Below are 140135 nucleotides of genomic sequence, written 5' to 3'. Positions count from 1 at the left end.
CTTTCTTTTTTCTTTCTCAGCAGGTGATCCAGGTGATTGATATATGCATTTTTTTTCTCTGCCCGTTCTGTTGGTTTTTGTCTTTTGCCCTTCTCCCCCGTCCCTCTTCTCAGCTGTTTCTCTTTCCCTCTTTCTTTCTCCCCTTCTTTCCCCCAGTCAAGTCTGTCCCGTATTCAGTAAGTGAAAATAAAAGAAACAATAAAAGGTGAATCAAATGGACCATTACGGCAAGGCTGGGATGGTCAGTTTGGTAAAGTAAATCCGTTGGGCATCTTTCTTTGCCTTTAGACAACAATTCTGATGGCAAAAGAGCCAAACGGGACAGGCAAAAAAAAAAAAGAAAAAAAAAAGAAAAAAAAAAGAAAAAAAGAAATGTCTTTTGGTTAAACTGTCAGCAAGGAATTTACATTCGCACTGTTACGTTTTTATATAACTTTAATGCAGATAAAGAAAACAGTTGCTTGTTTAAGTGAAAATACATTAATGTTTTTTTTTTTTTGCACTAATAAAGTTGTGGAGTTGTAAAGTTAAAAAAAAAAAAAAAAGCATAGAAAAAGAAAAAAAAACCCTCCATCAACCTCGATGCTCCTCTAAAACATATAAAGTGAGGGTTACATTAGAATTATTGTGCTGTAATCTGATGGCACAGCATCAGCCACTCCAGCTTGTTTGAGAACATGTGGAGTGTGAGAATATGCCAAAGACAATCAATTTAAGAGATGCCAGTTTATCTTTTATTATTATCAAACTGTTGCAGTAAGAGAAAACCATTCCATTGATCTATACTAATTCTAGCAAGTGCAGGGCATGAGTCTTTTGCCATACTTTACTCAAATCTGTGTTCTACCCAACTTTATTCACTCATGAAATTACAAGAGTTCCATGGCTACATCTTTAAAACTCGAGTCAAATGTCAAACACCTTTAAAGAGCTCTCATTTGATGAGTGGATGGTGGGGTGGGTGCAGTTTTCTCTGTGGTGGGGTTGGGTGGACTGTCCCGGGCTCTGTGGGGCCGGGAGGCGCTGCTGCACTGGGCCCCGGTCTGGATGGGCCTGGGCCCCCTTTCCCTGGCGGGTCGCGGAGTATGGGGGTGCCTACTGGGGTCAGCGGGGGAGCTGGCCCCAGGGAGGGGTCACTTGCCCCTCCCTTCCTTCCCTCCCCATCTCCAGCTGCCTCCCTCTTCCCGCTCCACCACAACCACCCACACATGCAGGACCTTGGAGTAGGGGTATGTCACCAGGGTGCAGACGAGGCTACCCCCCCCCCTCCCCCCCCTCTGTCCCCTTCTGGCTGTCTCTGCCTCAATTTTATCCCACAACTTAGACATTCACATTACTCACACTCTCATTACACATACATATAGGATCTTGGGGGTGGGCACGATACACGGAATCCAAAGTACCATCAGGGTGTACACCCCACCCCTGGCGTCGTTGCCCACCTCTCAATTTTAAATACACGTAGACATTGAGGGCTAGCAGGAGGGACCATGCGCTTACCTGCTGCTCTCTGGCAGGTAGCTCCAAGCCCTCCTGGGTTTTAAATGCACCTTAGAACACAAATGCATCAACACTACAATGAGCGGGTGGAGGGAGGTTTGGAGTCTTCTCTCACCCCCGTTCTCTGCGACCTGCTGGAGCGGGGGGGCTAGGAGGAGGAGTTGGCCGTCCGACTGCGGTCTGGGGTGTGGGGCCTTCCTGCTGCTGCGGAGTCGGGGTGGTCTGCCTCCCCCCACCGCAGGGAAAAGGGTAACACCACCTGGGTCTGGGTGCAGTTCCCCCCTCCAGGGGCGGGGGCACCTAGACCCGGTTTGTAGAGTACGCTTGGGGAGTGTGATCGTGTGTACAGCGTCTCTTTATGTCTGTCTCCACGTTGGTTGAGTGTGGAGTAAGTGTATATGAGAGCATGAGGGTGGGAATGGATGTTTGTATCTGTGTGTGCCTGTATGTCTGTGTCTATATGTCAGGTTGGGTGTCAGGCGCCACCTCTCTGGGGACATCTCAGGCCCTCCAAGGTTTGGAGGCCTATCTCCCCCTACCACCACTTCCCCTGCCAGTGGCGGACCCCCTCAGACATCGGTGCGTTGGTGGTTCTCTGTGTCCGGGGATGGGCGTCCAGGTACACACCGGCTCACTCCTTGGCGGCCGCTTATTGGAGCCTGGGGCTCGCTCGGGCCACTTCGGAGGTGGGGTGCCCCCGGCCTCTCGGCCTGGGGCTCGGTCACTCAGGCGCGGCTGGCTGCCGGCGGAGCTCACGGGCGCGTCACTGCAACTCCCCCTGGCTTCTGCTCCACGGCTGCTGAGTGAGCCCTCATCTGGGACTCTCCTCAGCTCTTTCTGGGACAGTGGCGCGGCTGCCCCTCTGTTGGTCTTCCTTGGTCTCTTGTGTTCTGGGGGCCTCTGGATGTCTGGAGTTTTGATCTCCTCCATACCTGCCTAATGCCATGGAGGACGGGGCTGTGGCCCCCCCACACCCTCTAGCAGATTATTACAAGAAGGAACCTTTTAAAAAACAAAAAACAAGCGCGTCCATGCTCACAGGTGTACACACGGGTGATCACACCCACAAACTGCACCCTTTTTGGCTCCTACCTCAGGGCACACTGTGTTCTGTTGGTCTTGTGTGCTGCACAGTGGTGTTTAGTGTTTGGTATTTGCTGTCGTATTCCCATGTATCATTGTGGTGTTGTTTGTTCTGTTGCTCTTGTTCTCTTCTGCTTGTTTTCTTTTTTCTTTCTCAGCAGGTGACCCAGGTGATTGATATATGCATTTTTTTCTTCTCTGCCCGTTCTGTTGGTTTTTGTCTTTTGCCCTTCTCCCCCGTCCCTCTTCTCAGCTGTTTCTCTTTCCCTCTTTCTTTCTCCCCTTCTTTCCCCCAGTCAAGTCTGTCCCGTATTCAGTAAGTGAAAATAAAAGAAACAATAAAAGGTGAATCAAATGGACCATTACGGCAAGGCTGGGATGGTCAATTTGGTAAAGTAAATCCGTTGGGCATCTTTCTTTGCCTTTAGACAACAATTCTGATGGCAAAAGAGCCAAACGGGACAGGCAAAAAAAAAAGAGCTCTCATTTTCACAAGTATACTCGAGCACACCGATTGTGTAGTCATAGAGATATAAAGCTAATTCCTTACTCACAAGGGGCCACCACATTAGGGCAGTTCCACATGCTTTGATTTTGTTAATTTTTACATTGTATGCCCTCCAAAGGGATATGTGTCTGCCCCCAGGATCAAACCGGGGATCTTTTATTTGTTAGGTGAACGTGTAAACAGCTACATCATAGAGTTATCATGATAGCTAGTTTATATTTATAGTATTATTTCCTTTGAACTTTATGTTATCAGTAAAATTTAGATTCCATTACGTTTTATTGTCTACGCAGTTTAGTTTTTAATAATTAGTTTCAGTGTTTGTTTGTTTGATTGTTTTTATTAACTCGGTTATTTAATTTTCATTCTTTCAGCATTCTCTTATTCTCCACGACCGGATTAAATAATCAGATTTTTAAAAGTCCACTGCATCTCCTAGATATCCTCATAATGATAATAAGAAAATATATTAAATAAAATTAAAAAATAAACTAATTTTTGAGTCGGGTTTAGTAAACATTTAAGATACGTCTACTTGTAATTGTCGCGAATCGCTATGAATCTGTTGCTTGTGGACGGTAGAGGCTGCCTAGGTAACCATCTTCCGTATTTACTACCGGGTCAGCAGCGGTAGCGACATGCTTTCATTGGTAGTTTTTTTCAGTCGTTCGCGTGGAAGCAACACTTCGCGTCGCCAGCGGTTATTCTGTCGCCTTTAGTAGCTGAAAGTAGCTGAAAGTCGCTGAAAGTCATTCACTTTCTATGGACTCCGGTCGCCACGTCGCTTCCAGTGTTGTCCCGCGCGGAAGACGACGGTTGATACCCCGGATATGACGTAGGGCTATTACATTTTCGTATGCTGCCTGCGCGTAGTATCAGCTAGGCTAGCACATCAAAAACAAATAAACTTCATTAATAGTACGGATAGCCGCAGAGTAATTATTCGTTCTGTACCGAGCCGTGGCATTTGACTCTTTATTCACAGCAGTGCCAACCTGTATCCACCGCGATGGTTCGGGCGCGTAGTAGTGTAGTTTGGAGTTTTTTCGAAAACAACGACTCGCGGTCTGTCCGTTGTCTTCTCTGCGCTCGTCACTTGCTCAAAAAAGGTTGTGGTTCCACCACTGCTATGCTGAGACACCTGCGTGTGAAGCATCCCACCGAGCTCTCCACGAGAAGTAACGGACCCGGATCTAAACCTGGCCCCGGGGAAGACCAGCACCATCGGGCGGAAGGAGAGCAGTTCTGCTCCGGTACAGCTCGTCAAACCATCTAAAGTGAACCCCAGCTTTGTGGGGACAGAAGTAGATATACTGTATAGTGTTTTAGAAAAAGGCCGCCAAAGGGTTAGGGTTAGTTAAGGATGAAAACCATATTCTATGTGTATTGAGCAGTCACTAAGTATTATCATGTAGCAGAATGTTCACCACTTAAATGTAACTTTGCCTCTTTCTTCTTCAGTGGAAGTGGCACTGGAGGACGATGAGGGTGGCACCATCACCGCAGTACACACAACTGGAATCAGCTCTTCTTTGAATGACCTCCTTCCACAGGAGGGTCCATCAGAAATAATAACACAAATGGAGACAAGTGATGAGCTCCCTGTGAAACGTTCACGACATCGCAGCGTGATCTGGAAACACTTTGATTGCTTGGACAATCTGAACGCCGTTCGTTGTCGCATCTGCATGAAGAAGCTGGTCGAAAGTGGTGGCGTCAGCAACCTGCGGCGACACTTGTCCTCAAAACATCCTAAGGTGTACTCTGAGCTGTTATCCACCCAGCAGTACCCACCAACACCCTTAAACTCCTCACAGGACTCAAACACTAACCCTGAGTCCGATGAGGCCTTATGGGGGACAGAGCAGAGTGATGCTCAAGGTAAGCTGTTTGACAGCCATATTAAAGTTTCACATCTACACAAACAAGAGATAACACCTTGCTTATCTTCCTCTTCAGTATCAAGGGAGGTAGCTAAAGTTCTGGATTGTTTTCCAGTGTTTAGTTTGATTTTTCCTTTCTAAGATCACTCGCTATGCTCCCAGTGGTCTTATATCTCTTTGTGATTGGTCAGATGCTGCCAGTGTCACACCTTTTCATGTATGTGTATCTATGAAAAGGAGAATAAAGAATCATTTGAAAGGATTTAGGCATTGATTATGCATATAATATGGTCTCCTTTTTATCTGAGTGACCAATACACACAAACTTAAGTGGCTCAAATTTATAACACACAAACAGCTGTGCATCTACATCTGGAAAAATAAGTGAACTGCTATAATGTGACTTCTTCTCTAAAGGCGACCTGGAGTCAGGTGTTCCATTTAAGGACATGAGGTATGAGTTGTGTGATTACAACTATGTTTTCTTTCTTTTCAGTGGAAGTCTTGTCGAAGGACAGAGACTCTGAGACAGTAACACTGGTGAATGAAACCGATAACAGTGTGGCTATCAACGGTATCTTAGACGCTTCCCACGGAAATCCAGCAGAACCTCAAACACACACAGAGGGGAGTGACGACCTTCCTGCAGGACGTCCACTACGCAGTACCATCTGGAGACACTTTGAGCGCTTGGACAGCCTGAACGCTGCTCGTTGCCGTATCTGCACGAAGAAGCTGAAGTGCGGGAAAAATAGCTCCAGTAATCTGCACCGACACATGTCAAAGAGACACCCAAACTTGCTGTTAGAGCAGGTGTCCAATGGGCTGCGTTTACCGGCGTTAAACTCATCTCCGGTCTCACATGCCAACAACAAGACGTCAGAGCAGAGACAGGCTCCAGGTATGATTTTATAGCTCACTGCTGTTTCACTCAGTCTACAGGAATGGTTATGATACAAATCTCTCCCTGTAAATGCTTCACTCTGTCAGCCCTGCTTGTGGTCGCATGGTCCTGTTTCTCCATGTAAATGTGTTCAAAGTAATTTTCTCAATTAAGAGGATGAATACACACAATACACACAATAAATATATATATATATATATATATATATATATTTATTAGGGGTGCAACGATACACAAAATTCACGGTTCGGTTCGATACTTTGGTGTCACGGTTCGATATTTTTTCGATACAAAAAAAAAATGTTCATGCCTTTTTAATTTGTCATTTATTAAAATTATAAATATATATTTTAACACAAAAGTACAGTTTTTAAATTTAACCCTAACCCTTGTGCGTGTTGTTTTTTAGCTCGTCATATTGCAGCCACAGAAATTCTTTTGTCCATGAAACCATAAAGCTGCACTTTCTTTTTGCCTTATAGTCTGATTTGTCATAACTTCTCCGTTTTGTGGTAAGCTTTTCTTTGGCTGTCACTTCTTCACCCTGACCTGTCTTATTTGGCTCAGCAGAACTAAAATATATATCTGTCTGTGAAGGTTCTCAGTCATCCAGGTCATCGTAGTCAAATATATATCCTGCCGCACTCACATAAGCTCAGCGATTCTCTGCGCGATCAACCTCTCACATGTTTAAGCTGCGGGAGATTTCACTTGTCATGTTTGCATAGTAAGCTAACGATTAATAAGACGATGTCAGAGGAATTGGTGCACAAATTATCATCACTCACAGATCAGTGCTGTCGCTCTCTATACACAGTTCGCGCGATTGCAAAGTGAAAGCAAAAAAACAAGCGCAAATTCAAACACGATTTCAATATGTCACATATTGACAGTGGCTCACCCAATGACATAATTACCCAGCTACATTTCTGAAAGAATGCAAAAGCATTGGCATATATTTTTCCTTCCTACAATAGCCCGACAGGCAGGGGAGAGATAGCCCCGGGACATCGGGCTAGCGATATTGCGAGCCCTGTATCTGATTGAGGAATCACTCATCTTTGGAAAAGAGAGTTTATTACAGAGAAATGTCTCTTTCCAAAATAAAAGCTATACTATCCGCTTCTTCTGGGCTATATTCTCAGCAGCATATTAAACATATCAGGTCTCCATAAGGAGAATCATGTGCTAACAGCTGTCTAAATGACTCGGCTAAAGTTTGTAGCATGCATGCTTGTTGTTTTGGTCTTTGCACTAGGATGATGTCGGTGTAAATGTGCAGTCATATTCGTTGTGTTCCCACTAGTGCTTTCAGGTTAATCTCGTTGAAATAACCTTAACGCCACAACACGGCAAATCTCCGTTAACGAGCTACCCTATACAGAGGGGCTAGACGGCCAACACGTTAACGAGCTAGCTCCCACCCATGTAATTGAGCATTGCATGGCACATCCAACATACTGTTTTACTTTAGTCCATGACTCGCTTACCTTCAGGGTCATACGTCACATGAAAACCAAAATAATTCCAAACGCCAGATCTGAATGAGGGTGGGGAGGTCCACTTCTGTCTCGCTAGCTTGCCCTGCGCTCTTCCTTCTGACCATGCTGTCTGTGTTGAGTGCTCAGTGAATCTGCGTTCGACTACTCCGCCTAGGCTGCACTCTCGAGCCTAGGCGGAGTAGTCAAATGCAGATTCACTGAGCGCTCAACACAGACAGCATCGTCAGAAGGAAAGTTGATAAAATAAATTACAAATTTTGTATTGTTCTTTTTTTTTTCTCCCCTTTGGTTTTCTTTCTTTCTCTCCCCCTCTTTCTTTCATTCTTTCCCCCTGTCCTATCCCACAGTCATGTCTGTCCCGTTTGCAACTGAAAATAAAATAAATTCATAATTATAATAAAGGTCAATCAAATGGACCAATATGATGATCCACTTAAAATAAATCCTCTTGGCATCTTTCTTGGCCTCAAGACAACAATTCTGATGGCTATAGATCCAAACGGGACACAAAAAAAAAAAAAAAAAAAAAAATTGAAAAAAATTGTATTGTTCGATACATATGCGTACCGAACCGAAAGCACTGTATCGAACGGTTCAATATCGATACGAATATCGTTGCACCCCTAATATTTATATATATTTATATACATGTATTAATACATATGTGTGTGTGTGAGTGAGTGAGTGAGTGAGTGAATGTAATGTGCCATTGCTCACACTCTGAACCGAAGAGAAAGGAAGAAAAGAACAGGCAGACCGAATGGGCTCGTGCTGATGCAGCCACTACTCTGTCTGCACTCCCTACTCTTTGGTTTAGAGAAATTTCCTTTTTACAAGACTGAAGTGCCATAGTCATTACTCCAAATTATGGCACAATTTGATATATAAATCTATATTTTGAGGACTTATTTTTTGTTCTTTTTTTCTTTACTTTAAATGTTTATCTGTTCCAAATACCTGTTATAACTCCCTCTGATTAAGAAAAATCAGTAGCAGCCCTTAAAAAGACACTTCAGTCCTGTTTTCCAGGTTTCCACTGTGCTGGAGGCTGTAATGAGCCTAAACCTTCTCCTCTTGCAGGTGCATTGAAGATGTCTGAAGGAGAAAAGCGTACGCTCAAGAGGGAGAGAGAGCTGATAGAAGCTCTGAGGAGAACGCAGAAGGAGGAGGCTCGGACTCTGGAGCATCAGAGGGAGCTGCTGGAGAAGCTGCGTGCAGCTAGTGCCAGAGAGGCAGCAGCAGAGAGGGAGCAAATCGAGTCTCTGAGGAAAGCACAGCAGGAGGAAGCCAACGACTTAAGTAGACAGCGAGAGGAGCTGCAGAAGGAAAAGGAAGAACTACAGAAGAAATGGGAAGAACTCCAGCAGGAAAGAGAAGAGCTCCTGCTGTTTTCCAGAGAGCAGCAAGTCTCTTGATTTTAACTTTGATGAATGCAGCCAGCATTGCTTAAAACACAAAATGCTCTGAATTTGTTTTAGTAAAATATGAAAATTTGAAAACAATAGGTGTGCAGTGGTTTGTTTGGGTTTCTTTTGTTACGGCTTCATCCTGGTATTTAATCCAGGACCCCATCTCACCTTGCAAAGCCACAAAAAGCAACTTTCAGTTAACTTTTCCCTTTAAAGATACCAAGAATATCATATAGCTCAGACATAAAAATATGTTTTTAATACCATAGTAGGTGGGGATGATCTGCCAATGGCTTTCCAGGACAATATACAATAATGGTGGTGACGTGTGCTGGTCTATGCATTACATTTAACCCTCTACCGTAAACTATTATCAAGTTAATACAGAAATTTTCTCTTTTCATTAAGCAAACTTGAGAGCCACAAAACTGCTTTTGTTCATTCACATTTTTAGCAAATAATTAGATGTTATTAAAATGTGTACTTGGTTAAATAAATCTTGGTTTATGCTTGTACATCATCTCATATGCGTCTGTAAACCTTTATACACCAATTTCCTTCCGTAGTTTTAGCCCCATACGGTCTCTCCGTTCACTGAGAAGTGTCGCAGTAGCGCCCTCTAGGGGACCAGTTTCGGTGCTGTGGGTTTGTGAGCATGCGTGGTGGTACGTGAAAAGTTTCTCCCCGAGGACAGTTGTCAGGCACTTGTGTAAAAATGCTGACCTATCCTCACCACTAACAGACTTTAATATGTAATAAAATTTATATATTTATATTATACTTGGTTAAATATAACGTTGTCGACACGGTTATGATTTTAAGACGAGTTCGTCTTCTCTAAAGACCCGATAATAATGCGCCGAAACGCTGCCTGGCAGACTAATCACGGGGAATAGTAACAAAAATGATGACGTTGGCTTCTGTGTCCTGTTCCGGTGGCGGAAGATGGCTGACGGTGGACCCATAACAGCGAGAAGATGCGACTCCAGCTCTCTGTCCTCTGTGAGTATGGACACCATCTCCGCCCTGACGGAGCTGGAGGACCTGGAGAAAATTTACCAGCAGCTCTGCGAGGAGGAGGTTCGTACCAATGGCCGCTGACGGTGGTTTGTTTGCGACATACAGGTGCTGTCGTCATCCACGTAAACTTAACAGGCGCTCCTCCTCAAACCGCTGCTGAGAAGGATGTCTGCTTTAATAGATATTCACAAAAACAGCAAGCTTTAATAATAGTTTACTGTCATCAGTAGGAATGCAGTCATGCACCGTGTCACTTCATATTTATTGTTTTTCCTGTTAAATCACCATGGATCGCCTTCTTCCTGCTATCAGTTGTTTCCCAGTATTTGTTGTCGCTTCGTTTTTTCATTAAGTTTTAATGTGTTTATATTCAACAAGCTCCTACTTACATACATAACTCCTTTACTGCCTTTTAGAGGTGGGCAGATCGATCCAAATATCTAGTGTCGATTCCAAAACTAATATTGATATTGGATCGATACCTACTCCAGCATCCTGCGTTTTTCGCACCCATCAGATAAAAACCAGACTTTCGAGAAACACATGTCCTTAAGTCAAATACAGCCAATCAGCAATGTGAATATGCAAGATGGGAAATGATAACATGAAAACGCTCTACAGTGTTTGTCTCATCAGTCATGGTATATGATGACAGAGATGGACGAATTTACCCTTAAGTAGACCTGAATTTACAGTGTATTGTCTGAATGTTGGGGCAGAAACTGAGACTCATCAGACGAGGCAGCGTTGTTCCAGTGTTCTGTGCTCCAGTTTTGGTGATGCTGACAGGACTGCTGTTGTAGGTTCTTCTTCAAATGATTATTTCAATTACTGTTGCCTTCCCATCAGCTTGAAGCCCATTCTCCTTTGACCTCTGGAATCGGCAAGGTATTTTCTCCCAGAGATCTGCTGCTCACTGGATATTTCCTGTTCTTCAAACCAATCTCTGTAAACTTTAGAGATGGTTATGTGGAAAAATCTCAGTGGATCTGTAGTTTCTGTAATACTCATACCTGTCTGACACCAACAACCATCCCATGCTGAAAATAACTTAATTCACCTTTTGTCCCCATTCTGATAGTCATTTGAACTTAAGTAGGCTGTCTTAGTTACATCTACATGGCTAGATGAACTGAATGTGATTGCCTGATTAAATATTTGGATAAATGAGCAGTTGTACCTAATGAAGTGTGGATAAAGTAATGTGAGTTGTGGGAACTCTATAAAGTAAAAAACTGGTCTTTGTTTTGTTTTTATTGCAGAAAGAGGTGGAAACAGAGCTGGACAGACTGGTAGGGCAGGAGGGGGTCATTCACACTAAAATGCTGGCACTACACAGGATGGGGTACACACAAAATCAGCTGCTGGTCTAAAGTATTTAAATGCTAATCTGTAATGTGTTGTACTGAGAAAAAAAATGCTTTCTCTCTTTGCTCTGCAGACCCAACCTCCAGCTGATTGGAGGAGACGCCAGCCAGCTGTCGGGCATGATCACTTTTACCTGCAGCCTGGCTGAAAACGTCAGCCGTAAAGTACGACAACTAGACCTGGCAAAGGTGAGCATGCATACATTTTAAAGCACCTCCATCAGACCCGCTCAAAATCAGCAGTTTTTGTTTTGCTCTTTTTTTCTTTTTTTTTTGCTTTTTGGCACTATAACTTGCAAATTTAAAACCAACAAACTTGTACCTTTGAAGTATGCAAAACATAGTATTTTTTTACCGTACTTGTTACAGGATTTTGGAGACCTTGTAACTTTATAAGGACAGGAGATGGCTTCATGAAATTTACAACCATCTTTGAACGTCAATAAAAGATGTTAGCATGTGAAAGGTCTCCTTTTAGGCCATCATTTTGATACCAGGTTCATTTTCTAGGCGTGACTCCTTCTGGGTCAAAACAGCTTTGATTTCTGAACATGTATCTCATTTGATTTCCCTCAGACGCGGCTATATAACGTCATCCAGCGTGCCGATGATATCCTCGACCTGAAATTCTGCACAGACGGGGTGCAGACAGCTCTGCGTAATGAAGATTACGAACAGGCTGCTGCTCACATCCATCGATACCTGTCTCTGGACCAGTCCGTTATCGAGCTGAGCAGGCAGGGAGAAGAAAGTATGGAGCCTCTTGTTCTACATCAGCATGCAATCTTAAACTGCAGGCTTAGGGTTAATTAAGCAAATGGAAAATGCAGTTACAGTTGATTTGAAAAATAAAGCTCCATATAGCAGTTAAAGTCGTTACATTAAGGTTTGGGTAAGTGCCACAAAGATACACTAACACTACCATTTCATCACGTCTGCACAGGCAGCGCTGTGGACGCCAGTCTGGTCCTACTGCAGGAAGCAGAGCAGAAACTAAAGGTCATTGTTGCAGAGAAGCTTGATGAAGCCGTAGCAGCAGTCGACCTGGCACAGGTGGAAAGGTTTTTCAAGATCTTCCCTCTTCTTGGCCTCCACCAGCAAGGCCTCGCTCGATTTGGCCAGTATCTCTGCAGTCAGGTCAGTAATGAAAACAAGTCCTTTATATTTGCTGCTTTAACTTAAAGAAAGCTGAATCTCATTAATCACAAACCACTTAAACATAAAGAGAGATCCGTGCATGCTGGCTGGTTCCGTGTGTGTGGATGAAAATTAAGGGGGGATGTGGATCCAGATTTGGCTTAATGGGGACATTACAATTCAGCGGTGATAGCACATTGGCAGTCCATGAGAGAGTGTCCAAAGTATGTGGAACAGCCCGTCAATGGACCACTCTTCATCTGTCAGCCAGCCAAGGAGACAAGTAAAGTTATAACGTTCAAAGAGCTGAAGTGAAACCGAGAGTTAAAAACATAGAAAAGTGTCACTGCAGCCGCTGTTTGTGCTTTTCATGCTGTATTTTTTAATCTTTGGTGTTTGTTTCTCGCTGTTCTCGTTCCCGGTGATTTTCACTGCTGCTCCCTTCAGTGTTCCAGCCCGCTTTACAACCAGTGGTTGAAAACGCCTGTCTGCAAGGCTCTCCATAAGCAAATACACAGACAGCGGTAGCACAAAATTAAGCATAACTCATCATAGGTGGTGACCCTAACTGTAGACTTATGCTATTGTGTGTTATTTATGCATCATAAATTTCTTTTCTATTTTTCCTTAAATGTTTTGCTTTTCATCAAAGGATAGGTTTGGGGTTGGGTTCTTCACCAGTGATCAGTTAAAAGTTGTCTGGTTTACTGATGAAGGTCACCTGCCAGCAAACCAGAATGGGTTCACCGGTGGGGGTTTTACTTTGTTGTGAACACAGACAGCTGCAGAGACTACAGACGTACAGTCATTGTAATGTAACACGTGTAATTGGTGTTGTTGTAGTGTAGTCCACATGGATGCCATTATTAAAAAAAAAAGAAAAAAAAAGGGCAGGTACGTCACGCAGACCCAAGTAGACCTCAGCGGACTCACAGATATGGAAACTAACCTCACCTCCTGCATGCTGGCTTGCCGTGCCAGCCCTTGGTCGCTCTATGACAGTGATTTTCAACCACAAAGGAAGGAAACAGTATGGTTTAAAAAGGCACAAGTAGTCACACATTGATTCTAAATGCGGGGATGCTTATCTGTTTATTAGGTTTTTGTACATAAAGATTCATATTTTTAACATAGCAGCTTAGTTTGAGTGACATGAGGGCAGTTGTGGCTGTAATAGTGGCCTTAGTCGAGGTGCATATTTTCTTTTTGTCTCCTATTTATGCATTTCATCACACTTGTAATTTCAGTTTATCCTGATTTGAGTCATGTATTTTAGTCTGCTACAATATGTCATTTTGATTCATACACTCTCACACAGCTTGCCTCCAAAGCTGAGGAGAACCTGCTGCTAGCGACTGGAGCAGATCTGGGTGAGAAGAGAGCTCTGCTGATATTTGCAGACACGCTAACGCTGCTGCTGGAAGGTGAGAAAACACAGACTGTGCGTGTCTGCCTGAATTCCCCTTTGCATGCTCTCTCCACCCGTGTGCTGGTTTGCGTTCACAGGTATCGCTCGCGTTGTGGAGACCCATCAGCCAATCGTAGAGACGTACTACGGTCCAGGCCATTTGTACACGCTCATCACTCACCTGCAGCAGGAATGTGATCGCCAGGCCCAGAAAATAGTTGACAGCTTCATCCAGCAGAGAGGATACCACACCAAGGTGTGTGTGAGACGCCGGCGCTGCGTCACATGGTTGCTTTCACTGCGTCCCTGACCCGGCTGTGACCTTGAATCTGCTCTTTAGTTTCAGGTCGTCCAAAGCAGCATGATGAAGAGTGTTCCAGGGGAGAGGATCGAGCCAAGGTGCGTGTGTTTGTCTAAGCGGGATGCTGCATTTCCTACATGTTTGAGGGTTTATATTTTTGTTTATACCTCTTCGTCCGCAAACAGGGAGCTGGATCCCGTCCTGGCAGAAGTCACTCTGATGAACGCGAGGGCGGAGCTCTACCTGCGCTTTCTACGTCGCCGCGTGATGGCCGACTTTGAAGTTGGGGACGCTCAGAGCATCACGCAGGGTAGCTTCATGTGTGATTTTCTTTTTCTTTTCTTTTTTTAATTGAAATGTGAATGTAAAGAAGTGTGCAGTTGAAAATGTGTGTTTTCCCCTCCGTGTTTAAACACACAGAGCATCAGCAGAACGTGGAGAAGCTGCTGAAACACTGCCTGCTGAGCACAACGATGCAGGAGCTGATTGGTTATTACATTCCCATGGAAGAGTACTACATGAGAGAGTCTGTCAACAAGGTCAGCTGAGTGCAGTGTTATTTCTGTACTTCAAAGACTCAGTTCACTCATCGAAGACTGTTTATGTGTCCGCTGCACTGACACAAACGTGAAAAGGTTGTGTAACATTTCTGTGGATGTGCAGGGAGCTGTACATGTCGAGTCTGAGGTTAATAAAAAAAAAAGCTTAAATTCTGCAGGTCACCCTCTGCTTCAGGCTACATTAGCTGCTGATAGTATAATGCACTCAGATGACAGACCAAACTGTGGCGGTCATGTTGCATTATGGGTAATGTACACATCTGTTTTAGAAAGGGAAAGAGAATATGAGGGATTAAAAAAAAAATTTAAAAAAAGGCAGCTGGCTGGTTTTACGTGCAAATTCATCAGCATTTTCTTACTTGAATTTACCTGTGATTTCACTGCAAACATTAAAAATTGCTTAGATTACCAGAGAGCAGATGAGTCCCAAAGTGTGGCCTGCAGCCCCCTGGTGGGCTGTGAAGGTATTGCCAAAGGTTAATTGGCAATAAATACAGGCTGTGTCAAAAAGATTTATTCAATTTCAAAAGGTTGTATTTTTTTAAAGCAGTGGACATTTTAAATTTAAACATTTTATTTAAAAATTTAACACCATCTGCTTCTTGGAGTTTGTGTTTTTGTTGGGGGTTTTAAGCTATCGTCACTCCTGAGCAAATGCTTTGCTTCTCTCTTGAAAAAGGTTTACAGCTTTCCCTAGTGGAACAGTTCAGAGCATACATATTTCCTTCATCAGGGTTTCTTAACCTTTTCCCTGCACTTTAGAATGCCCAAAAACTTCACACATCAACTGTTTCTCATTTATGATTAGTGATGAAAAAAAGGCTCGGCGGTGCTCGTGTAATACAAGACAAGACAGGTCAGCCGGATAGATCAGCAATTTCCTGTTTGTTTACTTTTCCTGAAACAGTTATGTGCATTAATTTAACGTAGTTTTACTCCACATTCATCCCCTGGTTGTCCACCCTGGCCGTGCAGAAGATCTGTGCCTTACATAGAAAAATGAGGACATTTCAGCATATGCTAATTATAAATAGACAGACAGACTGATTCTCATTCAGTCGTGTCCTGAATGTGACAGTAATTTTACATGTGTTTGATGACTCGCAGGTCTGGCAATGAAATGGCTATAGTGACATTTTTAAAAACAAAATGTAATATTTGTAGACAAGATCTGAATATACTCCAAACATGCATCCAAAAACTTGACTCTTTAACACCCGAGTATCAAACAGGATGTCTGACTTATAAATAAAATATTTCTCATGTTTCTGGAACAGTTTAAAGTTTCTCTTTAGCCCAAACTTGTAGAAGAGCAACGGTAACGACAGCAGTACCTTGTCACTGCTTGTGCTACTGTATGATAAAGTCAAGTTGCTCATTTTACATCAGAGGCAACATACACTTTGATCTTAGATGGGCCGGACAAGTAAAAATACCCCTTTTGTCACTATAAAAATGCGTTAACTACACATTAAATACCTAAGATATCTCAATATAAATACAAAAATATAATATTAGAAAAAATGCCATTTCATCTTTAGATCTAATTTTTCTACCTTTTTTTTTTTTTTTTTTTTTAATGCGTTTGAGTAAATAAAAGAAATCTGTCAGCACCACTCTTTGTGTCTACATTTATAAGAAAATTCTGGTAGCTCATCGCCCAGACTGTCCTGTAATTATAAAGTTTTTGTTAATTCCCTAAAAACCTCCTGTTTTTATTACTTATGCACACATTGTGCATAAATCTGTGCACACATTCGAAACAAAAACCGTTTGCATATTATACAGTGAAAAAAAGAGTAACTTTCTATCATTTTACTGTTTATGTGTTACCTTATTACTGTAGTATAAAGTAACTTCACGTTTTTTATTTATTCGTTACCATGTTATTAACTCCTCTCCTCCCCCAGGCTGTTGCTATGGACACATACGAAAAGGGACAGCTGACCAGCAGCATGGTGGACGACTGTTTCTACATTGTGAAAAAGTGCATCAGCAGAGCTTTATCGAGTTCCAGCATCGACTGCCTCTGTGCGATGATCAACCACGCCAACTCCGTGCTGGAGTCTGACTTCAGGTCGCTCGCTCATTTTCTACCTCTTTAAAATCCTGGTTTTGTTTGGTTTTACACATTTATTACATTGACACGTGCCCCTTTCCTGCCTCATCTGCCTCTTCTCACCCGTCAGGGAGGTGTTGTATAACAAGCTGCGGCAGGGCTTCCCGGCTACAACACTCCAGGACATCCAGCGTGGTGTCAGCAGCGCGGTCAGTCTGATGCAGAGCAGCTTACAGCAGGGCAAGTTCAACACGCTGGGCATCGAGAGCACCGAAGACGCCAAGGCTGCGTTCCTGGTGAGACCGCTCGACACAGAAATACTTGCCTCACTCGTAGAGCAGTTCCTTAGAAATCTTTGTCAGACTGTAAGATAAATGAATCGCTCACATCTGCTGTATAAGCCCTTTAAAAAAGAGCTCAGCAGTAATTTAAAGGAGGAATCGAATGAATGAGCTAAGTGAGTAGCGCTTTAATTTTTAAAATGGCTCTTTGTTAAAACAAGAGCGACTTCAAAAACCTTTTTAATATCATTATAAATTGAAATTAAGAAACACTTAAAGGCTTATAACTACCAGCTGAGGCAGGAGATGTCAAAATACCTCATCTCCAGCAGATTATAGTTTTTAAAGCAGGACTGAGTCACGCTGGCTGTAAGAATCCTTCATTTGCACTCGTCCCCCACTCAGGTGACCCTGAATAACGTCGAGGTGTGCAGTGAGAACATCACAACTTTAAAGAGGAACCTGGAGGTGAGTTTGTGCCACAGCTCTTCCTTTCTCCTGTTCATCGCGTTATTTTTATTTTTTTCCCCAGAAATAAAAAAAAAAATGTCAATTTTCTTTCCGGTCAGAACGACTGCTCCAAGTTGTTCAGTCAGGGGGTCGGCTCTGGAGAGCAAGCCAAGATTGAGAGCTGTTTGTCCGACCTTGTCAGCACGTCCACAAAGTTCAAAGATCTATTACAGGTTGGACGTGCACGCAGACACACACACACACCACATGCTTGTCTGCACAGACTTGTATATTTTCTTAATTGGAGTGGGAGCCTCAGGATGGAGAACTGTTGTTAGACCAGAGAGCGCCGTGGAGGGAGAGCTCTTATTTATTTAACAAGTCACAGGAGATCTAGAAGCGCAGCTTTAATGAGATCTTTTAATAAAGCCCTGTTTTCGAGGAGGTGCGTGTCGTTGTTGTGCAACCCCGGGGATACTCCGGGCGTGGCTGCCTGACATCCGGCTCCAATGAAGCAGATTGCACCTGCTCCACACGGTGCTTATGATTCCAGAAAATGCATCCCAGAAACAAGTTTTTGCTTCGTGTTGGCGCTGGAGAAGGCAAAGACTGGAACAGCATAGAGCACCCAGTCAGTTACTAAAATAACAGACCTCGTGCTCCCGGGGTATCCCAGTATCCCGTGAAAACATGACAAACCCACAACCCGTGTGCTTCCAGAATAAAGAGAAATGGAAAGAACTAAGAATTTATTTATTTATTTTTTAAGGTCAGGTATTTGTCTTTGGTTTTCTTTCACAGGAGGGTCTGACGGAGCTAAACACAACAGCCATAAAGCCTCAGGTCAAACCCTGGATCAGCAGCTTCCTGTCCATCTCACATAACATAGAGGAGGTAACGCTTTCACCTTTCTGCACACGAATAAATCAGAGGTTACAGAACGTCTTGCTGCAACTGTCTGCATCCCTCACAGGAGGAGTTTAATGACTATGAAGCTAATGACCCCTGGGTGCAGCAGCTCATCGTCAACTTGGAGCAGCTGATGACAGAGTTTAAGGTGTCTTTTAAGATTTGACTTTGTGTTTACCGGCTAAAGATACTCTTCCTCACTGTTTAGTAAACTTCTCTTCTCGTCTTCTGATCTGAACTCCCCGCCAGATGGCCCTCTCCCCGGTCATCTACGACACGCTGACCAGCCTGATGACCAGTCTGATAGCTATTGAAATGGAGAAGACGGTCCTCAAATGCTCGTTCAGCAGGGTGAGGCGCTTAGCTTGGCCACTGGGTGGCAGCGAGCTGCTTGTGCGTCACGTCACTGACACTCCCGTGAAGAAAGGCCTCCAATAATTTATTAATGAGTTCAGAAAGGCCTGTAGCAGAGGGTGCTTCCTTCTGGCACGGCAGCTTCTTCCTATTTTTGTGCAGCATGTTTTTACATAACCTCTAAATAAATTATGACACAATGTAGAACATATAGTCCTAAAAAAGAAAGTTGCCATGTACGTAAAACGCACCCACAGATGTTATTTTTGACTTTTCTGTTGTAGCTCGGGGGGCTCCAGTTTGATAAAGAGCTCCGGTCTCTCGTGGCGTACCTCACAACCGTGACAACTTGGACCATCAGAGACAAGTTCGCTCGCCTCACACAGATGGCCACCATTCTCAACCTTGAGCGGGTAATTTAGACTGTTTTAGAAACACACACACCATTTATGGGGGCTTAGCACCAGTGATGGATTGTAACTAACAATGTTTTTGCTATTGGGAAATATCTATGTGACAGCTTTAGCTGCTATCCATCCATTCTCTTCCGCTTATCCAATTTAAGGTCGCAGGGGGGCTAGAGCCTATCCCAGCTGTCATAGGGTGAGAGGCGGGGTACACCCTGAGCAGGACACCATTAGCTACGAGTTGCTTTCATTAACCTGGCTTTAGCCTACCTGATACAGCAATGAAATGTGGCCTGCTGGCTTAAATGCAGGAGTTCTTTCCCCTGTATAAGTCAATTTTTGGTATTCCTTTCCCCAAAGAAGTCGCCAGTCAGTATCACATTGTTAACTGGGATTTCTTTTATTCTTTTTGTCTCATAGCATGTTTAGAAATGACAAGAACAATGGGCTCATGTGGTTTCCACAGAGTGTGGACCACTCGTGCTTTCTGTCATACTGTTGTGAGCTGGAGAAAACACCAAAAATAACTGAAGTTACTATTACTTTACCGATTTCTTCTGCAGGTAACTGAGATCTTGGATTACTGGGGCACTAATTCAGGTCCCCTGACGTGGCGACTGACGCCGGCAGAGGTGCGTCAGGTCCTGGCGCTCCGCATCGACTTCCGAAGCGAGGACATTAAGAGGCTGCGGCTGTAACCCTCGGAACTGGTGTGCGGGTGCCTTCGATTGCTGTGAGAGTTTTCACTGCAGAACTCTGTTTGCAGTACGGACAAGCCGAGGATTTCTTTTTATCTGAATTCTTTGGGGGGGTTCAGACCTTCTGCTCTTCACCCCTGACTGATGACAGTCTATATCATTATAGCCGGGCTTTTATGGGGCAGGGATTTTGACGAATTTGATAGGAATTAACTGTAAAATATGAGAACGTTCTGTTAAATGTTTAATTAAAAGCGTGACTGTGTAATTATATCTCAGTGGGAGTTTAACCTGTAACTGGCTCTGAGAAACGAGGACACACTGGGACTGAGGAGCGGCGCTCTGCGGCTCTCAGTGAAACAGAGCAGTAATGAACATCGTACCCATTAAACTGACAGAAGCAGGTCAGACAGCTGATCCAGCCTAGTCATTCAATATATGAATAGCTCCTTGTCTACAGCGATGGAACACTTTTAACCTAATAAATCGAGAGCTGCTGTGCGACGCCTCTGATCCCCCGCCATCCGCCACATTTCACCGAGTGCCGCTCCGCTGCTGCGCAGGACCTGCTCCCAATCTTTTATACATATTTCTGACACTAAATACAAAGCTGTGCTCACCAGGCGATGAAGCATTAAAAGTGGTCCACTCTCATAATGTTCAGCCTAATTTCCCGGTCTAACCTTAGTTCTCGGCACAGATTAAAGCAGGTCAGCGTTTGTTTAAAGTTTTGTTTTTTCCTGAGCAGCGTTGCAACCGTGACGGTCTCGTTTTTTGTTTTCCTTTCAGTCCTGTGTAATCAGACTCAGACAAACGCAGGGATAGTTAGGAAAAGTGTGGCTTTAATGTAAACACAACATTCGATTGGCTCAGCACAAACATTCCACATGAGAGCAACCAATAAACTACTGAATAGGATGAGGGGTGCAGCACAAAAACATTCACAGTAAAAAAAAGAAAAAAAATCTGGTATAATCATAATATATATATACAGTACGGTGCTTTTTTTTTTTTTTTTTTTTTAAGGTGAAAATGGAGATATGAGGGTTGATATGTGATGGCTAGAGAGTATACAGGGGTGGGAAGATGAATTTCTGGGTGCATGGGTGAAAATAGAGAGCTGGGTTTGTTTGTTTTTGTTTTGTTTTGTTTTTTTCCTTCTCTGTGAAAAGAGAAACATGACAGAAGAAAGAGGAGAGAAGGAGAGGAGAGGGGAGTGGTGGGATAATGGTTCCCTCCTCACTGATCAGGGGAGGGGAGGTGAGGAGGAGGAGGGAGTGGGGGAAGAAAAACTTGACTCCCCAGACAGAGGCTGCCTCAAATGAAATTGTTCTCCCCGTGCAGTCTTCTATTTCTACACAGATTCACATCGAAGGGTCACGCACCACACGGAGAACAAGATGTCATCGGAGGGCTGATTTCTACCCTCTGAACCGAAGGCGGGAATCGGTGCACCCCAGTTATTTTGTGACAGGAAATAAATAAGGTGGCATGGGATTTCAGGAGGTAGGAGGAGGCATGTAGGGCGTGAGGCTTAAATAAATAAATCATTCACTGATAATAAAATGTTATATCTGTTGGTTAAATAATAGAGTCGATATAATGAGCTATGATTTCTGATGCTATTCCCCTAACTGTCGTTCTCAGATGGTTGGCACCGATATTTTTTCAAGAGATATCATTGGCTGTTAGGTATTTCCTCAGGCTACAGGAGGCCAGTGCTGATGGGCAGCCACTCTGAACAGAGGGATCCTCTCTTCTAATCGTGATTAAAGTAAAAGAGAAAACCGAGAGTGGAACAGGCCTGGGGGGCTACTCCGTCATGTGCACATCTGAAGGAAACTTTAAATAAGCCTCCTTCTTTTCCATCCATAACCCTCAGCCACAAGTACAGCACCTCCCTGACATCCCCGTCGTCATCTCCACACACAACAGCAGCTCGTCAAACGGCGCACCAGAGGCTGTATTCAGTCCAAAGACGCGAGCCTTGAGACTTGCACTTAAAAACAAAAATGCCCACAAATTCTGGGGACAATATTCCACGTTGTGCTTAACCCAAAAAAAAAAAAAAAGAGCACGCTCCTCGCATTACATTTCAAGCTCCGGCTGAATAAACCCCTGGTGCCGCCGCTTCTGACCCTCCCGGTTGTTGACACGGTCATAGACGAAACAGCAAACATTCAGCTCAAAAACACATTTTGAAAAAAAAAAAAGACAAAAACGGGTTTTTTTATACTGAAATCAAAATAAGAGGAAGAGGAACAAATCATGGCAATAATCCAGTGTGGTGTCTGACGGCAGCTCTTTGGGTCCGTTTGGACGTGTAGAATTACATATTTATGTGTTTAAGTATCATCAAAATTATCATTATTAACACCTCATACACTCCATGACAACCTCTGTGCTTGGCCAGGCCTCAGTATAAGCCACACCCTCTGAGGTTGTTTGCAATAATGATGTCGGTGACGGCATCAAACACTACCTGGATGTTTCCCGTGTCTGTGGCACAGGTCAGGTGACAGTAGATCTCCTTGTTTGGAGAGCGGTTCTTACTCTCAAACTGAACCTGAATATATGCAGTAGCGTCTTCGTAAGTGTTAGCACCTGGAGAGAAAACAGCAGAGGGCGATTAAAGCGCGTCGCTTTGCTCGGGAAGCCGCTCCGACTGAGGGCGCGGGACTCACCTGTGTATTCTGGAAAACAGATCGTCAGCGGGGACTTCTTTATCTTCTCAGCGAACAGATCCTTCTTGTTGAGGAAGAGGATGATGGAGGTGTCGATGAAGAACTTGTTGTTGCAGATGGAATCGAAGAGCATGAGTGATTCGTGCATGCGGTTCTGCGGAAAGAACAAGTAAAACAATGAGGGGAGTCTAATAAAACACAGGCCCAAAGGAAAGCCGGCAGCGCTTCAGTAAAGATCGTTTCTTACTGCTTTTGTTACTTGGACACAGGCCCGGTCCGAGCCCAGAAAAACCCTGATAAACAATAAATCGCAGTCCCAGCTTTAATGATTGTTTAATCGCTTTTGTTATGAAACAGAACAAACACACATTTTACAGGATTATTATTATTCCTGTTAACTCAGCCGAGGCACTTGGCAAATATGCATGTGTGGGGGTTTTCCGTCACAGAGGCCTTTTAGAGCAGTTTTAGCCAAACACAAAGAGAAATCACCAGCCTTGTCACATTTTTTAACCACTTTTGCTCATCTTAGTCTGATTTTTTTTTTTTTTTTTCACTAGAAACGGTTGGAAGTCACAGGAAAAGGCATAGAGTTCTGTCAAGTATGATAACAAAAGTATTAAGCCAGGGGGGGAAAACCTGTATGTATCAATTTTATATTGAAGAAGAAAGTAAGAAAACGATAAATAAATGAATAAGAAGTGTTTTTTCCATAAAATTTAAAGTCTAAGAATGGAATGAGGTGATGTGTGGACTGTACAGCCTACCTCTGAGACAAATAGAGATTGCATAAATACATATTTTTATACAAATATATAACACGCGGCGAAAAAAACTTGCCAAGAAATCTTCAAGTTAATTGGACGACTTCTAAGTTTTATTGGATTAGCGTCAGTGGAGGGATTCAGGCACACTTACAGTTGTTTCATCTTCATGGAGCACCTGGTCGTACCCACTCAGAGCGACGCAGAAGATGATGGCTGTCACGTCTTCGAAGCAGTGGATCCATTTCTTCCTCTCTGACCTCTGACCTCCCACGTCAAAAAGCCTGGAAAAGGGCGGGGGGTGTCAATACAGAGCAGGAGCAGAAAACCTTTGAACTTCGAGCAGGAGCGGCTTCCTACCTGAAGTGGAGGTTTTTGAAGGTGAAGTGGGTTTCGACGATACCAGTGGTCTTCACACGGGTTCTCAGGATGTCCTGCTCTGTGGGCTGGTAGTCTGCCGCACCAATTCGGTCTAAACTGTCCAGATAGCTGATGAAGGAAGACAGGAAAAGCAGTGGATAAAAATGGTGGATTTTTTGTTTGTTTGTTTTCCTTTTGTAGTCTCTTTGCTTGACTCACTATTTAGCCGAATCATTAAGCTGGTATTCTCGAGCACGGTTGAAGCACTCCTGAGTCCCGGCGTCAGCCCATAAACGCTTCATAGCGCTGAGGAGCTCTGCAGAGTACGGCTCTGTGTCCTCCATACGACTGACCACATCACAAACCAGCTTAGCATCGGCCTGCACGAGCACATTTCATTAGATCAGGGAAGAGCAACTAAATTATATCAGTATATTTATTATTCATCATCTGTCAGAGCTGTATATATGGGGCTTTTTAAATATGATAAATCAAAATACACATCTGTTCCTCTAAATGGATGCTACAAAGAAGTTGAAAAGTACACTAGATAAAACTGCTGCATCCAGTCCTTAAATCAAAACCCAAAGATGCTGTGAACTACATGAGACCAAAATTCGAGGTTATTTTGTTAAAATTGCAGCTTCTGAAGAGCTGAAGGGTGAAGGTAAGACTAACTTTTCGATCCTTGTCTCCAAACTCAATGCCCAGTGAGTCCATGGCTCGAAGGATGGCTGCCAAGCTCTGGATGGTGTTGCTGTAGACCACAGGCTTGTACTGCTTCACATCATCCCCAGAAAAGCCATCTTCATGGATAATCCTGCACAAGTACAGAGATATAAAAGAGGGAAAAGTCAGACTAGTCCGTATGCTAATGCGCATGATGTGTGCGCATGTGTGTGAGGTGGTTACTGTCTTATCATGCTCTCTCCCGTGTTCTCTGCCTTAAATCCATCTTTAAGTGTGTGTATAGTGTGTATAATGAGGCAGAAATTGATCACACACTCCGTCTGTGATCAGTAATTGAGCAGTAATGCGATATTTATAATTTATGATGGGAAATGGGGTGGAATCAGTGAGAGCACCAATCAATCACACAGTTAAACTCCTCCATAATCCGGGTAGCATTAAATCATCCATCAGGACATCCTCACCCCCTGGCTTGATCGATAAAATGTCAGGTGCATCCTCCTGAAAACTGACCCGCGATCCACTCCTTAAAGCGGGCACCCCGTTCGCTCGCTTGTCATCAGCAATTGATATTTGATTTGGGGGGTGGGGTGGTAAATATGGGATGACGGTTTTAATATATTCATCTCATTAGTGCACATTACGAAAAGATGTTTCACGGCAGGGAGATCAGCCTCACGCCCTGAATCTCCACCACCATCATAAAAATTAACAGTCGTGTGAAATAAAACATTAACCCAGAGGGAAACAGGAGCAGAGGTGCCATCTAAAGCTGATAGGAATTATACCCGTCGATTAATCGCTCATGCAGTGAGTATTTCCAAAGTGAAAATACTCAAAATACAATTACGGATAAAAGAAAAGCACCATTCAATCATCAGAATAAGTTCCTGACAATTAACTAATTGGTGAAGCTCTAAGATAACTGTGACTATTGATCAATCCTACAAGGACGTGTGTGTGCACAAAATGCTTATAGTGACAAAAAAACCCTGCATAATAATAACTATTCTGACTAAACGAGATACAGGGAAGTGGATAGTTGTTATGAAATTATTAAGAATTCAAAGCACTAGTTTAAGGTATATGCTACTAATAAAGACCAATCACAGAGTGTGACAGTGGAAATGTATATAAATAGACATGCCTGACATTTCTGCAGCTGCAACTGACTGCTGTGGCAAGTGCTACATCAATCTATCGATGAAGCTGCTCCTTGTTTAATTCACTCAGTCCATGTGGAAAATCTACTCTGGTGTGTGTGTCTGTGCTGCACTTTTCTGGCTCTACTAAGGCTTTTCAAACATTTCCTGTTGCCTCTCTTTTACAAACTGGCTAGAGTGAAATTGCAATACTGCCTAAATACCAACCTGCAAGATGATGAGTTGGCAAATCAAAATAAGGGCATGCAACCTGAACTCTCCAATACCTAAACTTTATTACTCATGATGTGTGTGTGTATGTGTGTGTAGTAAAAACCCATCCATCTGCTGCTTGCTTGGGCTGAAGGAAGCTCTGAAAGTGTTTGTAAACACTATCTGGCCCAGTGTGTGGAGTTCAGGGAAGAGTGGTGAGTTATGGGCAATCAGAGACCGCAAGGAGGGTAATGAGGTGAAGGGAAGAGGCATAGAGGGAGGGCGCAGTCGGTGCAGTTGCAGGAAGGAGACAGAGATGTTTCACAGGACAGAATAAGCAGAACAGCATGGCTTTTTCATGCTAAAACATCGACAAACTTAGCTAAGAGGGTTAGAGGAGATGACAACTGTGATTTAAAACATCAAAGAGTGATTTAGCTCAGACAGGGGGAGGTTTAGATGCTGTTTTAGAAGCCATATTTCTGCGTAAATCGGCTTTATGGGCAAAGTACTCCCGGCGATATCGGGCACTTAAAGCCATTAAGATTAAAAGCAGAGGTATTCACTAATGGACCTGTAGTCCTCACTGTAATTCACACACGCGCGCGCGCGCACGCACAAACACTCGCATACGGAGAAACAACACCCACACCTCCCCAGTCGCACACTCCCTGTAGTCAAGCCAAAGCCTCGTTAACTACATTTCAGCACCCCGGCGGTGAACAGCACCCTGGGACGCACCGGTGTGGCCTCCGCAGCCTCACTGTCGGTCTACAGGAGGTGCTCGAGTCACCGGCACTCCTCCTGGGCTATACGGCATCTCGAAACATGGCGGCTCAACCTGCCTTAGCCCACATAGGGGAGGCAGGCGCAATCTCAGGCCTTTCACTCTCGATGTGTGTAAGAGGGTCGGAATAAGGCCCCGAAAAAATTAAAATTAACGGACACTTACTTCATCTGCTTGACGATGGTGCTTTTGCCGGACTCTCCGCCGCCTGTAAAGAGGGGAGGAGGGCAAGAGTGAGAGCCGGCAAAGAAATCAGTACCACGGAGAGCACCTCCGCCCCATGCAGTCCCACCAAAAGAGGTAGACCGAGCCGAGGAGACGAAGCCCCGCGGCCGGGGCGGCTCTGATCTTACCGAGCAGGAGGAGTTTGACGTCCTTTGCGGCGACCATCCCGTCCTCTTTCAGGTTTTTCTCGATGGCCTTGCTCCGGTCCAGAGCGGCGCGCTCCTCGGCGCTCAGCGTACATCCCATGTTTCCAGGCGAATGAGCAATCCCGTCGTCTCCCCGGTCCGCCCTGTCCCTCGCCGACTCTCTGTCACTGCGTTGTCTCGCTCGCGCTCTCCTCCCGCGCGGTCTGCTACAGCATTAGGCCCGGATTGAGGGCGAAACGGAGCCGGGATCCCGAAAAGGTCTTTTCTCCGTGACTGTGAGTCTCTGGCTCCGTCCCCTCTATCAGAGGGGGTTGAGAAGGGGGGGTGGGAGGTGGGGTCGTTGTGCTCGAGCCTGCGGGGTTGGGGTTGTTGTTAGGTGGGGAGGGGGGGTCTCGAGCGCGCGCTCTCTCTCTTTTTCTCTCGCTCTACAGGGCGGCGCTGATGGTGATGATGGCAGCGAGCGCGAGCGATTTCATCGTATTTTTTTTTTTTTTTTCACGAAAGCAGGCAGGAGGGGCGCTAGAGGATGAGGGAGGGGAGGAGGAGGAGGGAAAGCTGCGCGAGACTCACCTAACGCGGACAATCTGGCTGACGTCAGAGCAGCCGAGCTCTAATCACGTCCGATGAAAGATTATTCAAACGAAAGAGCCGTTTAAATGGCAAACGTCGCCCCCGTGTCTCGTGGCATCAGTGGAAATCGTGCAGCGGTGGGAACGTTAAAATGCCCCAGCGCGGTCACCGTCTATTCCCTGGGACAAGCATGACGTGCGATTATGTCAACAGCATAAATAGGCCTGACCTTGTGATCCCGGCGAGCGAGTTTACTGTGTAAAAGTACTACAGTGATTTTTAAATAACGTTTTAGGAGTTAAATACAAATTCCGTGTATCCTATGCACAGGTATGCTATATAACGTCTGCCGTTGGGTAACTGTAACGGTGTAAAGCAGCACAATCGCAGTCACTCATATAACCACTAGCATAAACAACTGTTTACGAATGCAAATATAACACTTTAAGTTTTTTAAATATTACATTTAAGATCTTAAGCTCATTAAAAGCTTCATGAGGAAAAATGTGAAGAACAAAAATTCCCAAATTAATGTGGTGAAAGGTACAAAAAACCCCTCTCAGAAACAGGGAAGTGGTCAAAAGTTTACATCCACTCATCATAGGTACAAATGTCACTGTAATATGGGGCTTTTAATTACTGTTTTTGTAACTGTTCTTTTTCTAGGGTGGAGTAATTGTACAGGATACATCTTTAATGACTTTAAAACACTAATTTGGCGAATATACACCCCAATAATTGCTTTAATGTCTCTTAGCAAGTTGCAACCAGACGCTTTTAGTAGCCAACAACAAACTTTTGGCATAATTCTGTCTGTATACTCAGCCATTATCCTTAGCAGAATTGGTAGAGTTCATTTGAATTAATATGGTGTCCTGGTATGGACCTGAGTTTTCAGCATAATCCACAAATTTTAAGTAGGGTTGAGGTCAAGGCTTTGGAAAAACTATTCCAGAAATTTAATGCTAGCCTGCTTTATCAATTGTGTCCAAGTTTCAACTGTCTAGCTGCTGTCCTTGAGGTGCAGTTGAACATTTTGGAGGTAATCGCCTTTTTCATTATTCCATTTATTTTGTGAAATGTACCAGTACCAGTGGCAGCAAAACAGCCCCAAAACACGATGCTGCCATCACCATGCTGACAGATGGAACAGTGTTCTACAGTGAAAGCCTCACCTCCTCCAAACATACCTCTTGTGATCAGAGCATGGACTTTTTTTTCTTGGTCAGCACCCTTTCAGTCCGTGACTGGCTTCACTGTGGACAGAGACCCTGTTGTTACAGAAGTTTTCAGTTCATGGCAGGCCTTGTGGCTCCCAGCTTGTTCCTGAACATCCTAAACAATTTCCTCTCATCTGAGGGTGACAGGTTGAGTCTTCTGCCAGATTTTGGTAAAGTGAGGACATATCAGAATAACTTGTACTTATGTACAATAGTTTGAACTGATGATCTTGCAATCTGAAGTTCTTTAAAACTGGCTCCAAGAGACCTTCCTAACTTGTGTGAATCTACAAGTCTCCTTCTTAGAGCTTCATTGAGTTCCTAGGTCTTTCCTTGGAGTACTGGTCAGTCCAATGAGTGCTGTTAAACAAATCCTTTTGCCAGCAAAGAAAAACAACCAGTTGTAGTTAATCATAATCACTAAGGGGAATGAACGGTGGTGTTGTCAGTTTTTAAGACATTGTAGAACCTTTAGCACCACCTATTTAAAGTTTTAAGTCAGTGTTTGTACATATTTGAATCTGTATGATTGTGGCTCATTCTCAGCACCAAATTCTTGTTTTATAAGTTATTAAAGATGTATTCTACACAATCATTCCTCCCTGGAAAAACAACAGTTCAAAGAAATACTTAAAAGCTCCAAATTGAGGTTGAAGACATCCACACCTGGACAACTGATTGCTCCAGACCAGCAAACTGCTTCCCAGGAAAGCAGAAGGGATGTAGCTACTTCTTTTTTTCACAGAACGACACAGAGTCCTGTAAAAACTTTCTTTTTGCATGTGCCTGTTTATAGGTTTGGGACAAACATACACAGCCATTCAGATGAAGTCTCTTTCAGGTAAGTCTTTGCTGATTTCGACAACACACAACCAAACCACATCCTGCACATATCCCATCGGCTTAGCTCCACAAAAAAAAAAAGAACATGTGTATCCAAACTGGCTGACCTGTTGTCACACCTGTTCACCTGCTGACCCCAACCCACAAAACATTATGTGGATTAATTTTATTAATCCACGGTGGTTAGCACTGTTGCCGCACAGCAAGAAGGTCCTGAGTTCAATTCCACCATCAGGCCGGGGTCTTTCTGTGCGGAGTTTGCATGTTCTCCCCGTGTTTGCGTGGGTTCTCTCCGGGTACTCCGGCTTCCTCCCACCGTCCAAAGACATGCAACTTGTGGGGATAGGTTAATTGGATAATCCAAATTGTCACTAGGTGTGAATGTGAGTGTGAATGGTTGTCTGTCCCTGTGTGTTGGCTCTGCGACAGACCGGCAACCTGTCCCGGGTGTACCCCGCCTCTCGCCCTATGACAGCTGGGATAGGCTCCAGCGCCCCCCGCGACCCTGAAAAGGATAAGCGGAAGCGAATGGATGGAATTTTATTCTCCATCATTATGATCTAAATGTTTTCTTGAATTCATCTTTTAACCTCCATCAGGCCTAAAAGTCATATCATTTAAATCACTTGATGGTATTAACAATATCAGTGTCAGCTTAAATCAACATATGCCACATCATGTCAGTGCGGGCGTAAACGTCTCTGTACTCCATAAACCCACAAAATTCCCAAAAATATTACTGAGGACACAGCCTAGCTATCACCAGCAGTTGGAGCAGCAGGGATGTGTGTGTTTAACTTAGGACACTATGTATGTCTATTTGAAGGGTCTGTATCACATTAGTGTGTGTGTGTGTGTGTGTGTGTGTGTGTGTGTGTGTGTGTGTGATAAACACGTCTAATCCACACATCACATCTGGATGGATGGTCAAGTTAAAAAAAAAAAAAAAAGTAGGGGAGGGGCTCTTTTACAGTGGACCCTGAATGAAACCAGCACAGGAGCTCAACCTGTAGAAGCTCCATCCATCTTTGACAGCCAAGCTGAGATAAAACACACACACCTACCTCAGATCTGCCCTGAAGCGCCCACATCATGACTCAAGCAATGACACACACACACACAGACGTTCAGCATCAGCAGTTCAATCATGTGCACGTGTGTGAGTGACAGCCAGCGCTGGTGGAGAGGGAGGGCGGATTAACACTAAATTATACCTGAGGGACTTTTGACAAAATGGTGTTTTCAGGTTTAATTACACTAATGCATCAAACAGAAACATGAAGCTTGTTTTTTTGTCTTTTTTTTTTTTTTGTTCCTCAATCATTTAATTTGAATGCACCCATTTTGTAGGAGAAAAAAAACAGTCTCGCACTCATTAGAAAGAAGACCCAACAGGTTCCATCTGTAAATAGACTTTAAAAGGAGAAACATGATGACAACGGTTTAAACAGTGCATTAAACTCATGACAGCATTTTTTAAAAAGTGATGACAGATCATTCAACTAAATTAAAACAATTATCAATAATACTAATAATTGAAAAGCAAAGACGTGAATCATTCAATATACGCACACACTCCCACACACACTCCTACACGCACGCACACACGGGGGATGATTTGAAGGACGGGATGCTGTCGATGACAGATGTGAAGAACAAACACACTGTGTGTATAACATAAGCAGGGAGGACAAAGTTGCTGCTCCTTGCACAGAGAGGACTCCGCCCCCCTTCTCTGTTTTCACAGCTGAGACTCAGAGTTACTCTCGCGGCTGCGGGTCCAGAATATTTTCAGCCAGGCTCGTGAGTTTGCAGTCCTCCAGTGCTTTGACCAGTCGGCTCAGCTTGGCCGCCCTCCCCTCCGCCTGGATGAAGCGGCTGAGAAGCTGATAGGCTTGCTCATACAGCCCTTCTCTCTCGTACTCGTAGGCCAGGTTGTCTATTGCCGGGCCCTTCAGAGCGCGGCAGTTCTTCCCCAAGGCCCTCCCTACGTGCTTCCACTGACGGCCAACTCCGTTAGAAAAGCTCTGCACATCTGCCGCTGTCAGCATTCGGTCCTCTGACGGGGCCACAGGATAAAGATGAAGGGAAAGCATTAATGTAAACCGCAATCAAGTACGATTACATAAACAGTGTTTTACAAACAGATGTAAACAGCAAGCTCTCACAGAAGAACTTAGGGCAGGGGTGTCGAAACTCCTATTAGTTCACGGGTGACAGTGAGTCGAACTCTAAAACCATTACACAATAATGTATATATAAAAAAATAAAATAAAAAAAACACTCCTCAAATGTTTCCATCTCTGAGGTATAAAAACCTGAGCGAGAGTCAAGATTTTAATAATAGCTGGAACCATAAAGCTAAATGAAAGACACCCATCATCCCACTCCACTAAAAAAAAAAAAAAAAAAAAAAACACACCCAGACAACAGAAATGAGCACTTTCTTTAAAAAAAAAAACACTGCTCATTTAATAAGAAATGTATTTATACACCAGATGACAAAAATAATCTATGCGTCTCTCCATGTTTCCACATAAACAGAGTCCATCAATCCACCTTTTTAACTGCTTATCCAATTCACGGCTGCAGAGACAATGGAGCCAATCCCAGCTGTCACAGGGTGGAGGCAGGGTGCCCCCTGGACAGGCCACTTGTCTCTCAACTATTCCCAATCTCATTCACACCAATGGGCAACTTAGAATCACCAATAAACCTAATGTGCATTTTTTTTGAATGGTGGTGGGAAGCCTGTGGATTTAGAAAGTCACAACTTTTCAAAATCTACAAATACATTTTCACTTCCCAAACTTTTCCACTCCCGCGTAGTAATCCCAGCATCACTACGTGAAGAATCACATTTCAATTTATCGAAAAATTTGAGTTTTAAAAGAATTTACTGAGAGTCTTTAGCAGGCTGCTTCAATCACACATTTGACTCTTCTGATGTAGTGTTTCTTTTCAGCTGATAACTCCAAATGCTTTTCTAAAAATGTCCAGGTGAGAGCACCTTGGGAGGGAGCTCTAAGCAAATAATAGTACCTGACTCTAGTACAGCAAACTAAATAGTCATATAATCAAAACTACAGTATTTCATACTAATGCTGTAGTTTTCCAGGAGTAAGTGCACACCTGAATCCTCAGACCAGCAGTGTTACATTCTCCGCTGATGTCCAGTCATCCCCCACTATGAGTGTATGACTATGAGAAAAGCTAAAGGCTGCAGCTTTCAACCCAAACTTAAACACCAATAGGACTTGTGTACATGATGCATTATTAATTCCTTGCTTCTCATTTAGTGTTGATGTCAGTTTGGCTGCTGTTTTATATAAAGGGCCACACATAAGGGACACTCAGCACCTCTGGAAACTCCTGTAAACATCTGTAAAATTAACCACATTTATTTTCAAGCTTCAGATTTTTTCGAAACATGTAAACCATGTTTCTAATTAGGTAAGTGAAATTTAGCCATGTTGGTCCACTTTTAAAAGCAGGAGCAAAGAGTCAACAAGAAGGGCTCATCCAGTTGTGAGGCTAGAAGAGAGGCAGAGCATCTGCCAGTCATGTATCATGACACTGCTGGTGGTACACCCAGCAAACGTTTAAGACCCCTGAACTTGTATGACCTCCCTGTGGACATTTAATAAATCCCTTTTCTACATACATAGAGCTCCGATTGCATACGGCTGGAAAAAAGCTCAAGTGGATGCACCCCCACACTGTTTAATTTTAATGTACACCGACAGGACTTTCATACTTTAATACTGCACTGCCCTTTTGCCAGCTGTAGCTGCAGATTCTGCATATTCATTCGTTTCATGTGCTTTAAGATTATAAAACAGCTGTAATGAGTAATTTTCAGCCAGATGGGGACAGTGATAGGATACCTCTCCAGGCTATCTGGAGAGATGGACCGGTGGATTTGAACCCAGGACTTCTCACTGTGAGGCAACAGTGCTACCCAGCTGACCAATGTCCTAACAAGTCTAAAGTTCATCTTAACTTAGCTTAAGCTTTATGTCTTCACTACCTCCTGAAGTGCACATCGCACTTAGCACCTTTAAGTTCACTGGTTTGGTTTTCTGGCTCACTGCTTCAGCAAGCAGCTGGTCTCAAGCAGCAAACACTACTTGCTAAGCACCAAACAACAAACAGGCAAAGTCAGCGAATAGCCTGTGATCACAGAGCTGTGTAATCTCATTGTTCATATGGAAAAAACTGATCAGAGCAGCTTTAAAGTTGTGCACTTGCATGATCAAAAGTACTGAAAAATCAGGTGCAATTAATAAAGAGCAGTCAGTTCATTAACAAAAATCCCTGCTGTTGTACTTTCACACTTTCCTTTTTTCCCATCAAGACCACCAACATCAATTTACAAACCCCAGGAGAGCCTTAATGTGTCACTGGGTGTTTAATTTCAGTTGTTTGGCAGCCACCAAATCTCCTGCATTTTTATTAATTCAAATTTTAGTTGACCCAATATGAAATCAGTCCAAGTATGAAAACCAAACACATTAGCTGCAGGCATTAATCTCTTCCCACTGACTGGCTGGATTAGGGAGTCAGCTGAAATAGTATTGAATTCATGTGCTGTCGAGAAAAAAAAGTCAATCAACAAAGTTCTGTCAGCTTCTTGAATTTGTTTTTGCAGACACATGAGGAGAACGAGGAGATGGCAGTAAGCCCACCATTTGTAAATGAACGACAATCCCCGATAGTTAAATTACAGAGAATATCTAAATAATGTACTGTGGACAGCACACCACACACACGACTAGTAACAAGGACAGTCTCGACTCACCAAACACTCTGTTCTGAAACTTGAAGCAGTTGCTGGGAACGGGAGACTCTTCCTGCATGATGGTGACGGACTGTGAGGCAGGACCGCGGGCCTGACTCTGCAGCTGCTGCTCGAGCTCATCGATCTCCTCATCGCGCAGGCGCTCCGGCTGAAAGGCACAAAATGGCAGAAATCACTCAGAATAAAAATAAATGAGAACGTCAAAGTGGGCACACTCTCCGAAGGCCATAGTGACTACAATAAAGGGCAATGGCTTAAATTTGGCAGAAACAGGAGATTATTTGTTTCAAAATGCTAAATTTTGCGGTTACATTTTCAGTGGATCCAAAATCCTGCAGAGCAAGTACTCACAGGAACTAGAAAGAGAGAGGATATTTCCCATATTGGCTTCTCTTCTTTGGCTCTCTGGTAGAATCAAATTTAAAATCCTGCTCCTCACATACAAGGTCTTGAATAATCAGCCCCCATGTTAATGACCTCATAGTACCGCATTAGAGCACTTTGCTCTCAGACAGCAGGCTTACTTGCGATTCCCAGAGTATTTAAAAGTAGAATGGGAGGCAGAGCCTTCAGCCTCCCAGTTTGGATTCAGGAGACAGAAACCCTCTCTACTTTTAAGATTAGGGTTAGAACTTTCCTTTTTGGTAAAGCAAATAGCTAGGGTTGGATCAGGTGATCCCTGAATGCCCTCTTAGTTATGTTGCAATAGGTTTAGACTGCTGGGGGCTTCCTGTGATGCAGTGTTCCTCATTCTGGTCTCTTTTCACTCACTGTATGTTTTGACACCTCTCTGCATTTAATCATTAGTTATTATTAAATCTCTGGCTCTCTTCCACAGTGTGTCTTTTGTCTTGTCTCCCTCTCCTTAAACTCAACTGCTCCCAAAAGTTGGCTGTGTGGAACTCTAACGAGTGATCAGGCTGAACTGTCACTGAGAGAGTGTGGCTGTTAGCTTTCAGGAACAGGTATGATTATGACAAACCTGCTTGTGTGAATCTTTGTGAAAAGGTTTCACATTGCAGCTAAATTACCTTGCAAGAAAAAATCCCATCAGAAATCGGCCAGTGTCAGGCACGGTGAGGTGAAATGAGATCTACTTTTAAAATCTTTTTGCCTCTTTAAAATCACTGGAGAACAGTTTAACAGGAACATCAACCTTACCTGTGACAGGTGGATGTGCTGTAGGCAAAGATCCAGCTTGTCCAGACACCGATCCAGAGTATGAGTGCCTGCCTTGAGCTGGGTTTCCACAGTTAACTCCTGGGACAGAGCGAGCAGCCGGCAGGCGTGCTGGCAGAGATACTGTCTCACCGCTCCAGAGCTGTAGCTCTCCAGGAACTGATGACATGCTGCCACATTCACAAACTTCACCTCCACCCCCAGGAAGGGATCCGCGTCATGGACCTTTAGGATCTCAAATGTACCCAGGCCTCCAGCAGAGTCTTAACAGTGGAAGACTATGATTAATCAAGGTAAACCCTACAAGAGGTTTTTTCTATTTTAATGAGCATGCAGTATGAGAAATGCCTAACCGAGGGCTCACCTGTAAGTGTCAGCTTGATGACTTTGAAAATGATGAACTTTCCCTGTGGGTCTTTGTAGAGAGAAAGCAGGTTCACACCGGGACACAGCGACTGCAGAAACATGACTGCGCATCCCGTCCATTGACCTCCATCCACAGTCTTGTCCGCCATTCTCTGAACACTACTTGAGACAATTAATGCAGAAAGGTACACTTTCATATATTGTATATTCATCAAATATAAAGTGAAATATTTCAAGCTTTGTTTTTGCTTTAACTTCATTGATTTTAATGTACGGCTCATGAAATCAAGTATCTGAGATTAGTAGAATATTTGCCGAGATCAATGGGAATAAAAAAGGATTTACAAAGGAAACATCCGCATGTTTATACACTTGATACTTGGTTTGAGCTCCTTTGCCACTAATTACTGCATAAGTGCAGTAATTAGTGGCATGAAACCGATCAGCTTGTAGCACTGCTGAGGTGTTACTGAAGCCTAGGTTGCTTTGATTGTGGCCTTCAGCTTGTCTGTGTTTTGGTTTTGGGTATTTCTCGTCCACTTTGTAGATTTCTTGCGGTGGGAGTTAGGGTCAAGTGAGTTGGCTGGTAAATGTAGCAGGGTGAAAACATTGCCAGCAAACCATTTGGTGGTAGTTTTATCGCTGTGGACAGGTCCTAAGTGGTGCTGGGAAAGGAAATTGACATCACTATAAAGGTTGTTAGCAGATGGATTGATAAAGTGCTCTAAAGTCTCCTGGTAGACGACTGTGTTGACCACCACCAGCAGCAGCAGATGAAATGGCACCCTAAATTGTCACAGACTGTGGAAACTTCACACTGGACTTCAAACACGTTGGATTCTCCACTCTTTCTCACATATCCAGGACCTTGATTTCCAAATCAAATGCAAGTTTTACTTTCGGCTGAAGACGTCTGTATGTGGTGGCTCTTGATGCACTGACACCAGGCTCTGTCCACTCCTTGTGAAATTCTCTCAAGTTCTTCAATCCACTTTTTTCCCCTCTACAATCCTCTCAAGTCTTCTGTCATTGTGGTGCAAATTTTACAATACTCTTCATTCTTCCAGTCAACTTTCTATTTATATGCTTCAATACAGCAATGACTCTCTATGGCTTATCCTCCGTGAGGAGGGTGTTGATGATCGACTGGACAACTGTCAACTCAGCATTTTTCCTAATGATTGTGCTTGACCACGTGGTTAACAGAGTGTAAATATACTGTGAAATCCAAATTAAATATTCTACAATATTCCACTACATGAGCTACAAACCATAATCAACTGAATTTAATCAAAAACAAGTCTTGAAATAATATGCTTTGTGTAATGAATACAGAATACATGGAAGTTTACTTTTTTAAGTTCAATTACATGAATGATATTCAATTTCTTGCACTAGCATAACAAATAAGACAGTGAGCCCTACTCTATCACCTGTTTGTAGGTTTGCTTGTTTGTTAAATTTGAGGATTTTCTCCTTTTCTCGTATTTCTCTTGTCTTAAATGTAATGTTTCTGGGTTTTGTTGTGTTATTTAAACATTTAACTACATTTTTGGATATAGATTTTTTTTTAACTGGTTCAAGGTAAGAGGCAAGGTGAACCCTGGATCGATCCATCACAGGGCTAACATTTGGAGACGGACATCCACACTTACTCACAGATAATTAAAAAAATACTGACAGCAGCAGCTCAGCCTCCTAGCAGATGCACCTGTTTAAATTTCAAGCTTTCAAAACTGACCTCTAACTTTGAGATCACGGTCAATGAGATTCAAACTCACCTGAGATTTTTAATAGATACACCAGCTGTATCAGACCATTGCTTCGTTCTCGAGTTATCACATTATCGCCCAACAAACTTGGGCGTCCACGTCCCCCAACCACTCGCTCAGCAGGATAATAAAAATACCCCATCAGCCTTTTACGACTAAGGGGCAAAAACAACTATTACTCAAACACGCATGTCTTTGGACTGTGTGGTGAAACCGGAGCATGCAGAGGAAACCCATGAAGATGTAGGAAATATGAAACTCCACAGAAAGGCCCCAGTACAGCAGGAGGTTTGAACCCAGTGTAAATCACTGTTCCTCCACCGTCAGCAGGTAATAAAAACATGTGGTGAGAGACGTACGTCATCTCAAATTCAGGCTCTAAATTTTTGATCAGTGGTCATTAATTCTACGTCTCATTTTATCTGAAGCAGGAGATTCAGTTTCTAATCGTGTTCACTCAGAGTGATGGGATAATAAACCGTATCACCTCTGCTGACTTAACCGCCCGACCCACGGCAGCCAAAATACATCCACCATGTTTCTGGCCTCACGCCACCTTTTTTACCCCAGCTCCCTTCTGAAACCCTCATTACATAAAAACATGTTTAATCTCATCCCTCCCCTCCCCCACTCCAGCCCCTGACTCCTGTGCCCTGGATGAACCGCTGAAACCTGCTGGTGCTGTCTCTATGCATCCTGACTAGGAGCGCTCTGCAGGGAAAGAGGAACCTCTGAGCTGGATTAGGTGCACGTCCTCGCATTTTACTGAATCACAGTATGCTTGGCGGCTAGGTGTACAGGAAACGACTTAGGCAGTATGTAATTATTTGCTATCCTATCAACTGGTACACTGGAAGTATACTGTGAGATTAGTTTAGCAGCTGGATGAGGATTAAGTGATCATCGGGAGCTTAAAATATAAAATTCATCCTTTGCTGCCAAAAGCCAACCTCTAGTATTCCCTGGAGAGCTTGTTTGGGTAACAAAAAAAAATTGATTCAGAAGCATGAATCAAACGAATTCAAAAATGGCTCATTTTGTCCAGTCCAAAAAAATACAAACAATAAATTCAGATGACATAAAAGGGTAAAAATGGAAAGTCCTCACATTTGAAAAGCATAAGCAGAAAACATTTCATAATTCCCCCTGACTAAGTTTGCAAATGATCATTTTCAATTATAAATGTAGCTTTTTAACATCTACTCGCTTCAATCCATACATAAATATAAGAATAACTGACACTGAGGGCTAATAATTTGTTTAATCACCCCTATAAATGATCATATCCTTATGACCACACAGCATTAAGTTACACTTCTAGCGTTTTTAGTAAAGCTCTCTCTGTTGGAAAACAAAACATGCCAACTACATGGTGACGCCATGCCATATATCATTTATCTGATGTCAAGTCTGGCAAGAGATTTAAAATGACCACAAATTCTTCTTTTTTCTTTTTTTTTGGTCTAAAAAAACCTTGAAAAATGTGATCACAGGGTCTGAAGGTAACTCTGTTGCATGTGTCTGCCACACCTGTGTGGGAGTCATGCAAGAAAAAGGTCTTTATTGTCAGGAAAAGACCATCCCTACATGGTTATGTCAGCCTGGGGGGGAGCATCTGTGACTCAAGTGGTCAACAACCAGTAGTTAAATCCTTGGCATGTCCATTCTGTATGCTGTGGTGTTCTTTGGCAACATATTAAACCCCAAATCTCCTCCCATGATAATAATCCTCAGCACACCGACAAATCCACAAAGGAAGACCTCAGAGGCAGGAAAGGGAGGGTTATCGTTCCTGTGAAGGTAACACTTGTTACATGCAGGAAAACCCTCAAACATCTTTCAATTGATGGACATGAAGGAAGAGAGGTCAAAGATTTGCAACCCAATGTGAAACACCAGGTGGACAACACAAGCTTCTGTGGCTGAGAGCGTAATTACTTTTTCACACAAATGAATGATGTGGTGAAGCATGCGACCTTTATCTGTAGTCACTGTATCAAAGATCAGAGGTTTGCTCGTCAAAGAGAAAAGCCCAGTTTCCAGAGGATGTACTAGGTGCTATTTACACAACTGAATATTGATGGAAAACAGCTAAAGCTAGAAATATTGATTCCTCATATCCGAAAGATCCTTTCCTTAAAGTAGTTTTAACAGTAACAGTGTGATCTGACCATCCAGAGATATAAAAATGAACTGACTCTGTCAAAATTCAGAGGTTTCAGCTCGTGAGAAGTGGGTGGCAAAATCAGAGCCTTCGTGGTCATTCATCATCCGAAGCTTCAGCATTCTGTGATTAAATCAAGTCGGTTTTTCCAAGGTTACAGTGTTTTTAAGTTTCAAGTTCAGTTTGACTTGTTTCTTCAGTGAACTGCTGGTTAGAGAGGACAAATTTTCCTCAGCAGAAGTTTGGAAAACCTGAGGCCTTACATGTTGGGAAGGCTCCTCTTTACAGTCAGTATGAATAAGAGGAGCACGTTTTGCATGCAGACGCATAAAAAGTAACTTGTGTTTTTGATCACCTTAACTTGGCAGGTCTTCCAAAACCATTTCAGTTAACCATAAACTTTGTTTACAGTCTATTTTTGCTCAGGCAAGTTTATAAACAGTTTGTAAACTGTAAGTAATGAATTAAGGGGCAAGAAAAAACATTTAACTCCTCTGGAATATCTGAGGTTTCTGAATTGATTCCCAGCAAAATATTATATGGAAAAAAGCACACAATGACTAATAACACACCAAACACAATCTGAAATTCCTCCTCTTCATCATGAATGCCTCTAAAAACTGCTACAGGAAGCATCTGACGGAGGTCGCGGCTGCTGAAGGCGGCTGTTTCAGTTACTAATTTCAAGAGTTCATTTGTTATTTTCCACCTTCACTGTTTGTTATCTAGCTGTTCATAAAGGACACGAAAATGTTTTCAGTTTATTCAGATTTTGTTTTTATCTTATTTTGACTTAGAAGATCAGATCACATTATTTCCAGTGTCTTTAAAACAGTTATCAATTTATTTTTCAATTTAGCCTTAGATTCCTTTTAATTTTGGGCTGCCATGGTATCAGAAAACCCTCTTCAGCATGGCGCTTGTGTTTCAAGTTAGAACATTCTAATTAGGGAGACACATCCAACGCAATGTGTGAGGGGTTCATCTCTGAAAACGACATTTAGCACATCTGAACTAACTCAAAGTTACATTAACAACAGGAGGCTAGTTGTGAATAAGTTATTTATCCCCCTGTACATCGAATATGACTAGCACTTCCACTATAAGTAGAGTATGGATGACCTGGGTAATGAAGCTGACTTAAAATAATGGTTCCTACACCAGCAGCCTGAGCCATGGATCCATGCTTTTATGTCAAATTCTGACCCTACCATCTGAATGTTGGAGCAGAAAACAAGACTCATCAGACCAGGCAATGTTCCCCCCCCCCCGATCTTCTATTGTTCAGGTTTGTTGAGCCCCTGTGAACTGTAGCTAGGGTGGCACTCGCTGTGCCCTCTGCTGCTGGTATGGTCTTGTGCAGCTGCAGCCTATTTGCTTCCAAGTTGGATGTGCTATGTTTTCATAGATGCTCTCCTGCATACCTTTGTTGTAACTAGTGGTTATTTCAGTTGCCGTTAATTTCCTATGAGCTCAAAGCAGTCTGCCCATTCGCCTCTAGCATCAACAAGGCCATGTGATTGGCTGATTAGAAATCTGTGTTAAGAACAGGTATATCCAATAAAGTCGCAGTTAAGTGTATAATAAATACGTACATCACGATTACAGCTTTAGCTTTGACTTCTAAAGTCAGGCAAGCCAGAAAAAGTTCGAGATCCACTGAATTATAAGCAAAAACATTAACAAATGTTGCTATCTGAGGATATTTTATTACATTGCTATGTTTCCTAGCTTAAAGTAACAACAAAACCTTCGATTACAGCTTATAAACTCATCATAAATTAAGCCTTACAGAAACAACAGAAAACACACCCAGAGTTTACTCAAATTATAGACTATGTAACTTTAATGTCAAAGCTATAACTGTTGTCCAACTTAAAACTAGGGGACGTGGTTGCTATGCGACCCGTACGTACAGGTGAGCTAGCTGATTACCTTCATAACAGTTTGACAGCTGCATTGGTTTGAGTCAGAACATCGCAAAGATAGCTATTCCGTTTTAAAATGTCAGTACCTTATACTGAAAGGGATGGAGGTTACTGTGAGAAATGTCACGCAGAATAGATAGAGCTACCGTAAAGCTACGAGCAGCCACGCCGCTGAAGCGGCCCAAAGCCTCGGGAAGCCCACACGCCTAGTTTCTGCCTAGGAGGTCCTTTGATTCACCGTGAAGTAACACTTTGACAAACTCGGCTCAAACTTACCTTAAAACTTTGTTAAAGTGTTTGGTAACGCTTCCTTCTGTGGAATCACACGGACAGTATGAGCTTCCTGGCTTCCCATTGGGTGAGCAGCAATCAAGCTGCATTCTGATTGGTGAAAATCAACGAGGAAAATCGTGACGGGAAGGAAGTGTTTTTTTTGTGTGCGTGAGGTTTTCTTTTTTTTTCTTCTTTTTTTTTCATTTTAACGTAAACGTTCATATGTAGTTCAACGAATCTCGTTACGAACAATTACATCTAGCATTTAATCATAAATATAAACCTGAACCAAAACACTGAAACACTTTACTGGCTCTTTGACGAGTCTAATTTCTCACTGTGTTCGCTGGGTTTTTGTGTGTTAACAGATTTAAACAGCTGCTGGGGAAAACCAAAACAATGCACTAGGCATATTTGCATAGTCACACAAAGCGATGCAGGGGTGCAAAGGTTTTCCGGAAATTTAGACACAGGTGCAACTGATCTAAGAAATCTAATCAAAAACATTAATCAAATGGAACTTTTATGTCATTTATGAACAAATATATCTGCTGGCTTCAGCTTTTAAATGTTATTTTGTTTAAATATATTTGTTTTTGGGGACTTTTAGCCTAACACAACTAAATCTGAATGTATATAGTCCTGTGCAAAAGTCTTGAGCCAACAGCTCATTATATTTTGTATAGTAAGAAAAATATTATTTTAAGATAAATATAACAACAAAATAATCAAAACATGAAGACAAAAATGTAACCAAGTTACAGCAAGTCTAAAAAAGTGAGTTTTTAACTGCTTTTTAATGAATACCACAGAGTCTGGAGGATCTCAGGCTCAGTGGGAGAGTCTGAGCACCACTGCTGCAAAAACTCTGTCTCCTTTAGTACTCACCCTGATCACATGATGTCTAGAACTTGCTAAAGATGTATGGATGTATGGAAGTTTACTGATCTAGACTAATGTTTGTCCATGAAACACTCAACACATAACTAAATTGGTAACAGTGTGACGTGTCGGTACTTCTAACACTTTTGCAGTGGCGTACAAAGAAGCTTTGTTAAACCAACAGAACAAGGAATTCCTATCATTCAGATGCAATGATATAAATGCAAGATATTAATTTCCAACTTAGAGCATGACACTATTGAAGAGTGAACCAGAGATTTAATGTGAACATCTAAAGTGAAAGCTGCATCAAAAGTTACCCCAAGGTTCCTAATAAAAGATTTAATAAATGTGGCATAGTTTCCAATATTTTAGACACAAATCTGCCAGGGGCACAAACAAGGATTCATGTTTTTCTTCAATAAGTTGGATAAAATTGTCAGTCATCAAGCTTCTAAAAGAGTCTATGCACCTATGCGATCTCTGTAACTTAGAAACACATTGGGGCTTAAGAGGTATATAACAGAATGTCATCTGCATAACAGTGATAAGGAATGTCCTTAAAAGCATTCAAAATGTGCTGAAGAGAGAGCAGGTATAACAAAAACAATCAAGGCCTGCAAACTGAGCCTTGTGGCACACATTACATCTGATTGGCAGCATCTTCATTTTTCTGCATGATCCCGAACACACTGCTGATGCAGTAAAAGCATACGTGTATAGAAAACACACAGTGGAACACTATCAGTAATGGACTGGCTTCCACAGAGCCCAAACCTCAACCTTGAAGCAGTGAATTGAAGCAGTGTGGGATCAAACAAAATGGCTTTGAAAGTCCATCAAGAAGCCTGGATAACTATTCCTGAAGGCTAGTTAAAGAAATGATAATCAGAATCAGAATACTTTAATAATCCCTAAGGAAATTATGTGGGTTACAGTTGCTCCAAGACAATAACAGTAACAGACTAAACTAATTAAATAATACAATATATTACAAAGTTTACAAATAGCACGAGTATATACAAAATTGCTCAATTATAAATATCAAGAATATTACAGAGGTGAAATGTATATGATTGACATTTAACTGTAACCTGTGAAACTTTGTCATTTGTTATTTTACTGTAGAGCATGTGCAAAAGGGTGTAACTATTGCAGTGTGTACTGTGTATTAGATGGAGGAGTTGTACAGGAATGATTTCCTGTGTTGTAAATAAATGGTGGCTTTTTTGGCATCATTAGGGTAAAAAAAACAACAATAATCTAAAATAACCCTTTTAGCAAGTTCTAAGGAACCAGAGTGGTACTCCTCTTCCAGACACAGGCAGGCCACAGATAATAAGATCAGATAAGACCACATAATCGACACAGTTAATCTAAGAACGTTGTGAAAAGTTTATTTTTAGTCATGTTTTTAAAATGTTTTTCTCAAGCAATGCACAACGCTGGGCAACGAGCTTTCATAAATGTTTTATCTCATTTTTTTGTGTGTGTCAGAAGTCTATTTAAACCCTACCATATTAAAAAGGTAACACACAAAAGTGAACAGCCCCCAAAGATTCTCTGTCAGGAAATTTACAATTTGGATTCTTGTACATTTACTCTAGCCAGTCAGGTGAAGGTAACACGCCTAAATGTTGGATGTCCACAAAAAGAAGAATAAGATGAATCAGCTCCCGCATGCTTGACAAGTATAACAGCATGGATACATAAACAGTATAAAAGATTGATAAAGGCACTCTGATGCCATGTGTTGGTTTTGTGAATTCCCGTCCTGAAGCCTCAACATGAGCATTTTCGCAGTCGCCGTCTTATTTTTGAACCATTTTTGAAACAAGCACATGGTGGATTTAACTGTTAAAATGAGGGTTACTGCACAATCACAACTTGTGATTAAGAAGTTGGTATGCTTGTTAATACCCTGCCAGCTAGCATGGTATGCTTGCTGGATTATGCTCCTTTATAACTCTAATAATGACCATAATTCACAAGATGAACTTCATGTTTCATTCTGTATGACCTGAAAATAGCAACTGAGCCCATAAAAGCGTTTACTGAGGTCACAGAGTGAGGGGGGGCGAGGGTCTTTTTCTCATAAATGTGAATACAACCTGAAGTCTTCTTGGAAGCAGAGGAGTCGCCCCCTGCTGACCATTAGAAAGAATGCAGGTTTGAGACACAAGTTGGCATTACTTTTCAGACGCAGTAGCGCCATCATAACTACGGCTTTTCTATTTTTAAAAAAACCGTTTTTGTCAAGTTTTGTTAGGCCTGAATGCAGCCCAGGTGCATACGCTATGCTGGGGACTGGCTCTGAATAAAGCAAGGAGAGCCATTTTCATACTTTTCCAGATTTCTACAACTTTAACAAATAATATAAGTAACTTTTTAAGGTGACCCCTATACCATAAGACTATTACAGAGGCCTGGGTTAAAATGTACACCAAGGTTGTTTTGTGCGTGTCTTTTTCCCAGCTTTTCTGTCCTCTCTCCACTGTCCTATTGCAATAGTGACTAAAAAGCCTAAAAATACACATTTTAAAAAAAAATTCCCCCTTCTTGGAATAACTAAAAAACTGAAGTGTCAGTAACATCACACAAGTCAAAGTAGCTTTGGTTGGCATTACACAGCATGTTGCTCATCATTGGTGGTTAGATCCAACCAAGACTCCATCCCTATATATTTACAAGTGAGAGGAGTGAGTGGAGTTCATCAGCCAGTGTAAATGCCCCCCCCCCCCCCCCCCCCCACACACACACACACACACACTCTTATGTATTTATATACATATTTATTCATAGTAGACAAAAGAAAAGTCATAAAACTCTCTGCAGGTGGAGCTGCCATCAGGTTCGGAGGTGCTTTTGTGGTTGACGTGTTTGACAAACTTGAGTGTCTCTTTGTCTCTGTAGACGAGTGCGAGGGAATTGTCCTCTGGGTAGACAGTCAGAAGCTGTGAAGAAAGAAAGCGATGATGATGACTGTCGAAGCAACATCCACACATGTGCGATTACATGTCACATTAATCAGCACTCACCTCCTCATCCTCTTCATTAGCGACATAACATGTGAAGCCGCCAAACTCTGACTGCCAGCCTATGAGAGAGAATTAAAAGTTCAGTACAGTCACATTGGTGTCCGACAGTTCGTTCTTCTCCTGGGTGTGAACTCACCGGCACAGCCGAAAGGCAAAACGAGGTCCAGCGCATATTCTGCCCGCGCTGCCTCTCCATCGTGCAACAGGGTGTAGCCGCCATGAGACCATCGACGTACTTCCCCACAGCACAAAGGGGTGCTCGGCTCTGAAAATACACAGAGGTCAAAACACACGAACAGCAGCAGCGGCGGCGGCTGAATGAAAGCACTCACAGCGATGCACACCTTTCTCTCTGCTCACATCTGCTGAGGATGGTTCATTTGACGACCCCGTGGCTTCTCCATCATCTTGCTGCTTTTTATCCTTCTCTTCATCGCCATTCTCTTCGTCGTCAGCCGGGCAAAGATAGTGCAATCGAAGGCCAGTGAAGTTGGAGAGGAGCAGGAAGAACGCTTCTGAATGAAGCAGCTCCCAGCATGCACTCACACACTGAGGCAGCGAGTCCAGAGCAGCTGCTTCATAGCGCCTGAAAGCACACAGATTATTAGCCAATCTTAAATACAGAGTGCTACTTTAAAGAGTCAAACATACTCACCTCTTATTGGGTGGACCTCTCTTCTTCCACTCAATCTGAGAGAGCCGAAGTGCTTCACTCACCTCTTTGAACTTCTCCTCCTGAAGACAAACGCATAATCACTCAGCGGAAACAAATGAACACGGGAAAGACACGACACCGGTTCCAGCTCTGCTCTGATGCCTTTTTGAAAAGCAGTGCACACTGGATACTTGGAAATTACCTCATTACTCAGTGTTGTGTAGCTAAAGCTGAGGTACTTTCTGTGTGGAAAAAAAAAACCATGCGTGCTTCATCTGCAAATCATCTGTGAATAAGAATTTCCAGCTTTGGGAATTGCATTTCTATGGTGCAATGTCCGAAAACCGTTCTGAATAAAAAAGCTGCAGTACTGCGTCGGTGGAAAAGAGTTTTTAGAAGTTACCTTGAGAAATCCTTTGAGCTGAATTTCAGAGCTGTCTTCAAAGTTCTCCTGAATCTGCTCTTGATAAGAAATGTCCAAATAGATGGGATTGATCCACTCCAGCAGCACCGTTTCCTGCCACGAACACAAACAGCAAACACATGAGCTGGCAAGGAGGCCGTCCAAGAGAGGAACAATCTGACATTATAAGAAATCAACTGATGCTCACAACTGATTAAAAAAAGCTTACACTGGAGCCTGGAGATAGCTAGATTTGCATACAGAGCTCTCATAACACTATAATGTACACTCACAAGCCACTAGGTACACCAGCTCAACTGCTCGTTAATGCCAGTCAATGGAGGCATGTAAACATGGCAAAGACAACCTGCTGAATTTCAAACTAAGAATCCGAGTAGTCAAAAAGTGGTGATTCAAGGGACTTTGAACATGGCATGACTGTTGGCACCAGATGGGTTTCTCTTAGTCTTTATGCTGAGCTAAGCTAACAGATGCCTCCAGCTGTAAATTGATTGAGAATCATGCAAATTATATGTTATATTTATCAAACAAAACGTATAAAATTCTTCTTCCGAAATTTTTTGAGATATTCCCACAAGATAGCACCCACATCTCTCGGTAAGTGCGGATTCCTCTGGACGGGAGCCACTGTGTGGCGAGGAGGACGTTCCAGAGAAGGTCCGTGAAACCAGCCGCTCAGAGACAGCCGACATTTGTCCTGCGACAAAACTTCAGACACCTGAAGAAAAAAGAAACCCCAAACAGTGTAATTTCCAAACGCAGCCTTTTCAAAGAAATAGTAAAAACAAGAATATTTATTCTTACTTGGTGAAAGGAAACTGGAGAAACTTCAAAGAGCACGAGTGTGTTCCAGGAGGGTACGAGTGGCTTCACTATGCTCTGTGGCTGCAAATTACCTGACGACAAAAATGAAATACACACTTCTGTTGTGTAAGAGAATACACGCATGCGCACACGCAAACACAGTGGGACACTCACTGTCTGTTGTGTAAAGATCGAGGGTTCCCCCGTCGCTGCTCTGCCACGGGGGCACAAGATACAAAATGAACGCAACACGCCTCCCCTCCAACTCATCATCGTGGCACAAAAGAACATCTAGAAAGAAGACAGACAGACAATAACTAAAACAGAAACTCACAATGTAACAGTTTTCCTACTGAGCTAATCTCACCTGTATATTCATATTTGGCACAAGAAATATCCACAGTGGGCTCCAGCTCAACCCCCAGAACCTCCCCGAGCCAGGACCGGAAACGCCCAAACAGTGCTGCCCTACAGACAGTGGTACAGAAACGGGCACACTGTGAAAACCTGGCCGTGACCTTTAAACGCCGTTTAAAATTTGTAACTCTCACCACACGGACAGATTGTTTAGCTACCTGAAAGCCCTCTGTGACATTTTGTTAAGACATAAATAATAGATGACCACAGAGGGAGGCCGTTACTGTGTAATTACTGTATTTATTCCCCAGTGCTGCACTTCTTCAGCAGGTAAAGCGCATATACTCACAAATATGTATCCAGCACATGTAAGTGATTCACTGTAGACAGCTTATCATAATTATAAGAAGAAAGCAGCACGTTATTTCTCAAAGAAGAAAGGTTTACACTGGATTGTGCTATTTTGGCTTGTAGTTTGGCCCTGAGTTCTACTCTGCTCCGATGACTTACAGCCTTGTGTTCACTGCCAGCCTCAGCTCTGTAGTAGAAACTAAAGAATAAACCACCTTCCTGCTTTAACAAACAGTCCAAATATTCGCAAGACGTTTCAGTCATCATCACTAAATGTAATATACCAATTACGAGGGCATCTGTAATCTCTGGCTCCACCTGCTGGACCTGATAAATAAACTTCAGAATGTTTCTCATCCTTCCATCAACAGTCCAACAATATCAATATGGAGCTGGATACAAATACAAAAGTACCTCTTTTAGTCTCGGTAAATCTGCGAGCCAACATGAACAATGCCAGGACCCTGAAGGTGGCTCACTTAATGAAGTCCTCATTCATTTTCTTGCTTTGAAGCTCAAAACACCAGCTGTGAAAAGGATCTGTGACTTAAATCTACCTGATGAATTTTGTCCACATCTGCTTTGTGCCACCAAACACAACTCTGACCTGTCAGAGGCCTTTATTCCACAAGACCTCTGACACGAGGTGAGGCCACCATCGATCAGGATGCTCTGTGCGTACGGATACATTTTTATAGCGAGCAGTATTAAGGTTGAGGGTAGGGCTGGGCCATATCATACCGTTCACGGTAATACCGGGATAATGTTGGGCAACGACAAGAAAATGAAATATCGCGATAGAATATGGGTAAAACGCGCATGCGCAGTGCCTTTGTTTTCATACGCACATAGAGAAAAAGGCACGGCGGCGTTGGAGACAAGGGTGAAAGCGGATCGTTGAATGAAACGGATGAACCAGAATTGGTTTGTAAAAATGCTGCAACGACAGTGGTGTGGAACTGGTTTAGCTTGCGTCCGTCAGATACACAACAAAACACTATTTTTGGTTGAGCGTGCTAGCGGACCGTCGTTATTACCGTGTTTTTTGGTAAATACGGCACACTTAAAATCAAACCTTTGATTTTTCTGAAAATCGACAGTGCCCCTTATAATCCCGTGTGCCTTATGTATGAATTCTGGTTGTGTTTACTGACCTCAAAACGATTTTATGTGATACACGGCGCTCGAAAATCTGTCAAATGTTTTAGTGCGACTTTGCTAAGATATGAACCCGCACCGCTTGATGGATTGTTGGAGCATTACGGCTACCGTAGGCAGGAGCCTCGCGGAGTGATACGTACTGTGCTTCAACATATAATACCGTATTGCATGTGTATAAGCTCTTTTTAAGTTTTGTGGATATTATAGATGGTTATGCTGAGGATATGTCGGCCAATTTCCACTGGAAATGCATTTTGGTTAAACTGTCAGCAAGGAATTTGCATTTGCACTGTTACGTTTTTATACAACTTTAATGTAAAAAAACCAGCTGCTTGTTTAAGTGAAAATACATTGATGGGGTTTTTTTTGCACTAATAAAATTGTGGAGTTGTAAAGTATTTTGTCTAGTGTCAATTATATCGTCAGTTATATCGTTATCGTAAATTTTCAAATCTATATCGTGATAAATGACTGAATTCATTTCATTAAGTGCTTTTAAATCTAAACTACGAATCCTTGAGGCCAAGTCCATAACATGTAACTGTTTCAATTAGATTGATTGTCATTTTAACTGACTTTTTTATTTTTATTTGAATTTTATTTTTTATTTTATTTGTATTCTTTCACTTATTGTTGCATGTGTGTTGTTGCTGCCTGCGTTTGAGTAATTTCTGTAACTGTGAGACATCTGCTGCTGCCTATCTTGGCCAGGTCTCCCTTGAAAAAGAGGTTTTTAATCTCAATGGGATCTTCCTGGTTAAATAAAGGTTAATAAATAAATAAATAAATAAATATTTTTGGTCATATCGCCCTGCTCTAGTTGAGGGGTCAGAAAGCACTCGAGTCAATAAGCCTTGGGTACCCAAGTCCAGTTCACCCATTTTCCTTTAGCCACTTTTTTTTTTTTTTTTTTTTTTTTTTAGGCACCAAAACATTTTATGCGCCACGTTGTGATTTGATATTGCTTGTGTTTCACCTTTAAGCACGCCCTTTTCTTTTCATCCACTTCCTTGCCTTCATCCTCTTCTTTTTTCGTCTTCATCTTCTTTGCCTTCTTCTCTGTTTTTGTCCTCTTCATTGTCATTCTTTGCTTTTGCCATTCTCCTTTTTGGATTTTTTTTATCTTCATCTGCCTCCATCTCACTTTAACACACTCTTCTGTCACACCAACCTTCTGCATGTCTTCCTTTGCTACAGTCGTGAACTTCCTCTGTGTTCTACCTCCTTTCCTTTTGCCTGGCAGTTCTTTATTCAACATCCTTCGTCCAGTACGTCCACTACCCCTCCTCTTTGCACATGTCCAAAACCATCTCAGCCTTGCCTCTGTAACTTGGTTTCCAATCCTGTTATAGTCAGGACCCATCTGGGTCACTCCCAGTGAAAATCTTAACATCTTAAACTCTGCCCCCTCCAACTCAGAGCTGGAAGTTCAGTCGTAGTTTTTAAATAATATGACAACAAGAAGACGAGTATAATAAAATGTGAAAAAAATCAAGGCTTCTGATTTTCATAAATGAAAGCTTTCTGCCCATTTGACAGCTCACACACACATATAACACAAATGAATTCAAACTATTTTGTTACCTCAGCCCTGCGATATGTGGCTCTGTTCTTTTCTTCAGATCATCTGACTGTGTGGGGACAACAAAAACAAATAATAAAAAACAAATGATAAGACACTGGAATAAATCAGTGTGAGGATGAATGAAAAAAAAAAACCTGTTTCAATTTATACAGGTCGTTTGATTTTTCATGGAAGTTTAGCTCCAGCAGCTCTTTCTTGAGGTTTTCTGCAAAGGCTTGGCTGCTGATGAAGTTTCTGAAGATGCAGTGAGGGAACGGTTGGCAGTCCAACTCCAGATCGCCTGCACAATAATTACACACACACACACACACACACACACACACACACACACAAAGGAAACTGTGTAAACAGCAAAGTTAAGAAATGGGCAAAACAAACGTGGCAAGATTTTCTTTAGAAGAGAGACAGAAACTTAAAATACTACACTGACCACGGCCACTGTCCAAGTGATCGCTGCTTTAATTTCCCGGTCAACTATACATAAATTGCTCGTCGACACGGTGTTTTAAAGCTGGTGAACTAGACCAGAAATCATTGATAACAAAAGAACAATAAATCTTCTTTCTCCGGTACTTTATACCCGCTCAGTTGCAATGCAATTTAACGCTCAACTACAAATCAATGGCTTTTTGATGGTGACCGGCGCGGAATGATGGTCAACTATAAATCGACATTTTCTCGACGTTGTTTTTGTCACCTGGTCGACTACAAATAGATCAAATATCAATGACAAAAAAACAACGGTAAATCAACGTTATTACAACGTCCCTATAGTAAGACCGTCGGTTTACCACAGTATTTCAATGTTGTTACAACAGTGGCATTTCAACCCTGACCATAACATGGAAAATCAACATCAATTCACTGTCGTCTTGCTATCTGGGGGGTCTTTACAATCTGTGAGGGCACAGTTTCAGAACAATGATTAAAGTTTAATTTGGGGGGATGTTTTCTGCCTATATTAGTTATTATAGCAAATGTTAGACAGGAAAGCAGGAAGAGAGGGGGCGTACTGTTGTATTACAAGATACTGATTTGACAACTATGGGGAGAGGGCATGCAGGTCCCCACTCCGGTTATAGTAAAAAATGTTACAGTAGGAACTGTTTCTGTTATGTATTGCAGTGTCCACTATCACGTAGCTCTCTAACGTCAGAGAGGGTTTATTCCAAATTTGCTGCTCCTGATTGAAGCAGATCTCCCAACAAATTCCCGTAAAACACCTATAACAGCCGCGTCAAAGCTGCAGGTTTCTGAAGACTGATTAACAGCTGCAGATAAATATCTGAAGCTGAACTTTGGTCCTCTCACTGACCGTGGCTGTAGGTAGTCTTGCGGCTCCATGCCTCCGTGACGGCTCTCTTCACCTGCTCGTCTTCTACGGCTGCGCAGAGCTCCGCCGGCTCCTCGCGGCTCTCCTTCTCGCTCTTTTTCTTCTTCTTCTTCTTCTCGTCTGTGCTGCTGCACTCGTCCTGTGGTCGTTTGGTGGTGGCCATTACAGAAACCTGACACGAACTTTCAAAACACGCTTGGACATGGCCTCGCACCATGCGTCGCGGATAAATGACGTTATTAACGCTTGTAGTTTGGCCCTGAGTGAAGACTGTCAGGCAGAACTGAACCATGACTATAATAATATTCACACCAAACTTTTAGGATCTGATTTCAGGGATTTACTTTATTATATTTTTACCTCTTTAGCTTTCGGGTGATTAGGTAATAAATCTATTACAGCAGCCAGGTAAGAAAGCATATTAAAGATATAGCTAGTATTGCTGAACAACTTGTATAAAGACATGGTCAGCCATTTTCAGGGCCACCTCCAAGAGGAAACCTGATGAGGTGAAGCAAGTACACAAATCAAAATAAATGGCCTGTATTTATATAGCGCTTTACTAGTCCCTAAGGACCCCAAAGCGCTTTACACATCCAGTCATCCACCCATTCACACACTGTTCACCCATTCACACAAAATAAGTCCGGTTCCTGTTATTTCAAGCGCTTAAGACTATTTAAAAGCAGATCTGGTGCAGACTACATAATTTGGTGCTAACCATAATCTCAAACACATGCCACAAGTTTAAAAACCCTAGAAAAAGAAACTGGGTTGTGGGGCTAAACCTTTATTGACTATGACAAGGATATTCTGTTCAATTAAAACCTGTTGGCTGAGATCTGGGCTAATTAGAATAGAACTCTAACTTAATTTTCAAAATATAAACTTGACCAATACTTTCCAGTATTTTTCAAATATAATGAAAATGAAGTCTCAAATCAAAAAGTCAGTTTTTCCATGATAAAAATGTTATCGAATTAATCGACTACTGTGGGTGGTTCCTGGCTCTTACCATTTATTTAAGCTATGGTGAGGAATTTCCTTAAGTATAAGATGTTTTTGAAGCTTTTTTTAGTGGTTACGATTTTTTCATGCTGTCTAATTCTAGTCGAAAATCCACAGTATTCCCAAAATACACTGTAATGATTTTCCTTTTTTTTGGTGTTTTTTAAAGTGCATGTGTTATAAAACATGTCTCTATAACCTGCACATCCTCTCCTGTCTTTTTATGGCATCCATTTATATTATTATGATTACTCATGTCTGCAGTCACATGAACATCAGAAAGCTGAGCTGTGGGCAAATAATTAGAAATTATCTGAATGAAGGAACAAACACACCGTTTCTGTCAAGTACAACCTGAAAAACGTGTATCCTGATCACTTGTATCAAATAAATACACTATTAAAAAAAACACACACACACACGAGCCCCAGTGGGGCATCAATCCAGCAGGACTGGTATATGCTGGTTTGTGTAAGGAGCACGAGCCAGATAATGACTTTTAGGAAGATACCTGTGCATATACCTTACTAAACTATCAGAACTAGACCTCCGTGAGGATGGTATGAGGGCCTGATGTCCTTTAGTGGGACTGGCTTGATAAATGTAGACCAAAGCACTTCAGAACTGCAGGTCTGCCACTGGGACTCTGATCTCTTCACAGATGAGAGCACATGTGACAGGCATGAAAGAGTCTGGAGAGCCACTCTTTCATGCAAACATAGTTGATGGGAAGATGAGCATTTAGGGAGCCAAAGCTTCCCACCTTCAATCTTTGAAGCACTACAACAGGTTGTTAGTGGGAGACATTGCTCATCTCACTGCTGGTGGAAGAAACAAGACAGATGTAGATTTCTATACATTGATTTGCATTAAGCCACATTAGAATTCAGGCACTGGCACTGGAAGGCATTTCATCACTCGGCAGGATCATGATCCTGAAAATAGAGCGGGAAAAGGAAAAAAAAAACCCAAAAAAAAAAAAAACCCAAATAGCTGAAGGGGAAGAGGTGGAGAAACATTCTCGACTGGCTGAGTCAGTCACCTGATCTGAATCCAAATGAGTGCCCAGAGCTGGATGTGGCTGTGGGGAAGCCTAGGAGAGCATCAGTGACTGCACAGCATTTTCCCCATACATTAACCACAATGATGCACACATTTCTGTCTGACCTCCTCAAATTAGATCCCAGATTTTAATGGCACCTGCTGTCACTTTACCAGTTTTTGGTTGTTTTTAATTCAGCCTACATCACAAAAATTGCTGACTTCTCCAAAACGTCTTTGATTTGTATTTCTGAACAGCAACAGATGTAATGTAGCATATTATTGAAACTTCAAAAACAAGTCAGACAGACACGGCTGCTCTTTGCACTTTATAAAAAAAAACGTACTCAAAAGACTGCTTTATTAAAAGAAAATAAAAGAAAACACGGCATTGTTACAGGTTAAAACAACAGGAAACTCAACGTTTCGGCTTGTTTAATCAAACACTGGCCTCCTTCGAGAGGACATAAAATCAGATTTTTAACGCACTGGAATACAAACCTGCAGACTACAACAACTCTTAAGGTTAAAAAGAAACAAAGAAAAAAAAAAAAAAAGAAGACATTTTCATAGTCTTCTTAAACAGTATAAACACCCCTCCGGTCTGCAGATATACCTGACATGACAAGCATTTGTTTTGTGAAAGATGGTGCTGAGGCGAAGTCTTTTCTCCACACTGCGGGACGCACTCACAGAGACGGCCGCATGTACTTCTGATCATTTGAGTTAGTTGTAGATGAAGTTAAACCTGTAAAAAAACAAAACAAAAAACAAACAGTGATTATTACAAAATCAATGCCAGTTAGACTCATGTTGACAAAGAGCTACTTTGATGATAAGAGCATCTTTTCCAGGACAAATCTGTACATTGCAGAAGGTTTACTACAAAGGAAGTAGCTGTTTTTAACCTGGCTAGAACTAACGTGCTCAGTTATGCTCACAGTTTAGATTTAAAATCCCATCGTCATTTCTTCACAACCCCCCCCCAATTTGTCACATGTTTCAGATCAAACTAATTTTAATACTAGACAAAGAGCAAATATAAAATGCAGCTAATAACGCGATGATTTCATGTATTGAGGGAAAGACCAGCTCGATTACATCACAGCAGGACACCGAGGGCCGTTCACATCCGAAGGCTCCCTTGAAAGTGACCTACAAATGTGTCCTCTTCCCGGGCTTTCAAGGATATGCTGAGCGCATCCCTCATAGCCCACCTTATCCCAAGTTTCATTGTGTGCCACCTAGAGCTGGGCGATATATCGAGTTTTTAAAACATATCGATATATTTTTATACGAGATATAAGATGTGACAATATCCTTTATATCGATATAGTCTATGTTACGTTATAATTATAGTTATAGTTATAGCGCGCCTTATGTATGAATTCTGGTTGTGCTTGATGGCCGCGAACTGATTTTATGTGGTACACGGCGTTCAGCAATCTGTCAAAAATGTTTGAGTACGACTTTGGTAAGCTACGGAGCTGCACCGCTTGATAGATTGTCGGCGCATTACGGCTACCGAGGAGCTTCGCGGAGTGATATGTACTGTGCATCAACGTAATATTACCGTATTGTGTGTGTATAAGGACCATAAATGGCACCTGTAAGAGACGTGGTTATGAAGCGGATTTCAAACTCCAGGCTATCAGTCACACAGTAAAACTTGGGAACAGAGCAGCTGTAAAATCTGTCTGTCTTTGTTATTACGCTCAGCGTCTTTTAGTTTACATTTTGACTGCACAATTGTGAGCTCTTTGTTTAGCACAAAAACAACCTTGTTTTCTTTTATTTATGGAGCATTATTATTTAATGAATGCTCATAATTTAATTTTGAGTAATTTTTCATGTACCGTAATTGTCGGGCTATAAGCCGCTACTTTTTGCACAAGCTTTGAACCCTGCGGCTTTTAGTCAGGTGCGGCTTTTCTATGGATTGTCCGTGATTTTTGTCATATCGTAAGACGATTTGTTTTGTTTGTTCCGCTGTTGTACGGCACTACGTTGCCTGGCGGAAGGGCATGCGATCAGACACACAGTATCGGGGTTCAAGAGTGGTATGTTGGTCACGTGTCCATCCGCCAGGCAACATAGTGCCGTACAAGTAGCGTGAAAAACAAACTTCAAATGAACGCTACGCGTTCAGCGGGAGTCGTGGATGACGAGCGGCGATAAACTTGCGAAAAGCAAGTTATGCTCAACTCCACCGGTGGAATCTGACAGCGTGAAAAAGTGTGAAAACATCCATGATCACCAACGGATTTCGAAGGGCTGGACTGCTGCATGATGGAGAGGAGGACACCGCCACGGCCCTTCAGAGGGTGTTCGACTCTGACACTGACAACGAGGATTTCTTTGGTTTTGTAAGTGACAACGAAGGAACGAAGCTGAGAGTGGATGACGAAGCCATCCTGAGCCTGTTCGTATCAGACACTGGAGGAGAGGACTTTGGTGGTTTTAGTGTGCAGGAAGAAGAGAAAGATGGTGGTGAATGACTGACTTTTCTTCTTGTTAAAGCCGTGTCACTGCACCTGAGCCTAAAAGGTAGTCCGAATCTATTTTTCTGGTGTGCTGTAGGTTATTGTTATGTACTACATTTGTTACTCATTTATGAAGCACAGTACATGTTTCGTACTTGTAATTACCGCTACTTGTACATATACCTAAAAAGTTATGCAAATATGTACCCATAACTTGTTTTTCAAAATATTAATAAAAGGGGTGTGTCTCCAAACAGCCATCTCTTTCCTGACAATTCGCTTTGTGCATATTCTCTTACATATGATAAGTCAACATTGAAACACCTGCGGCTTTTGGTCAGGTGCGGCTAATGTATGTACAAAACAGGATTTTCCCCTGATTTTAGCTTGTGCGGCTAATATTCAGGTGCGCTTTGTAGTCCGGGAAATACGGTACATCTGTGCTGTATGTTAATAAAAGTGCCTGTGTGACATCTGGGACACAGCTTTGACTAAGAACTCTCTTTTTGTTCTTACTTTATGGCTTAAAAAAAAAAAAATCGAGATATATATCTTATATCGCCATCCAGCTAAAAAATATCGAGATATGAATTTTGGGTCATATCGCCCAGCCCTAGTGCCACCGGCTGTGGGCTCATCACTACCTGTTAGTGTCATGGTTGCTAGGCAACAGAAGCAGCACACGAGAGGCTAAGCCGCCTCATTTAGCAGCAGCTCTGGTCGGCCTTTGAAGGGCGCAGCCGCTGAATTGGGACGTAGCTATAAGAAACATATGTTCAACCCACTGAGCCATACCTCATCAACACAAGCTAATGAAGCTCCTCTGTAAGGTTGCAGCAGCACAAACTGTGTGCATCACTTTGTCACTGGAATTTGTGTCAAGTTAGTGATGCATAAAAGTTTATACTCGTGCCTTTTACCAAATGGAAATTCCAGCCATTGGGACACAGATTTGAAAATCGATGGGTTACATTTGTAGGCCATTTATCACTGAGAATATTCAGCTCCGTTTACCATGTTATATAAACTATAGGCACTTTGAAGCCTTATTTATTATGGTATAGAAGACTATCATAACTAAACACACCAAGAAACATAAAGTCTTACAGATTGAGAGGTCAAATGTGCAGCTGACACATTAAAGGATCATTATGGTCGCCCGATTGGTTGTTTGGTACACAAACAGTGCCGTGCCATTTATCCTGGCGCTGAGGCCACGGGTGTTTTTAGCTGCAGATGAAACCTTTTCCCAGTGTTTTCCAGAAAGTCTTTTCAAGCTGGTGCAACATCTGAGCTTCTGCACCGATATGCGATTCAAAAGCGGTAAAAACTAACACAAACATGCACTCATCTCTTCAACCACCCCATAGCAAACATGCAAGGTTACAAAAATTGACATATGCACATCACACTGATGTCACATCTGTTTGTGCACAGCTTGCACAAACAGATGTGACATCACTTTGCGTGGAAGACAATGTTATATAAAGAAAAATGCAGCCGTTAGAGCGCACGGATTGGTAAAATAAATATATTACCTCAAGAATTCAAATACATAATGATCTTCTGCAGCATCAATCTCTTGTCTAATTTGCAGGAAAAGTCTTCCATTTTGCTGTTATATGTTTTATCACCTGTTGTGTTGATAATGTCTCTGATCGGAGTGCAAACTTTGTGCACACTGCCAGCGACCAGAAAGAAACCCTGCTATGTAATTTCACAGCGCATCCCTCTGCTCTGAGGAATCCCTGCATCACTCGAAAACATTGCAGTTCTACTATTTTCTGTCCAAACGCATGCAAAAGTTCTGAACATTACCTGCTCAGCAGCTGTGGTAGACTGGAAATGATCGGTCCATATCCAGGAGCGTTGTCATACAGTTCAAACAACGGTGCAGCCACCAGTTTATAGTTTTTGGGCACAGCAAACAGTGCTGTACAAACATCAAACACAGATTTCAGAAACAACCAAAGAGACTCATCTAAGTCTTTACTTATTTTAATTAAGCATCAAAGAAATTTTGAGATACACTGACCTTTTTCCTGCAACTGGACCAGGAACAGCTTCTTATGCTCTTTAGGTTTAGTGATGTGAGCTGGAATATAGGGATACTGCAGGGCAAAAACTTCAGATTAGTTCACATCAAGATGTAGATGTGACAATATCCAACATGACTGATATAAAAATGAATATTAATTTCAGTCATTCTGTTGAACTGTCCTTCTTCCAGGGTGGGGTGATTGTAATGCATACATCTGTTGATATGCAGTGAAGTTGAAGAATTTGGAGGTGGTCCTCTTTCTTCATCATTTCATCCACTTTGCACAGTGTAGCAGTACCACTGCAAACTTCTGACAACTGTATGTATATTCTTGGATGTAGAGCAGTGTTTAAATTGAGCCTAATGTTTATTCCAAGTTTCTTCCTCACAGTAAGAATTACATGGCTCTGTACTCAGTATAGGCTAATACCTGAAGCCAAGGTATCTGTATCAGATCAGATCTGGAAAAGGTTGGCTTGATGCATCCCTAGTTAAAGTATCATAAATATCCTTCTGATCATCTTCTTTGTACTGACCTGTGGAGGCTCAAAGTTGGGACGCCACCAGTTACCAATACAATCATCGATCACCCAGTCCTGCTTCACACCATCCTGCCGTCCAAGGATCTAACAACAAATTTGAAGTTAATGCACACAGAATCAAAACAGCCGGCACAATGACACTAAGCTCAAAGTTTGGTAGCTACCTCGGTCATCAGGCGCTTCAGACCCTCCACCTCATCTTCCCCAGGGTTCAACTCTCCACCAGGCCTGCAGCAGAGAAGCAAACTGTGAGGCACCCGTGCAGGAAAAACTACCTCAGTTTGTTCACACAGTAGAGCTCTGAACATCAGACACTCACAGTTTAAAGAAAGTTGTGCCCAGCTGCAGGAGTAAAACATGAGGCAGTCTGTGTTCATGGACAATGAGGACACCCTCCACTGTCCTCCGCATCCCCATCTTATCAAACTCTTCCCGCATCCGCTGGAACCGGGCTGCCACCGAGCTGTCCTTCTCATACAGTGGCTCCTTGGTACCGAATGTGTAGTTGGTGAGGGGGTATCTGACAGGAAAACACACAAGAAGGCATTTCAGCATAAATGGAGATACCCACAGCGGGGTACACACACACACACACACAGAAAGCTGTGGGAGACATTAGAATAATAAAAAAGAATTTTTTAATCTATGGCTATAACAAAAAGGTTTTTCTCAAGAAAATAACTGGTTTTATTTAATTATTCAGGGCTGTTCACATTTGTTCATTAAACAGTTAAAACCCAGATTTTATCCATGTTTAAAAAGTAAAAGCACTCCAAAAATTTTCATTTCACTGCTTAATTCAGGCTTTCAGCTGCCACAATCAACCTGATTAAGTCCCTAGTTTGTTTGTTTTTTCCCTTATTTTTTGTAAAAACATGTTTTAAAAAAAAAAAAACATGGAGTATTTATCAAATTCTTTTTTTTCTTAGAAATATTTATTTTCTGAAAAAAAATCATAATTGGAGAAAAATGTCAGATTAATTAATTAGAGCTGACTAATTGGTTATTTTCTTGATTGACGGATGATTTCAAACGTTAATAAACAAAGAGCCCTTTTTTTCAGAGCCCTTGTGAATTTGAGACATTTCTTTTAACCTTCATAAATTCTTAGAAATTCCTTAAAATTATTTGAATGTAATTTTGTAAATTTTCTTAATATTCTAAGTGACTTAGTTACCTGTCAGGCAGCTTTATGGCAATCACATTTAAATCACGTCTCGTTTCCAACACTGATAATGGGAATAATTAGTTACACCTGTAACTAAAAATCTACATTTCTAATCTACGTTCAGGTGAAATAAACACCAAAGTTCGGTTATAATGTCAGAGTTACAGCCGAGATGTTTTTCCTATGTTTTACTTTCAGAATAACCCTCACGAAGCCTTAATAGGACCACAGACATCGACCCGCTAAGGCTTCTTCCTGCAGCGATCACAATTAACCGAACCAAGCAGGTCGCGCTGCATCCTGACTCCTCGGTGTGCGATAATTAACGGCCCCACGACGGTAGTGAGACCAGCTACGTGTGCGGTGCTTTTAGAATGATCCACACGGACTTACAGGTTGATGGTCCTCTCCAGTGTGAGCGGCTTCGCGGGCCCGTATTTGTTCCCAAACTGGACGGGAGCGCTGCGCGGCCAGCCGGTGGACGAGCGGCTGGGAGGCGGGACCGACATCTCTAGCGTATGCTCAGCGACACTAAACCCGCCGGAAAGAAAGCACCTCCGCTGGGAGCTGGTTATTTATTGGAATATATGAATTACTTCAGAAACGCCGCCGACCCTCCACAACAAATGTCTCCGCCGTTGTTAACCTCGCTCCTCTTCCGGGTGAAGTGCGGCTTTGTGGTGGGGGAGACTCTTCGCCAGCGACCCCTGCTGGTCTGGATCTGAGACGTTACTTCGTATTTGATATGTAGCGAACTATCAAAGGGTGTGTCAGTGAAAATTGAAGTGTAAATTAACCAAAAATGACCTGTTTTACATTAAAAAAAAATAAAAATAAAAAATAAAAAAATTAAATAACTATATATATATATGTATATGTATATATGTATATGTATATATGTATGTGTATATATATATATATATATATATATATATATATATATATATATATATATATATATATATATGTGTGTGTGTGTATATATATATGTATGTGTATATATATATATGTATGTGTATATATATATATATATATATATATATATATATATATATATATATATATATATATGTGTGTGTGTGTGTGTGTGTGTGTGTGTGTATATATATATATATATATATATATATATATATGTTTTGTTTTTATAAAATATTTGTTTATTTTATTTTTTATTTTGGATTTTTTCTATTGCATACGAAAGGCACGAGTCGGAAGTATGTGTGGGTGGTGCAGGACAGATGGGTTCAAGGTGGGGATGAGATTTCATCAGGAGTATACTCTGAGCCCCTCCAGCCAAGAATACAGACGAGGTCAGGCTATGATGGACTGCGATGTCTGCAGATGACACTGTGATCTGTTGTGAGATTAGGGACCAGGTGAAAGAGAGCAGGTGGAGGTATCCTTTAGAGAGAAAAGGAATAAAAGTTGGTAGATGCGAGACAGAATAGCTGTGAATGGATGAGAGAAAGATTTAACAATGAAGCTGCAAGGAGCAGAGGTAGTGACAGTGGATGAGTCTTAATACCTGGGGTCAACTGACAATGCACGAGGGAGGTGAAAAAGAGAGTTCAAGCAGGAGGGACAAGGTGGAGATGGGGTTTATTTGTGACAGAAGGATAGCCGCAAAAGTGAAAGGGAATGTTTACAGGATGATAGTCAGACCTGTTTTGACATATGGTGTGGTGACAGTGGCACTAACAAAAAAAGATGTTCAGATTTTCACTTCACATTTTCATTTAATCTTATATCAAGGTTAAAAATTGGTATGTCGGGGGAGAGGTCAGGTTTGAGAGGCAAGGCTGAAGACAGTTTGGACATGTGCAGAGGAGGGATTGTGGATATACTGGACAGAGGATGTTGAATATTGATCTGCCAAGCAGGACAAGGGGAAGACCACAGGCCCAGCAAATATCCCCCCTTGTTGCTCGAGGGGGGTAATATAGACAGAACCCCTTGGGTTACCAGGGATCTGGATCTGATGCAAAACGAAATCCACAATCACAAGCTCTGCACAGTCAAGTCAAATGAGAAACGCCTCTAAATTACAACAAATGCCTTTCATTTCTACTTTGTATTAACTCTTGTATTAACCCTCCATATTGAACTTGCATATCACGTGCACCTAAAGTAAGACTCTTTGTGTTTAAACTGTTTCCTTTCACCCTCCAGGCCTTTCATCACGCAGTTTCTGCATACCGGCAATCATATGTTTAAAAAAAAAAACGTCCTCAGCCATTGTATACATGTGCAAAATCGGTAGCACGAAACCGAGAGATGAAATTTGTTATGTAAGTTAGCTGACATGCAAAAGGTGACACCTTTCCTGATAATACACAGCTCGCACAGATGTTCAGTGGTTAAATGTAGTCCGATGAAAAAAAGGAAACTCTTGGAAATGTCTGCCTCATAGAAATGAAAAGGAAAAATACTATTTCATATGTATGACTGAGTTTTCAGATGTATGACAACTCTGTATACCAGAGTTGTTTATTGAAAGATGATAAGTAGAAGACCAGTTTCACTAAGACCCAGCTATGAAATGTGTTTAATTAGGCTTTTATACATTACCATTTATCTTTAATAACAACTCTTTTACAAATAAATTTGCTAAAGTTAAAGGCATTTGACTTTAATAAAAATAACAACATTATCAAACTTTCATTCTCTGCAGATGAAAGTTGCTCTTTTATGATCAAATTAAAATCTGTCAGTGTGTGTGGCCATAATCGAGGCTGAGGATTATTGTAGATGTGGGAAAAACCTCCACAAAAAGCTGAGATGAAGTTGCTCAAAGTAATGATTTCACACAGTCACTTCAATACTCCATTTAATAGTCATAACTATGTCTCTTATCCATCTATTGTAAACATTGTGTATTTTTTTTTTTACCACAATAATTGTCTTATGGTACATAATCACACGTGCAATGCAAAACCTCAAACATAAGTTAAAAAAGGACAAAGACACTGCTGGATTTGTTGATTACGTCACACCGAGGGGATCTCAGTTCTTTGGTCCAGTGGCCCACCCTTTGTGGTGTGCTGCTGTGATGTGGTGGTCCCTGTAGGAAGTGCCATGGATCATCACTCCCCTCCCTCTGCTTCACCCTTTACTGTGGCCTCTCCTGCCCCCTCCTCCGTCACAGTAGTTGGTCCCATGTTTAGCATTTTCTTTTTTCCTCACTTATCACTCACTGGTTTAGTTTCCTCTTGCTTTTGACCCACTATCACTGCTTCCTCTGTGCAGCGCTCACCATCCTCCACTGCTGCAGGTTCAGCTGGTGTGTCTGCTTCAGCTTTCACACTTTCTTCCCGCTCTTCTTTCGTTGTCGGTTCACTCTGGGCCACGGTTGGTTTCTCACTCTGGCTCCAACTGTCAACCACTTCCTTCTTCTCGTCTGCCTCAAGTACTTTGCTTGTTTGTTCCCCATCTGCTGCTAAAAGAAAAACAATATCATAAAACACACCATTCACCATGCACCTACATACAGAGATCACAAGCAGAACTTAAAACTCACCAGTGCCTTTTTCTGCAGGCCCTACACCGGATCTCTCATCAGATATCTGGATTACGTTATCTTGGCCTGGACTATCGCTAGCGGGTGGTGCAGCAGAACTTGTGTTATCAGTAGTGGGCAGGCTAGAGATAGTTGGTGTGAGCTTAGTGTCAACATTGTTGGGAAAAGGTGGCTCTGACCCAGTCGTGAGTGGGGAGCTAATTGCACCGGAGGTTGACGAACTAGCGGTGGAGGTGGTTTCTGCTCGGTTCAGACTGGTAGCAGTGGAAGTGGTGTCTGTAGGGTTTGTTTCACTAGAAGAGGTGGAGGGAACGGACGTAGTGGCTGGGTGAATGGCGGTAGATGAAGAAGCGGAGTTAATGGAGTCAGTGGATAATTGGGGTTGAGGTTGAGCTGTAGGAGTGGTAGAAGGTGCTGAGGTGGTAGGAGGAAGGGCAGCAGAGACCATGGTGGAGGAAGCGGTAAAGGTGGGGTCATGTGAAATTGTTACTGTAATTACATCACTTGAGTCAGAGGGAGGTGATGTAGTCATAGTGACTAATGTTGAAGAGCTACTGGATGTGACTGAAGCTGGTTCATGACTGACTTCGCTGATGGTGGTGGTGGTAGACAAGCCCGGCGGCACATCTGACACGCTGGTGCAGGGCGCAGAAGCTGTGGTGGTGACAGAAATAGCTGCATCACCACCAGCAGCAGGAGCAACATCAAGTGAGAGAACGCCATTTGGCTCTGGCAAAGTCGATTTGGCTGACAGATTTGTTGATGCCGTGGAAACAGGGCTTTCGTGACTGGGAGCAGAAACAGTTTCCGAGGTGGTAATGGAAGGCCCGGCAACTGTTGCTGCTGAAGTGGAAGTGACAGCGAGGCTTGGAGTAACAGACTCTGAGGAGGTGGGGGTAACGGATGCGTTGGCAGGGGGCTCTGTGGGTGCGGTCGTAGTTTCGGGGACGGAGGTTGCTGCAGGAGAGTCAGTGCATACATCTGCGTGTGAGGGAGTTACAGTACTCGAAGGGGGAGCTTCAAAGTCGGTCGAGTCGGGGACCGCGTTTGAGATTGTCGGTGCAGCGGGAGCGGTGGTGGCCGGAGGTGACGGCGCTGCGGCTGGGCTGAGTTTAGTGGGCGTGTGTGTCTCTGCTTCCTGTATTTGGGCCAGCTCGTTCTCAGGTGTGTTGCGGCCAGACGTTGTGGGGGGTGGCCCCGGTTTGATAACCGGCTTTGGAAGCAGAGCGGGTTTCCCGGCTCCTTCATGCGCTGACACACTTGCCCGAATCTGATGCCTTGTGTCTAAAAAGCAAGCAAAATAAACGTGAAAATGGTTCACTTACTGTACTCTGTACACATGAGAGCGTAAACCAGCGTTTTACCTGATGATGCAGACATCGTTCGAGGTTTTGAGAAAGTGGGAGGTGGCTCGGGTTTACTGTCAATGATGGTACCTGAAGGGCAAAAATCATTTTACCACAGGAATTAATGGCCCTATAATAGACTGAAAGAACCACAGACTCCTGCTTGGCTTATCAGCGCAGCCCCTCAGATACTAAATCTTTTCATTGGAGAACTGATCCATGTCGAGAAGCCTATCCTTTTGACACAAATCCCTAGACTTCAAAGATTAATTTAGCCTCATTAATACTACGCTGGAGCTGAGAAGACTATTAAACGTATCACAGATAAAGGCACATACCTTCAGACTCGGCCTTTTTCATCTCTCCTTCTTGATCCTACATAAAAAAGGAGCATTTAGTACTTTTTAAGGCCTCTGAGATATCCATAACAACATTCAGACATGCAGATGTGCAAACCTGTGTCTCTCCTGGCAGGGGTTTGGAAACTCCAATACGCTGAAGCATGAGATGGAGCTTCTGTTCAAAGCTATTCTGGCCTTCAAATTGTTTCTAAAAGCAGCAGCAGCAAACCAATTTTCAGTTCTTATCCACTAATGAAAAAGACTAAAAAAACAGGCATTAACTCTAGCAACACCCACCTTTGCTGTGTTTCTGGCATTGGTCGACCCCGCTGCTGCTGAGCCAGATAGCAAAATGAGAGACTGGGACTTCCCCTCTCTGAGAGCTCGGCGGGGAGGCACTGCTTCGCCCCTCAGCGGCGGAGCGCCAGAAACAGGTGTCTCCCGAACAGCTGGCTCTCCAGAAACAGCAGTGGGAGCCTCTTTTGCTTTCTCCTTTTCATTTTCCTTGTCGTGCTCCTTTACTCGGTCTTTGTCTTTGTCTTTCTCGGATCTGGCAACCTCCCTGAGAGGGCGAATGAGATCAGCGATGGAGGCCTTTTTGGGACGCCCCTCATGGCTCGTCTCTGATTTCAAACCTCGCCTCTTTTTGAGCGTAAAGAAATCACCCAGCTTCCTCCGGAGGGTTTTCGTCGGGGCCGGACAAGGGACAGAGCTGGCAGGAGCCACTTCGTGCACTGTGATAGATTCCTCATCCTGCAGCTTCCTGTACAAAGAGTCGTATGTCTCAGTTTAAGGTCTATTCACTTGTACGGGTAAACATGAAGGGGCTAATTTGTGTGCCGTGATACTCACAGTGTATCAGCAGGCAGTACTCTCTTAGTAAAGAACTCTTCAACTCCTTCATCCACACGCCCCATGAGCTCAAGGACTTCATTTTCACTCTCGATTATTGTCTCCTAATTACCCCCCAGACACACACACACACAGAAATCAGATATTTTGCACCACGGATCACACAAACTAACAAGGAACAACTCGCATCTTACAGCATGTAACTTTACATTACATAACTATCACTTCTGAAAACCCACACACTCCTAGCACTCCTCATGCCTCTATAGGTGTATTTTGGTTTGATTCTCTCATCCATTTATGTTACGATCCGGGCCTCCCTGGACTCAGTTGCTCAGTAACGTACAATGGGTGCTGGGGGGTGGAGTGGGAGGGGGTCGTCATTGGATTTTTTAAACGCTGAATGGAAGCAACATAACTCATTTTTGCCAATATAGGTAACGTGATATCAAAATTGGGAGCCGCATTGTCCTGATCACATTAACATCTGTGCCCACAAGTAGCAATGAAAGTCGGGGGAGGCTCGAGTCCAGAAGGCAAATTTAGCCGAAGTCACCGTTACATGATATCCTGTCAGGGGAATTGCTTGAATTTTGTCTCCCAGGCCATTTGTCTCCAAGGGAGTGACTGAATGTCTGCAGCCTAATAGCTCTGTGACAGCGTGATCAGCTCAGTGGAAAACGGATGAGCTCACACACATATTTTACACGATCACATGAAGAAACTGAATGGCTTCTTTTTTTCCTTTTTTTTTTAAGAGAAAGCAAGAAAACGAGCGCCCACTCTCACAGAGGCAGATTTCATTGGCTTCCTGAAGCAGCCGGTGACCGGTACAATGGCACTGCCTAATTCAAGCCGGGGACCAGGCATCTTTTACAGCACTCCCCCTCCATCCTTCCCTTCCCCCTGCCTCTCCCCTCTGTACCCTATTCCATCTCTCCTCTCTCCCTCCCTTCCATTTTCCCTCCTCTCTCCCTCAAACACACACACACACACCTTTCTCTCACTCTCCATTTTTACAGAAACCTCCCTGATTCTCCAGCACAGTACCTGCGGTCTGCTGGGACGATAGTTCAGTTTCTGTCGGTGAGGTCTCGGTCTGCTCTGGGTGTAGTGCCTGAGCACCGGTCCGCCCAATGGCAGCTCCATTGGGGAGACACACGGCACGCTGTTGCCGTGGAGCTCTGTTGCCGTGGCTCTGTTGCCGAGGCACCGTTGCTAAGAGCACGAGCAGCAGCGGCAGTATGTAATGCCTCTGCTGAGGTGGGAGGGGCCGGGGTGGCGAGACTGACAGATCTGACAACAGAACCAAGCCTTTCTCTGTCCCCCTCCCCTCTGTGAGAGGAATACCACGGGGGGGAAAAAAGATGGTGATAAAATAAGGAGGCAGGGATAAAGTGACCACACTAACATTTGCTTCATCCCTGCAGCCTCACCCATGAACGGCACATGCATGGATGCACCGATTTACTCCAGTGTGAAAAGGCTGAGTGCACAAAATGTTTTACTGTGGTTACGTAATAAATTAATAATTAATTTTATATGCGGAAAAGAAGCTATAAATGACAGACTGACCCACTCTGAAAAACTTCACATTGCATGCATTTAGTGTAACGCCTGTGTTTTACTCTACCTCTCCTGCATGTGGTGACAAGATTAAGTTATCTTAAAAGCCCGGTGTTTATGCACTGTGCATATTTATCTCTCTAGCGTATAAAGTGTACTGTCATTATTATATCATACCTATATATATATATAGTTATATCGGGTGTGTGGTATACACACACAGACCCTAAAATTGCACAAATTCTAATTATTATTTTCTCCTTTCGTCTAAAACATCTAAAACACGTTTTAAACAGCTTTTTTGTAGTTCTTATCTTTCTTTCCCTTTTTTTTAATCCTCTCTCCTTCACAAATGTTTGCTTTTGATCTGAATAGAGTTGTGCACGCCCCCACAACAGTTCCTCACACACACACGGTCTCTTTTTCACGTATTTCACTGTTTATATCGCTGTGCTCTTCTCTTACTGTTATGTCACTGTTCTCTCCTATGTTTCAAAAATTAAAACTCGTTCCTGAACCATTAAATAAGGCACACGCCCTTAGCAGCAGTTTCCATACATCTTAATTATGCTGCATATCCTCCAAAGGACGCATGCTGCAGGTTTCATGGGAATTTGGTTTCCTGGTTGGAATATTTGATAATCAAAACCAGGGCTGATATTTACATGGAGCTCATGTTTCTTTTCCAAAATAACAACCCACAAACAACTTGTTTTTGCATTTATGAAGAAAGGTCAGGTGTTCCACATGAAGTAACGTGAGAACAGACCTACAGCAGGTCACTGTAACCTAGAAGTAACTTGGTTATTTAGATCTTATTATTATGCTGACAGAAATCAAATAAAACCTGCAGTGCTCAGATTACAATTTCATCTAATCAGCAGGTTGTCTGGAGAAACTTCACCAGTCCAGAAATGCTCAGGACAAACAAGGGGATCAAGTGTTCACGTGTAACTGACTTTCACAAATAATGTCGGAGGTATTTGTACTTGCATTTCAAGAAATGTTAAGCTTTTAATGCATTACAGTTCAAAGGCAATTACTGTACTGCACAGCTTTTGTCTGCCAGCTGAACACAACCACGTCTGATCTTCAAAACGTGGAATATTTCCCAAACTGTGACAGATTATAAAGAAATGTGAGTCTTAATTATTAGACAAGTAGCTGACAGATGACGACATGCAATCATTTGCATCATTATTCACTATGCACATATCAGCTCAATGTTTTTAAGGTTCGAATACAAATAAAAATTATGAAAGGAAACCCAGTACCTAGTAATCAAAGCAGTTAAGACTTTTATAGGCCCCAGCAGAGGCAGAGGCAGACATTTGATACACCCGGGGCTTAAGGTAGTATGCATGTGGGATTGGGGGGGTATCAAGACACGAGGACTAAACCCCAATTCAACCAGACCCCGAACTGATCCGGCAGAATTAAAACAGGTCTACAACAGTTCACAATCAGGACTACTTAGGATTTAACCAAGACAGAACCAGAATCAGAACTAGATGATAGTAGCACTAAAAATCATCATAGACCTGCACTACACTTATTTTTTAATTCTACCAAAACACTATTTAGATTGAGAAAAGTTTATATAATTATTTAGCCTTGTTGTGCAAACAAGCCTGCATAACTTAATAAATATAGAATTTGAAAAATAACAAACCTAAAAAGAAACACTAGGTACGAGATACATGAGGACCTATGATACGGTGATACTTTTGGTAAACGACCATTTGACTAACATGTGTCTCACCTGCTCTTGTTCCATCTCTGATCTGTCCTCATTCTCCATCTCCTTCTCTTGCCCTCTCTGTTCCTCTCTCTCTCTCTCCCTCTTTGTGCTGACAATCAAGCCAAACACCAACATCATCAAATATACAGTTGAAACCAGATATTTACACACTCTTCAGATAAAAACACTTTTTTAATTGTAACATCAAATCAGACTAAATGTTTATTTTTTTAGGTTGATAAATATAAAGAGTAAAGAGAGAAACTATCTGTATTTCTTAATTGTAAATGGCACCAAATTGTATTCAAAATTAAGCCACACTTATGGAGCTCCACAGTTCTTTTCCTGGTGTTTTGGTTGACATCTCTTGATTTTCCCATTTCAAAGAAACAGGCTCTGTGTTTTGTCTTATATGCATCCACAGCTGTGCCACCAATTTACTCACATGGACTCTACTAACCTATCAGAAGCTTCTTCAGCTCAGAATGGAATCGTCTGGAGTTTTCTTATAAATTAACAATAAACTTAGTGTATATGTGCTCCTAAATTTGATTAAAGTAATAAAAAATAGACAGCTCTGTCTCTCTTTATTCTGACATTTAACAAATTCAAAAGATATTTCAATATTTATTTATCCAAAACAAAACAAGTTTACTCTAAATTGATGTTGTACAGTAAAAAAATGTTGTTCCATAAAGTGTACGTAAATATCTGGTTTAAACTGTGAATATACTGCTGTGTATTGAACAACATACTTTCTTTTAAAACAGTGCTGCCTGAGAGCCCCAGAATCACAGGAATCCAGTACTGATTTCCAGCTTTGTCCCTAGCACACAAGAGATTTCTCCAAATTCTCTGAATCTTGTGACGATAATATGTACTGTAGATGATAACATATTCACAATCTTTTTACATTTTACATCGAGGAACAATATTCAGAGATATTTTCAATATTTTTCAATAATCAGGAATTGTTCCACAGTTTGTGGACACAGTTTATTCTAGACTGGTGAACATCTACCCATCTTTACTTCTAAGAAAGTCTGTCTCTCTAAGATGCTGTTTTTATACCCAATCATGGGTCTAATTAACCTAATTTCAAAATGTTCCTCCAGCGGTTTCTCAGCTTAAACATTTACTTTGTATCTGTGTTCTAGTGTGGATAAAATATGAGTTTATGGGATTTGCAAATCACTGAATTCTGTTTTTGTTTACATTTTACACACTATCTCAGTTGTATGGTCGTTTTTTGTGTTCTAGCTACTTTTATTTTATCTCATGTTTAATTTTTGTTCTTAATTTTGTGTTTAGTTCCAGGTCCCAGTTCCAAGTCTTAGTAAACAAAGGCTAAAATAAAAGATTTCCCGTTTAATTTTAGCTGCTTTTTTATTTTATTTCATATGACTTAAATATTTTATACATAGTTATTGTTTCTAGTTTGGTGTTAGTTAACTAAAAAACCTTTGAACCAAATAATTAATGGTGGGCTATAATTGAAAAGTCCTAAAAGCTAGGGTCCAGGAGCTCACTTTCCCATGGCAACAGTCTAAATAGGTTTTCTTTTCATCTTACATACACTATGCAGCTAATTATCACTCACGATTTCATTTGTGTGCATGTTGTAAACCCCAATTTGACACTTTCATGCCGCCCTCCAGTGGCTAACTGGATGAACTGCTTTAATACAGCAAACATTATTCCTAATCTTGACTCGATGCTGTTGAATGTTTAAAGGTCACTCCCGATGAAAAAAAAAACTGATAGCAGATCAGAAAACTAATCAATAACCTCTCCCTTTTAATAACCGTCTCCGTGGTTGCCACGCCCACGCCTGAATTCAAATCTGGCGCCCATCACCCACAGCAACATCCCGATCCCTCCTCTTTACTCCCCGGGCACCTAGTTGCGCAGGCGCAGTGGCTCTTATGGGCCGCCATTTTGTATGTTAGGCCCACTCTTCCAAAGCGGGAGAAAATTATTAGCCCGGCGCGGAGCACTTACGGCCGTCCGCTGCAGGACTGAAAGGAGCTACTGTAGGCGCTGAGCTTCCAAGTGAACATAACGAGGAAAGGAAGAAACCAGGAGTAAGTAGAGCTTTTACTTTGCCTCCAAACGCGGAAACGTTTTTGTAGGAGCCGTCGCCGGCCTCTAGGTGTCACGGTCGGGCTTACCGGCCAGGCGGCTGGCGGGGGGTGTTTGTCTCCCTCTATCGTTATCTAAAATGCACTAAATCCGTCTATAAAATGTAACTCCCTGTTTCAGTTGAGCATTTTGTTGGTTTTTGACCGATATTTCGATGTATGTGCACAGGGATGGCTGTATTTATCGGTGTTCCTGTTTTAAGTTTGTTCAGGCCTGACGTCCATCTTATCGTGCCCTTTGTTTCCTGTTTTCAGACGTACTCGCGCCTCCCGAGTTAACCAACTAACACGAGACAGTATTTAAGTAGTTTTATTTCGCTTATTAAACTATACATCATCTGTTGGACGATGTCCTGTGAATTGATAAAAACAGAACGGAGGAGAACGGATTTTTAGATAAAAAAAAATCACACACAAGCGAACAAATGCTTCCTGAAGCATCGGACTAAATGTGATTTCTGTTACTGGCTCACAGTCATAACCTATCAGCGTTCAGCCAAACCAGATAACCACTGGAAGGCAGGAATGAAGACTCTTTTAAACATTTGCATCGCAGTTATTAAAAACGGTTACGGTTTCTGCATCGTCCACCAGAGTTTCACTCTGGCTCGGGTGCTAGTTTACATGACCCGGACTCCTCGAACTCTGGCTTGTGCGGGGTGTCATTGCGTAATGGCTGTACGTGCTTAGTGTAAAGAGTCTAAATATGATAGTTTTTAGTACTCTGGTGAGTCTTAACATCTGTGGTCTCTACTGGGCCCAAGTCCAGGAGATGAGACTTTTATTGGTCCCTTGTATACTTTTACTGACTCACAAAAAGCAAAGCTAAATCCCGGGAGCTTAATCTGTAAAACTATAGCATAATTTATTAAGCGATTTGTTTTACATTATAAATAAAACTGTTAAATAAATCTAGTGTATTGTTTAAATCTTGCACATTTAAACCTGTGGCGAACTTAAAGTTAATCTGAATAGAGACAACTTTCATTGTAGCCTCTTAATTGTGCTTTGTAAAACAACCCATCTGATCAGTTGAAGAGGAGAACTTTTCTTCACGTTTAAACTATCTGAACAGGTACTTTATTTGAAACCCTTTAACTAAAAACAAGGTTTCTTGTCATCACACACAACTGCAGCTAGCTGGCCTTCTCCACATATGGTGACCAGTAAATGAAAAATGTTAAAATACTTTGTGCAAAATGCATTGAGCGCTGTTTGGTATGTATGTTCAGATGAGAAAGCACAAAATAAATGAAAACAGAGAACATGTTGGGTTGAGGCATTAAATAAACTCTAGTTACTAGTTGGTGGCCCTGGTGAAAATGGGGCATCGCTCATCCCTAGCAGAGGTGGGCTTTGTTTGTTTTATTTTGTGTTTTGTTTTAAAAAGTAAAAAAAAACAGCATGCTGCTCATCTGACATCAACTCCAAGTAAAAGACAAGGGAAACGGAGTTTGGTGTATAAGCCCCAAAAAACCCAAAACAAACTGTGGACAGTTTTACACACTAAACTGTTTTTTTTTTTCTAAAGTTGCCAGTTTAAATGGGTGTAATTGATATCCTGGAAATGGAAAAGTTTTGTATTCTGCTGGCAGCACTTTTTGTCATACTGCACATTCAGGAAAAGGAAAACCAAACACTGGGAATGTTTTCAGTGCACAGGCAAATATTGATACAAGGATTATTTTTTTTTAAATTGTTTGTTCAGTTAATCTAGGTGCTTTCATCATCTGGTCTAAACATGTCTGGATTTACTGAAAGCCATCCCGTTGTTTCAGTTTAGCCAGAGGGCAAAGGAAGGGGGGGATCAAATAAAAAAATAAATAAAGCACTTTTTGGTTACAAACAATTCTCCATCACACCAGTCTTTCCTTTTGCTAAAGATATTCACGTTCTTTCTGTTTAGCGCATTTGTTGGCTCATTGCCATGGAGGCCGAGGTTGTTTCCATGGAGTCCGCTCAGGTGACGGATGGAAAGGTCCTGCCAGAGGGTGGAGAGGCCTTGACGCAGGGTGAAGTCGCTGGTAACATGGAGATGATGGTGATGGATGCTCTAGACCCAACTCTTCTACAAATGAAGACAGAGGTGTTGGAGGGAGGTGGCACAATGACAGTTTCAGGTGGAGATGAGGGCCAGATCATCACGCTTCAGGTTTGTAAAGAGCACGGTTTAAACTTTTTAGCCAGATTATATATGTCAGGTCTTTTATTTTTGCCATCAAACGATAAAGTCCAGTCTCTCTTCACAGGTGGTGAACATGGAGGAGCAAGCAGGTGCAGCATTAGGTCTGGGTCAGCTTCAGCTCGTGCAGGTACCTGTCACAACTACAACTGTAGACGGGCTCCAGGCTACTTATGTTGAGACGTCAGCGGCTAACAAGGATGCAGAGCCAGTTATTTGTCACACTCTTCCTTTACCTGAGGGCTTCCAGGTGAGAAATGACTTGAGGCTACCCGGTGCTTTTGATTGTCTTTGATTTTCAGTGAAGTCTTTGTTCCAGTAGGATTCATTTGTCATATTCCTACACTAGGTAGTTAAAGTGGGCGCAAATGGTGAAGTGGAGACTGTAGAGCAGGAGGAGCTCCAGGCAGCCCACGAGGAGCTCCAAGGGACAAGGGTGGAGGAGGAGGAGGAAGAGCCAGCAGAGGTGGAGACCTCTGTGCCCCCGCAAGATGACCCAGAGTGGACAAAGGACCCTGACTACCAGCCCATTACTGCTGTCCGTAAAGCAAAGAAGGGAAAGAAGAGTCGCCTGCGCTATGCAGAAGGCGATCGTGACATGGATGTTTCTGTGTACGACTTTGAGGAAGAGCAGCAGGAGGGACTGCTGTCAGAGGTTAATGCTGAGAAGGTTGTGGGCAACATGAAGCCCCCGAAACCCACAAAGATCAAGAAAAAAGGTTAGACTTTGATCAAGTTACACGAAAACTTTCAAGAGATTTTTTTTTTCTTCTTCTTTCCCAGTGCTAAATTGAACATCTCTGTGTCCAGGTGTTAAGAAGACTTTCCAGTGTGAGCTGTGCAGCTACACCTGCCCACGGCGCTCTAACCTGGACCGACACATGAAGAGCCACACAGATGAGAGGCCGCATAAATGTCACTTGTGCGGGAGAGCGTTCAGAACAGTCACACTGCTGAGAAACCACCTCAACACACACACAGGTATTTGGAGAAAATACAGAAACGGAAACAATTTGCTGGATGGACTTGGTGAGCGAGGAAGTAAATTTTCAGAGTGTTTACTTATTATTACTGCAAAAGTTAGTGGGCATTTATCTCCTTTTCATCCAGTGTTGTATTTCAGATTTCAGCTACACCAGCAGTTAATATACAGTTCTGATTTTCTTCTTCGTTTAAAGGCACTCGGCCACATAAATGCACAGATTGCGACATGGCGTTTGTGACCAGCGGTGAGTTAGTGCGTCATCGTCGCTACAAGCACACACACGAGAAGCCTTTTAAGTGCTCCATGTGCGACTATTCCAGTGTCGAGGTGAGTTATATTAGTTATTTAATTGGGCATCAACCTGGTCTCTATACCATGGAATAAAGGCTAATGTGTCTCTTTTCCCAGGTGAGCAAGTTGAAAAGGCACATCCGCTCTCACACAGGGGAGCGACCCTTCCAGTGCAGTCTTTGCAGCTATGCCAGCAGAGACACTTATAAGCTGAAGAGACACATGAGGACACACTCTGGTAAAATCCTTAGATTTTCAGTCAAAGTGTGTTTTAGCTCCAGTTTTTTAGGAGAGTAGCTGACTCGTCTTCTTCTGTTGCAGGTGAGAAGCCATACGAGTGCTACATCTGCCATGCTCGTTTCACACAAAGCGGCACCATGAAGATGCACATCCTGCAGAAACACACAGAGAATGTGGCAAAGTTTCACTGCCCACACTGTGATACCGTCATTGCACGTAAAAGTGATCTTGGTGAGTGATTTGAGACTATTTCTACTTCAAACTGTATGCAGAAGGACAGTTAAAGGAACGTAAACATGTTGCTCTCAGTTAGTGGATTGCCCTGTGTTGTGAAACAGAATATTTCAGGGAGTCTTTATCTCTATAACAAGGCAATATGACATTTATCTGACTGGATTTTTATGCCTTTGTCTCCATCTTAGGTGTTCACCTGAGAAAACAGCATTCATTTATTGAGACGGGGAAGAAATGTCGTTACTGCGATGCTGTGTTTCATGAGCGCTATGCTCTCATTCAGCACCAGAAGACTCACAAGAATGAGAAGCGTTTCAGATGTGACCAGTGTGACTACTGCTGCAGACAGGTCCGTGTTGGGCTGGAATACGTTATGCTCCTGCTGTTTATTTTACTGCTAAACAAACGTTAAATGTCTTTTGTTCTGTTACCCAACAGGAACGCCACATGATAATGCACAAGCGCACGCACACAGGGGAGAAGCCATTCGCCTGCAGCCAGTGTGACAAAACCTTCCGTCAGAAGCAGCTCCTGGACATGCACTTCAAGCGTTACCACGATCCTAACTTCATCCCCACTGCCTTCGTCTGCAACAAATGTAGCAAGACATTCACTCGCAGGGTAGGACTGACCCTTGAGATCATAGTGCACACATGAGAGGGTTGTTTGTGTGCGTATGTCACAGAGGTGTGACGGTTCTGTGTTTTTGCTCCACAGAACACGATGCTACGTCATGCTGACAGCTGTACAGGTGATTCTTCTTTAGAAGAAAACGGAACTCCACCACCCAAAAAGGGACGACGTGGCAGGAAGAGGAAGATGCAGTCCAGGAGGGATGATGATGACGACGACACAGGTCTCGTACACAAGTGCTTGAAAAGCTGATATACAAATAATCAAAGTGTCTTAAGTAAATATTTAGGAGCCTGTCAAAGAGGTTTGGGTGCTACATTAAATTGTTGCAGATCTTGATTTTTTTAAGGCTGTGCAAGAAAATGTGATTAAGTCTAACAAGTTATTGTTTCCCCCCTTTTTTAAAAAAAAAAAAAATATATATATATATATATAGAGGGCGAGCTTGATGAGGTAGAGGAGGAAGAGGATTTGCTGACTGAGATGGAGGTGGAGCAGGCCTCGCCTGTTGTCCCTATCCCAGCCCCAGTGGAGCCACCAGTCAAGAGGAAGCGTGGGCGCCCCCCAAAGAGCAAACCAGACAGTAAGTGTTTAATTGGTGACCGTTTTTGATGTCATTTAACTCGTAGTGTGTAGTGTTGGATTTTTCACATATAACAAACTATATGTACCAATTTGAAAAGGTGTGTCTTTAGTCTGACCTGAAATTGTCCTAAACAGCGGCTGCTATCATCCGTGTGGAGGACGAGGCCACCGGAGAGGTCGACGACATCATTGTGAAGAAGGAGGTCGGAGCCGACCAAGACGATGATGACAATGAGGCTGCACAGGAGGTGGTGGTGGGTGGAGGGAAGTCGACCATCCAGATGGAGGAGCTGACCCAGGGAGAGGGTGCTACGCAGGCGGGGCAGCTGTCTGAAGCCCCTCCGAACGGGGAACTGACTCCTGAGATGATCCTCAGCATGATGGACCGGTGATGGGTGTGAGGGTCAACCCTGTTTTTAAAAAGGAAAAACAAAACCCATCCCTTTTATTAAGTCTGCAGTTTAATTCTTGGCATTTAGGATAACAAAAGTCCTGCACAGACAAAAACATCACTGTTGTAATTTAAGATTTGCTTTTTAAATCATGTATTGATACGTGACTCGGATGAGTGTTTTGTTTTGTTTTTTTTTTTGTTTTTTTTTTCTCATGTTTGTTTGTTTTTTGGTTTTTTAAGTAATGATTTACCAACCAACAACTCATGGCAGTTAATTTTGGAGTGGCTGTAGTTCACGGGAGTATCTTACCCTTTTTGTTTGCTTGTTTTTGGGGGGGTTTCCCCTCTTGTCAAAAATCACAATTCGGTTCATTTCAAGATGATGAGATAGCCTCATCTCATCCAATTGTATTCTGGATACATTTCCGACCTCAAAATCTGCAAAGGCATCCTAATCGTTCTTTAAGTTTAGTTTTTGTTTTGTACATAGTGCACATGGTGTTAAAATCCAGATCATATTTATCAGTGAAGCGTTGGTAAATAGGAAAGTGCTGTCTAGTAAAACTGCAGAGGAAAATTGTCTTCTGGGGTTTCACTTAAGAGCAGCGTGATGCCAAAAACATGTAAATTAAGCCCAGAGCTGAAAGTCTTTTGAAAAAATTGATTGCGGAAATAAATTTTAAATAAAGGGGACTTTTGATACTGCTGCTAGTCACAGCCACTTCAAGATATTTTTTTTTGAAAAGAGAGTATTTTGAATTGTATTTCTCTTTTTCTGTGGTTAGTAAATCCCTTTTTAAGCATATTCTAGTTTTTAAAGCTTAATAGACTGCTTCTCTCATGCTCCTTGCTACTGTTACACCTGTAGATGATGTGTATGTACTAAACATTGATGAGTTGATGAAAAGATGGTTGTTTTCGCTCTCTCGTGTAGCCATTCCACTTTGAGTTGTTGTTTCCCTTTTGTACCATTGGCGATGCAAAGCTACGTAGCAGCTTGAATGACCTTTTAATAACTGTGTGGCAGATGAGAACAAATCTACAACTGCACAACCAATAAATGAGACTAGTAGACACGAGACTTTAGGTTTCTGCAGCTGCAATAACTGTTTTTAAAAGTCTGGTTTGGCTGAGTAATTAACATGTTAGTGGCGCACTCATGGCAAAACGTTTGCTTGAATAATTGTTTATTAAAATTGGCTAAGAAACAGAGCGATAAAACAGAAATGTCGGTTTATTTTGCTTGCAAATATATTTTATTAAATGGAAACATTGATATTAAAAAATTTTTAAAAATCTTTATTTGTATGTCCTAAAGAATATTTGGGAAACGGGCTCTGGTGGGCTGGTAGTAGATGTCATTAACATAAACTGTATATAAAAGGTGGTCGTAAATGAAAGGTAAAACCAGTCCAGATGTGTTAAACCCCCATTCTTTCTCTTGGCCAGCAGAGGGTGCAAAACTGATTACACTTGTTTGAGCTCAGTAAACAGTTTCCTGCTGAGTTTATCATCTCAGTTGCTAGTTTTGAGTCGTAATCAACACAATATGATGATCGTTTTGTAAACTGGTCCCAGTTCAAGTCAAAAAGGATAAACGACCTTGAGATTGGTTAGATATACCACTTCGCTTATGTTTGGACTTGATGACGCAAATTCAAAACCTTCCGATTACAAGACGAACTCCCAACTCTTGAGCTAAGATCGCCCCTGGGGATATCATATTCGGGCTTCACTTTCCCTTCCAATCAGGCAAAGTGATCTCATTTGTTTATCACTCTCTATTGGCATATTCACGTGAAGTGGATTACGCTGGAAACATCTGACCAGTCACAAACATACTGGCAGCAGAGTGATATTTTTTTGTAGTATTATATTTATTTATTTTTTTTGGTTTTTAAATATGTTTTTAAAAGAAGAAAGGAAACTCCAGTATTAGGAAAATTTTGAAGTTGCTCACATAATCCAGTGTGTGAATGTGTGTGTGAATGGGTGGATGACAGGTTGTGTAAAGCGCTTTAGGGTCCTTAGGGACTAGAAAAGCGCTATACAAATACAGGCCATTTACCATAATCCAGGCTAAAGGAAATAGTCAGCTGTGTGTGTGTGTTTGCATTTTAAGTCCTTTGGTCAGTAAAACTGAAGTTAACCCTTTTTGAAGCTAGGAAGGAAAGGAAAAAACAAAACAAAAACATCATGCAAGTTAACAAGGCTCATCTGTATCACTAGAAGAACGTGATGGGTTATAGTTTTTTATTTCTTTGACTGCCAGTCCTGGTGCAGTTTAATGACCTGAGAGTAATGTAATATATAAATAAGAACTTAAATGCTGTTTACCTGTAAATTTGTCACATGGTCGACAGAGGTCTGAGGCATTTCCCAGGAATGATGGTACTTTCCAGAGAAGTGAAGTCAGCAGCATAAGTTACCATGGCGATGTACTGCAGTAAGAAGTCTTTGTCTTGGTAATAATTAAAACCCACAGCTAAACTCAAAGTTACCTGGGCATGCCCAAATCTTGCTTCTTAGTTCACCAGTGGAAATGCTCAACATCAGACCTCAAAAGGGATCTCCCTGACTGCTGGACGACATCACTGCACTGTGGCTGCATCCATCTTTTACAAAGTCTAAAGGTGTCCAAACACAAACACAGCTGTGCCTAAAGATACGACTCACTGCTGCACCTTTCTCTCTGTTCCTTCTACTTGCTGTCTTCCTCAGCCGGATACAGGTAATGTAGTCAAAACCTGGCAAAGCTCAGCGTGCTCTCACAGACTAAGGCAGGAACTCAGAACAGCCACATCAAAGCATCTAAAAGCACAGAGACAAGATAGATCCATTACATTAAATATTGGGCCTCTGTTTGACACAAGCGCCTCTCCCTTAAAGCCAGCTTCTTCTAACTGGCTGTCCCACACAAACACAAGGTTGGAACAGCAGGTGGGTGGAGCTATTATATCCCTGAGATTGCGTATTTGACATACAGAGCTAAGAAATGATGGTTTCAAATAGAGCATTTAGATTATTTGTGCACACATGACCTATTTATTAGAAATTTTGCCCATGTTTAATATGAACATTCACCACTATAACAGCACATATAGCTGGCTTTTGTGTATAAATGTGAGAGATGATACAATTGATAACATTTCACATTATAAATGAGTCATAATTTGGACATTATTCTAGCATAACTGATTTACTAAAATACTCTTTTTACAAATAAACTGCTGAAGATTTGTGACCCAGAGTGTATCTCTTAAATTTGAAGCTGTGGATTTTAATTACTATAAAGTCATTAAGATTTTACGTCCATGCTCACACACTCACTCATGGTTTTCTTACACTAATTGGGATCTTTGTGGGATCAGTCTGATCAGCCTCCAATAATAAAATTCTCAACTCCGTTTAATCTTTGGCTTCAGCGAACGTGCAGCAGCAGCAGGATCCAAAATTAATGACCACTTCCATTGCATGTGACTTGTCCCGTGAATTTTTATCATGTGAGAAAGGCACGCTGGGGCCGATTATAAATGCTTTTCACTGCCACTGCTGCCATTTTAATTTACCACATGCCTGATTGAACTAAAATAATCTCATTTTTGTATGTGCACCAACAAAAGGAGTAAACATCTGCAGGGTATTTTAATGCATTACTTTAAAAAGTAGATTTTTTTGTCCTGTTAGTTAGCAGACTCAGCAGCCTCACTTAATGCTTTTGGGTGATACTATCCATGGAGTACTGACATTCACACGTGGCACCCATCTTATTCAAACTGGATGTTTAGTGTCTGCTTTTCTTTTTACTATCGAAGCGTTAGCTCACTAAGGCCTTCAGAAAGGGCTGTGGATGTCTGAGTCTCCATCCATCTATTTTCTTCCCCTTATTTGGGGCCAGGTTGCGGGAGCAGCAGCCTAAGCAAAGAAGCCAGGACCTTTTGTCTCCCCAGCCACTCCTCCAGCTTATCCGGTGAATACTAAGGCATTCCCAGGCCAGCAGAGAGGCATAATCTCTGCCCAGGGTTCCATGTCCCAACAGTTAGCCTCGATAGCTGGGCATTGGACCATCAGGGCCTCTGCCCTTGACCACCACCCGGCATACATTGCACCTGCAGGAGATGGCCCGACATGAGTCCAGGCCCATGTTTCCTGTTTGAACCCCATGGAATAAGGCCCAGCCACCCTCCCTCTCCAGGCCTGGCTCCAGGGTGAGGCCATGAGAATCCTGTTCAAGGGAGGGTAAACTAAACCTTGATTTCTTCCCCTTGGTTTGGGTCTTGTGAATTGCTCTTCATCTGTCCCATCAACAAGGACAAATTTGCCTTGGGATGCCCTACCAGGGGACAAAAGCCACACACAAACTCCTCCATCATGGTAAGGTAGCCATTCATGGAGGGGTGTTTATGAGTCTGAGAAATAAAACTGTTTGAAATACATCTCCCTGCTGTGGAGAAGACAGTTTAAACTGGTTCAGGACTGGCCACCCTAGCAATTTTCAAACAGGTGGTGGTATATAAATGGAGGTATATAAATACAAGGCCATCAGCCAAAATGCGTACGTCAAACAATAAAGTTGTTCCTTAGTCTAAAAGCGAGACGGAAGTTTTAACCGCTCCTCTCTGAACATTTTAGAAGAAGGTGAAGTTGTGCCAGAAACCTCAGCCCCCACACTTCACCAAGGGATCTACAAGCAGTTGTTGGCGTCAAAGTCTGGCACAGATTGGGCTTCCATGGGAGTCGTGCCATGAAACAAATCTCCAAAAAGAACTTTAGAGCTAAACTAGTTTGTTAAATCTGTAGGCAAACGCTTGATGCCTGATCCAGACCAAAGACAGTTTTCCAGGATAAAAACCTCAGCCATGAAGCGTGGGGATGCTAAAGCTATACACCTCATCAAAAGAGTGGTTGATGACAATTTAAGCCAATCTGTTTTAAAGTTAAGGTGGTCACCTCAGTCACCTCACAGCAAGAAGGTCCTAGGTTCAAATCCAGTGGCCTGCTGGAGTCTTGCTGTGCAAAACAGTGCAAAAACATGCACGTTAGGTTGAATAGTGATTCTAAACTGGCTGCAGGCCCTGCAATCGACCGGGATCTGTCCAGAGGGTGGATGGATCAGCTTACATGTCTGAAATAGTGTAGTGTCACACTTTTCACTCACTCTCATATGAAAAGCGTATCACAAACTATAAATGTCACACCAAATGAGAGACACTTTGTTTTTAACTTTAGCTAATACCTGAGTTACACAGCAGCAATCAGCCAATCAGCAGATGAACTGTCTTGTTAAATTATCAACGAAGAACACTAACTTGCTGATTAACTTACATTTGACTGTTTTCATGTCAGAAATTAAAAACCAAGCAACATTCTTATCTGCCTAATCATACTCATCCTGTTAGTTATAGTGCTGGCATACTCTGGCCTTCAGGTGCAAGTGTCACTGGCCATACACTGCACCTGAGTCTCTTTCTGGCTGTTGTCTGAGGTTTAAAAAGGTGGTTTGCTGCCTATCTTTGACTTTCTTTTATAAGTTATAGACACCCTTTCCCTTAAATCTCTTACTAGGGGTTCTTCATTTCCATCCTTGCTTACAAAAAAAGGTTGAAAAACATAATCACAGGGCCTCTTTGTGTCTCAACAGCCAGAAGGTGGAAGCTGAGGGGGTTTTGGCTACTAAAATAATATAAAAGCCTTTATTATTTATTCCAAACTGCCTGTGACTTCCTGGACCTGGATTTTTAAAATTTTGTTTTTTAATGCCTGTTTTTGGTTGTAATTTTTCCATTTAGCGTTTTCCTGTTTTTCTTCCCCTCTTTGAGCACCAGTGGTTTGTTATGGAAGCTTGTTTCTGCCACAGAAAAAAACAACCAACCAAACATTTGTTGGCATCCAAAAGTCACTTTTTTGTGTTTCTGAGAATTAACTTCTCAGAACTTTGAGTTATTAAGTTGAAAATTTGGGATAATAATTGCAAATTTTGAGTTGTGAATGGCATTTATTTATTTATTTATTTTTTGGTTGGCAAAAACAAGCTTTCATTGTGTGTGCAACACCGAAGGTCCTCCTGTTTTATTGGGTTATTCCATCTCAATTCATAAGATTTCCCACCTGACCATTTCAGATTTGCCTGAAGAAAGGAACAAAAAGAACTGCAGGTAAAAAACAAACAAACAAACAAAAAAAAAAACATAATAAAATAAAAAAGTGCATTTCTTAATAAGAATTATACAAAATTGCAGGTCCTTACTGTCATCAGTTTTCTCAAAATAAAATATTTGAAGGGATGAAGGCAGGGGTGTTTTAAGAAATGCTTCTAGCATGATTATTATTATTATTATTTTTTAATTAAACTACCCAGACAAACACTTGAGCTCAGTCACTTACCAAAAAAATCTGGTGTTATTCCTCATTTTCCCAGTATGACTTAAAAAAAAATGTCTACAGTATGTTTGTCATCATTTACAACACATACAGTGTGTTTTGTAATGGCACCCAGCACACAGCCTCTCTTCTTGACCAGAAAAAAACTTCCTGCTGGGCTTTGAGGTAATGGTAACTGAATTAAAGCATGCTGCTCTGCCTCTGAAACAATCTTTGCCTGCCCTGTATGAGCATTTTAAAAATTCATATAGGGAAAATTCGAGAGAACATAACAAGAAAGTTAAAATATTTGGTACATAGTGGCATACCTGGGGAATACTGTACGGCAGTTGTATGAAAATGCGCTCTGACGAGCTGTAACTAAAATATCAGGCCCCTGCATGCAAAACTGTGGTTTCTACGGGCCTCCAACTTGGCTGTCAGAGATAAGACATCCAAATATTTGCAGGCATCCATCATTCTGTGTTAACCAGAGCTGACATGTACTCAGTCACATTCATTCCTTCATTTTTAAAAAAATGTTTTTTTGTTTGATCAAACTATAGACAGTAGGAACCTGAAATTTTGCATAGTTCCCAGTAGGAAGTGCATCTTTCTTTGGAATTTCTTTCATGTAGCTCTGGGATGATCAGGTGGGAAGAATTAGATGAAATAACATGGGATGACTTTCCTTTTTTTTTTTAAACAAACAAACAAACAAACATATTGCAACAAACAAACACATCTTTTTTTTTATGGGGAGGAAGGCATTTTGGACCGTGTGTGATATTATATACATAAAATATTAACTTTATACGTGTATATTTTAAGGGGAAACCGTTTTTAAGAGCATTTGGTGTTGCTGAAGGAGAAGCTGTTCCTACATTTTATCACAGGCATGTTAAAACATGAGCCGTGAATGCAGCACATCTGTAAACATCTTACCCAACCATGCTAACCATCCGCGTCCTGCTGCTAAGGCTAAAGGGACACTTTTTTAAAGCTTTTAATAACCTCGTGTTTTCTGTGATGGGAGGACTTAACTAAACTTAACTAATTTAAACTAGCTCTAAACTGTACAATCAGATGTGTCTGCTTGTCTTTTCTTGCGTTTATAATGAACTACAGTTGTGTTGCGCTGTTTAGTTGCGGCGTTATTTAACGTACGGGGATCTTCGCGGCGGCTCTCCCGGTTGTGCCAGCTGCAACGTTTTGTTGTGGAAGTTTGGAGGAAAAAGTGCCACATGCTTTCCCCCACCTCCTCCTCCTCCTCCCACTCCTCCTCGCCTCGGTCAAACTTAGACAAACGGTTCTCGGAGTTCCTGCACCTGATAGATTTAACGGCCCAATGAGAGGCTTCACCGAGCCGCCACCCCCGGCTTACGGCCACGGCTGAAGGAGAAGTCGGTACTTCCCTCAGTGCTCTCCTTCCAAAACGTCATATCTGTTTTTTTCCGATGGGTTCACGGTGGCGTCGCCAGCGCAGCACAAGCAGCAACGGAGAAAACAGTGACAGACAGAGGGACATCCTTGTTGCCACAGCAACTAACAGAACCGCGATTCCCGGTCTGGGGAACATTTCAAAATAAAAGCAGAATAAACGCAGGATTTTAACTATTTCTGCGTTTTCATGTGCCCAGTAAGCGACGTTGTTTTGTTTGGTTGTGTGAGTCTTAAAATGCGACTAAGTGCTCAAAATACGTGTTTGTGGAGACTGGTCTATAAATATAAATATCTGATATAACAGAAATGGAGGCATCTTCCTGCTATAGCTGGTCATTTTGATAAGCAAATTATTAAAAGAAAACAAAACAAAAACTTTGGCACAAGTTTTATTATAAGGAGGAAAAAAGTCAGTTGAGAAAGACTATACTGTATGCAACAGATTTCTGCTTGTTTGTTTTGAGGATGTTATGAGAAGTCAAATCAGGAAATTGTTGTATTGTCCTGTCTAAAAACAGATTAATGTCTGTTTACCTTTTGAAATGGCAAGTTGCCATAATTTGATAAGTTAAATATGGAGATGAGGCATATTTAAGGAAGGTGGAAATAAACAAGTATTTACAGATTGAAAAAGTGGAGGTGTGGCTACAGACAGAATGAAGGTTTAAGGACAAATTGATGTCTGTTGTACAATGGGCCATTAGAACAAACTGACTCTTTCAGTCTTCTTTTTTCAGCTTTTCTCTTTAGGGGCCACGGCCACCAGATAATGTCCTCACATGTCCCCCTTCATTACATCCACCAATCTTCTCTGTGGTCTTCCTATTTTCCTCCTGCCTGCGGCTCGATATTCAGGATCCTTTATCCAGTATATCCACTTTCCCTACTCTGAACATGTTCAAACCATCTAAGCCTAACCTTTCTAATCTTATCCATCCTTGTCACTCCCAGTGAATTCTTTAGCTCAGGCTCCTGTCTTTTTGTCAGTGCCACCATCTTCAAACCATAGTAGGTCTCACTACCATCTTGTAAACCTCCCTTTTTACAATTTCTGCTATCCCTCTGTCACAAATTACCCCTGACACTCTTTTCCACCCACTCCACCCTGCTTGCACTCTTTTCATTTCCTCTCTTGTGCACTGTCCGTTCTTTTCGATGGCTGATCCCAGATATTTAAAGTCATCAACACTCTTAAAGCAAGCATAACCTCTGTAGTGCTCTTTCTAAACATGAAGCCACACTGCTCCTCACTGACCCCCCCCCCATGGCTCAGTACAATGTTTAAATTCTTTAAAGACAGTATGATATTCAATTTTCATAATAAAGTAATAAATAAATTATTTACAAATAAATAAATTTGTAAAGCTCTATAGTTCTTAGTATTTTCCACCCCTCTGCTATTTGCTTCAATGCAGTTACTGCAAAATAAATAAAATAAAATACGTAATTGTCGTGTTGTTTTAGGTTAATTAGAGGTTTCCTCCCGCCAAAAATATAAAACTGAATAAAACTGGCTTTATTTGACTTGGGTAACAAGCAATTGTTTGGCATTGCCAGCCTGTCTCCTGGACCAAAGCAAGCTTTAACTCTGAAAAATGCGAGCCGGAAGTGGTATGCGGTGCTTGCCGTTGATTTTACTGTGAACACAAAAAACTGCGAAATCAAGGAGAAGGACAGCGCCCCGAATAACTGTAAACCTCTGCAAACTGCGAGCGGCACTGTGCTGGAAATGGGACCGGGGTCGTGTCCTCCGGGTGGTCGGACTTTAAAAGAGAGGTAGGGGGGCTTCTGTTTTTATCCCCAAGGTCACAAGCAGAAGCCTGGTCATTTTCTCTACATGGACATGAGTCCGTCCGCCGTGAAGTTGCCTTGCAGTGATGTTGTCGAAATGAAATCCGCTAGCAGGCTCCACTTTGTCCCTCTTTTTTCCCCAGCCGCTTTCGGTGTTGTGGTTTAGCGGGATGATACTTTAAGGAATAGAGGGGGTTAGAGGGAGAGAGAAGAAGGCGTCCTGGTGGAGTTTTTGTGGCCTGTGATGAGCTCCGTGGGGGCCCCGGTGGGATATGTGTGTGTGCGGAATACGAAATGTGGCACGACGGGCGGCTTACAAGTTTTGCGGGTGGGACTCCATCCCCGGGCTGATGGTGGAAGTAAAGAGCAGGGCTGGCCGAGGCGTGTTATCCGACTCAGTGGCCTGCTTTCTGCCGGGTGAGGCTAATCCAGTAATCTGTAATAGAGGTGGTGGCGTTTCATTGTAGCACCATCCTCCTCCTCCTCTTCCTCCTCCTCAGAAACCACAGAAACTACGGATGAGCGCTCTGTCTGCACAGTGGGAGCGACATGGCTGTTTTTGCTCGTCTGCTTCTTAAATGCCCCATAATTGGTCGATTAATTGAAGCCGTTATAATTAATCAGTCGGTGCTTTCCTCCTTATGTGCAGTTTTGTGGTAAAATACACACTTCGGAGCAGTTTTGTTCAGTTTAAACCAGTTAAGATACCACCTTTACCTTTACCCGGTACCTCTCCATAACCCGCTTTATTTTCAATTATGGAGCATTATAGCTTTAGTAATAAAGACATTAATCAAAATACTATCGTTATGTTTAGTTTAGTTATGATCGAATCGCCATATGTGACAGCTCCAACCTCAACCCTGTGTTTTGGAGAAGAGCTAAAGGACTTTTGATGAGCTTCCATTATAATATACCTCATGCAGTTGTTTTACTTAGATCTATAGGGTACATGTTATTATTTATTAAGGCAATTTGCACTACCTCTTACACAATGTCAGCTTTATTTTTAGTGTTAGTTAACTAACTAACTTATTTTGACTTTTGTTTTGTCTGTTGTGTATTAAATTTCTTAGTATAAGGCCCAAATTAGGCACCTGTAGCACTTTAACTTTGTTGTTTATTTGTCATGTTTATCATGTTGCTGTAACACAACAGTTCCGTTTCCTCATTAAATTATCTAACTAGCTATCTTATCTCCCTGACTACCAAGAAGCCTTCAACCCCCATTCTTGTTCTTTATTTATATACTTTTTCTATTTATTTAAGTTATTATCATTATTGTTATTAAGAAATGTGACATATTCTGACCATATAAAAAGCTTGTAGTGAAGATAAAAATGCAGATTTTTATTTGTCATATTAAGCTAGCTATATGTGTTTGAGCATTCAGTGCATTAAAGTTATTTATTTTATTTTATTTTTTGGTTGTTTTTTTTTAAACAAAGCCCTGGTCTTGTGAGGTGTTTGGGAACAGTATCCTCTTTGTTCCCCCCCTGCTGCGTGGAGAGGATTAATCCAGCTAATCATCTCTAATGTATGTAGGGGAAGGGATAAAGTCACATCTGATGGAGAGGACACTGAGCGACTGGGTCTCGTAATTATCAATATAACCAAAGCCCGCTGGTGTATGACATATTTATGTGAGCGTGCAAGATGTGGGTTTCCCTCTGTCTCCTCCGTGTGTGTGTTACCATGATGACTTTGCACTTTCATAGCCAAGTCCTGCACATGTTTGGCTAAAGGTGATTGGTGGTGGGGATGTTTTATCCGTGAAAAACTCTTATAGGGCGTTACACCTTTTCTTTGCCATGTTCTAAGCACGATCAGCTCCAGCTAATCCCCCCTCGTGTGCAGCAACTAAGATTAGTGGGTTTAAGTGGACGCCCCCTAGTCCCTGTGTGAGAGGAGGAATAAATTCAGGGTGTATACGCTCATATCATATCACTGGTATTGATTGTGATTAGGTTTTGATTGTGTAATCTGTGAGAAACTGGTGCCACAATTCACTGTGTCCTGTGCTGACTCATTCACAGACCCCATGTGTTAATATGGGTTTGGCCCCTGCTTGGCGGATTTACTTTGGTTTTAAGTCTACAATCTCTTTTGTGACTAGTTTAGCTCGGGCACGACCCTCTCTTCCTAAAGTTTTCCCTGACGGCAGCAGCGTCGCTCTAATCTGCACCTTTACTAACTTAGCTCGGCGCGGTGAAGGGGTGAAAAGAGATGGTTTTCGATTCTCGGGCCAAACGTCTGTGTAGAATTTCCTGTGTAGAGTCAGCCGTGAGACTTCCTGTATGTACTGTGGTGTTGGATGTGGAGTGGAGGGTGGGTGGAGTGGCAGGGAAGGAAGGGGAAGAGAAGCACAGGCAGACTGCACTCGCTGCTGTTGTCAGCCATGGCCACTGTGGTTGTTGCTAACGCGAAGCTCGCCGTCTTGCAGACAAAGCAGTATGGACACACTGAGGAAGTGAAAGAGGGGATTGCATCCTCTTTTTTTTTCTCCTTTCTGTTTTCTCTGTGCTCTTAGCTGAATCACTGATCGTCTTAAAGGAGCTGCAGTCAGATACAGTGAGGAGCGAAGCTAAGAGGGACATTTTGTTTCTAATATCTGCTTTTTGTGTAACTGCAGGACATGTTCTTCAGTCTGTTAAAGCCACAGTGCTGCACACAACTCTCCAAGCATGTTTCAGCACTATTGATATCTCTTTAATCAGCAGGTGGGCAGCACCCTTTCTGCCCTACTTGCCTGTTTTGAATGTGCTTAAACTGAATGATCCTGGTGGCCTCATCAGAAATCATCCCATCTATCGCTCTCTTTCTTCCTCCCCCTCCTTCAGCACCGTTTGATCCAAGAGAAGCGTGCCTTGTAAGGAAGCAGGATGTTCACAGGCTCCACCAAACTGCCACCCACTAAAACCCCCCAGCCCGAGCGGCTGGATGAAGTGTACGCTGCCTTACGCCGAGGCCTACAGTGAGTAAACACATTTCAGGCTCAGTTTAGGGATGGCTGCCAGGTGGAATATCTCTGAACACGCAGGAAACAGCTGGGCCTCTTTCTTTAGCATAACGAAAGCAAAGATGATTTCTTTTTCGCCATCAGGTCGTACCTGCAGGTCCACCAGCTGGAGCTGGACAGCCTGGGTCAGCAGATCAGAGAAAACAAGAGGAATGGTCGCTTGGTGAGTCAAACCAGTCGGACCAGTACTGGGTGTGATCAGTATCATCATCCGCTGCTTTGATTTGTGTTTTTGATCGGTGTGTTTTTTTTTCTCTGCAGGGGTCTTTGTATGAGTTGGATAAGGTGAGATTCAGGCAACGAAACTGAAATAAATAATTTTCTTTACTAGTTTGGCAAGTGTAATAATCATATTCTCCTCTGCAGCACGTGAAAGCCATTGAGAGGTTCATGCGTCGCTTGGAGTTCCACCTCAGCAAGGTGTGTATTTACACATTCAACCCGTAATGAATGGCAGTGAGGGAAAGGACAACAGGCCATTGAAAAGGTGCTGCTCTGTATAATTCAGTAGGGCATTTTAGCATCTTTCAGCACATCACATCAAAACAATACATTATTTTTAATGGCTGCTGTGGACCAGTGTCTTTGTTCACTCACTGCTTGGGAGGCAGCTATTTATAGCAGCAAGTCCCTGATAAAGCCAGTTTGTAGAGATACCAGATACCCAGTACCAGTAGAATTACATGATTCCAGAAACAAAAACCAAATGATTACTCCTTTATTAAAAAATCATTTTTAAATCTCTGACATGGTGACGGCACTCTGTTTATTTGAATTGTTAACATTATATTTTGGAGACACGACACAGGCTGAAATGTTAGGTTGGTTGCTCAGTAACCTGCTAACATTACCTTGAGGTATAAAGTTTGTTACATTAGCTTAAGCATTTGTATAATGTTCGCTAGGGATGGGTTATAAAGCCTAAAATCCAAACTTTGAGTTTTGTATCTAAAACGTTGCATTCATCCGTGTATTCTAAATTTTACTGCAGGTTTTATTTAAGCCTTTTGAAATAGGATGATTGCTTTTGATACACCCTTTATATCCAAAAAACTCACAAAAATACAAGAAACAATACAACAGCCTAAATACTTAAGCTCCCACCCCTCGTTGAACGCCACAGAATAAAAATGAGTTTTAAGCTTTACTTTAAAAATGTGCAAGGTGGGTACAGCCTAGCATGACCTGCTCATTCCACTGTTTAGGGCCTAAAACATAAAACACATTAATAACAAAAATAACATTTAAAGAAATATTATACATTTCAAGAAAATCTGTGATATTTCTGATACAGAAGAAAACATTACTGAATAATGTTTTATCAATGCCTGGTACAGGCAGCAGCATTTATAAGTGTTAGTAAATGAGTTCCCACATTTCCAGTAAGGTTCTGTCATTGATGATGCACTTCCTAATTTAAAGTACAACTCTACTAAAACAAGCTGCAGCATTATAGTGTAATAGTGATGACACAGCACAAGTCAAATGTTAGCACAGAAATGGCCTGGGTAGGGTTTTCCCCGGTAACTTTAGGTCAAAGTATAAAATACATGCTTAACTAATATAGCAGTGCACACTTTACCAAACAAAATGCTAAATATGCCAGAATAACATCATAAAGTACTTCCTTATCTGACTCATAATGCTTTTTTTTTTATCAACAAGTCTGTTTGAGCCTAACCAACACAAGAGTTTTAACACAAAGACGGATACCGATATGTGTCATGTGTGTTTCTTGCACATGAAACATAAAACTTTTCCCCTAGAATTTGCCATTTATTTGTTCATTTATTGGATCAGCTGACTGTTGTGTTTGTGGCGTTCCAAATGTGGTGCTGACAGAGAAGCTGTAGGCTGATGTGGTATTGATGTCAGCCTGCTGTGCGAGCTGCATTGCAGCATGGACACTAAAGTTTGTGAATGTAATAACTTAAGAATGAAGCGACGTAGGATTTTGAAATTCACGCCACAGGTGCATCTACAAAAACTGTTGGGCAAGTTTGAATACTTGTGAATTCTAGTGACTCCAACCTCAACTTTTCTGAAAATCACCTAGGATTTTCAAATTTATGCCATAGGAGCATCTAATAGGATGCTGAGTGGTTGCATTAGTCACCACCAGTATTTTTTAATTTTCATTTATCGGACGTTATCAGTGCTGCTACTGACAGATTGGTAGATGGCTAATATTAGTCGAAAATATCGACCCTGAAGATAGACTAGAAAACTTGTAGACCTAGTTTGCCTCCATTAGTTCTCCAACAATGGCCGCCTTGCAACACTCTGTACTAAAAAAGAAAAAGTACCATCACATTTTCAGAGTTTTGGTAGTGAGAGGTGTTTTGGATCTTTTGACATCCCTGGTTTGCACTGCCTGATGGCCACACGAAAAAGCAGAGATTAAGATTTGCTGGTGGAACATGTAGAAGTTAAAGAGGAAGCTATTTTCTCAGGAGGTGGTGGAGACCAAAACAGAGCAAAGGGGATGCTGAATATCGGATTTAAATTCAGCAGACAACTCCCAAAGGACGCTAATGTTGCTTTGTCACTCATTATATAACCTGCAACATTTATGAAATATAAATTAATGCTATTTTGTTTGATTAAACCGCAAAGGCACTAAACTTTTGTAATGTTTGCATTTCCAGGTTGAAGAACTGTACGATGCTTATTGTATACAGCGGCGACTGCGTGATGGAGCTAGCAAGATGGTGGCAGCCTTTAACTCTGCCAGTGGCAGCAAGGAGGCCCGAGAGAGTCTGAGTGAAGCCAACAAGGGCTACAGGGAATGTACAGAGGCAAGTAATGGGTGTGGTTCTGTTAGATGTTTCTATCATAACATGATTGTTTGTGTGCTTTGGGCTGAAGTGAATGACTAGTGAATTACCGATTAATCCAAAACCAAAGAAAAAACACATCTAAGAAGCAGAAAACATGAAATATCTGCCAAATTGACTAATAAGTCGCTAATTTTTTCGGCTCTTAATTTAATAGGAAGCTGTACAATATTCAAAGCTGTGTCTGCTTTTTTTCTCTGTAGCACATGTGCTCACTTGAGAGCGAATTAGAAAGTCATATGGGAGAATTTCATGTGAAGATGAAGGGTGAGTCGCTTTCTTAGCCCATGTGACTTCCCATTTGCTGCACTGTAAATGAGCTCAATTCTCACTTCTCAGTTTCTGATGTTTCAGGATTGGCTGGATTTGCACGTCTGTGCGCTGGTGACCAGTATGAGGTAGCACAAACACACAGGCGCACATTTTTATTTGCGTATCTGCGTCACCATTATCACACCCACTACTTTTGGCCCCGGCAGGTTCTGATGCGTTACGGTCGCCAGCGCTGGAGACTACGAGGCCGCGTAGAAGTCAGCAACAAGCAGATGTGGGATAGCGAAGAGTATATTTTCCTGCCTCTCATCACAGAACTGCTGTCAATCAAGGTAATGATACCACATTTATGTAAATCTTATGGAAAACCTGCAGTGTGATAGTTCATCTTTTACTAACTCCTACAGCCATTTTAATATGCAAAACACTACAAACAGTTTGCTAGTAGGAAGTGTTATAATTTTTTGTTTTTAAGCAAATGACGGATGTTATTGGTCCCCAAAGGTCAGAAAGTTCCAATAACAGCGACTGATCACATGCTCTGTGTACAGAGGGTGTATCCTCCCACCTGAGTTTGTTTCCAGCCCTGACAATTTACTCCACTCCATTCTCTCCCCACGTTTATTACATCCAGCCGCCTCAAAAAAAAGATCAGCAAATCAAAAAAAAAAGCAGCTCAACAAGTAGAAAGGCGAAATAATAAAGTAAAGTCATAAATAAGTAAAATAACTCAGTAATATTCATGAAAGTCAATCGAAGCAAGAAAATAAACCCATTTTTGGGTCAGACAGGTACATAGATTACAATATGGTAAGACAGAAGGACCACAAGGAAAAACATGTAGAGCAAACATGTAAAACATGTATGTCTTAAAATACAATTTTGTACCATCTTTAATGACTTTAAACAGCAGGCTGTGCCAGTGAGACATGAGAGATTGTTGAAGCTGTTAAAAAAATAGGCGATGATCAGTGAGTAGCAGTATGGCCTTATACAGATGTGATTGATGGAGACATGTCTAGAGAAGGCATGGGAGAGGAACTGTGGTACCACATGAGAAGGATGTGAGGGTGGTTAAGGTCACGTATGAGGACAGAGACACAGTGGTGAGGTGTTTGGTAGGAGGGACAGATGGGTATAAGGTGGAGGTAGGATTACATGAGAGATCAGCTTTGAGCACCTCCTTGTTTGCAGTGGTGGTGGACAGGTTGACAGGTGAGGTCACACATGTTTGCAGACAACAATGGGATTAGTAGTGAGAGTAAGGAGCAGGAAGAGCGTCTGGAAAGGTGGAGGTATAAAAGTAAAGGAGATGAAGAGGAATAAAAGTCAGTAGAAGCAAAAAATAAAATAAAATACATATGTATCTGAATGTAGTGGTGTAAATAGCTGGAGTCACCCATCCAAACAACAGGAAGTGTACAAGAGAGGTGAAGAAGAGAGTTCAGGCGGCAGCGGGAGGTACAGGATTGGACATCAGTACATCAGAGAGAGCTTAGAGACAAAAGTTAGAGGGGCGAGGCTGAGACGTTTCAGACGTGCAGAGGAGGGATGGTGGATATATCGGACAAACGATGGCAGAAAAAGCAGCTCAGTAAGCAGAGAGTGTAACGTGTAGCAGACAGTGTTTGAAATAAAGATGAGGATAAGGACGGATGTGCTGGGTTATTTCATGAGGTAGTTAGATGCTTCCTGTAGCAGTGGAGCTGAACCGTGATCTTTATCATGTTTTGACTACACTAGAAAAAAATACTTGTTGGTGGTCAGTTTGGTTTGTCACATACGCCCAGAATAACTCGCTAATATATTCCCTGCTGTTAGAGACGTGATTCATTCATTTTTTTAGACTTTGTCTTTGTTTTCTTCTGTTGTTTGTTTTTTCCATGTACAGATTAACAACTTCCAGACAGATAATTCTGTAGTCATAATAAAAGTAATAATAACCTTTACCCTTGCTCTTACACACGTTCATATATGTGTGTTTGTATCCACCTCTGAAAGCTTTAGATGACCACATGGTCTCTGCTCTCACGATGGGGTTTGTATTCTTCTGTTTCTAAGGTGACGGAGCTGAAGAGCCTGGCCAATCACGTGGTGGTGGGCAGCGTGTCCTGCGAAATGCTCGATCTGTTCTGCCCGCTGCCTCAAACACTCGCCGTGGATATCAATGACCTCGGGACAGTAAAACTGAACCTGGAGGTCACCTGGAGGTATTCAGACCTGCTATACACACACACACACACACACACACACACACACACACACACACACACACACACACACACACACACACACACACACACACACCTCAGTTTACATGTGCAGCTTTTTTTTTATTCACACGTCTTTTGTCTCGTTTCTTCTTTCTTCAGTCCGTTTGATAAGGATGACCAGACATCTTCCTCCAGCACAGTTTCTAAACGCCTGCTGTCCAATCAGAGCCCTCCAGACACACCTTCTATGCGAGAGCAGGTGTTTTATGTGAGTGACAACATGAGAAACATTCACCAACAGCTTTTTCCACTAACAACTTCTCCTTCACACCTGTTCTCCTAACATCGCTCGGTCCCAATTTCTATAAATCAGCTTCTTGCATTTATGCTAAACTGATGGGTGTCATTACTGTGGTTTCACTGGCCTGTTCTGTTTCAGCTGCTCCCCGACTGCTTCCTCTGTAGCGGTAGCGCTGATGTGTGTGAGGATGTTCGCAGAGGGTTGTGTGGGTGTGGTCGTGATGTGCCTGAGGCGAGCAGAGTGAACGATAGCCGTAGCGAATTGTGTGACAGCAGCAGTATGTTGGAGCGGAGCTGTGGTCCTTGTAGCTGTTTAGTAGTGGTTGAGTAGAATTCCAATATGTTCCTCCTCTTCCTCGCCTCGATGAAGAGCATGGCTCGGTGTAGGCACTGGCAGAGCCGCTTGCTGGTCAAGGCCTTCCACGGGGTGGCGGCGGACAGGGCGGCGACCTTCCGTTGTGAACTCAGCCATGCAGCGCCTCAGTTCACCACAGCAGAGTCGGTGTGTTGGGATGTAGTCGTAGCTTTAATATAGTTTATAGTGACAGAACAATTATTAACTAGTTTGTTAATATCCAATCAGATCCTAACCCCCCCCCCCTCAAAAAAATTTTTAATTCCAACTGATCCAAGTTTTGTTGCGGAGATTTGAGTTTTTCTTATTTAATCAAGAAAGTTCAGTGTTTAAAGTAATGACATTTCACAAGTTACCAAGGTCCCAAAATTGTCCATCAACATCGCCTACACACAATCTTGCTATTGCTGGGTTGGACCCTCTTTTACCTTCGTTACCTCCTTAATTCTTCATGGCAGAGATTCAACAAGGTGCTGGAAATGTTCCTCAGAGGTTTGGTTCATAATAACATGATGGCATCCCAAAGGTGCTCTCTTGGATTGAGATCTGATTGTGGAGGCCGTTGGAGTACAGTGAAGTTATTGTCATATTTAAAAGTTCCAGTTTGAGATAATTTAAGTTTCGTGACACACAAGCAGTTGTTTTTATAACATCAAAGCTTTCAGCAGAGACAGGATGGTGGTCATGAAGGGATGGACATGATCAGCAACAATACTGAGGTAGTCTGTAGTGTTTAAGTATGGTTGGTTGTTGTGAAGGGGCTCAAAGTGTGTGGAAAAAAACATAGCCTCCACCGCCAGAAGCACTCTGAAGCGTCGACACACAGGATGGGTCCATGCTTTCATGCTTCCTTCAAATTCTGACCCTGCCATCTGAATGTGGCAGCAGGAATTGAGACTGATCAGGCCAGGAAACATTATTCCAGTCTTCTGTTGTCCGATGTTGGGGTTTCCTCAGTTTCCTTTTGATAGCTAAGAGGAGCAGCACCAAGTGTGGTCTTCTGCTGTAGCCCATCTGCTCCAAGGTTTGATGTGCTGCCATTCTTCTCTGATGTCTGGCATCAACAAAGCATTTTCAGCCAGAGAGCTGCTGCTCACTGGATAGTTTCTCTTTTTCAGACGGTTCTTTGTAAATCCCAGAGATGCTTATGTGGGGAAAATTGGTGCCAAGCCCATCTGGCACCAAAACCACACCATATTTGAAATCATTTAAATCCGAGCTCTTCCCCATTCTGATGCTCAGTTTGAACATGTGATTGGATGATTAGAGATTTGCATTAACGCAAAGTTGAACAGGTGTAACTAATGAAGGGGCTGATGAGTACATGTTACACTGGTGAGAATATTAGCAAAAAAACTGAGTGAGAAACCTAGGACACTGCATGCTCGTACAGAAGCATCTCTGCTTTATCACCTGTTTTACTCTAAATAGAACTACATTTACAAAATAAAAATATTACGTCTAATAGGACCAGAAACAAGTGAGTTCATATGACAAACTCATCAGTGGAGCTTTTTTTCATAGATCACTGTGACATCAGCTTTACTTTTGTCCTGTCTTTCTCCCCTCAGACCCAACATTCATGTTACGTGGCCGGCCCTCCCTGAGCCCGGTTCTGTCTGAAGTTTCTTCCTGTTAAAAGGAAGTTTTTCCTTCCCACTGTTGCCAAATGCTTGCTCACTGTCCGATTGTTGGTATTTTCTCTATATTATCGTAAAGTCTTTCTCTTCCAGTCTAAAGCACTGTTGTTGTGGTTTGGCCCTATCCAGATAAAACTGAACTTTTCAGGGGATCATGTCCAACTTGAGAAACTGTGGCTTTGTTTTTGTGAAAACCCTGGAAACAGTCAGATTACTTTAGTTGAATGCTTTTATCTTTAATCTTCCCCCATTTAAAGCTTTAAGGATATAATTTAATGATAGGTGTTCAGTTAGCATTGTGCTGCGTATCACAGTACAGGTGATTTAGTTTCTTGTTCTGATCTCGTTTCCTTTCATCTCTAGTCTCTGCTGAAGCGTCAGGGGGAAATGGAGAATGGGACGGTCTGGTCCAACTCCTCTGAATCCTCCGATGACTCATCCAGTCCAGCACTGGCTCATCACGCTCAGAGACTGACGGCGTCCAACTTGCTGCAAACCACTCTCACCACTCAGCTGTCATTCACGCCACACAAGTCCAGTGCATCAACGCCCTCGCTCTCATCCAACCAAGAGGAGGATGAGACCGAAACCGGGGAGGTTTTTCCTCAGACGAATGGCCATCTCCAGGCTTCCTTCTCCCACGGCCTCGCCAGTGAGAGCAGCCCGGATTGTACCGCAACTGACAGAGTGTCTGTCCAATCAGAGGAGCTCTCTGAAACCTCGGCAGACCTGAGCTGCTCCTGCCCCGACATCTCTCTGCCTCCTGCGGCGTTTGTGCCTGCGGAGGTGAACGATGACGCGTCCGTGGACTCGTTAGCCCAGGCTGAACAGACTGAAGCACAGACAGACACTGAAGCAGCAGCAGAGGAACACAAGGTAGACCAAAGTCAACCACACCAGTCCGTCCAGGAGATGAAACATGGCGAGGACGCTCCAGCGGTGAGTTCAGGAATAAATTTAACACATTCGTCTATAAACAGTGACGTATTTAACTCCTCCGTGTGTTTCTCCTCAGCCTCCTTTCCCCACATCTGCGAGTTTTAACCAGGAAGTCGAAACTGCCCTTGAAAGCTTCGACTTTCTCAACTGCTCCGATCTTGATGAAGAAGAGGAAGAAGAACAAGAAGACAGAGGAGAGAAAGAAGAGGAGAGAGGAGAAAAGGAAGAGCAGGATAATAAATGTAAAGAGGACCAAAACAAAAAGGAAGAGGAGGAAATAAAGGAGGAAGAAAAGAATGCAGAGAACCTGTACTGTGGAGGAAGGTCAGTCAGTGTGGGGAAAGAAATGTTTGTCGACCGTGTCCACAACTGTTAACCTCGGTTTCTTTATAACAGACTATAAAGCTCCACACCAGCAGGTAGGAGCTGGTGTGGAGCTTTACAGTTAAGTATAAACGCAACTTTAAAAACTAATCATTAACCAAACTCAGAGAAACATGGAGCATTTAGGAGCTGATGAAACCGGAGATGAGAGACCCAAAAAGAAGCAAAATGAGAGGGAAAATCTTTGAAGATTAACATCAGGAATCGTTCTTGTGTCTCCATTTCTTCCATTGTCTTGAACATGTTTAGATTTTGATCCTCAGAGGTCATCGTGGCAGTAATTCTAGTTTAATCATCAACAGTCAGGTCTCCTCAGTACAGTACTACAGTGTTTCCAGGTATTTGGCAGACGGATATTTCCAGCCATAATCTGCTGTGCAAATGCTGTTTATTATATTTCTTACTGTGTTATGAAATATCACAGCTTTGTTAACAATACTGTAGATGTTTAAAGTTCCTGATATCTGTGACTCTGAACTAAAAGGCAGAAATGTGAAAGTTTTATTCTGACTCTGTTGCTCGTAATAATTTAATGTGGCCGCTAATGTATACACGTGTACACATACTGTATGTCAAAGATGGACGTGGCTTACCAGAGGGGGTGAGGGGCAACTCTCCCCTCCCCATCTATATGGCTCTCCCTTTCCTTCAGTAGTTTTTGAGCTGCTCAACATGGCAAACAACAATCAAATTAGAAACTGCTGTTAACTTTCAGCACTCACAATCCGTGGCAATAGGACTTTGGGAGGAGGATCCCATTCTTTTTAAAGATTTTATTACATCACTAAGCTATTTGAGAGTAAAAACTATCATTAAACAACTAAACAAAACAGAAATGAACCGTATTCAGAGTCTCAGGAGCCTCAGAAAAATCCTAGAAATATTCCTGCTGTGTGTCAAACACACTGATATCAGATTTCCCTACAAGAGTGAGCTGTGCAGCTTCTTCTTTCTACCTGTTAGCAGCTACACACTGCTGTTGTGATATCCTGCAGTTATTCTACCTCTTTTCTTTTGTTTTTGATTTACTAGTGGTTGTGAAGCTGCTGCGACAGGCTGATATAGAGGAGCTTTAAAACTGCTGATCTCAGTAAATCCAAGTTTTCTTCTTGCTTGTGTGGATATTTGCAGACCCGGGCAAAAGTGGACTCTGGGCTTGACATAATCAAAGCAGACTGTTTTCCTAGGAGAATCTACTGTAGAGGAATATTTAGTAAACTGACAGCATTTTGTGGTGTTGAAATTTGGGATTATTTCATATTTTTAGCTTGTTTGTCCAGTTTCAAAGCACCAAGGTGGTGATGGCCAAAATAGAATTTCAAAAAGAAACCAAATGGCTGATGTCACAATGCCTGTGCATCTTTTTTATACAGTCTGTGTGTACACATATATTTATGTGAGCTTCTTTACGGTAAAACGTAACCGTGACGTTCTGTCTCAGAAACAGAAGTAACTCTAAATCGAGAGATCCAGGCTGAACGTGATACTGTGTCAGTGAACAGGTGCATTTATGTCAATGTCACAGCATTTTGTTTTGTCTCACTCAGCAGTGATGAGGAAGAGGAGGCTGATGGTCTTGAGATCCTTATGGAAGCTCCAGAAGGATTTAGGAACTCTGATGAAGATCGTTTCTCTGAATCACAGGTAAACAGACTATAATGTTCTTTAATGCTCTTTGATTGTTTTAGGTGTGGCGATGTGAGACGTTACATCTGTGATTGTAGCTCGTTAACGGCAGCATTACTATTTATTGCACAGTTTTCTTATAAAAATGCAGTGTTTTATAGTTGCTGTGGTCCATCCCACTTTAACTCTGGAGCTGTGTGTGTGTCATCTGTCATACCAAGTCTGTTTCTAGGTAGTGTGCACAATTTTGTTTGCACAGTGACAATAAAGGAATTTGACCTTGTAGAGTAAGAGTAGAATTTTGGGACATAATTATTCACACTGTGTGTTCAGCATAAAGCCTCAATCATACTTTCTATGTTTGTGAATCTGAGTTGAGTGACATAAATTTTATCATCTCACATGGGGTGTTGCATGTTTGCTTTTTGTGATCATATTGACGCGTCCATGGAGAATACATCACTAAAGAGAGGAGCCGAAAGAAGCGTATCAGAGTGCAGGGGGTGTAGCAATCCTTAACGTGTTTTAGTGCACACAGTTCATAATCTAAGAGGGTCGGTGCATATTCTAAATGCATGATGCATATATACATTCATGTTTTATGGTCACCATCTGATGTAGGTAAACTGAATCTATAAGGTGCTGCACCGTGCTGCCTTTACCAATGAAGAATTGTGTTTTATTTTTCAGGAGTCGAGCGTGGGTGACGTGCAGGATTTGGGTCATATAGAAATTTCTGAGGGTAAGGAAGAGGAGCACAGCGAGGGAGGCGAGGATGACGGTGAGGAGTCAGTCAGTAAACACAGGTGGTAGTTCTTCAAACTGCAGGTGTGAGGGGTTTAATTTTCCCTCTTTTTAATCTCACAGGAAAGGATCAGGAAGAGGGTTGTTCTAGTCCCAGCCAGGTGGACCTACCTGACTTCGAGTGAGACCACGGATCCACACTTAAACCATTTCTCCCACTCTGGTGCCATCTGTGTCCCTCTTACACTGCAGGATTGGAGGCCTTGAGGATGTTCCACTTACTGCTCAGACAAACAGGCTCCTCCCAATCACAGTGGAGTTTGTGCACATATTCGCCTTGTTCTCACCAGGAATGATAAACCTCGAGGTTTCTATACCTCAGTCGTGACTGTAAACACACACACACATACACACACACACACTTCCTCCTCTTCGTCCTCTGACAGTAATCATACTTTGAACGCAGACTTTATCATGTGCTCTGGGTTAAAGTGGGACCCCACTTAAGTTTACACTTTCATAAACTGCTCCTGTCATGTGAAAAAAAACATTTCAGGAACAGCTTAAAAAGCGGCCTTTTTTGTTTTTTTTAAGTGATCTAATCATTTTCAGGTGGTTTTATAATTTCAAGTTGATGTTTTTCAAGCTACAGAGACGCATACAATCAGCTACCAAGATGCATTATAGTGACTTCAGAAAAAAAAAAGAAAAAAGAGAGAGTATTTGTGGATATGGAAGAACTACCGAGGTATTGATGTTCAGTGTTAACTCTCTGCACAGCCCGGAGCTCTTTCATTGCGAGACAGGGCTTCTTGAACATGTGATGTTTGTCTGAAGACATGAAGTCATTTCCAAAGCAGCAATGTACCCTGAAAGTGAGAATTTTAGGCTTTCAGAGACAGTTAATGTTTAGAAACACACTCGGAGTGAATTTAAAGGTCAAAATTGTACCAGCGCCTAAGCTGTTATTAGAAATGAACACTTGAAGGATAGCAGAAGTGCGAAACTGTATTTAAACCTGCATGTGTAGCTGCCTCACACACACATACATACACACACACCGCCAGCATGTCTGCATTACAAAGCTCAGCTGATCAGTTTAGGTGTGTAAGCTATGCTCCGCTCTGAGAAAGCCATCCGGTCTGTGACTGTGTCAAAAAAAAGAAGCCGCCTCACGGGGGCGATATAGTCCGTCATGCTTTACATGTTTCTTTAACAGCCTCGTCATTCAGAAAGTGCCTCAAGCGACGTTTAGGTTTTAAATGCCACGACAGGAGAGATCAGGCAAAGAGAACAGTGTTTATTTTCTGAATTACTTTGAGTGTGCACAATAAGAGATATTTACTGTTTCATATAAAGAATTGTATATGTCTTGAAATGTCGAAATGTTTATGTTCAGAAATGTTTAAACTTTATAAAGGTTTCTTTAAAATTAACACGTGCTGCTGTGTTGAATGAATCAACTTTAGTCTCGCATGTCATCAGGAATGTGAAAGTATTTTGTCCCCAAAATAACAGGAAAATGTACAGATGTCTGTTAGGGTGAGACTTTGTTACCTCTTAACTAGATACTGCTCAGTCATGGTTATATGAGCAGCCTCCCACCAAAGGCTTAAAGTGACCAAAGTGGGATTGTTTATGGATATTTATACTTCCTGTTGTTGCATTTTTACTTTTAAAATTGTTTCTTACTACAAACTAACCAGCTACTTTATAAGTATACCTGTTCAGCTGCACAAGTATCTAATCAGCCAGTCACATAGCAGCAACTCAAATGTATTTAGGCAGGTACACGTGAAGTTTAAACTGAGCATCAGAATGGAGAGAAAAGGTGATTTAAGTGATGTTGAACATGCTGGTCTACTGGGAATTTCCCACACAACCATCTCTAGAGTTTACAGAGAGTCGGTCAAAATATAGAAAATATCCAAAGGGTGAAAATTCCTTTTTGAACACCACACTGACCCTTAAAGCAGAAGATCACACAGGCTCACCAAAACTGGACAGTAGAAGGTTGGAAAAACTTTGTCTGGTCTGACGAGTCAACAGTTCAGACTGTTGGTGGTATAAAAGGTGTGGGAGATGTGCTCTTGGCACACTTTGAGCCTTTAATACCCACTGACTGGCATTTAAACACTGCAGACTGACCGAGTATTATTGTTGACCATCTCCACATGACACATTTTTCTTACACTCAGGTTTTAATTTTATTGTAAATTTTTCCCTGTCTGCTCTCTTCAAACACAGTAACATTATTAACTGATACAGACGTCTCAAGGCAGAAACTCGATGCCCTCAGTGGTGATGAAAACAGCTCATTTGACAGAGACTGGTTATGGTTACTAAAACAGTTGGGTTGTGTGAGGGTTAAGCTTGGCAAAAGTCTCAAATAAAGAGGTCAGTGTGTGTTTGTGTAATTCCTGTGAGCCAACAGCCTCAGCCTTTCTCAGCCTTCTGTTTGTGAGCTACGACCAATCAGAAGAGTGGAGGTAAAGTATAAAGAGGTAAAATGGGCAAGATGTGCACAAAGGTCCGGTAAAAGATAAATAAGGATTATTTTTAACTCTGAGTCATGCAAAGCTACTCTCCCAAAATTCAGGGACAAAAATCTGGAGCTTGAAAAAAAAGAAAAAAGAATAACAGGTAGCAATAACCAGACGATGTATTCTTATCAGAAAATATCAAAGCTCACTGAGTCACTGTAAGAAATGTCGATATTTTATTTGTTGAAATGTTCAGCAGGATAAGTCAACAGAAAAAAAAAACATCTGTTATAAAAATCACCCTGTTAAATCTAACTACCTAACAACACTGCAACACACAAAATATAAAAATCAGTGCTTTAGGAATTTAAAACTTGTATTTCTTTGAGGCTGAAAACCACAGAAGCCTCAACAGGTCCATAAAGATGATAAACCCCCCACACACACACACAAACTGTAAAACCAATGAATCGTTTACCTAATAAACTCATGACTTTCAGTGCAATAAAGCATCAGCATTTAAACACGACTTTAAAATAAGAAAACTCCAGGATCTTTCAGTGTCGTCTCTTTTGTGCGATCTCTCTGAAAATAAAACAAAGATTAGTCAGACTCAAAGGGTTTGATACATATGCAGCATCGCTGTCAGGTTGATGTCAGTTTTAACGCTTCAGTTTGGTTTAATTAAATCTCTGATAATCTCATCTGATCACAGTAATAATCCCCGTTTGCGTTCAGTCTGCTTGGATTTTGCCTGTTCGGCTACATAGATAAAGGGCCCTTTCATATAAACGGTGGCAGCTTTATCTGAAGATTGTATGTCTTCTTTTGACTGGGGGTCACCACAGCGGATCATCTACCTCCATCTTACCCTATTCCTAACACCAACCCTCCGCTTCACTAACTCAGAGCTGTCCCTGAGCTGATGAAGTCATTTCGAATCCCCTCCATCTCAGTCACGCCCAATGAAAATCTAAGCATCTTTACCTCATGTTCATCTGCCACCTCTAGCTTTGCATCCTGTGCTGTAAATAATAAACATAATGTCTCCAACAGATGTAATTCATAATGACATCAGTGTATAAATAATACTTTTTAATATCTGATTGCAAAGAACAGTCCTGTACTATGATACAGGCTTTGAGGCTGAGCAAGGGGTCTTTAGCACGAAACAACACGAAATTCAAAATTTTTCAGATCTGAACTTGTCATGTAACGTGTATACACACTGAAAGGGTTTTTACAAAAGGTTTGCCCTCAGAAAAACTAAATCTAAAGAGAATGAAGTCGACATGAAGCGATGATGAGCTGGTCCTGATGTTTTTAAACAAGAAAAGGAAGAAACTGAGATTCTGGGTTCATTCGATTCTCAGAAGAAGGCAGCAGCAGGGAGAATTTCATGGTTTGATCCAGCAGTAGAAGCTGTATCACAACAGCTTTCGTACATATTTCAGGATGTCAGTGGGGCAGTTTCAGCTCTTGTCATCAGAGCTGGAGCCACATCTGAGAAGGCTAAGAAATCATTTCAGAAGCCGACTGACCTGAAGCAGCGTCCAGCTGTGTCTGAGGTAAAATAGTGTTATCTTACTATTTCTATATCACTGTTTATTAAGTACTGGCGCACATTTTGAGCTATGATTGCACTTGTTGCCAAATGCAGTGACCTGATTGGTCAGATCTATTAATTAAAAAAAATTTATCCTGTGAGAAACTCAGAATCGGATGAACCCAGAATCTCAGTTTCTTCCTTTTCTTATCTGAAATTTTTAGTTTTACAAAGATGTTTCAAGTCTTACTGGGGTATCACCAGAGATCAACAAATATGAATCAACCTCCCAGTGACCAATCAGCTGTCTAAAAACAGCACCACCATCTCTGTGCAGATACAAAGAGGCTCTATGTGATGAGCATCAATGAGAAATATTAAGATCTTGGAGAATATGTTTAAACTTTTTACTTTTAAAGCAACTTTTTAAAAATATGCTCCTAAAACACAACACCTGAGCCTCGTTGACCTTTTATTCAGAAGGCAGGTAAATGAGCTGACTGCTGACATCAGGTAAAGAAAAGCTATTCTGGGTATGTTGAACTTGCCTCAGGTGCATGTGAACATCTTTATTTCTGAGTTTCAGTAAAGGCGGGTGTGTCCTCACCTAAAAATTGAGGGGCTCCTCCACCGATGCCCCCAGCTGCACTAAAGCGTCGCTGAGTCCGGCCTTCAGCGTTGAGTAATTGGGCTGCTCGGAGTACTGCAGAGCCATCACTGCAGTCAGGTACGTTTGAAATGCTCCTGGAGCACAAAAAACAGAAAGATATCACCAAAGAAAATGCAGGAAAATGTGGTATATGATACAGAAGAAACACTGGAACTCACTGGAAACGCTCCTCCTCCCAAAGCACTGGCTCAGAAGTGCAGGAACATCCTCCATGTACCTGCAGCCATGTGTTATTTGCATTTTGTTTCACACAGAAGGTTAAAATTACACAAAAATGACAGATTATCTCTCTCTTACCTCTGTTTCTCGGTGGCTATCTGCTGTGGTTGAGTGAGCTCGGTCCACGGCAGCAATCCAGTGTGCCAGTGCAGCATGCAGTAACCCAAAGACTGCAGGTCGCTGCGGCGAGATGGAGCTGAAAGAGTGTGATGACAAAAATCAGTAAACAAAAAAAGACCTCAGATTTACAAAAACATCTCCTTGTTTTTCCACGGGTGAAATTTGTACCTTTTAACTTCAAAATCTGTAAAAACAAAAAACAAAACAAAAAAAACCACCTTCACATGTGAAAATAAAATCATACTAATGTGAAGCCATGGATGTTGCCAGGCAGAAAGAAAAAAGGAAAGCCACAGAGAAGGATGGATGTAGTGACGCAAATGGTTGGTGTGATGGAGGAGGATGGTAGATGATCCGCTGTGGCACGAGCAGCCGAAAGGAGAAGCAGATGTGAAGCCAGTGTTTGGCCAGATGGAGCGTGGTCAGAGTGCTCTGGTTTACAGCAGCTTACACGATGAAGTATGATTTAGTGACACTGACAGACTACAGATGGCTCAGTGGACCACAGAGGCAACACACCTGCTCCTTTATGCGCGTCCAGGCTGATGAACTGGACGGTGCCCTCGTGTGGCGTTCGGCTGGCTTCACGGTACTCCACATGCTTTCCTCCTGGACCGTACCTGAAGGCATGGCAGTATCCTACAAGGTACACCTAGACACACACACAAACACACAGAAGCAGCCTGGTTACACACACTTCAGGACAGAGTAGTGCAGTTTGAAGCTCAGAGCACGTCTTACCTGTGACCTCTGTCCTTGTTTTATGTACACGTTCTCGGCACTGATATCCGCATGAACGTATTCGTTTGAATGGATGTAGTGCAGCACGTCTAACTGCAAGGGAAAAGAAAAGTTAGTCTCTTAACGCTTTATCGCCCAGGCCTAATGGATTTATTTTGTAATTCTGGCTCTAAAATTAAAATAATAACTCATCTTTCCAAAACCATTAGAATTTTGTCTCTAGTGCTTGTGAAATGGGAACAACGATGGGCACACATAAACAGGTCAGCACAAAGAAAAGTAATCACTGTGCTTTCCAGTTCTTCTCAGACACACAACTCCAGAAGCCCCACCCACTTGCTGTCCAAGCCTTCCATTTGTGAAGGTCAGCCAATCAGAAACCAGCTGGCTTAAAGAAGTGGGTCTCAGGAGTGGAGCAGGAGCTCGTTTTTTGTGGGTTTTTTGTTTTGTTTTTTTACTTCAGAGGTGACGCTCAGGTATTGATTAAAATGACCAAGTGGGATTATTTATAACCTCATTATATTTTACACAGATTTTTTTTAATGGCTCTGTATGTTTATCATTCGTATACTGTTTCCTTCATCTACCTCACACAATGTGAAAGCTCTTCATCGTTACTTTGTGCATGCAGTTTCTGCAGTTTTAAATGTCGCTGCTCTACCTCTGTTAGTGCAAAACATCACAGTTTAGTGAACAGAAGTGGAAAATTGGTTCTGCCGGAGGTTTCTTCCTGTTTAAAGGGAGTTTTTCCTTCTCACTGTTGCCAAAGTGCTTGCTCATAGGGAGTCAAATGATTGTTGGGGGTTTCTCTGTATGTATGATTGTAAGTTCTACCTTACAATATAAAGCGCCTTGAGGTGACCGTTGTTGTGATTTGGTGCTGTATAAATAAAATAAAATTGAACTGAACAGAATAGAAGGTTAAAGGAAGAGGAGCTAAAGCAGCTCGTTTCAGACTGTGTCTACACAAAAGTCCAGTAAGAGATAAATAAGCATTATTAAGAAGAGGAAAAAGTACAAAAGGTCCACTTTTAGAGTATTTATGTGACTAGACAATTCAAAAACACCAACTATTCTATAGGCCAGCTGAAGAACAACTTCCTCAGACAGAGGCTGATTTTCTTTCTTGATGATGGACTGGAGCGACTCGCCAATGCTGGGAAAAATTAGAAACCTACAGAAACGAAAATAAAATGAAATTAATGTAAACAGATTTACAGGTCAAGGTAAGATGCTTTCATATGTTTTGTATGTGCAGGTAAAGCTCACACCTGTACGAGTCTGTATGGAGACCAAAGCCAACGCAGGAAGGAATCCCCAGGAAGTCCAGCTTGTTTTGCTTGACCCACTTTTCCACTACAGAGAAAACAAGTTTTAGTAGGAAAATCATCACACAGGCAGAAAACACTGTGTATATGTACAGATGCACTGCCTTCAGAGTCTGAAAAGTCAGTTCAGAAAAGTTTTCAATCTACATTCTTTCTCACAGCCAGCAGAGGGCGACTCTTCTCGCTATAAAACAAACATCTATGAGAAAATGACCCTTATCATTGAATACACCTCCCTGAAGAGTTCGTCACTAAATCAACAGCTTAAGCGCTTTGAATATCACATGATGGTCAATCTGTAATTCACGGCCCCTGTTAGAGATTGCGGCCCTCGCCGTCTGGTTTAATAAAACTGAGAATGTGATGACAGAAATCGTCAAATCAAGGTTTTAAAACAGGAGTCCACAAGCCAAAGGGTGAAGTTGCTGTGCTGTGATGAGGGTTAAAGACACAACAATGCTCCTCTGATGCCTATCAAGTCAAACAGATGTATTACAGCTTCATGCCTCAGCTGTTAGCGTTTCTTTCTGACTCATTTGTCACCTTTGAGAGTTTAGTTTTGAGTCACCTGGTAATTTAAATCCTTTATGTCAAAGTGAATGTTCTGTGCACAGACAAAACATCCTAACCCTCCGTAGGTGATAGAAACCGTCACAGAAACTTATCCTCTGTCTTTATTGAAATCAGAATAAAATCAGCTTTGGGAACTAATTCTGGTAATTATGGGCTTCTAAACGTGACAGAAAAGCACAATAAATCCTCACCGGACGCCGGTTTAGCAGCTCTCTGCAGGAAGTTCTGTTCATTGAAGATTCTTCCATCTTTAGTTCCCTAAAAGTGAAAAATAAAATATAACTTTGATTTTTTTTGGCACAGGGAAATTCAGGAGCAGAAGAAGCATTACAACAAAGTAGAGAGCAATTCAACGGATTATTGGGAAATAAACTGAAAAGCAGACACATTTATCTACCGTTTGTACTCACCAGTTTGAGGGTGTGATTCAACTCCTTTGAGCTTGGCCGAGAAACTGAAGAGAGAAAAACCGCTTTATTCATCTGTGATCATAAAATTTCCTATTAATATTTATCTTTTCTAAGTCAATAAATAGTCAACTGGTTTATCCTGCTGGAGTGCAATGCAGTGTTGACCAGCTACACTGGATTAGTCCTCTCTTTGCTTTAATAAAGTTTACTGGACTCAAACAGATAGAATATAGACTTGACTGATTGCATTAAATGTGGGCTGCAGTTATTATGTTTCGCTATTTGTGGTATGCTGTAGTTTATAGTACATCCAGTATCACTTTAAAGGTTAAAAACCTTGATGAGGGGCATGATTTTTGTAAATCACTCCAGCTTCTGACCAGTCACGCATGATCCAGCTTTGGTTGTACTCTGATAGAAAACATCTGCATGTAGAGAATTTGCTGAAATGCAATCTCAAATCCATGGACTATCATCTGCCAGCGATGTTGGGTTACTTAACGTAATCCCTGGTTCTTTGATAAACGTGTGAGGGGTTTCACTATGGGAATACAGACCACTCGAGCTGTGCTCAGAGCCAATCAGCCCTTCCCTGCTCATCATCAGTTCCTTCCCATGAGAAACCACACCGAGCTCCTTCAGCACACCCAGGCTGATTTGGATGCCAGAACATCACCGAACACGCTGCACTGAGTGAGTCCTTTTAAAGACGTGTGCTTATAGTTACACTCTGGGGACAGCGACCATATTCCTTCTCAGTGACAATAACAGCTGGTCGATGCATCACAGAAACATCTGCTGCAACAACTCAACTAGACTTCCCTCAAACACGTTTTCTGCCAGCTGTTCATATTGAGTTTGCTCAGTGGGACACAGCACATCAGCAATCACCACGACTATTTCACGTGAGTCAAACTCTTCAATTGTACATTTGTCTTTGTTTTCATGTGTTCCCCTTATGTCTTGTGACCAGTCCTACCTTCGTAGAGCAGCTCGGTTGCGCTCTGACTGAGCTGCCTGATCAGCTTCCACTTCTTGCCGGTCGTGTCGGTCACCTCCTCACCTTCAGGCAGCGGTTCCACAAAGGATGCATGCTTTGCCTTCCTGCCTTTATTTTTTCCAGTTGCTGCAAGTTAATGAAAACACTTCAAATTAATTAGTGCAGGAATAACCCCCCCCCCCCACACACACACACAAAATTACACACCTAAAGTATGCTGTGCTGTGACCGACTCAACAAAATCTTTTTGTACAAAGAATTTGTAAAAAATTTCTGCACACTAGAAGAAATGGAAGAAAGAAAGACGACTATTTCTTTTTACCAGAATCACTAAAAACTGCTGTAATCAAACCTATACTGAAAAAGGACAATCTTGACAAGACACAAATGAAAAACTACAGGCCGATCTCAAATCTCCCATTTTTAAGTAAGATCATTGAAAAAGCAGTTTCTCAACAGCTCAGTTACTTCTTAAAACAGAATAACTGCTATGATGCCTTCCAGTCAGGTTTTAGACAGAACCACAGCACTGAAACCGCTCTGACCAAAGTGTTTAATGACATATGTCTGAATACAGACAGTGGAAAAATGTCAGTCCTAGTTTTACTGGATCTCAGTGCAGCATTTGATACAGTTGACCACAACATATTACTCAAACGACTGGAGAACTGGACAGGTCTTTCAGGAACTGTACTAAACTGGTTCAAAACATACGTAGAAAACAGGAAATACTTTGTATCAATAGGTAACTTCACATCCGAGCAGACAAGTATCACATGTGGAGTTCCCCAAGGTTCGATCTTGGGACCCCCTCTGTTTAACATTTACATGCTCCCACTGGCACAGATTATAAACAACAACAAAATAAACTATCACAGCTATGCAGATGACACACAAATATATATCACAATGTCACCAGGAGACCGAGGCCCTGTACAGGCTCTTGGTAAATGCATTGAGGAAATCAATGACTGGTTGTGCCACAATTTTCTCCAGCTAAACAAAAACAAAACTGAGGTAATAGTCTTTGGCGCCAAAGAAAAACGATTACAGGTCACCAGAGAACTTCAATCTATACATCTAAAAACCACAAACCAGGCGAGAAATGTGGGTGTAGTGATCGATGCAGACCTAAACTTAGAAAAACACATTAAGACAATAACAAAGTCAGCTTACTATCACCTCAAGAATATTTCAAGGATAAAAGATCTGATGTCTCAACAGGACCTGGAAAAACTAGTCCATGCATTCATCTTTAGTAGGCTTGATTACTGTAACAGCATCTTTACAGGTCTACCTAAAAAAATCAGTCAGACAACTACAGCTCATTCAGAACTCTGCTGCTCGAGTCCTCACTAAGACCAAAAAAGTGGACCACATCAGTCCAGCTCTGAGGTCTTTACACTGGCTGCCTGTCTGTCAGAGCATAGACTTTAAAGTTCTAATGCTGGTCTATAAAGCTCTGAATGGTTTAGGACCAAAATACATCAGTGACCTCCTGACCCAGTATGAACCTTCCAGATCCCTCAGGTCATCTGGATCCGGTCTTTTATCAGTTCCCAGAGTCAGAACCAGACACGGAGAAGCTGCATTCAGCTTTCATGCTCCTCATATCTGGAACAAACTCCCAGAAAGCCTCAGATCAGCTGAAACACTCAGTTTATTTAAATCCAGGTTGAAGACTCACCTGTTCTCAGCTGCATTTGAATAAAGCACCAAATCCACACTTTTAAGCTTAAATTTCAAAACTTACATTTAACTACTGATTTTATCTACTGTTCTGATTTTATCTGTTTTGATTTTATATACTGTTTTGTTTGTTTGTTAATTAGTTAGTTAGTTTTTTTGCTTGTTTTAATCAATTTTAAATCATGCTTTTTATTTGTTCTTGTTTCTAATGTCTCTGTAAAGCACTTTGAATCACCTTGTTGTTGAATTGTGCTATACAAATAAACTTGCCTTGCCTTGCCTTTACTGATTTTAATTTAACTTAAGTTTAATTTATTGATAAATTTATTTTACTAAGCTGAAACTAATCCACGCTGGGAAGCTTTGGATTTAGTTTTTATTATTACTATTTGCCTCTCATGTATCAGAAGCTTTATGTGAATTCTGTTTATAACAGTGATTCCTAAAGTGTGGGCTGCAAAGGTACTGCAGGTGGGCCACAGAAACACAAATTCAGTTTGAAATTACTCACAAGTATGTACACTCAGAAAGCATTTAAATATTTATATAAAAAGTGAATTAAATCCATTAAGATGAGGTGGTTAGTTTGTGACTTTACTCCTTAGTCTTAACTAGATGTAATGTTCTTGTATTGAAGTTTGTGTCCGAGTGGCAGGTTTCTCACACGTTCTCCTTAAAAGCTTTCCACATGACTGATGAGCATTAGGAATTTTTGATTGGATTTAAGATTGGGGGGCCCCCATGAGATTTTCTTGTATATAAGTGAACCATAGCACTTCTGTAAAAGAAGTGGTTAAATTTAAAGGTAACTCTGAAAAGCCTAAGGGGGAAAAATGTAATTAAATTATTAATTGAATAGATATTCTAAGAGAAATGAATGATTACTCTTGTTACAGCAATAAAACTGCAGTAAATGTGGTGATTGTAACGACACCAGAACAACAATAAAGCTCCCGATCATTAAACATTTTGTGATCTTTATACAAACCTATCAGTGTACTTAACAATGTGTGTAACATGCTCCTGTTACATCATTCAACGTGTAGCTCACCTTTTGCAGGAGACTTAGAGTTTGGTGAGGAAACAGGTGAAGCTCCATCTACTGCTGATCTCCCCTCTATCCAGCCTGTTTTTGCAGACAGCTTCTTTTCTTCTTCTTCTTCCTGCTTTTTCAAAGGACTGCAGAGCTTCCCTTTCCTTTGCACTACACAGCAACAGTTAACAAAGCAAAGAGGAACGGTAATGGAGATTTCATAAAAGAACTGCAGGAACGGGCAGATAAATCAGTGCTTCTGCTCACCAGATCGAGGAGATTTTGCAACAGGAGACTCTACGATTGGCTGCGCCCCAGTGTCGAGTTTAAAGGTGACCGTGTTCTTCTTTGGTGGAGATTCCTGCAACCCAGCGTCATTATCTGTGGAAGCAAAGTACTTCTGGTTCAGGGCTTCAACTGATTGTGATTGAGTATGACTAATTTGACTAGTTTGTCCAGACAAAGCAGTCTGGACAAACATAAAAAATATAAGCTACAAGGTTATGCATCCAAATAAGCATAATAACATATACTTAGAAGTAATAAATAACTGGGGGACAAATATAATTACAAACACGAACAAAATAAGTGGAGTAATCTATAGGCACAGTGAGTAAAGAGTTAAAGTAATCAATAAAAAAAACTTTGGGGGGAAAAAAAGGAATAAAGCTTCCTTTGACTGTGAGAAATGACATCACATCTTTGAAGCCACAAGGAACCGGATCAGGGTTTAGCTGACTTCCAGAGGTGTGAGATACGACACGCTGATAACAAAAATGTAAAAGAAAGACTTTTTTTTGTTGCACAGAGGTACAGGGAACAAGTGAACCCCCAAAACATCAATGAAGGGTTCGTATTTATCTGCGTCACTAAAACATCAGACATGGGGAGCCGGTTTAGCTCACTGGGGTGAGCAGGCAACCACATGGTGTATAGCTAAGAGCGGCCGGCCAATATTTGAATCCGAAATTACTTGCCGCATGTCTTCTTCTCTCTCTCTCCCTCCACTTTCCTGTCACTCCTCACTGTTCCTATTCAATAAAGCCAGAAAAGGCCAAAAAAAAAAAAACCCCCAACAGATTTTCAAAATCTTAAAAAAAAACCCTTAACAACATACAAAACAGACATTCATGAAGTCATCGATCCAGAACTCAAGTATTTTACAGCATGAATAAAACACATGGCTTAGATCATAAGCCACATGTAAGCCACAGTACTTGAATGTATACTAAGGACAGCTTTCTTGCACCATTGATCTACCAGCCCGATTCCAAACTCCAGGGCCATCCATCAGCCAAGTGATTTTTAATTCACTCTAAAGGCCAGAAGAGCCTCCCATGGCCTTTCAGTGTAATGTAATGTACTCACATTTACAAAGCACTTTAACTATAAGTTTGTTCTATACACTTCGAGGTCTTCAGACCCACCAGTGCACGAACTCCACAAAGAAAGGCCCCAGCTGGAATCACAGTGAAGCTACAAAAGGTGGAGTTTTTTTAGAACTAAACACTTCAGGGAGCTGAACCCTTTGGTTTGACATCCCTGCTCCAGCTGAATTTACTCATGCTGTTTTCATACCTCATTATAACTGACATCTTAACAGGATAACCTGTATGATCTCCTTTACCTTCTTTACCTTCTTTGTCCAGGCAAAGGGTTTTGCGAGTCCTTCGCAGTGCAGGACGTGGTGTTAACGAACTTAAAGTGTCAAATCCCTGGGCTGGACACAGAGAGAGATTGTTAAAGCTAAATTACTTGGTATTTTAAGTATTTATTTGATGACATACTGCCACCTGTATTCACCTGTACTGAGTTCACAGCTCGTGCTTGGAGTGGGGCTTGGATTAACTACAGATGTTGCTGCTGCATTTCTCAGAGGCGAGGAGAAACTTGAGTTCACAGATTCAGATTGAAATGGACTTTCAGGACCGGGAAGTTTCTCCCCACATGAAGGACAGAATCTGAATTCAGGCTGTAACTTTGTCCCACACTGGGGGCAGAAATGGAAAGGCATTCTGCAAGAGTGAGGATAAAACATGATTATACATCAATCATCTGCTCCAGCCACGTCGTGTATCTGTCCGAGGTTTATCGTGTGGATCAGGAAACTACACACAAACAATCTGACAGTTGTTGGCTGGTAACTCTGTTAGAAATGAATTCGTAGTACAGTTTTTAGCCACACCAGTCTTCACAAAAGCTTTGCAAGTGTCACAAAAAAGTTTTCAGAAAATAAAGTCAAGTTCATAATTCTACTCCCAAAGTAAACATGAGTTTACTGAGAGGATTCTGGATATTTCTTTTTATCAGTGCAGAGGTAATATTATATAAACCAGGCTATGAATGTTAATATATCCCTCTGCAAAAATGGACAGCTTTAGTGAGTGCAAAGACTACATGAGATTTTAAGCTTTAAGTATGGGGGAAAAAAACAAAACAAAAACATCCATCCACTTTCTTAATGGTAGGTTTTTCAGCATTGTACCCTCTGCAGCATTTTATCAGCAGGTGTCCTGAGATGATTCATTCTTCTCTCTCCAGCATCGCCTCCACCTTCACTCCTCCCTCCCTACAGAGCTCAATGTTGTCTGCAAACATAGTTCTGTCTATCACCACTGCAAACAAGAAGAGGCTCAGAGCCAATCCTTGAAGTAATCTAACTCCCACCTTGAAACCATCTGTTACTTCTACTCCTGACTGACTTCCTTCATGGAGCGCCACAGTTGGCACCCTATCATATCTGTAGATCCACAAAGAATCTCGCTCTGATCTTCACTATGCACCTCCACCAACACTCTGGCTCATGGATGGAGCCAGCATATTACTGATTATTTGCCAGGTTAAAAAAAAACAAACCTTGTGGTGACCCACTATATCACCTGGGGGTACAAACTGGTGTTACATGAAAGTATAGCTTGGCCCCATTTCAACTTCAGTTATCTCACCATACAGTATAGAGATGGTTTGGACATAAAGTCATAGTAGTTGTCTCCTCACACTCTGTTGACAGCTTTAGTTAATTTTGGAAGATTTAAAACTCATAAAAAGTAATTTACAAACAGTACCTAAAAGATTATTTATTGAAAATTCTAGACATTTTTTTAAGACAATTAATTTAGAGGTAAAGATCCCAATTTAGAGAGCATCTTTTATACTTTAATCATATAAATGCTGTTAAAATTATAGATACTCTTTAACCGTAACCAAAGCTTCAAATAATGAGGTACGATCACATTCAAGAAATCCCTCTCAGAAAAAATAAAAACTCGAGATTTAGACTGTGCTAAATGTTGAGTTTCTGACCTTTTTTTTTTTTTTTTTTTTACACTGTTGACTTTTTATGGAAGACATGGTCTTTATCAAACAGTCAGCTCATGTACATGTAGCAACACTTATGTTTGGGAGAAGCACCAAAACAAAGTTAAAATGAGAAATTAAATATCTCATTTCAGACAGAAGATAAATGCAGTGCCTGGACCAGTGCTCGATATAAGATACATAAAGACCAATTTTGACCTGTGAAACATGCAAAAATGATACACTATTGTGCAAGTCTTGAACCACCCCTCATTTCTTTATATTGTGGTTCCAAGGAAGCATACTCTTGATTCTTTCACAGGGGTATTGAGCAATAGTTCTCCAGGCTTTCCGAAGGTCTTTCTTTGGACATTAGCTGCCTTTTCACTCATTTTAAGTCCATTTAACACTGACATATAAATCGTTCAAACGTCAAAAGGGGCACCTAAACTAAGGGATGAACCAGTGTTGTCCACACATAACTGAAAATTTAGCAAAATATAACTTAAAATATTATGTTAAAGTAAATGAATCTATGAATAGTGTCAAAGATAACACAGTTTAACAGACATAAAATAGTATTTTTGCAACAACAAGGTGAACCTCAGAGCTATTAGCTGAAAACTTGATATGTCTCAGTGGGATGTACAGTGTGCCCTTAAAAAATGAAACTGGACAAGAAGAAGACTAAAGAACAAGTGTCACAAGACAAGAAGAGAAAGTCGTGTTCTTAAGAATCAGATAAAAAAAAAAATCCAACAAAGACTTGAAAAAGGCCCTGAGTGATGAAGTCATTTTATGTATGACAGCGTTTTAATAGATAAAGATGAATGGCTTAAACATGAACTGAGCTGCGGTTTGGGGAAGGCCTCAAAGGGTACTGGCAGCAGTTCCCGGGCCTGGCACGAAAACGAACAGTTTGTAGAACTGGGGGACTCGTATCCGGTTGTTCAGTCTGACGTCACTAGCCGTGTCTGGGTCTAAACTCCGCTGCGGGTCCATATATCAAACGATCACTATGGCATTACTGTGAGTTGAAAAACTGTCTAAAGTCTTTCATCTTTAATAAAATGATCAGCCTTCTCCTCTACCAGGTGTAACAATTGAGTTTAACATCCAGGCATCCATGAAAATGGAATTTATGACATTTAACGGAGTTAGAAGTTAGCAGGGAGTTAGCTCGCTAGCTTCTATCTAAATACAATATAGCATGTCCTGACTGCGGGGTTTTGGAAACAAATTAAAACGTACAGCTCTGCTATCACTTCCAGCATAAATGAAGACAGAAAACTAAACAGCAGTGACGTTTGTAGGGTTACTGAAGTTGGGCTAGCTGGTATATAATGATGTGCTACGTGACCGCTAGCGACACAGCTATGTTAGCATAATATAAACAAGCTAACTTTTTTTCCACTCGATAAAAGTTAACGTGAGTGTTCTCGGTGGTCAGGAACAAATGTAATCGCATGGCAGGATGCTGTAAAAGGACCAAACTTCAGCCAGGAGAACAACTGAGATAATCCATCCACAATACGAGGTTAGTCATTCATATACTGCTGCATGGGCTGGGCTGTAGTTACATCGTAAGGTTTTAAAAACTGAGCTTAAATAAATGATTAGCGGTAATAAAAGCCGAGGGAGGTCAACAGTGGTCGCTGACTGTTTTAGGAGCTTTTTGAGATCAAATAGAAGAAAACACAAAACATTAAACATGTTAACAACACAAAAGCCATATTAAACGCAGACTACTTTAGACCCGGAAGTAGGATTCGTCGCGTCATCACTGAACAACCGGATAGAGATAAGAACCGGAAGGAGCGTGTTTGGAGGCGTGGTCCCGCTCCTGAAATTCACATACTTTATCTCCAAAACATTGATCCAGCTACTGTTCACAAAAGCTTAATCAGAAATGGTTTCATTAGCTGTCAAGAATCAATGTATAAGGAAAGAGAAACAGGGAGTTTGAGAGTGATCCCAAACACACTGCCAACACAGTAAAAACACCTGCACAGAAAACACACACAGTGCAACACTACCAGTCATGAATTGGTCTCCCCAGAGCCCGGACCTCGACATTATTGAAGCCTGTGGGATCATGTTGACAGAGAACAGACTAAAAAGCAGCTGACATCCAAAGAGCAACTTTGAACGTCCTTTAAGAAGCCTGGAAAGCTATTCCTGAAAACTACTTAAATAAATTACTAGAAAGCTTGATTAAGAGATTTCAGGCTGTGTTTCAGAATCAAAGGTGGCTCCACATTTAGCAAAGCTCTGCCTGCTGGATTGTGTTGCATAACTTTTTCCAGGGAACCGTTAAGAAGAGGTTTAAACGGGGCGTAAAGGAAACTACAGTCCTTATCGCGACAGGAACTCCTTACTTAGAAAATATAAAATAGCTGAAGACCGAGTACGTTTCACATGAAGTTTATTTCAGCGTGTTTGCCGCTTTCAGTTTAATTAACAAATAAAAAACACTCATATACTGACCAAACATTCGTGTTAGCTAGCTAAAAGTCAAGCAAAACTTTGAAAAACCTTTCGGGCGGAAGCGCCGCCAAAGTACTGATATTAACTTTTGTTTAAAATAAGTCTAAAAATTTTGCACCTGGTTTTGTTCGTATATAATAAAAACCTACAAACAGTTAAAACGTCTGGTACCTTTGTTTTGCTGCTTCTTCTTCACCGCATTGACAATCTCACAGGTGGAGCTACGCAGGCGCAATGCTGCCCTCTGCAGGACTTCAGGACAGTTGCAACCAGCTGTGCTAAAAACCACAAAGTGAGATCTTCTTCTTCTTCTTCTTCTGTCATTTTTAACGGTAGCTTGCATCCAAAGATGCTGCACTACTGCCATCTCCTGGCTTTTACTCTCACTTCACTTCTAAATCCTTAGAGCCTCTCGATGCACAAAGCAGGATTATAAGAGTTTTGTATTTTATAATTAGTCTGTTTCATTATAATTCATTTTAGTTGTTCCCGTTAGTTCACTTTCCAAAGCGAATTTTCTCGTTTCACGTTAGTTTTTGTTTGAAAATGTTTTCATGGTAGCTTTAATTATTCAATGATACAATGCTTTGAAAAACTATTTGCTTCCTTCCTGAGGTTTTTTTTTTTTCAATTTGTTTAAAATTTGTTTGATCATCTGAAACATGTGACTGTGAAAAAAAAATATTGGGTATCATCATAATATCTTTTTGCCAAATGTGAGCTTTTGTATTCTTTTTTGTCATCAATGATTTTTCCCCTTCTAACTCTCCCATTGATGCCATTTTTGTCCATTCTCTTTCTTTTGTTGAATCATGAACTCTGACCTTAACTGAGGCCAGACAAGCCTGCAGTTCTTTAGATGTTGTTCTGGGATCATTCTTGACCTCTAGGATGAGTTGTTGATGCACTCCTGGAGTAATTTTGGTAGGCCGGTCACTCCTCGGAAAGTTCCAAGTTTTGTCAGTTTGTGGCTAATGGCTCTCACTGTGGCTCACTGGAGTCCCAAAGCCTTAAATGTTTCTGTAACCCTTTCCAGACTGATAGATGTCAACTTTTATTCCCTGTAAATCCTGGAGAGGTTTCTGTGAGAAAATTCCAGCAGATTAGGAGTCTGGTACAAACTACCATGGCATGATTAAAGTCACTTAGATCACCTTTCTTCCCTTCTCTAATGCTTAATTTGACTTCAGCAGGTTATGTTGGCCATCTCTACATGCCTAAATTAGTTGCTGCCATGTGATTGACTGACTACACCCAAGGTCCTGCTGTTAAAACCTTTATTTCAGAATTATTTTTTGTTTCTAAGAAGTCATAACATACTTTTTATATACACATGAGACTTTAGGAAGCTATAACTGTAGCGGCCTGTGGGAAAACCGAAGCAGTCTCCTGCTACAGAAATGGTGAAAAAAAAAAAATCCATCTCTCGTGTACTCACAACAAGCTAAAGAAATGTGTATTAATTTTTCATTAAATGTCTGAAAGGTTTTGTACAAATCTGTGAATTTAAATCAGAGTGTCAGTGTTGCATGTTTGAATATTGGCACAGATAACATAACAAGCATCTGGTATTAATTATACTCAGAATTGGAAAATAATTAAATAAAACAGTCAGATACATAAATACAAATGTTTATTTCTGGATATAATTTACACATTTTGCATATGAAAGTATGGCACAACTGACAATGACACATTTCAGTTTTGCCTTTCTTATGTGATCAAATCTCATTTTCGGTGACAAATAATGTGACTCAACTAAAACATCACTCTCAAACTTTCATAAATAAAATGTAACTTCAGTGTTTAATGTAAATATCAGAGGTACAAAATTGATCTGAAAGATTAAATGAATACCTTGATTGTAAACTAAAGTGCAAGCCCCATTTTTTTGCCCTAAATATAATACAGCATCCGAGCGCATCAGTTTTAAACACATTCAGCAACAGTGTGCAACCAAGAAAGAGCTGAGAATTAAGCAACAGCGACAGGTGCTTTTGTTTTTATATCCACAGGTGCTGATAAATAAACAGTATCCACACACAGTCAAAGGACAAGCCAGAGGGGATTCCTACAAATTAAGCTCAACATAGCCAGGCTTTTCTGGCGTTAACTAGCTTAACAAAACCTGAACCTGCAGTATCAGCTTTCTTTGTTAACTTTCTGCTTCAGGCTTTGCGTACACTCACATAAAAAGATGCTTTTGATGTATGATTTCCCTCTAATTCTGCATAGAAATGAGTCTCCGGTGTATCACCAACTTTAGACAAAGACTAAGTGATAGAGATCTAAACAGCAAAATGGAAGACCAAGTGTAATCCTGCAGGAAATCGTTAATCTCCAATTATCACAATCACATTCAGCAGTAAAATAAAGTTTGAGTTAGTATATTTAAATTCCCTTCACTTCAGTCTACCACCGGATCAATGTGAACACTATTTTGTAACATGGTGAATAAAGCCTAAAAATGTAACTGATCGGTTTTCTAACCTGTTATCTAGTAGCTGCAAACCCAGCAGTGTGAAACAGACTAGCAGCAGATTTGGATCAAGCAGCCAACGTGAAATTTCTGCATAGCCGCCTGAATTTCAGCAACAGTGTGAGGCACAGTTAGCACTGCTGTAACCTTACAGCTGGGCTTCGCGTTAGTGAGGTAAGGCTCTGCAGCTTTCATGTGTGAAATGTGTTCCTTTAGCACTTGGAGCATACTGTAAATACGAGCAGAAACTTTTGTTTTACCACAGTAATCTAGTCAGGTCGCATTAAAAGCTCTGACCTCTGATTTCGAGGTCAAGTTCACTGAGATTTGAACTCATCTGACATTTTCAGTAGTAGCAGTAGAAACAGTTTGAAAATCCTAGGTAACATCCTTCTTGAGTTATCGTAGTTATTCTATAATTTACATTCGGTTTAATCTGCCGATAAACTAAAGTGATGGGAAATCATCGGAATTGAACACACCGAGTAGCGTTTGAATGTTTAAAAGCTTCAGACATTAAACAAGTTGTCAAAAACGCTGTTTTATGCGAGCGTGCTCAGAGTCTGAAGCAGAAAGCCTGATTTTCCCACCACACCACTGGGTTTTTAAGTTTTATTCAGCCAGGCAACGCCAGGGAAGCCTGGATATGCTGAACCTGCTTCGTAATACGCCCCTCTGGAGTAATAAATATTTATTTGTCAAGGTCTTCGGGACTTTACGAATACTACAAATGATGATAAATCTGAAAATCTGGGTGAAATTCAGGAAATTAGTCAAAGCCTCTCTTCAGACACAAGTGTTATTATTGGGATAACAACAGGCTTCTGCATTTATTTAATCAGAAGCCATTTTGATCATTTTTAGTCTCCAAAATATTCCTCAAAAGTAATCTGAAAGTCCACACACTGATATTTTAGCTTAAAATATAAAACTGAGTATTATGTTTAGCCCAAAAAAGTCCAAATATGCACAAAAGTTTGTTTTTAAACATTTTCTGCAACCGTCTGTTTTCAGCCGCAGGATAGATAACCCGAATCATCCCCGTTCCTGAGTTATTGTCCTGTTTTAAATCACTTTATTTAATTCATTCTAACTACTGAATGTACTTTTTTTTTTAGTAATTATTGGACTTAACTGTACATAATAAAGTTTAGATGATTTAGTGAAACAGAGTTTTGTAATTTTGCAGGCAAACAAGCACAAAGATTTAGGAAGGAAATTAAAGAGTGTTACTTGTCCATCTAGCTAACACCGGATGGTCACTGTGAGCTACATTTCCTCTTGCTGTGGCACCGGTGAGATTACAGCTTAACATTCAGAAGAGCATCAGTAGAACATAACCTAAAGATCCATAAATAGCTAATTTATCTCTAAAGCAAGTATATTCATAAAACCTGTGGCATTGCAGTTCACCTTTGAATATATGATCTGGAAATTTAAGCTATTCATCATAAGAAATAAATATCCCAAAATCACAACCAGCATGAATTAATCATTCAAAAGACTCATTAAATCAATTCAAGTTAAATGCCCAAATCCAAAAGGCATTTAACTCAGCACTGACAAACTGGATGGAAATGTGTAACACACTGGTTGAATGGCACAAATGATCATCACAGAGCATACAATAATAATGATAATAATAATAATAATATACAGACTCCCACCTCTTCATCATTTCCCACCCACACTATGAACACAGATGTTTAAAATAAACCTAACATGCACATCTGCTTCTGTCGGAGCCCTCTGAGAGGTCTGGGGTGAAGGGTCCGTTAGCTCGGACAGTCCCGTCGGGGATCCAGGACTTGTCCACACATCGTTCCATCCTCTTCATGATGAGATCCAGCAGGACTTCCACGGCCTGGCTCACGTTATCCCCGTTTGCAGCACTCGTCTCAAAATACGGGATTCTGCACGGAAACATTTTTCAGTTACAAAACAGGGATCAAAGACAGCAGCTATAGTGTAGCTCAAACCTTTGTTGACGTAGGAGTGCAATTAAAAAGTTGTGACTCTGCTCATAAGAAGCAATAATAATAATAATAATAATAATAATAAAAATCGGTCATTGAAACACTGGTCCAGAGTCATTCATCGAAACGACCTGAACGTCGCCCCGCTCACAGAAGGGCACACCGAAACAATTTTACCCTCCCCACCTGCCCCATTCGCCAGATCCGACTCCACCCCAAAATGAAATTCAAGCTGAAGGATCGCCGTTTTGACGCAGTGAAGGCGTTCAGGACAAGACTTTCATGGAGCTGAAGTTGAGAACATGAGTATTGATTTTGTTAGTTTTTATGTGCAGAGCTGTGGAACTAAGCATGTTGATTAAGTTTGTGAAATGGAGCTAAGTGTTTTCCTGAAACAGCCTGACGCTGTTATTTCTAAACTAATTAGCAGCAAAAAAAGGTCATTTACTGACTTACTGGAGACGTTTTCATCTTTGGATTACCCATCTGCTGCTGTGTACTTATTAAAATACACAGATATAATAATACGACAGTACACGGACTGCTACAGTATTGTTTGATCAGTCGGTTAACTGATATACTTAACCACACTGAGATAAGGGTGTTAGATATTGTTTATATAAATTGAATTGATATACCTTTTATTAGTCCCACAAGGGGAAATTTCATAAGGCTGTCGACCTATTGCACGCAATGGCGGCACCATCTTACCCTCCGACCATACATACATTACACAAAACATCACATGGAGAAGACAGGTCAGAGAGGTATAACAATGGAGAAATGCACCACATGAGGAAAGATGAGGAGAAATAATAACTCCCCCCAGACTGAGCTCCAACAGGGAGATCAGTTAGAGAACAGAAAAAACACCTCTGCACATAGCACATGAAAAAAAACTCTTAATACACCAAAGAAACACATGACAAGCAACAGGGGTGGGTAAAGGGTGCAGCATCGGAAGGGAATAAGCGTCGAAGGCGTTTGGAAAGGGAGGGGGGGATGAGTGTGTGCATATCAGTGTATATGTATGTGTGCGCGTGTCCAGAGTTCAGCTGAGACAGTGTCCTTCGCCGTGCTAGGCTAAGTAAACAGAAATGAACAGATAAATATGGCACAGACTATATTAAAAGTAAATAAATTCATTTAAAATAAATACGAAAAAAAAAAAGAAAAAAAAAGGGAGAAATGTCTGTGGGACATCTGCAAAGCTGAGGTCGTCCTCGACTGTATAAATGTCATTTTGTTAGGTGGTTGCCAGGTAGACATGATGCCGTTTATAGATATAAATGAGAAGTTATTGCCAAGGCCATTGGCTGATTGTCATACAGTGCTTTTCTACTCTACTTGAGGACTCAAAGCATGTCACATATACATTCAGAGCAGATGGGCAGAGATGCCATATACTTGAATGCATCGTTTATATTTTTAGTAAAGGTGTGTCTGATGGGTCCCAAGCAGGATATTTTACACGTGTGCACAAATATTTGTTTTTCAAGGAGGACTAATTTAGTTCAACATTGTCCTGCATGAACTTTGGCAAACAAAGCGGCCACTGCCTCCTTGGCAAATGTTTGAGGGAGAGGTTCATGTACAGATGGATCACAGGCGGGCAGGCAGACAGACGTACCCGTACTTCTCGGCGAGTTCACGAGCCTGGTTTTCACTGATCATTCTCTGGTCCGACAGGTCACATTTGTTCCCACACAGAACGATGTCCGGATTTTCACAGTATGCATGGATCTGTAACTGACCTGAAACGATCAGAGGTTGTTGTTTTTTTTAAATGCATAAAGTTGTGTTTCCATGGAAATATCTTAAATAGTGGCAAACACATCAAGGTTTCATTCACGTACTAGTTGATACAGCTGGGGTTAGAGTAGGGAAAGAGTAATAAGAGGGAGATTAAAAGTTTAATTACACTTTGGGTCTAAAACCAAACTCCACGAGTCGGACATAATAAGCCTTTGTGCACAGTCAACAAGAAACAGATTATTTCTCTGCTAAGGCAGAGCCGACGTGGATGTTTGTTTGTCTGTCTGTCAGCAAGATTACTGAAAAGCTACAGAGCTGAATTTCATAAAACCTGGTGGAGAGATGAAGGCCAGGCAAGAAATAAAATCTGGATTACTTTCTTTACAAATCAGTAGAAGGGCATCTACAGGTGCCCTTGTAAATATCCAGTGACTGGTGCACTTTTTATTAATTACACCAGCGGTGAACTGATTGTTAATTCTTCCATTTTCATGACTAAAAATGTGCTTTCAGCTCAACACATTAGGACACATACTCATCCAGTGTCTGACGTTGAGGAAACTTTGCTCGTTTGTGAGGTCGAAGAGGAGGAGGAAACCCATCGCATCTCTGAAGAAAGCAGTCGTCAAACTTCGAAACCTGAAATCAGAGGAAGAAAAAACACTTAATGGAGAAAAACAAAAGTTAGAGATCAAGAAGTTAGAACAGAGTTTACCTCTCCTGTCCTGCAGTGTCCCACAGCTGCATGTGGATCTTCTGTCCTTTGCTTGATGTGCCATCTGGACCAGGTGATTTGTACAGCTTAGAAACAGAAAAATATACATATACTTAATTTAACAGATATTAAACTGGGATGTTGAGGATATAGCCACCCCATTAACCATGTAGGAACAAGAGGGGGGAGAGAAAAAGAAACAAAACAAAGACGATGATAGAAAAGGTCTGAAAACCAAGCTAGTTGTCAGCCAGTTTGAGGAGTTTAGAGGTGTTTCTGTTTGCTAATGAATCTTATGATAATCCTGATATTTATGACTGTGCAGGGAGTTTTGTACTATTCAAAAGTAAAGTTTAAATTAAGTTATGAACAGGGGATCCGTGTAAATGTAATTATCAGATACCAAATCAGAGCTGTCAAACTAAAAATGGGAGAGAGGAATGAATCATTGAATCATGCCTATGAGTGTTGACAGAGCGTTTAAATGTTAAATGAGAAAATGTGAGAATAATTAGAGTACTGCCAGTTTGTGCTTTTTATGACTGCATTTTTTTTTTAAACAAAAATTCTGACATTTCCATCATAAATCAGTGCAGTGAAACTAAAGGGAAAATTATGTTAATGACATTTAAAATTTCCTGGAGAAGCAGGAACCATGAACCAGGAGCAGAAGGCTCCTCCTGGGCTAATCACCTATGGCCAACGTTGAGATGATGGATAGTTGACACAATTATTTACAGAGTTTGTCAAAAACTGTAGATTCATCAAACTTTAATAATTAGAAGGTCAGAGACAACTGCCCATAAAACAGCAAATGTGACCTTGATAATGAGTTTATATTGTGTGAGCTCTCATTGTGTGCAAGTTTGATTAAATAATGACCCACACTGTAGGAGGAGTAATGACTCATGTGAGCACAGATGGACGACGGACAGTTCCCCGTGGCAGGAGCTCATCAGTCCTGCAGCCGGATGAGCTGAAATGTGACTTAACGCTTGAAGTGGGAACTCGTCTCTCTCTATGATTCCACTCCTTGTGTCTCCGCACACCAGAGATACAAGCAGAGGAGTAGGCAAGTAGAGACACCGGGAGGAAGAAGTTGAGGCAGCAAACATTTAAGAAAATGTTTTCCTGATTTTTGAGCCTCATTTTGAAGTTGCATGAATAGTTTGTTATAGTCAAATTACAGCACAACTTGATACCAGTGTCAGTTTATTTAATATATATATTTTCAATAAAATCTACATCACTCTCAAGATGTTATTGTTCTTTTAAAATTCTCACAAATGGTGAGGTGCAAAAACTCTGAACACCTTAAACAGCTGAAACAACTTATGAATATAATAAGGACAAGTTGTTCCAAAAGTCCTCCTTCCTCTGTGGTTTCTATATTCCAGCTGTGTCTCACACCTCTGATGTAAACTTTTGCCTGTGTATCCTCCATCACGGCTTCTCCTCCTCCTCCATTCTTAAACACAGTGTACTGAGCAAAACTGCAGCTTGGTGTCTGATGGAGAAGTGCAGTTACCCCATGTATTAATTTAAAAAAAAAAAAAAAAAAAAAAAAAAAAAAAAAAAAAAACAGCTGGGGAAAAAAATTTTTTTTTTCTGTTCATCTCCCCAAAACAAAAAAACAAAATATTCCCCAGCTGTGCACTCATTTATATTTAAAAGTAAAGTTTTTATGTTTAACGAAAAAAAAAAGAAAAAAAGAGGTACATTCAAATCCTTCAGACCAAGCATTGAAAAGAAAGATAATGACCGATACATATAACAGGAGCAGGTTTTCTTCTCAGAGCTGAAGGTCAGCAGCATTAAAGTAAATATGAGATGTGCTCAGCTGTTTGCCAATGGTATGAAGTGTTTATTCTTAAGGAGGGTGCTGCCTGCTTCTCAGCAGTATTAGTCATTACTTTCTGTTGCAACATTCACCGGTAGGCTTTTGTAACGTGGAGTGAATGATCTGGGAATCTGTTTAAGCTCCTGATCAGGCTTCCTGTACAGCGTGAGAGTGGAGTAATATGTTCATTAAGATTTCAAAAACACTGACAACATTAAAACAGAAAGTCAGAAACAAAAAAGAAAATAAAAAGGAAGCCATTTGTCTTAATGCTGTACATGGTTATCCATATGCAAACAGCTCTTATTTATTTAAAAAAACAAAAACAAATGCAAACTGAGTCCATTCAAAACATAACAAACCAAACACTTGATGGTTTACATTTACAATTATTCATAATTACTTTCTGTTATATTTAAATCTTTTATGAAGTTAAGAAAGTGTGTTCAAAACGTCAAAATAGTTTTGCTTTGGTTTTCAGTAGATTGCAATTTAAATTTATTTGTTTTATCCAGTGACTAACATCTGGTCTTTCAAGGTTTTTGGTGTTTTAAACATTGTTTGTCGATTTGTAATCAAGTGGAAACAGCTTTGGGTCTGCTGGACTTTCTTTAAGGTCACTTCCCTCACACCTGATGTCCTCCTAAACTGCTTTGATGCCAAAGAAGAAGAGCTGAATGAAAGAGCACCGACTCACCACTCGTTTTTCTCTGAAGTCTATTCCGACTGTAGTGATGAACTTTGAGTTAAACTTGCTATCTGTGTACTGGTACAGGAAGCTTGTTTTCCCCACGCCAGAGTCACCAAGGGCTAAAAATTTGATGAGGTAATCATATTCCCCATCAGACATAGTGAGGCCTTAATTTCTGAAACACATGAACAAAACAACTCAGTCAGCCAACAATCTTATAAATAAATATAAATGGAAAAGTGAAGCCATAGTCATATCTCTATTCTTCAGAAATTAAGCAGAGAGTGGAGTGAAAAAGTACAAAACTAGAACTAAACATAACTCTTGTAAAGTTTTAGTACATGTCTTATCCAAAAACCTCAAACACAGAAACTCTACAATATATGACACGTTTAATATTCAAAAGGTACACTCATCATGAAAAGAGCAAAAGTACCAATGAACTACTGTGTCTGTGTAAAGGTTATTATTATTATTCAGTACATGCTGTAGGTTAAACGCAAACATGCACACACCAGGAAAACAAGATGTGTTTATGTACTATAGAAAACAGTTCACTGCTAAAGTATTAATTAGTCCTGTGGTTGTTCATATTTGCTAAAACTATAGTTGCCACATAGACATTTATGTCTTCATCAGTAAGAACCAGAAGTCTAGAAGTGGAGTGCCAAAGACAGGCGCTCTGTTACGCAAATCCAGTGGTTGCTAAATGTTGTGCCGTATGGCAGGGCCTAGTGTGCAGTGGATTTTTTTTTTTTTTTTTGGGGGGGGGGGGGGACCGACCATATTATCAATGAAATGCACAACTGTAAAAAAATAAAATTAATTTTTTTTTTTTTTTAAATGAATTAAAAAAAAAAAAGTTGCATATATACCGTCTGTATGAATTACTTGGTGCTGGTTAAAGCAGACTTCTGTCAGATGTTACTGAATGATGGGAATTACAAGAGCAGGATTTAGCAGTGTGCTGACAGACAATCCCAGAGACAGCTCGTTTGGACCAGTATTTGACCAACTCTCTGTGTACAGCCTTTCAAGTTTCTAAAGATGTAAAGATCTGCATATGTTAGATCAGGGGTGGGGAACTCCAGTGGGTCTACACACCTGAATCAAATGATTAGTTCATTACCAGGCCTCTGGAGAACTACAAGAGATGTTGAGGCAGTAATTTAGCCATTTGAATCAGCTGTGTTGAATCAAGGACACATCTAAAACCTGCAGGATCACCAGCCATTAAGGTCTGGAGTTCCCCAACCCTGTCTTAGATAAATATTAGAGCTCTGGCTCCACTACAGTGTGAAGATAATGTAAGTTACCGTTCTCCAGTCCAAGCAGCAGATTTTAAAGTATTTAATTACAATTGCATTTAGGGCTGGGCCATATTATACCGTTCACGGTAATACCGGTATAATGTTAGGCAACGATAGGAAAATGAAATATCGCGATAGAATGGGAGTAAAACGCGCATGCGCAGTGCCTTTGTTTTCATACGCACATGGCCGATTGTTGAGTGAAACAGATGAACCAGAATTGGTTTGTAAAAATGGTGCAACTTCAGTGATGTGGAACTGGTTTGGTGTTTGTCCGTCAGATACACAACAAAGCACATTTTTTTGCAGAACATGCAAGCGGCCGTTGTTATTGTCGTATTTGTCGGACTAAGATGCTCTTAAATCTGGGAGTAATCTGGGTCCTAAACTCCGTATGCTTCAGGTCAAACAACACTGCAGCATCACTTAGAGTTAAAAACTGTCTAAATTCTTTCATCTTTAATAAAACGATCAGCATTGCTGCTTTACCAGGTGTAACTATAAAGTTTAACTTCAAGGCATCCATGAAAACAAAAGTTATTACATTTAACGGAGTTAGAAGTTAGCAGGAAGCTAGCGGAAGTTAGCTCGCTAGTTTCGCTAGTTACCTAAGCATGATATTGCATGTTCTGACTGAGAGATTTCTGAAAAAAATCAAACGTACAGCTCTGCTATCACTTCCAACATAAATGAAGACAGGAAACTAAACAGCAGTGACGTTTGTAGGGTTACTGAAGTTGGGCTAGCTGGTATATAATGATGTGCTACGTGATCGCTAGCGACACAGCTATGTTAGCATAACATAAACAGTGAAGCTGGAGGACGAACACTAACACTTTTCCACTTATAAAAGTTAACGTGAAGGTTCTTCATGGTTAGAGACAAATGCAATCGCATGGCAGGATGCTGTAAACGGACCAAACTTCAGTCAGGAGAACAACTGAGATAATCCATCCACAATACGAGGTTAGTCATTAATATACTGCAACAACATGGGAATAGAGCAGCTGCAGAGAATTCAACATTAATGAATCAATGGTACAGAAGTGGAGGAAACAAGAAGAATGAGTTTAATAAAGTTTGATTTATCTGACTGCTTTGTTTCGCTTAATGTGCCTTATAATCCCGTGCACCTTATGGTCCGAAAAATGCGTACTGCACACTGCAGTTTAATGTTGCAAAGCACCTCTTTTTAACCATATAACCATATTATACGTGGTTATGCTCAGGATATGTCAGCCCATTTCTACTGGAAATGCCTTTTGGTTAAACTTTCAGCAAGGAATTTGCATTTGCACTGTTACATTTTTATAAAGCTTTAATGTACATAAAAACCAGCTTCTTGTTTAAGTGAAAATAAATGGAAGGTTGTCTTTTTGCGCTAGTAATGTTGTGGAGTTGTATTTTGTCTCGCATCAATTATATCGTCGGTTATATCGTTATCGCAAATTTTCAAATATATATCGTGATAAATATTTTTGGCCATATCGCCCTGCTCTAATTGCATTTATTTTCTGATGCTTTCACATGAACTCCGTCTTCCCTCAAATAACAACACTGACAAGTCCTCTTCACACATGAAGAGGACTTATCTGCGGTCTAAAACTTTTCAGATCCGGGACAGTGCTCAGACATTAGCTAGTCTTCAACCTGCCAGCTCCAGATCATCTGAAGTAAAAAACAGAAAAATATAAAAAACTTTTTTTTTTAAAGCAATTGGTAAAACTCGTGATTTTAAAAAAATCTTGTGTGGAACTGTTTACTAGGCCAACACATGCGAAACCAAACATCTTGGAAAGCATGACAACTCCAAACAGAAGGGTTCAGACTTTCTGCTAGACTTCAAACCCGGGACCCTCTTGCTGTAAAATAAGATGCTAACCACGGATCTACTGCGCTAAACATGACCGTGTAACCACAGACACCAACCGCAGCATTCAACCTCACCACAACATTACACTCAGAGCACTGTAAAAGGCACATTAAACCTTTAACCACGTCACAAAAGATCAGTCTTAGAGCTATTTTTCTCTGCAGTGTAATTGTTTGTTAGTCTGTAAAAGGGCAAAATGCAATCAGTCTTCAAAATTTTGTTTTATGTAGGAACATCTTTTTGAACTCCAAAAAGGACCAATGAAATTTCTTTTACTGTTAAGTACCCCTTTAGATACTAGAGCAGGGGTGGGGAACTCCAGGCCTCAAGGGTCGGTGTCCTGCAGGTTTTAGATATCACCCTGGGTCAGCACACCTGAATCAAATGATTAGTTCATTACCAGGCCTCTGGGAAAACATCAACACATGTTGAGAAGGTAATTTAACTATTTAGATCAGCTGTGTTGAATCAAGGACACATTTAAAACCTGCAGGAAATATTCAGACTTTATCATATAGTCTGACTAAATAGACTCATGTTCTATTAAACTACAGTGAAAATTGGCAAGATACATGCATTCCTTCTTTTAGAGTTTTAAGTGCCTTCCAGGCTTAGATTTGTACAGTGAATGGCAATGTGGGGCTAATCTGTGTGTGACGGAAGAGTGGTTTCATCTTGCTGACACGGTGACAGGAAGCATTTTAAATTCCTCTCCGACTAAAGACACGCACTCTGACACAGACAATGCTTTATGTTCCTACAGCTTTAACGTAGTTACAAATTCTCTGAGCAAATTATATTATTTTCTACATACTTGAATTTGTTTTTACCTTAGCATAAGGACACTAGACTCCTAACTCAATAAGACACGGACTGTGTTGTAGCTGCTGGATGTAACATTTTCATTTGTAATGGTCGAATAGGTCCAATCAAAACAGTTAAAAGATGGCGGAGATGTATCATATGACCACTGCATAGAAAAGCATTCAGACAAGTCTTACATTCTTTCACTCTATCGCTCATTGAACTCTCCATCTGGGACTATAATAAGCAGCTTAAGACTAAGTGCAAAATCAGGATCCACGATAAACACCCTGAGATGGAAATGCCTGCTTTAAGCACGGATGTGGCCATAAACAGTGAGCAAAGAGCACCAAGTCAGACGACAGTGACGTCTCTCACACACACACACACACACACACACAAAATCAATCTCATAAACATGCAATAACCTAGAAGTCTGAAATTAAAATAACTGACATGTAAAGTTATAGTCTGTTAGATTAGCCCTATTATACCCATTTCCATCTGCATATTTTTGGGAATAGTGTTGCAAAGTTCAAAATAAGCTCATCTTATACTGGGCCTTGGAGCAGCCCCTCACTTGCACCTCTCATTTTAAAACCACCCTCTCTTTAAGCCATACTTTATTCGGATTGGGTGCTCCTCCTAAAGCAATGATTAGAAAAGTAGGTAAAAGGGGCTTCTGTGAGATTGAGGGGCTATGTCTAATATGGCAAAGAAATCATGCAGATCAGAGCACAGTGCTCAACACTAGGCCATCAGTATATTTTTACTGGTCCACAAAAAAAAAAAAAAAAAAAAAAAAAAAAAAAAAAAAAAAAAAAAGCACAAAAGGTCAGGGTATGCATATTTAATATAGGAATCCACCATATAAAGATCAGCGTAACGGCCATCTTGAAACTCCTGCTCTTAAAGCAGCGTGTTCATGTTTGTGTTTTACAGATTTAGATTCTTCACCACAGAGATCAACAAGATCTATCAGACAAGTTCATACTGAGAACCATGTATTAGCTCAAACAATATGACCAGTGTTGGGACTAACGCGTTATTAAGTAACGCGTTACAGTAACTACGTTATTATTAAGCGCTATATAAATACAGGCCATTTACCATTTACCATTGTGGTAACGAGCACGGTAACTAGTTATTATGCCAAAATCAGGAACGCGTTAATCGTTACTGGGATTTAGATAGGCTCGTTATTCGTTACTTCGTGTGGTGGCTATCGCGGAGCTTCCACAGATTCAGTAACATTAGCAAGTGGTGGAGGCCAGCAGGTGGTTGAGGGAAAGGGGAGGCAAGAGGAGAGACCCGAGGTGGCCGCCGGTCCGAGTGTCAGGTGAACTGAACTTCAGGTAAGAAGTTATGACCTGCAGTCTATCTGGGTCAGATATAAACCAAGTTTAGGTGGAGTTTATTTTTGTTGTGCTGACTTTTTCATACTGCGTACTAGCTATCATGACGGAGTTTCTATACAGCTGGGCGAGTGCTATGTTACTGATGTTGAACTTTAATAATTAACCTTATGAACAAAATAGAGTTGCCAACCGTCCCCTAAAAAACAGAATTGTCTCGTATTCAGAAAAAATATCACACGTTTTGTATTGAGGTGAAAAGGAACACCGTTTGTCCCGGACTTCAGCTACAATGAAAAAGACACAAAGCTGGAGTTATTCTGTGTCTTTGCTGCACAGCTGCCTCTTCTTCTTTCATTCTCGCCCCCTCCCTCTCCTGTTTCTACTTCAATCATGAAACTGATCAATGATCAGCTGATCGGCTTTTCTCTCTTGTTTTTTTATCGCCGACTTCGCGCCACAAAGAAGAAACCAGCAGATGTCGTGTTAAACAACAGCAGCACGTTTAAGCTTGATCAGCTGTTGTTAGAATTTATTTAATATTACTTTCTAGTATCAGCTGATGTTTGCTGGAGCCACAGCTGTAAAAGCTGCTGGTCATGATATCCGTTTGGATATGTGGTGAGAGGGAAACATGAAGATGAAACCAGGAGATGTCCTTACTGAATCATCAGAGCTGAACAGGTGATGGAGAAACAGGTTTAACTTTTAGTTAACATGAATGAGTTGAAGGGAAGTTATGAACTGTTTCTGAGAGACAAATAACACCAGGATCCTTTTCTAAGTAGCTGACAGCTGCTGGTAACTGTGCAGGGGCGGGTCTAGCAAAGTGTTGCCAGGGGCCAGGTAGGGCATTAACAGGGAGAGGGGGGCACAAAGAAATACTTTTCTTTCTTATTCTCATTTACAATGTCTAGCTTTTAAAAAAAATAATTATCTGAGTCTTACAACAAACGATTGATAGATTGATGCATATATACCATCAAGACAGTGTACATCACTGTCACAACAGTGTTTGTTTTCAATCAAAGGCTTTATGATTTTTCCTATAATGGTGGGCCGGTCTCTAGTCAAAACGCCCAGGCCGATTTTTTGTCCCAGTCCAGCCCTGTATGCAGCTTATCTGCAGTCTGGTTTTACCTACATATTCCTATTCAGAGGGCAGAATTTCTGAGTACAATCAAAAGCACCACGACTGCAGTTTTTGTGTTGGATGTAAAAAGCGCACATGACGCTGTGATGTAGGCTAGAATCATGGCGGCGGTCAACGACGGTCCAGGCGTGGGATTTCTCTCGTGGAAATATGCACATTATCTTTTCCTTTCTATTGGTAGGTGGCACAGTGCACTTGTGGCAAGTAAGCAAGCTAGAAGACTGGCACTCTTGCTGGGTATCCAGTTACAGAAGCAACACATTAACAAGAGAATTCTGAGTAAAACCAAAGTTACTTTCCCTAGTAACTAGTTACTTTGAAAGTAACGAGTAACTTGAAGTAACTTAGTTATATTACTAGTTACTTCTATCAAAAGTAACTAAGTTACTAATTTAAAGTAACTTACCCAACACTAAATATGACAGCTTAGATTAATTTCAAATAAAACATAAGAAAACAGACATAACCTTTTGTAGTCTAAATTCGACCTACATGGATGTGATGGTTGAAAATTTGTCTGGAGAAATCCAGGGAAAGAACTCCAACAAGATTATAGGACTACACTAAGCCTACAGAGAAACATGGAGGAGGGGCTGTTTTTGCCCTTTAGAAAACTTTCAGGCCAGAGCCCTAAACCCTGTAGTTGGCCTATGAGATGCCAAGAAAAAAAAAAGAAGTTAATGACTGGTGTGAAGGTACCAAAAGTTTAGCACGTTGAAACATGCAGAAAAGTCTCTGCGTGAGTCCAAGCACAGGCAGTTCTGTAAGAAACAGGAGGGCAAACTGCACACTTTAAATGCTACTGTGAGGTTTCATGAATTCCTTGTTGGGGGTTAACTGCCACTCCATTTCCACATAAACATTTAAACCATATAACCGATTAAAACACCACAACATCACATCAAAGCAAAAACTAGTGTAATCCTTTAACTTTTTTCAGGTCAGAAACAGGTTTGTAAAAAAAAAAAAAAAAAAAAAAGTCCAGATAGGGCCCACAAAAAAAAAAAAAAAAAAAAAAAAAAAAAAACACAACGAGAAGAAATAGAGCATCTTGTACAGGATGGATGGAGTTCACTCTGTGAAAAACTGTAAGAAGTAGTTTAGAAATGTTATAGCGTAATACTGGAAAAAAAATTGTGGTATTTCCACACCTTGTTTAAAATACTGAGAAATCTCCTCAGAAGCGCTTCTGAAAGCTACCATCAGCGAGCATGGCTCCTCGCTGTAGCCACCGATGCAAAGACAAAACAAATGCAAACAACACACCAACTTCTCTGGGCTCAGGCTAATTTAAAATGGACTGAATGGAAAACTGTCCCGTAGCCTGACCAATTAAATCCTTTTCCAGGATCTGTGATGTTATGGAAGGCATTAGAGCACACACATTGGGCAACTCGCCCACCTGTGAAGGCACCATTAATGCCAAACAATATACTTACAGTGACTTTGGAACAGTATGTGTACAGATGCAATCTTTTCCAGCAAAAGGCAGCAGGCCACATATTTCAACAGCACCATTCTGTGGTAAGAGTTCAGGTACTAAACTGCCCTGCCAGCAGTCCATACTGGCCACCCAATAGTGCATTACATAACAATAAACAAATGACAAAGAGGGCTACAAACTGTTAAGCAACTGCTGAATTAAGCAACAATGTAAAACTGTTTCACTCAGCTTCCATATACTTAGTGTTGTTAAAGAGGTGATGCAACACAGTGGGAAAAGTGTTGTTTCTGAAACGTGTTAGCACGCAACTGAAATTCTGCATAATTTTTCTTCTTTGTAGTATTTTTACTTGGATATAAAGTGTAAATATGAATTATTGCACACTGCTTGTTATTTATCTTTTAATCAGTGTCCCAAATATTTGGAAATGATGTGAATTTTGAAGTGTGGCTGAACTGCTCACATGCATGTAGATCAACAACTAAAGTGACTACAAAACCATCTAAATAGTTTAATCAAGAAGTAAACACTAGAGCCTTTACCCCAAAAGCTGATTCTGGTTATCTGGGCGAGAAACCTTTTGTCACTCATCCAAGTGACCCCTTCAGTCTCAGCTGACTGCAGGTTTCTCCAATCTTACAAACAGTACATTTGCACAATGACTGAAACTAGCACCACTGACAAACATGGGCTGTGAGGTCAGTTTCTTGATCATTAATATGCAAATTGTCATGAACATTGATCAACAACTACTGATCAAAGACCATTGATCAGTAACCATGTGTACTATTCACAGAGTTGAGGAATGGCTGCAATCACAGCATTGGTGATGCAGATGATGAAAGATATACCCTTAGGCCCCTTCCTTGATTCAGAGATTATCTTTCTCTTTTCACGTAAATGGCCTTCTTGACATCCCCCTCAAACCTGTGTTCATTCCTGTCCAGGATGTTTACATCCTCATCATTGAAAGAGTGTCCACTGATCTGTCGGTGTAAATAGCCCATGGGGTCCTGGCCTGACAAGTTAGCTTTTCTGTGTTGTGCCATCCGCTTAGCCAGAGGTTGTTTGGTTTCCCGGATGTATAAATCAGAGGAATCCTCCAGGCACTTAACAGCGTACACTACATTACTCTGTTTGTGCCAGGGGACCGGATCCTTGGGGTGGAGCAATTTTTGGTGCCGCTTATTTCTGGGTTCGAAAGCCACAGAGATGTGGTGTTTAGAGAAAAATGTGTCTTAGCTGTTCCGATACTTCTGACACATGAGGGATCACTAAGGGTTTTCGCTTAGACAGTAGTTGTCCTTCTTCTCTCCAAGAGAGCCTTTACAGCCTTTAAAGTAGAATTTATTACAGCATTTCTTTTTTGTTTCATCCTCAGCAAAATGTTGGAAAAGTCATTATATAAGTTAACCTAATTACTACATTTGTTAAGATGTTCACTAATAAAAATCATGTTTATCTAAAGGAGTTTAAAGTCCTTGTATTGTGTCTCACTGGAAAAGAAACTGAAAAATGTGCTTCTTCATTTATGACAAGTCAAAAAGTACTCTGTAATAGAGAAAAAAAAAAACTTTCAGTTTTAAATCAATGGTTTTAATAAAAGCACTGGATTAACCTTCTAGGACTTGCAGCCAGTTTTACAAATAGACCAGTTACTGTTTTTAGTGCTCAGAAAATGGGCCAATATACTTCATCTACGAAGATACACTAAAGAATTTATTCATTATTAGCATTAGTATTCTTTTTTAATGAAGGTTTTTCCTGCTACCATATAGCAAACTGGCAACTATGTACCTAAAGATAACAGGACCACATGTTACTAAAGAGAAAAAGAAAAGAAAAAACCTACCCTGTTTATGTTGTTTGTTTTTTTCTTTTTAAATTGACGGAAAAGCTTGAGCCAATATACGAAATGTGCTTCGGCTAAAACAGGTCACAGTGACACAGTCGAGCAAAACCACAGTGAAGATTGTGTCAGCACATTTCTGCAGATTATTATCAGCTAATCAGAGACGTTCTTATTGCGTTTCATTTAAGTACAAAAAAATGGCACATCATCATACATCAAGAAAATGCATTACATGATATGCGTGGCACTGTTCTAAAATGTAAAGTTTGAGGTAAATTGCACAGTCATACAGCACTTCACAAACCTAGTATAGCTGTGAAAAGGATGCTCTGATAGCACAGTATGATCTCTTGTGTTAGGCAAGAAAACATTAGCTGTGAGCATCAAAAAGAAGAAGCAGCAGCAGTCATGTCCTTGTTACTGCCTTACAAAATGCAAATCTTTCATAATCAATAACACCAAGGGTCCTCCTCGTTCACTGGATGTACACCGCTCTAAAATAAACGTATTACATGCTGGCTTCATGTAGGAGATCTGAACTCTTTACTTGCAGTGTAAGAATCCAAGTGCTGCCGAGACTCAGAGGTCCACCAATAACCATTTTAATAACTTGTGTGTCTTTGGACTGTGGGAGGAAGCCATACTGTCTGGGGAAAACCAACACAGGTACGGGGTAAACGTGTAACCTCCCCACAGAAAGGCCTCAGACAGCCAGTAGAACCACTACCCTTCTTGCTGTGAGGTGACAGTACTAACCACTACGCAACCTAAAATAAGAGTAAAGACACATAGTGCAGACACGACATACAAGTTGTAATTCATGTTATACTTGTCTAATGGCTCCACCCTCAAACCCTCCCATTTAATCCCCGAGACTGGGATTGGCACTACAAGCTTGTGACTCCTGAGGCTGGAATTGTGCCTCAAACCAGGGAACTTGTAACTGTACTTGTCACATGTAACACAAGTGTGTTAACCACTACACTATGGAGCCGGTATGAAATGCCTCCATAGATGCGAACTAAGCCTGTTGCTGGATTTAAGTACATTTATCTCATTATTAGGGCAAAAGGTGACATGCAGGTTAGGATAATGGGTGGTGCTTAAATTGCCCCTTTATGTAGCAGTCTGGCGACCCATCCAGGGTTGGCTGGACGGGCCGATAGATGGATGGTGTCATTACTAACAACTTCATTTTATAAATGAAGGAGGATTACTATGACATTTGTTTTGTTGATGGTGTGCTTAATATTCAAAATTTGGAAGCTTAGAAAGGAGATTTAGAAAAAAAAAAAGCATATTTAATTATCTGAATAGTTTTTAAATAATTTTTGGTTGTCTAATTGTTACAGTTCTAGGAAACTTTAAATTGCACAGCAAACCAATGTTGAGATCCCATTCTATAACCTAAATTAAGTGTTAGGCTATATTTATTTTTGTATATTTTATGGTGCAGTGAACTAAAAAAAAAAAAAAGGATATTTAACCAATTTACCCCAATGGAAGCTAAAAAACAAACAAACAAAACATCACGCTTTTGCTTTAAAACAACTGCATCTGAACATCTTTATCTGTGGTAC

At 41.4% G+C, this 140135-nt stretch overlaps 11 protein-coding genes and 1 long non-coding RNA gene across 17 annotated transcripts in view; 4 read left to right on the top strand and 8 right to left on the bottom strand.

Annotated features, from left to right (window-relative positions):
• The first annotated feature begins 2517 nt into the window (after positions 1-2517).
• Positions 2518-9304, top strand: LOC308398688 (uncharacterized protein). Its single transcript, XM_080885446.1, has 4 exons — positions 2518-4344; positions 4553-4972; positions 5471-5875; positions 8461-9304. Exons 1-4 carry the CDS (start codon positions 4101-4103, stop codon positions 8793-8795), a joined length of 1404 nt encoding a protein of 467 aa, XP_080741572.1. The 5' UTR covers positions 2518-4100; the 3' UTR covers positions 8796-9304.
• A 401-nt stretch (positions 9305-9705) lies between these two features.
• cog4 (component of oligomeric golgi complex 4) lies at positions 9706-20011 on the top strand. Its single transcript, XM_080885445.1, has 19 exons — positions 9706-9869; positions 11072-11154; positions 11251-11365; positions 11753-11927; positions 12120-12313; positions 13632-13737; positions 13820-13977; positions 14062-14120; positions 14208-14332; positions 14443-14561; positions 16493-16659; positions 16772-16937; positions 17328-17390; positions 17492-17605; positions 18174-18266; positions 18346-18429; positions 18531-18632; positions 18920-19048; positions 19606-20011. Exons 1-19 carry the CDS (start codon positions 9735-9737, stop codon positions 19738-19740), a joined length of 2322 nt encoding a protein of 773 aa, XP_080741571.1. The 5' UTR covers positions 9706-9734; the 3' UTR covers positions 19741-20011.
• Positions 20012-21706: 1695 nt separating this feature from the next.
• Positions 21707-27042, bottom strand: gnao1b (guanine nucleotide binding protein (G protein), alpha activating activity polypeptide O, b). Its single transcript, XM_080885447.1, has 8 exons — positions 26734-27042; positions 26546-26588; positions 24227-24368; positions 23768-23928; positions 23549-23677; positions 23343-23472; positions 22425-22578; positions 21707-22344 (listed from the first exon to the last, which is right to left on the bottom strand). The coding sequence occupies exons 1-8, from the start codon at positions 26849-26851 to the stop codon at positions 22157-22159; spliced, it is 1065 nt and encodes a 354-aa protein (XP_080741573.1). The 5' UTR covers positions 26852-27042; the 3' UTR covers positions 21707-22156.
• Positions 27043-30780: 3738 nt separating this feature from the next.
• On the bottom strand, positions 30781-41988 carry tradd (tnfrsf1a-associated via death domain). 2 transcript variants are annotated; one of them, XM_080885448.1, is made up of 5 exons: positions 41871-41988; positions 35729-35892; positions 35347-35627; positions 34186-34333; positions 30781-31443 (listed from the first exon to the last, which is right to left on the bottom strand). In XM_080885448.1, exons 1-5 carry the CDS (start codon positions 41972-41974, stop codon positions 31145-31147), a joined length of 996 nt encoding a protein of 331 aa, XP_080741574.1. In that variant the 5' UTR covers positions 41975-41988; the 3' UTR covers positions 30781-31144. The 2 variants fall into 2 exon arrangements, with proteins under 2 accessions (XP_080741574.1, XP_080741575.1); XM_080885449.1 differs by having other exon boundaries at positions 35729-35889; positions 41871-41973.
• Positions 41989-45526: 3538 nt separating this feature from the next.
• On the bottom strand, positions 45527-52692 carry ogfod1 (2-oxoglutarate and iron-dependent oxygenase domain containing 1). Its single transcript, XM_080885853.1, has 13 exons — positions 52440-52692; positions 51259-51404; positions 51124-51170; positions 48038-48138; positions 47845-47961; positions 47671-47762; positions 47456-47584; positions 46846-46959; positions 46443-46522; positions 46132-46373; positions 45924-46052; positions 45788-45846; positions 45527-45703 (listed from the first exon to the last, which is right to left on the bottom strand). Exons 1-13 carry the CDS (start codon positions 52672-52674, stop codon positions 45542-45544), a joined length of 1653 nt encoding a protein of 550 aa, XP_080741979.1. The 5' UTR covers positions 52675-52692; the 3' UTR covers positions 45527-45541.
• A 2124-nt stretch (positions 52693-54816) lies between these two features.
• nudt21 (nudix hydrolase 21) lies at positions 54817-61411 on the bottom strand. The gene is made up of 7 exons (XM_080885652.1): positions 61134-61411; positions 59892-60092; positions 59737-59800; positions 59567-59656; positions 59025-59100; positions 58808-58922; positions 54817-55254 (listed from the first exon to the last, which is right to left on the bottom strand). The coding sequence occupies exons 1-7, from the start codon at positions 61247-61249 to the stop codon at positions 55233-55235; spliced, it is 684 nt and encodes a 227-aa protein (XP_080741778.1). The 5' UTR covers positions 61250-61411; the 3' UTR covers positions 54817-55232.
• Positions 61412-63459: 2048 nt separating this feature from the next.
• On the bottom strand, positions 63460-71948 carry LOC308398797 (uncharacterized protein). 2 transcript variants are annotated; one of them, XM_080885609.1, is made up of 8 exons: positions 67847-71948; positions 66797-66900; positions 66242-66707; positions 66060-66152; positions 65942-65978; positions 65622-65693; positions 64258-65541; positions 63460-64173 (listed from the first exon to the last, which is right to left on the bottom strand). In XM_080885609.1, the coding sequence occupies exons 1-8, from the start codon at positions 67943-67945 to the stop codon at positions 63920-63922; spliced, it is 2409 nt and encodes an 802-aa protein (XP_080741735.1). In that variant the 5' UTR covers positions 67946-71948; the 3' UTR covers positions 63460-63919. The 2 variants fall into 2 exon arrangements, with proteins under 2 accessions (XP_080741735.1, XP_080741734.1); XM_080885608.1 differs by having other exon boundaries at positions 63461-64176.
• Positions 71949-72033: 85 nt separating this feature from the next.
• On the top strand, positions 72034-78038 carry LOC308398798 (transcriptional repressor CTCF-like). Its single transcript, XM_080885610.1, has 13 exons — positions 72034-72187; positions 74151-74396; positions 74494-74676; positions 74776-75145; positions 75237-75407; positions 75605-75738; positions 75820-75940; positions 76024-76173; positions 76365-76525; positions 76615-76797; positions 76894-77032; positions 77246-77392; positions 77530-78038. The coding sequence occupies exons 2-13, from the start codon at positions 74172-74174 to the stop codon at positions 77784-77786; spliced, it is 2241 nt and encodes a 746-aa protein (XP_080741736.1). The 5' UTR covers positions 72034-72187; positions 74151-74171; the 3' UTR covers positions 77787-78038.
• LOC308398799 lies at positions 77966-85663 on the bottom strand. Its single transcript, XR_013972021.1, has 2 exons — positions 85316-85663; positions 77966-80599 (listed from the first exon to the last, which is right to left on the bottom strand). It is a non-coding gene; the product is annotated as an uncharacterized lncRNA (long non-coding RNA).
• Positions 85664-87209: 1546 nt separating this feature from the next.
• LOC308398193 (rho family-interacting cell polarization regulator 1-like) lies at positions 87210-103148 on the top strand. Of its 2 annotated transcripts, none has more exons than XM_080884678.1 (16): positions 87210-87367; positions 90223-90356; positions 90486-90564; positions 90663-90686; positions 90768-90821; positions 93050-93199; positions 93442-93505; positions 93593-93636; positions 93718-93843; positions 95573-95721; positions 95884-95992; positions 98383-98958; positions 99035-99282; positions 100893-100986; positions 101659-101749; positions 101836-103148. In XM_080884678.1, exons 2-16 carry the CDS (start codon positions 90265-90267, stop codon positions 101895-101897), a joined length of 1962 nt encoding a protein of 653 aa, XP_080740804.1. In that variant the 5' UTR covers positions 87210-87367; positions 90223-90264; the 3' UTR covers positions 101898-103148. The 2 variants fall into 2 exon arrangements, with proteins under 2 accessions (XP_080740804.1, XP_080740803.1); XM_080884677.1 differs by having other exon boundaries at positions 100890-100986.
• Positions 103149-104412: 1264 nt separating this feature from the next.
• Positions 104413-119651, bottom strand: vrk3 (VRK serine/threonine kinase 3; the record flags this gene model as incomplete). 3 transcript variants are annotated; one of them, XM_080884679.1, is made up of 16 exons in its annotated part: positions 104413-104780; positions 106349-106485; positions 106570-106628; positions 106709-106826; positions 107270-107402; positions 107492-107584; positions 108563-108665; positions 108763-108847; positions 109584-109650; positions 109803-109846; positions 110782-110928; positions 113543-113695; positions 113792-113905; positions 115152-115244; positions 115328-115539; positions 119480-119581. In XM_080884679.1, the coding sequence occupies 14 exons, from the start codon at positions 115536-115538 to the stop codon at positions 106349-106351; spliced, it is 1557 nt and encodes a 518-aa protein (XP_080740805.1). In that variant the 3' UTR covers positions 104413-104780. The 3 variants fall into 3 exon arrangements, with proteins under 3 accessions (XP_080740805.1, XP_080740806.1, XP_080740807.1); XM_080884680.1 differs by having other exon boundaries at positions 115161-115244; XM_080884681.1 differs by lacking the exons at positions 115152-115244; positions 115328-115539 and having other exon boundaries at positions 119480-119651.
• Positions 119652-120924: 1273 nt separating this feature from the next.
• The window catches only part of rab27a (RAB27A, member RAS oncogene family), a 21854-nt gene continuing 2643 nt past the window's right edge, over positions 120925-140135 (bottom strand). Inside the window, exons 2-6 of the mRNA XM_080885730.1 lie at positions 128771-128939; positions 126234-126319; positions 126054-126157; positions 125394-125517; positions 120925-123700 (exon numbers count right to left, since the gene is read on the bottom strand). Coding sequence (XP_080741856.1) covers positions 123505-123700; positions 125394-125517; positions 126054-126157; positions 126234-126319; positions 128771-128923 — 663 coding nt within the window. The 5' untranslated portion in view covers positions 128924-128939 and the 3' untranslated portion in view covers positions 120925-123504. The remainder of the gene's footprint in view (positions 123701-125393; positions 125518-126053; positions 126158-126233; positions 126320-128770; positions 128940-140135) is intronic.

This window comes from Rhamphochromis sp. 'chilingali', assembly GCF_963969265.1.
Source record: "Rhamphochromis sp. 'chilingali' genome assembly, chromosome: 6".
Classification (NCBI taxonomy): Eukaryota; Metazoa; Chordata; class Actinopteri; order Cichliformes; family Cichlidae; genus Rhamphochromis; species Rhamphochromis sp. 'chilingali'.
Note: the sequence above shows the minus strand (reverse complement) of the source record. Positions and strands in the feature narration are given on the sequence as shown.

Excerpts from the sequence above, each read along its gene's own strand:
- LOC308398798 (XM_080885610.1), top strand. The coding sequence starts at position 74,172 with ATGGAGGCCGAGGTTGTTTCCATGGAGTCCGCTCAGGTGACGGATGGA. Across the intron at positions 74,397-74,493 it reads GCCAGATCATCACGCTTCAG|GTGGTGAACATGGAGGAGCA; the intron begins GTTTGTAAAGAG and ends CTCTCTTCACAG. Across the intron at positions 75,408-75,604 it reads CCACCTCAACACACACACAG|GCACTCGGCCACATAAATGC; the intron begins GTATTTGGAGAA and ends CTTCGTTTAAAG.
- LOC308398193 (XM_080884677.1), top strand. The coding sequence starts at position 90,265 with ATGTTCACAGGCTCCACCAAACTGCCACCCACTAAAACCCCCCAGCCC. Across the intron at positions 93,200-93,441 it reads GCTACAGGGAATGTACAGAG|CACATGTGCTCACTTGAGAG; the intron begins GCAAGTAATGGG and ends TTTTCTCTGTAG. Across the intron at positions 93,506-93,592 it reads ATTTCATGTGAAGATGAAGG|GATTGGCTGGATTTGCACGT; the intron begins GTGAGTCGCTTT and ends CTGATGTTTCAG.
- gnao1b (XM_080885447.1), bottom strand. The coding sequence starts at position 26,851 with ATGGGATGTACGCTGAGCGCCGAGGAGCGCGCCGCTCTGGACCGGAGC. Across the intron at positions 24,369-26,545 it reads ACCATCGTCAAGCAGATGAA|GATTATCCATGAAGATGGCT; the intron begins GTAAGTGTCCGT and ends GTACTTGTGCAG. Across the intron at positions 22,579-23,342 it reads TCCATGAAGATGAAACAACT|AACCGCATGCACGAATCACT; the intron begins GTAAGTGTGCCT and ends TTCTTTCCGCAG.
- tradd (XM_080885448.1), bottom strand. The coding sequence starts at position 41,974 with ATGCAGCTTGATTGCTGCTCACCCAATGGGAAGCCAGGAAGCTCATAC. Across the intron at positions 35,893-41,870 it reads CACTTTAACAAAGTTTTAAG|TAGTGTTCAGAGAATGGCGG; the intron begins GTAAGTTTGAGC and ends AATTGTCTCAAG. Across the intron at positions 35,628-35,728 it reads CATCAAGCTGACACTTACAG|ACTCTGCTGGAGGCCTGGGT; the intron begins GTGAGCCCTCGG and ends TCCACTGTTAAG.
- LOC308398688 (XM_080885446.1), top strand. The coding sequence starts at position 4,101 with ATGGTTCGGGCGCGTAGTAGTGTAGTTTGGAGTTTTTTCGAAAACAAC. Across the intron at positions 4,345-4,552 it reads AGGAGAGCAGTTCTGCTCCG|TGGAAGTGGCACTGGAGGAC; the intron begins GTACAGCTCGTC and ends TTTCTTCTTCAG. Across the intron at positions 5,876-8,460 it reads AGAGCAGAGACAGGCTCCAG|GTGCATTGAAGATGTCTGAA; the intron begins GTATGATTTTAT and ends CTCCTCTTGCAG.
- ogfod1 (XM_080885853.1), bottom strand. The coding sequence starts at position 52,674 with ATGGTGCGAGGCCATGTCCAAGCGTGTTTTGAAAGTTCGTGTCAGGTT. Across the intron at positions 46,374-46,442 it reads AGAGGTCCACCCAATAAGAG|GCGCTATGAAGCAGCTGCTC; the intron begins GTGAGTATGTTT and ends GTGTGCTTTCAG. Across the intron at positions 45,704-45,787 it reads CTAATGAAGAGGATGAGGAG|CTTCTGACTGTCTACCCAGA; the intron begins GTGAGTGCTGAT and ends CTTTCTTCACAG.
- nudt21 (XM_080885652.1), bottom strand. The coding sequence starts at position 61,249 with ATGTCGGTCCCGCCTCCCAGCCGCTCGTCCACCGGCTGGCCGCGCAGC. Across the intron at positions 60,093-61,133 it reads CTGGAGAGGACCATCAACCT|ATACCCCCTCACCAACTACA; the intron begins GTAAGTCCGTGT and ends TTTTCCTGTCAG. Across the intron at positions 59,657-59,736 it reads TGAAGCGCCTGATGACCGAG|ATCCTTGGACGGCAGGATGG; the intron begins GTAGCTACCAAA and ends ATTTGTTGTTAG.
- cog4 (XM_080885445.1), top strand. The coding sequence starts at position 9,735 with ATGGCTGACGGTGGACCCATAACAGCGAGAAGATGCGACTCCAGCTCT. Across the intron at positions 14,333-14,442 it reads CGCTCAGAGCATCACGCAGG|AGCATCAGCAGAACGTGGAG; the intron begins GTAGCTTCATGT and ends TTAAACACACAG. Across the intron at positions 18,267-18,345 it reads TCTCACATAACATAGAGGAG|GAGGAGTTTAATGACTATGA; the intron begins GTAACGCTTTCA and ends CATCCCTCACAG.
- LOC308398797 (XM_080885608.1), bottom strand. The coding sequence starts at position 67,945 with ATGGAGCTGCCATTGGGCGGACCGGTGCTCAGGCACTACACCCAGAGC. Across the intron at positions 66,901-67,846 it reads ATCGTCCCAGCAGACCGCAG|GAGACAATAATCGAGAGTGA; the intron begins GTACTGTGCTGG and ends GGGGGTAATTAG. Across the intron at positions 66,708-66,796 it reads GTACTGCCTGCTGATACACT|GAAGCTGCAGGATGAGGAAT; the intron begins GTGAGTATCACG and ends CTCTTTGTACAG.